General features: G+C 44.8%; 3 protein-coding genes, 1 long non-coding RNA gene, 2 other non-coding genes and 1 pseudogene across 6 annotated transcripts; 3 read left to right on the top strand and 4 right to left on the bottom strand.

Moving 5' to 3' along the window:
- Positions 1-732: 732 nt before the first annotated feature.
- Positions 733-38,082, bottom strand: CEP95 (centrosomal protein 95). Its single transcript, XM_049781702.1, has 20 exons — positions 38,028-38,082; positions 35,872-36,000; positions 34,024-34,131; positions 29,302-29,412; positions 23,567-23,669; positions 21,255-21,367; positions 18,127-18,255; positions 16,290-16,465; positions 14,996-15,108; positions 14,204-14,333; positions 13,044-13,173; positions 9,339-9,475; positions 8,331-8,420; positions 7,212-7,341; positions 6,322-6,491; positions 6,095-6,169; positions 4,387-4,539; positions 1,970-2,116; positions 1,480-1,551; positions 733-1,043 (listed from the first exon to the last, which is right to left on the bottom strand). Exons 1-20 carry the CDS (start codon positions 38,047-38,049, stop codon positions 870-872), a joined length of 2,412 nt encoding a protein of 803 aa, XP_049637659.1. The 5' UTR covers positions 38,050-38,082; the 3' UTR covers positions 733-869.
- A 1,066-nt stretch (positions 38,083-39,148) lies between these two features.
- On the top strand, positions 39,149-46,370 carry DDX5 (DEAD-box helicase 5). Its single transcript, XM_049779258.1, has 13 exons — positions 39,149-39,279; positions 40,132-40,297; positions 40,604-40,700; positions 40,783-40,916; positions 41,018-41,083; positions 41,235-41,376; positions 41,462-41,622; positions 41,704-41,876; positions 42,138-42,248; positions 42,615-42,676; positions 42,758-42,817; positions 44,079-44,303; positions 44,466-46,370. Exons 1-13 carry the CDS (start codon positions 39,236-39,238, stop codon positions 44,867-44,869), a joined length of 1,845 nt encoding a protein of 614 aa, XP_049635215.1. The 5' UTR covers positions 39,149-39,235; the 3' UTR covers positions 44,870-46,370.
- A 1,545-nt stretch (positions 46,371-47,915) lies between these two features.
- Positions 47,916-67,539, top strand: POLG2 (DNA polymerase gamma 2, accessory subunit). Its single transcript, XM_049768352.1, has 8 exons — positions 47,916-48,459; positions 53,941-54,067; positions 54,362-54,467; positions 56,099-56,272; positions 57,772-57,912; positions 61,243-61,323; positions 62,764-62,864; positions 67,339-67,539. Exons 1-8 carry the CDS (start codon positions 47,916-47,918, stop codon positions 67,502-67,504), a joined length of 1,440 nt encoding a protein of 479 aa, XP_049624309.1. The 3' UTR covers positions 67,505-67,539.
- Positions 67,540-73,242: 5,703 nt separating this feature from the next.
- Positions 73,243-73,345, bottom strand: LOC126028726 (U6 spliceosomal RNA). The gene has a single exon (XR_007502464.1). It is a non-coding gene; the product is annotated as a U6 spliceosomal RNA (small nuclear RNA).
- Positions 73,346-77,142: 3,797 nt separating this feature from the next.
- Positions 77,143-77,759, bottom strand: LOC126020504 (uncharacterized). Its single transcript, XR_007499603.1, has 2 exons — positions 77,730-77,759; positions 77,143-77,250 (listed from the first exon to the last, which is right to left on the bottom strand). It is a non-coding gene; the product is annotated as an uncharacterized LOC126020504 (long non-coding RNA).
- Positions 77,760-97,660: 19,901 nt separating this feature from the next.
- LOC126028081 (U6 spliceosomal RNA) lies at positions 97,661-97,767 on the top strand. Its single transcript, XR_007502373.1, has one exon. It is a non-coding gene; the product is annotated as a U6 spliceosomal RNA (small nuclear RNA).
- A 17,771-nt stretch (positions 97,768-115,538) lies between these two features.
- LOC126029449 (uncharacterized) lies at positions 115,539-115,636 on the bottom strand (annotated as a pseudogene).
- Between the last annotated feature and the right edge of the window lie 6,260 nt (positions 115,637-121,896).

Genomic DNA, 121,896 nt, shown 5'->3' with positions numbered 1-121,896 from the left:
ATGCTCTTTTTTGTTTTTGGGCCACACCCGACGTTGCTCAGGGGTTACTCCTGGCTGTCTGCTCAGAAATAGCTCCTGGCAGGCATGGGGGGACCATATGGGACAGCGGGATTCGAACCAACCACCTTAGGTCCTGGATTGGCTGCTTGCAAGGCAAATGCTGCTGTGCTATCTCTCTGGGCCCTTTTATGCTCTCTTTCCACTTCTTGTTTTCCTCATGTTATCAAATGATTCCATAAATGCATAAAGCCTCATAATACAGCTAGTAGAAAGAAAGCTACATATACATGTTATCTTTAAGGTTTAATCATATGTCCCACCTACCTCTGATGTCAAGAACATACTTCTCTTTTCTGAATTGGAGGGTGTTTTTTTGTTAACAAGTACTGTTGTATTTTGTTAACCTATGGCAACAAACTTCAGAAAATGGCTGAATCAAGGCTTGTTAATTGCATTAGTTCGAGGGTAATGAAAAATATGTGCCTTTACACTTTTAAGTAATAAACTTGAAAGGAGTAAACTGTAGGAGCTGGAGTGATAGCACAGCAGGTAAAGCATTTGCCTTGCATGTGGCCAACCTGACTTGAGTTCAATCCCCAGCGTTCCATATCTCCAGCCTGCCAGGAGTGATTTCTGAGCATAGCCAGGAGTAATACTGGAGTAGCCAGCATAGCTGAATATGGCTTAAAAGACAAAAAAAAAAAAAAAAAGGGGGGGGGTAAAACATTAAAGAAAATTTTAATTAAAACATTATTCATAAACTATTATAGAATGAGTACATTAGACATAGAAATTCATCTCCTGGTTTAGTTGACTGGCTCAATTCTGTTTCTGCTCTGGGAAATCCTTCAGAAGTCCCACTTAGGAAGTCATAAGGGATTTTTACTGAACTGAAAGGAAGCCAGGTGAAGCTGGGCTCTGAAGCGGTCAGCTTCTAATTCCCGAAAGAAAGCATCGTCGTCATTCTCTGTTACCATGTGCTGCAGTTTTTGAATTTCCTTCTCCATCTTAGACCTCAACTCTCTCTTCACCTTACATAACGTCTGAAAAGAGAATTCATGTCATTTTGCTATTCACAACGTTTATTCAAGCCCTCATCTATTTTTAATCACTTTCCACCTACAACCTCATCATCAAGCTCCTGCAGTAACTTAGCAGGAGCAGCTTGTAGAAATCTTCAACAGGTGAAGATAAAAATCATAGCATAGGGGCCACGAGAGACAGAACAGAGATAGGGCATTTGCCTTGCACCGCCCAACCCGAGATGGACGAGGGTTCGATACCCGGCGTCTTGTATAGTCCCCTGAGCCTGCCAGGAACGATTTCTGAGCTCAGAGCCAGGAATAATCTGAATGCCCCTGGGCGTGCCCCCCACCCCCCAAATGAACAACAACAAAAATCATAGCATAACAGTTACTTTCTGTCCACCATCCACAACACACCAAAAGAACCCAAACAATCGCTTCTATAGTTTATTACCTGTGCCTGGGATTTCTCCCTGGCTTTGAGTTCTCGATGTTCCTGTGATATAGCTTCTGCCAGCAATGCAAACTGTTGAAGGGAAAAGGAAATCGTAAGTCATCAATAATCCAAATACTGCAATTCTTAGGTTTAAAATCTCATTTATGGTTTTTTGTTTTGTTTTTTGGGCCACACCCGGCAGTGTTCAGGGGTTACTCCTGGCTATCTGCTCAGAAATAGCTCCTGGCTGGCACGGCGGACCATATGGGACGCTGGGATTCAAACCAACCACCTTAGGTCCTGGGTCGGCTGCTTTCGAGGCAAACACCGCTGTGCTATCTTTCCGGCCCTACGTTTAAAATCTTAATTTTAGCAGAAATAAGGCATGTTGTAGTCAAGTATTAGTTTATATCTCAAATTTCCAAAGTATTGTTAGTTTGAGCTGTATAGTCCTGAATAAAAAATGTTGAGACTTTTTAACACATGGTAATGACTTTTCAAGTCTGACCTGGTCTTTATAGTAGTTCTCCATTGAGTCCAGTTCATTCTGGTGCTGTCTCTTTTGTTCATCTCGCTTTTCTTTGGCATAGTTTCTTAGGTCTCGTAATCTCTGCTTCTGAATTTGTAAACCTTCTTCAAATAGTTTCTTAAATATCTGTCAGTATTCAGAAAAATTATATTTATGGTGAGCTTTTCTAGAGGTATACACTAAATAGTATTTCAGAGTTACCCCTTTAAGAGCCATACGTAGTACAGTGGGTAAGGTTCTTGCCTTGCATGTAGCCAACCTGGACTTAATCATTGGTATATCAGGAATGATTCCTTAATACAGCCAGATGTGACTCCCAAACAGATACCCCTTTAAAATGCTCTATTCCTAGAGTTCTTTAACCATGATTCTAGAATATTTTCATTGTTCCAAAAAATAATCCCATACCTACTAGTAGTCAGTTCCCCCCCTTTTAAAGAGTCCATTTTTTTTTTTTTTTGGTTTCTTTTGGGCCCCACCCGGCAGTGCTCAGGGGTTACTCCTGGCTGTCTGCTCAGAAATAGCTCCTGGCAGGCACGGGGGACCATATGGGACACCGGGATTCGAACCAACCACCTTTGGTCCTGGATCGGCTGCTTGCAAGGCAAACGCCGCTGTGCTATCTCTCCAGGTCCTAGCGAGTCCATTTTTTATGTCTAGATTTTTGCCCATTCTAGAATTTCATGTAAAACGAAATCAAATAATTTTGTAACCTTTTGTATCTTCTTTTACTTAGCATATTCCAGGATTCATCTATATTGTAGTATCATACATAACTCCTTTTTTCAAAATGCTATATTATCACATTGTTAATCTAGCAACCATTTTTTATTCATTAATCTGGGTGGTATCCTATGTTTGGGTGTTTGTATGGATATTTTATCTATAATTAAAACTGCATGTAGGGGGGCAGGAGCAAGAGTCTAGTGAATAACCCAGGTTCGATCCCTGCATCTCAAATAGTCCCTCTGGCCTGCCAAGAGTGATTCTTGAGTGCAGAGCCTGGAGTAACCCAAGTACCACTGGGTGTGGCTCAAAAACAAAAAGGAAGAACAAACAAACAAACAAAAAAAGCCCTGCTCCTAGGGTAAATATGGCAGTTCTATTATATTTAAAAGGATATATTAAAGTGGTAACATCTGAGGAATTGTCAGACCATTCAAAAGTGGCTGGACCATTTTATAACTTCACCTGTATGATAGAGGTCATAACCTCCACAACCTGCCAAAACATTGAAAAAAACCCAAATCTTTATAAATCATCTTAGTGTGAGTGGTATGTTACTGTGGTGTTGATTTTTATCTCTAGAATGACTAATGGTTTTTTTTTTTTTTGGGGGGGGGGGGTTTGGGTCACACCTGACAGCGCTCAGGGGTTACTCCTGGATCTATGCTCAGAAATCGCTCCTGCAGGCTCGGGGGACCATATGGAATGCCAAAATTCGAACCACCATCCTTCTGCATGCATCCTTCTGCCCTGCCTCCATGTTCTCTCTCCGGCCCTAGAATAACTAATGGTTTTGAGCATCTTTTTCTCTGTCTCCAAGATTCTTTCAGAGAAGAATTCTCAAGAAGCTGGTAAAATCCAGAGCAGAACCAAATGCTGTTATCTATATAAGTGCATAATTGAAGATCAGACGTTATTCCAATGATGTGGATCTGCTTCCACTGATCATTAACTGTGTTCTTTTTTTCTTTGGTGAGAAGGAAACTTCCCCAGAAATGCTGTACTAGGGGGATGATCATGTGTTTCAGCCTTCTCAGCCAGATCCCTGGCCCCTAGTTAATAAGAATTGTAGATCAGAGGAATGATTCACGGTTATACTTCACTCATTCCTTTGAGTCCTATTTTTTAGAAATAATTTAGTTCAACTAACTATATTTAATTAATTTTACTCTAGAGATGAGTAGTAGATGATTTATTGCCAATTTGGAATCTAAAACATTAGATACTTTAGCTAGATTGGTATGAAATGACAAGTATTTTGTGGAACTATCTCATAGTTAATTTACCAGGGGTCTCTAACTCAATTTACCTGGGGACTGCAGGAGGCAAAGTCGGGGTGATCCTTGAGTGCAAAGTCAGTAGTAAGCCTTGAACATTGGGGGTATGACCCAAACAACTAAAACAAAACAAAACAAAAAAAGATTCCTCTAGGGCAAGGCCACAAAATGTTGTACAGAGGGCCGTTTCTGGCCCGTGAGCTGCAAGTTTGAGACCCCTGATTTAACCCATACTATCCTCTTGACTTTATCCTAATTCATCTATTCACACTTTTAATTCCCATCTCTTATAACAACCTGTTTTCAACCCCTGGCGAAATAGCTGTATGCAGGAGATCAGTAAGATCTCACAGAGATGAGCATTTTAGGGCTTGGATGAGAAAGCTACATTACCATTTCTTCCCGAGTCCTCATTCTCATTATTTTTGAACGTAAGTGAACTCTATATTCATCATAATATTTTCGGGCACGAACAATCTGCTGTCGATTTTCTTTTATCTTTGATTGGGTATATTTCTGTCTGTGAATGCGGTCCTTGAAGTCTTGCTAAGGAAGGAAATGGGAAGAGGAAAAGAAGTAAGGACAAAGGGCGACATACAGTGTTCAGATCTACCCCTTGCCATCACGTGCTTCAAGTATAAATCAGATGTAGAGGGTCAGTGACCTGCTACCTAGACACCTAAGAGTGAAAGATGGTTGTCCCCCAGAAGCACTCACTGCCATAGAACAGTATGGGCATAAGAATTTCATTTTCCAGGGGCCAGAAAGATAGCATGGAGTTAAGGCACTTGCCTTGCATGCAGAAGGATGATGGTTCAAATCCTGGCATCCCATATGGTCCCCTGAGCCTGCCAGGAGCGATTTCTGAGCATAGAGCCAGGAATCACCCCTGAGTGCTGCTGGGTATGACCCAAAAACCAAAAACCAAAAAAAAAAAAAAAAAAAAAAAAAAAAAAAAGAATTTCAGAATTTCATTTCCCCATCCACTATGATTGGTTTCACCTTAAAAGAAGATAGGGACTAGGGGCCGGGCGGTGGCGCTAAAGGTAAGGTGCCTGCCTGCCTTGCCTGCGCTAGCGTTGGACGGACCGCGGTTCGATCCCCCGGTGTCCCATATGGTCCCCCAAGCCAGGAGCAACATCTGAGCACATAGCCAGGAGTAACCCCTGAGCGTTACCGGGTGTGGCCCAAAAAAACCAAAAACCAAAAACCAAAAAAAAAAAAAAAAAAAAAGAAGATAGGGACTAGAGAGAAAACAGGGATTAAGGCATTGTCTTGCATGCAATTGACCTATTTTTGATCTCTAGAACCACCTATAATTTTTCCAGGTGTGGCCCCAAAATAAGAATCCCCGGCCCCCAAAATTGAACAAAAGAAGCCAGGAAGATAAATGAGGGAGTTGAAAAGAGTTGGGGCCCTGAGATCGATTCCCCAGTACAGTACTTCATGATATCCTGGGCACCACATGATGAGATTAAGAAACAGTGGATGCTGGGAGGGCTGAGAAGGAAAAAGGCACTTTATTCTCTAGAATTGTTTGGGATTGTTCTGGCAGTTTGTTTCTTTTTTCTTTTCTTTTCTTTTCTTTTTTTTTTGGCAATTTATTTCTCCCTCTGGCAGCATGCCTTTCACCTCTGTCTTCATGATACCATACAGAGGATGTTGTGTAATATACAGCTCTCTAATAATCCATAACAGAGGCTCATCAACTACCTTCCTATTGTACTAAAAAAAAAAAACAACACCTAGTATTAAGCACCTGGCAACTCAAAGGGACTATGGAAGTAGATACAATTAAAACCCCAATCTGCCCATTGCTAATATGTGGTGATGATGATGGGGGGGATAGGAGAGAGAGATAAGGACACACACATGGACCTAGGGCAAGTTAAAGCCTCATTTCATGGACAAATCCCCATTGCATCACAGACCAAATAAAACTATATATAAGGCAATCAGCATTTCGTTAATTTTAGTTAAACCCTTAATGATACATACCATAGGCAAGTTTGGAGGTTAAAAAAGCCTTGGGACACAGATTCCATAGCAAAAGTAATAAATATTATTTAAGAATGTAATATGTTATTTGCTCTTGACATACCAGTCTCTTGTTATGTTCGTATTCTTTCTTGACAAGTGCAGTAAGGAGTTCATGCTTCCTTAAGGCCTCTTCAATCTTTAGCGGGAACAGAAGGAAAAGTGGTGAGTAACCCCATACATATGAGGCTGGGTGACCCTGGCTCAAATCTCCACCCACTCCCAATGCTGTTGACTAGTTTTTCCCCTCTGGTTTTAAATTCCTATGCCTAAAATTGATAGCTGACTCACTTCATCCTGAAGTTTCTTCTTTGATTGATTTTCTCTACACGCATCTTTTTTGAGTTGTTCAATCTGTGCGATTTGCTTTTTCCACATTTTGTTCAGAGTTTGGCCAGAAACATAGAGAAATGGAAATTGCTCCAGCATCAAGGGCAGGAGATTTTGATCATTTATTTTCACTGTAAAATTAAAATAAATAAATAAATAACTAAAAAGGACTTACTGACAGCTTTTATTAGCAACCTTCACCCCACCTTTCTGGTAGATCAAAGCTTTTCTAAGTAATGGTGATGGTGGTTCTGATCCTATAAAGAACAATTCTAATGTCTATTACTACTGATTTTCCCTCCCACCACTAAGGGTGAACATAAGCTATGACAAGTTGATTAATGACATGGACTTTTATGAAGTCCCCTCTAAAAGTTCAACACTTAGTGCCTGAGGTAGATCAATGTGTGTGTTCAGATTCCTCAAACCTGATAGGAACAATTCTGACTATGGGATGCATAAAAGCCAAGAGTCTTTTAAAGCTGTACCCTGGTACTTCACATGACTCCGTTTCCCTCATAATGTGACTCCTTACGCTCACCAACAACATCTGTCAAGATAACTGGTGCTGAACAGGCCATCTGCTTGCTGTGGAGCCCCTTCCCAAAGCAAAAAGCAACCACTGTGAGTCAGCAGAGAGTGCCTCTTTCGGTGTCAATGTATAGATGTTCCTAAGCTGGTATTTGCCAGTTCTAGCCTTGCGGAAATCTACAGAATTCAACCATATGGCAGTGATAAAAGAACTTTTCTCCAGTTAGCTGGTCAATGTTTTTTCAGTGTTTTGTCCTTGAAATGTAGAACACTTTCAAAAGATGCCAGTTTTCCATGAAGTACAATTTTGTGGTTCTTACTTGGAACTGCTTTGCTGGGCTTTGACAAGCCATCTCGTGGGCTATGAGTTGTGGTTCTTCTAGAATACATCTTCCAGGGCTGACTGCATTTTGGAGTTCCTTTATGAACAGATTCTCTGTATATTTTCCTCTTCAAAACATATAAGTTGATTAGAAATAAAAGTCTAATAACTCATTTTCATACATACTGACAAATATAACTAATTTTCACTTAGAACATCTTCAATTTTTAAAAATCTGGTTGCTACTTCTCTATGTCAAAATCATATATTTTTTTTGGTTCTCTGGTATCCCCTGGAACTTGAAAAAAAAGCACTAAATCTTCAGTTCCATAGCAACCCAACTCTTAAGTACAACTACTAATATAGACATTTCTTTGACAATTTTCTCTATGAAGATTATAAAAGTTCTTAAATAGTACACAGTAATTACCATAATGTACTTATTGTCACTTGTTCATTAATATTTTAGCACATAAATTTTTAGTTTAGCACTTTCCTGATCTTTAGAAAGACATCACTACCACCACCACCCCCCTCAAAAAAAAAAAAGGTTTGGGTTGTCTTCCAATATATAGAACTGGGATTTGTTTTTCTTTTTCTACTTTTCCTTGTCAGTCTACATTTTTACTTCTTAACTGTGGATTCTGAAAAGTTTGGCAACTGTTTAAGAGGATTCTTAATGTGCAACAACAAAAATACTAATTCAAACTTAGGGATGTTGGAGATTGAACAAAGGTCAGCTGCATGCAGATCAAGTGTCTTACCCTCCTATACTATCACTCTGGCTCAATACTCTCTTTTTCTTTCTTTCTTTTTTTTTTTTTGTGGTTTTTGGGTCACACCCGGCAGTGCTAAGGGGTTACTCCTGGCTCCAGGCTCAGAAATTGGTCCTGGCAGGCACGGGGGACCATATGGGACGCCGGGATTTGAATCGATGACCTTCTGCATGAAAAGCAAACGCCTTACCTCCATGCTATCTCTCCGGCCCCCAATACTCTCTTTTTCTAAGAAACTGATAATGCCCCATGGATTCTAATTTCCTTTAAACAATATTATTTCTTTACACTTCCACCAACCAGATAAAATGGCATTTGTTATAGTGAAGACTTTTACCCACTGTTTCCTCCTCGTCACTGATTCCTGGAGGTTCAATATTCTCTTGAATTTTATGTCTTCTTAATTCTTTTTCAAATGCTTCAGTCATTACCTAGAAGGGCAAAGGCCAATTAGTACTATAGTTGTAAAAAAAAAAAAAAAAAGGCACAAATGGAAGTGACGGGGGAATGATCTAATGTCCTGAATATAAATGTATGTTAAAAGATTTTAATTGGGACATAAAATAACTTCTTTACCTACCACAGATTTTCATTAAAAATTTTAATTATATTTGGATACTCCAAGTGGAAGTTAGATGCTAAATTACACACTAAATCACAACCCTCTCTCTTTCCATATTGGGTACTTTCACCCTATCTATATTATTCAAGAAGCCTGACAACATTTAATACAGTCTGTCATCTCCTATATGTACTCTCACCAAATCTACTCCTAACCTACTAGTGCAATAAATTTTATATCTGATAAGTTTTCTTAGCATTTCATAAGATTCATGCTTTTTAGTTAGAAACATAAACATTATTTCAGTTTTCTTTTTTTTTTTTTTTTTTTTGGTTTTTGGGTCACACCCGGCAGTGCTCAGGGGTTACTCCTGGCTGTCTGCTCAGAAATAGCTCCTGGCAGGCACGGGGGACCATATGGGACACCGGGATTCGAACCAACCACCTTAGGTCCTGGATAGGCTGCTTGCAAGGCAAACGCCGCTGTGCTATCTCTCCGGGCCCATTATTTCAGTTTTCTATTATCTATTCAGTTCAAGTGCATTTTATTTGGGAGGGGGGGATTTGGGTAATACCCGGCAGCACTCAGGGGTTACTCGGGGAACTATATGGGATGCTGGGAATTGAACCAGAGTCTGTCCGGGGTGGTCCTGTACAAGGTAAATGCCCTACCACTGTGCTATCGCACAGTGAATGCTAATGCATTCTAAGCCTTCAATCAACAGCAGTTTATTGTAGCAACTGAGGGGAAATATTCTGTGCTCAGAAGGAATCCAAAAGGGATATACCTTTGCCTGGAATCTCCGCTTATCAGTTTCTTTAGGCTTCTGACTCTTATTCTCCATAAGGAATGGTTTGTTTTTATGTACTGGTGATGGAGAGAGTGAATGAGATCTATAGTGTGGCTTTCTACGCACAGCAAGTCCTATAGCACAGAAGAGACGTGCAAGGTTAGATCCTGACAACCAGAAATGTTCAATCAAAACGAAATGTTTGTTCATTTTTAGTAAAACAGCTTATGCTTATGAATGTATTCAATGTGTTCCCTCATATAACTAATCTATATGTTTAGTCACAACACATAAACAAAAAATGTGTACTATCATTACTTAGGTTCTATAGTCAACTCTGGAAAGAGTAAAACAAATGTTTTGTAATTAAAAATGGTGGGGAGGCTGGAGAGATAGGATGGAGGTAAGGCATTTGCCTTTTATGCAGAAGGTCGGTGATTCGAATCCCGGCATCCCATATGGTCCCCTGAGCCTGCTGGGGGCAATTTCTGAGCATAGAGCCAGGAGTAATCCCTGAGAGCTGCTGGGTGTGACCCAACCCCCCCCAAATAATGGTGGGGAGGGGGGGTCGGAGAGATAGCACAGCAGTAGGGCATTTGCCTTGCATGCAGCCGATTCAGGATGGATGGTGTTTCGAATCCTGGCATCTTATATGGTCCCACGTGCCTGCCAGGGGTGATTTCTGAGCAGAGCCAGGAGTAACTCATGAGCGTAGCAGTTGTGACCCAAAAAACAAACAAAAAAAAAAAAACAAAAAAAAAGATGGAGAGGGCAGAGACCATATAGGGCTTAAGGCACTTGCCTTGTAATGTAGCTAACACTGTTCACAGTGACCTGCTAGAGGTTTGTCTAAGCCAGGGGTCTCAAACTTGCAGCCCATGGGCCGCAAACGGCCCTCATACAACATTTTGTGGCCCTGCCATAGAGGAATCTTTGTTTTGTTTTAGTTGTTTGGGTCACACCTTACTACTGACTTTGCACTCAAGGATCACCCCGACTTTGCCTCCTGCGGCCCACAGGTAAATTGAGTTTGAGACCCCTGGTCTAAGCAAAGCCAGGAATAGCCCGAGATTAGCTTCATGTGATTCCCCCCCCCCCCAATTTCCCTAAAAGGTGAGGGAAAATAAAAATATAGAGCATGTAGAGATGGACTGATGGTACAAGTCAGTTACTTGCCTTGCAATGTGACCTGGGTTCAATTCCTGACACATCTGATATCCTGAGGCCTGCCAGAAGTGATCCCTTAGCACAGAGCCAGGAATAAACCCTGAGTACCAATGGATGTGCTCCCACCCACAAAAAAAAGGCAGAAGAGGGGCCGTGAAGGTAGCGCTAGAGTTAAGGTGTCTGCCTTGCAAGCACTAGCGTAGGATGGACCGAGGTTTGATCCCCCGGCATCCCATATGGTCCCCCAAAGCCAGGGGCGATTTCTGAGCATATAGCCAGGAGTAACCCCTGAATGTCAAACGAGTGTGGCCCAAAAAAACCCCCAAAAAACAAAAATGAGGGGCCGGGCGGTGGCGCTGGAGGTAAGGTGCCTGCCTTGCCAGCGCTAGCCTAGGACGGACCGCGGTTCGATCCCCCGGCGCCCCATATGGTCCCCCAAGAAGCCAGGAGCAACTTCTGAGCGCATAGCCTGGAGTAACCCCTGAGCGTCACAGGGTGTGGCCCAAAAACCAAAAAAAAAAAAAAAAAAAAAAAAAAAAAAAAAAAAACAAAAATGAAAACAAAAAAAGGCAGAAGACAGGTGGGAAGGATAAACAGAGTAATTTTTGGTAGTATATAAGCAGTATACATACCCAATGGTAAGAAGCTAAAGTCCTAAAATTCTGTAATACTGCAAATGTATGATAAATCAGTAATTTAAATAAATAAAACAATGAAAACAAATGTATTATGATCAGTTATGTCAATTATGTAATGCATTTTCTTTAAATAAATTAAAAATGAGAAATAAAAAGGGGCCGGAGAGATAGCATGGAATTTGCCTTGTATGGAGGACAGTGGTTCGAATCCCGCAATTCCATATGGTCCCCCGAGCCTGCCAGGAGAGATTTCTAAGCACAGAGCCAGGATAACCCCTGAGCGCTGCATGCTGTGACCCAAAACCAAAACAAAACAAAAATAAATTTAAAAAAACATAAAAAATAAATAAAACATTAGAAACTAAAAGAAAATTAAAAGAAAAACACTTTTTTTATTTTTTTTTTATTTTTTGGTGGTTTTTGGGTCACACCCGGCAGTGCTCAGGGGTTATTCCTGGCTCCAGGCTCAGAAGTTGCTCCTGGCAGGCACGGGGGACCATATGGGGCGCCGGGATTCGAACCGATGACCTCCTGCATGAAAGGCAAATGCCTTACCTCCATGCTATCTCTCCGGCCCCCAACACTTTTTATTTCATGCAACAACAACGTATTTACAAAATTAAAAAATAGGGGCCGGAGAGATAGCACAGCGGTGTTTGCCCTGCAAGCAGCCAATGCAGGACCTAAGGTGGTTGGTTCGAATCCCGGTGTCCCATATGGTCCCCCGTGCCAGCCAGGAGCTATTTCTGAGCAGACAGCCAGGAGTAACCCCTGAGCACCGCCGGGTGTGACCCAAAAAACAAAAAAAAAAAGTTTAAAAATAATTAAAGAATTAAATGATATCTAGGGGCTGGAGAGACAGAATAGGCTTAAAGTACTTGCCTTACATGTGGCAGACCCCAGTTTGGTCACTGGCACTACCAGGAATGACCTTGCAAAACAATCAGCCCTGAGCATCACTAGTATGCCTAAACAACCTCCTATATCCTCAAATGGAACCTAAGGCACAAGTAATAAAAATAAAGCAGAGTTATATCAAATTAAAACGCTCTGCATGGCAAAATAAATGATAAAATGAAAGGCAATATATGAAATAGGTCCCTAGGTTTGATTCCAGGTACCGCCAAGGGAAAGCACAGATGTGTACCTTCATGGTCTTCTAACCAAAAATAAAACAAAACAAAGATGACAAGAGAGGAACTTTGAGAATGCACTTACTTTAAGGGAAATAAGAACAAATTATAATGAGGTCAAGGAGACGCCAACACCTTTTTTTTTAAATTCGTTTTTGTTTTTGGGTCACATCCAGCGGTGCTCCTGCCAGGCTTGGAGGACCACATGGGATGCCAGGAATCGACCCGGGATCGAGTGCAAGGCAAATGCCCTACCACTGTGCTATCTCTCTGGCCCCAACACTTTTTAATTTTTGGTTGACTGAGTCAAACTCAGCTATGTTCAACCCTTTTTAAAAATAAAAGTGTAGGTCTGCAGGTAATTGTTAACGTAAGATTTTATGGCGAAGATAAAGGTGGGGTTTTTTGTTTCAGGGGAGGGCACACCAAGCATCTCTTGGGTTACTCCTGGCTTTGCACTCAAATCACACCTGGCAGGCTCACGGGATCAATTCCAGGTCAGCCGCAATGCAAGGCAAGTGCCCTACTCGCTGTGCTATCACTCCAGCCCCTGATAAAGTTTCTGATCTTATTTTTGACCCCTTTATATATTTCTGAAATATTAAAATAAGATCTGTTTTTGATGTGGGGCAGGAAGTGGATAGAACCCATGGCCACATACAGGTGAAGCATGTGCTGCCAACACTGGCTGAGAGGGCTCACTGGAACAGATGAAGCATCTGGGACCTCACTGCACTTTACTGGCTGGCCTTTCCAGCAGGTACCTGGCCGTCGCCTCTTCAGCTCACGTTCCATGACGCTGTCACTGTGCTGAGACAGTGTGTCTTCCATTTGAACATTCTCTTCATAAGAGTCAGACTTCATAACTCGATCACCCAGAGCACTTTTTAACATCTACGAGGAAAATTCTTTTCAACATCTTGCACTGATTTCAGTGAAAAGTTGAATGGAGTAAACAAATATTTTTTTTTTTTTTTGGTTTTTGGGCCACACCCGTTTGACGCTCAGGGGTTACTCCTGGCTATGTGCTCAGAAATCGCCCCTGGCTTGGGGGGACCATATGGGACGCCGGGGGATCGAACCGTGGTCCGTTCCTTGGTAGAGCTTACAAGGCAGACACCTTATCTCTAGCGCCACCTTCCCGGCCCCGTAAACAAATATTTTTAAAGGTTTTCTTGATAATTAGGCACTAATACCATATTTTCAGATACTTTAGTTTTTACAGAGTATATTTATAGCAGTATATTAGCTATACACTACACAGAGCCAATAAATGTAGTCAAGGGAAATTTCATTCTGATATTCAATAACCCAAACTGTAATATATATTTGTAAGAATGAGAGATCTGTGCAATAACATACCAAATCTGTCTTTAGAAACAAAATGGAAAACATCCCGATGCAATTACATTACAATCGTTAAAAATACTGATTTCGGGGCCGGGAAGGTGGCGCTAGAGATAAGGTGTCTGCCTTGTAAGCGCTACCAAGGAACGGACCGCGGTTCGATCCCCCGGCGTCCCATATGGTCCCCCCAAGCCAGGGGCGATTTCTGAGCACATAGCCAGGAGTAACCCCTGAGCATCAAACGGGTGTGGCCCAAAAACCAAAAAAAAAAAAAAAAAAAAAAAAAAAAAAAAAAAAAAAAAATACTGATTTCACTCTCATGGAATTCAGTAGAATTTGGATAAATCTATCAGTTCATGGAAGTCATGGAAAGTTAGGGAGAATATTTCTCATGCTATGTCCTACATACCTGAATTATGGAATATTTTCACAATAACCATGACACAATTTTCTAGTACCTTTATTTTCACCTTTAATTGAAAGATCATTTAAATGTTCACCAACAATGGTAATCTCAATATCTATTTAAAAAATATCTCGATATCTATTAAAAAAAAAAGAAAAGTAAAAGACTTGCCGAATCTAGTTCAGTAAACCGCTGGGTGAGTTTCTCTGACACCGACTGTAATCCATGCTCTGCCAACCTCTTTCTTAGTCTCTGAGAGAAAGATGAATCCCAGTTCGAGGCTGCAGCATTTTTTTCATGTCTGTGGTGGTAAGTGTGATCATGTGAGATTTGCGCAGTCAAGAATATATTACTGGGGCTGGAGAGATAGCATGGAGGTAAGGCGTTTGCCTTTCATGCAGAAGGTCATCGGTTCGAATCCCAGCGTCCCATATGCCTGCCAGGAGCAATTTCTGAGCATGGAGCCAGGAATAACCCCTGAGCACTGCCGGGTGTGACCCCCCAAAAAAAACCACAAAAAAAAAAAAAAAAAAAAAAAAAGAAAAGAATATATTACTGGGGCCAGAGAAATAGCATGGAGGTAAGGCATTTGCCTTGCATGCAGAAGGATGGTGGTTTGAATCCCAGTATCCCATATGGTCCCCCGAGCCTGCCAGGAGTGATTTCTGAGCATAGAGCCAGGAGTAACCCCTGAGTGCTCCTGAGTGTGACCCAAAAACCACACACACAAAAAAGAATATATTACTGGGGCCAGAGTGGTGGTGCAAGCGGTAAGGTGTCTGCCTTGCCCGCGCTAGACTAGGACGGACCCCGAGCCTGCCAGAAGCGATTTCTGGACACAGAGCCAGGAGCAACTCCTGAGCACTGCCGGGTGTGACCCAAAAATAAAAAAAAGAATATATTACTTAGTTCAAGATAACCATCATATGTCTTTGCCAACTCTGACGTCTGCAGTGATGTTACCTTTTTCCTTTGGGCAGTTTTCTCGTCCTAGGGCTTTGAACTAAGATTGGATGTATTTCCTGTTTGTTATCCTCAGGCAACTTGGAGGTTAAGAAACTGCTATTATCTGCTTCCTGTAGAAAACAAAATGTTTATTTGAAAAAACTAGGCACAGTAAGTTTAGAAATAGGAGCAATGGATGATCTGTGACACAAAGGTAAACCCCTTTGTTTTACATTTTTCATTTTAAAAATTATCTCTTGGGGGGCCAGCGAGGTGGCGTTAGAGGTAAGGTGTCTGCCTTGCAAGCATCACTGGGTGTGGCCCAAAAGCAAAGAAAAAGAAAAGAGGGGATCAGGGATGTAGCCTAAATGGTTAAGCCTTGCACATACAAGGCTTAATCTTCAGGGTGACCATCCTAATAATATCAGCAATAAAGAGGGGAAGAGTGAAAACAAATAAATATATCAAGATATTAATAGAAGCTATTTCTCTATAGGCTGGAGAAATAGTATTGTGGATAGGGCTTTTATGTGGCCGACCCTACCCCTCAAACCCTGGTACCCCACATGGTCCTCTGAGCCTTCCAGGAGTGATCTCTCAGATCAGAATCAGGAGTAATTCCTGAACACTACCAGGTGTTGTGATTGTGGCCCCATAACCCTCTAATGTGTGTATGTTTTGTTTGTGTGTGTTAATGCTATAGTGTGTGTATGTGTGTGTGTGTGCGCGCACGCATAGAAGTTAATGCTATATAATGAGCAAGGCTATTTTTCATTGTTCTTATACTTTGAAAATTTCAAATTATTTCCAGATTCTGAAACCAGAATGCCTAAGTTACAAACATTTGACAGAAACTGGAAATATATATGGGCTGAAACTAATAATTTGTATGTGTCCTGGACTGATAGTACAGTGGATAGAGCATTTGCCTTGCACACGGCCAACCCAGGTTCAATCCCCGGCATCTCATATGGTTCGGAGCACTGCCAGGAATGACCTGAGAGCAGAGTCAGGAGTAACCCCTGAGTGCTGCAGGCTGTGGCCCCAACCCCCCCCCAAAAAAAAAAACAACAGAAAGAAAGAACCCAAACTGCTTCGCAACACCACAGATGTATTAGCTCTTACAATTTTCCTTTTGATGGAGTCAGCCTATGCCTATCTTTCTAAAATGAGAACATGTGGGTGTACTCAGGGGTAAATTAAGGAAGTAAACTGCTCAGTGATCAGTGTGATATCCCCGACTGTCATTTTAGGCAAGACATCTTTAGAGCTATTGACTTTTCTCCAATAGAAAGTAAGCATTTCCACTTACTGCAGTGGTCTCTCCAGTTGAAGTTGAAGGAAAGCAGTGGCTTGAACGCAGATAGTCTCTTCCTATAGGGTAAGGTGCTCGCTGCTCCAAGGGCTGATAAGGGGGGTGTAAAGGAATAGCAGATTGGATGGGTTCCCCTAGCTTTCGAGCACTCAGCATCAGATCCACAGGAGTTTCTGCTAATTGGATAAATTAAAAGTGGCAATTAGGATCGGAGAGATAGCACAGCAGTAGGGCATTTGCCTGCACGCCGGGACAGACCCAGGTTCAATCCCCGGCATCCCATATGTTCCCCCTGAGCCTGCCAGGTATGGCCCCAAAACCAAACCAAACCAAACCAAAATATAAAATAAAATAAAATAAAATATAAAATAAAACAAAACAAAATAAAATAAAAGTTGCTATTAACATGAAAGAAATAAGTCACTGTATATATACAAAACTACATTAACATGTTCATGGACAACTTAAAAATATACTTTAAATTGTTTTTTTAAACTAAGCACAAAGCAAAAACAAATCAGGCAATTATCTTCAATAATTAAGTCAAGAAAAATATGTCAGATATATAGCAAGGTGGTGGAGCAATTGTCTTAACCATGAGTAAGGCACACGGTTCAACCCGTTACTACACACAAAAGAATTATTATTTTGTTTTTGGTCACACCAACCGAATTCAGCACCAACTCCTGTTCTGTACTCTAGAATTCTCCTTATGAACTTGAGATCATATGTGGTGTCAGGGATTGAATCTGGGTATGCCACATGCAAGGCAAGTTCCTTATCCATTTTGTAATCTCTCCAGCCCCAAAGATCACAAACTTTTATGTACCAAAGACTTTTTTTTTTGGATGGGGGCGGGCACACCTGGTGGTGCTCAGGGGTTATGCCTGGCTCCATGCTCAGAAATCACCCCTGGCAGGCTTGGGAGACCATATGGGATGGAGATTACATTTGGGTTGGTTGCATGCAAGGCAAACACTCTATCACTCTGGTCCTGTTCCAAAGTTTCTTATTGTTCTAAAGCAGTAAGAGTCTACTATATTATGAGAATTTTAAACAGGACTCATCCTAACAAATATTTACAAATAAGTAATGTAAAACCAAAAAGAATCACAAAATATAAAATAATACAAGTAAAAATGACTTGGCCAGAACAACAGCATTATAGATAGGGCATTTGCTTTGCATGTAGCCAGCCTGGATTTGTTCCCAGCATCCCAGGTGATTTCTGAACACCATCAGGAATAACCTCAGAGCACCACCAGTTGTGTGTGTGACCCAAAACACAAAACAAAACAAAAAAAAAGTAAAAAAAAAAAAAATAACAGCAATACATTTTTTTTTGTTTGTTTTGGAGCCACACCAGGTTACTTCACTAAGGAACCTCTCCTGAAGGGCTGGTGGGATCATATGGAATGCCAGGAATCGGACCTGGGTTGGCCACCTGCAAGGCAAACACACTACAGACTCACTATTGTGCTATTGATCTGGCTCCCAACTAACAGCAATATTTTGTTTTAAATATTTTTTCAGTGCCAGGAATCAAATCGTCATGAATGCATGACATGTTTTTCTACTGAGCATATCCATGGTCCAAAAGACTAAAAGCAATTTTAGTTTTCCTAGAATTTTATTTTGTGTTGTTTAGGAGCCGTACCTGGTAATATTTAGGGCTTACTCTGGCTCTACACTCAGGAATCACTCCTGATGATGCTCTGGAAACCACATGGGTATCAGGGATCAAACCCAGGTTGGCCTCAGGGACAGAGGCCCCAAAAAGTATTGCCTTTAACCTACAGCATCGATTTCAAGATCTAGTAACATTATTACTCACCGTCTTCAACAAGGGATGTCCTAGACTTTGACAAAGTTGAGGATGAGGGCGGTTCCAAGACTTCCTTACGTAATTTAAAATGTGGTACAGTTGAGGTTTCAGAATGCATTTCATCAGAATCTAAAACACCTAAAAAAAAAAAAAGAAAATATTAAAATTAAAAACCTGGACCACAGAGATGGTACAACAGGTAAGGTGTTTGCCATATATTCAGCCAACCTAGGTTCAATCCCTAGCAACTTGAAATAGCTGGAGTATTATATTGCAAGACAAGAATTTTATATCCATAAAAAATATTAGAGGGGGCTGAAGAGATAGTACAGTGGGGCATTAACCTTGCACACTGCTGACCCAGGACAGACCTGGGTTCGATTCCCAACATCCCAGATGGTCTCCCAAGCCTGCTAGGAATGATTTCTGAGCCCAGAGGCAGGAGTAATAACTTCTGAGCGCTGCTGGGTGTGACCCAACCCACCCCCCCCCCAAATAAAAATGACATCATCATAGAACTATTAGCCTGATTGCTGGAAATACTTTATTTCGGAAAGGAGGGATATTTGGGCAACACCCAGTGGTTCTTGGGAGTGGGAGGCCCTACTCTCAGTTCTCCCCAATGGGTGTTTAGGACCATGTTTTGCTAGGATCAAACTGTGGATTGCCACATACAAGGCAACTGTCTTAATCCCTATATTTTCTCTCTGGTCATGAAATAATGACTTTTAATAACTATCAGATAGGGGCCAGATAGATAGTACAGTAGACAGGGCACTTGCCCTGAGCACTGCCAGATGTTGCCACAAAAAAACAAAAATATTGCTCAGTATCTAGAAAATTTTTTTTGTTTTTTGTTTTATTGGGCCACACCCAGGGGTGCTCAGGGGTTACTTCTGGCTATTTGCTCAGAAATAGCCTGGCAAAGTACGGGGGAACATATGATACGCCAGGATTCGAACCAACAACCTTAGGTCCTGGGTTGGCTGCTTGCAAGGCAAAGGCTGCTGTGCTATCTCTCCGGCCCTAGTATCTGGCAAATTTGTACATGACTCTTCACTACTTTGTTTCCAAAAGACAAGATGCCAGAGTTGTAGAAATTCTGGTTGTTGTGTGGGTCTAACATTAACTCTGAAGAGATAATCTTGAGACTGGCACCATGATTAAAACTTTATACTAAGTTGTTTGGTCTAATATTCAAATGCTTAATAGTTTTTACCTTGGGGAAGGAATGACAGTACAGTGGATAGGATGCTTGCCTTGCACATGGCTGACCTGGGCTCAATCCCTATATGGTCTCCTGAGCACCATCCAAAGTAATTCCTGAGTGCAGAGCCAGGAGTAACACCTAAGCACTACCAGAAATGATTACTGCCAAGAGTGGTTCAAAATAATTTAAAAAAGGGAATACTTTCCATAATTTTAAATATTTTTAGAACAATTTTATTTATGTTCTAAAGATGTGGTATGTATACATAATGGAGAATTATGCAGCTAAAAGGAATGATGAAATAATGAAATTTGTTGCAACCTGGTTGACTGAAGCCATAAGACAAAGACAAAAACAGGATGATCTCACTTATCTGTAGAATAACTGGATGAAGAAATGTCATATAAAAAAGAAAGGAGGCCTAGGTCACTTTTTTGGTTTGTTTTTGGGTCACACCTGGCAGTGCTCAGGAGTTACTACTGGCTCTGTGCTCAGAAATCACTCCTGGCAGGCTCGGGGGACCATATGGGATGCCAGGAACTGAACCTGGGCCCGTTCCAGGTCAGCAGCATGCAAGGCAAAGGCCCTATCACTGTGCCATCACTCTGGTCCATTGATCACCCTTGATTCAGCTTAGGGAGAAGGAAAACAAAGAAGAAATCAAGGTAGGAAGGAAGAAAGTAAGAAAGGGAAGTAATAGGGAACCAAGGGTCTGGGCTTCGGTTATATGGGAGACGTGGGAAATTAGTCTAGCTCTATCTACAAAGCAGGCTCAACAACACTGATAACATCAGGTCTAAGTTGCAACGACCGAACTTTGTAATGTACCTGGTAAGGTGGCAGGGAAGTGTTGGGGGAAGGGCTAAATATGGGAACACTGGTGAGAGTTGACACTGGTGGTGCAATTGGTGTTGAAATATATGTGCCATGGGGCTGGTGAGATAGTACAGTGGGCAGCATGTCTGCTTTACAAAAGGAGCACCCATTTTATCCCCAACATTCCATATGGTCCCCTTCTTGAGTAGAGCTAGGACTAATAGTTGGATATGGCCCCAAAACACCATACTCTGTGTGTGTGTGTGTGTGTGTGTGTGTGTGTGTGTGTGTGTAAACTCAATAACATTGTAAACCTCATTGTTTAAATTTTTTAAGGAACACAGAATTTTGGGTTCAGAGATAGCATAGTGGTAGGGCGTTTGCCTTACATGCGGCCAACCTGGAACAGACCTGGGCTCAGGTCCCCCGAATCTGCCTGGAGGGACTTCTGAGTGAGAATCAGGAGTAACCCCTGAGCGCCGTCAGGTGTGGCCCAAAATCAGACAAAAAAACAAATTTTATTATTGCAAAGACTGATCTTTACTATGTAATAAAATTTTAATTATAAGGGCCAGAGAGATAGTATGGAGGTAGGGCGTTTGCCTTGCATGTAGGATGGTGGTTGGAATCCTGGCATCCCATATGGTCCCCTGAGCCAGCCAGGAGCAATTTCTGAGCAGAGAACCAAGAGTAACTCCTGAGCGCTGCCGGGTGTGACCCAAAAACAAAAAAAAAAAACAAAAAATCTTTTTTTTCTAAATTATATAAGCATCAGTAGTTAGCAACAGATCTATCTACAGCATGAAAATAAGGCCTGCTGAGCTATCTCTGTGGCTCTCTTCTCAATTTTAAGTTTTTTTGTTTGTTTGTTTTTTGGGTCATACCTGGCAGCACTCAGGGGTTACTCCTGGCAGGCTCGGAGGACTATATGGGATTCCAGGATTCAAACCAACCGTCCTTCTGCATGCAAGGCAAATGCCCTACCTCCATGCTATCTCTCCGGCCCTAATTCTAAGTATTTTAACTTTGAAAAAAAAACTTAAGATATTAACTCTTCATGATTTTATAGCTCTATACTGGAGAATAACTGATGGTTTAACTACTTACTCACCATTGCTTCTTAGAGAAAAGGTATGTGCGGTATCCCCCAGTCTAATGAGTTCACCAGCAGAATCTGCTTCATCTCTTTCCCAAGGTCCCAATGGCTCAGAAGTTGTAGAACACCTGAAAGAGTTTCCCTTTTCATTCCAGGCATGGCCAGACACCTGGAGACCCTTTCCATGTGGACCCAACAGCTGACCAAGTAGACTTCCTGTGTGTGTGCTGACTGCTCATTGCTATGCACAGGAAAAAGGAGAGAACCCCTGATTTTCACTTCCTTCTGCTTATCTCTTCTGTCTTGACTTACATATGTAAGGTAGAAGCTACTATGTACAAACTGTATAGGATTAAGCTTTTAGATAAACCAGACACATTAATAGTTTTTCTAGCAATATGGCAGTAGACATGAATCTGAAGTACAAAATTAGCATTAAGTATTTCAGTAACAAGGCTGGAGAGGTAGTATGGTGCACAAGATGCTTTCCTTACATGTGGCCAACCCAGGTCAATCCCTGAGCATTGCCAGAAGTGATTCCTGAGCACAGAGCCAAGAATAAGCCTTGAACATCACTGGAGATGGAGCCAAAATAAAGATAAGTATTCTTGTAAGGGCCAGAGAGATAGCATAGGGGCTATGGTCCTGACTTTGCATGTTACCAACCCAGGTTTGATACCTAAAATCATTTATGACCCCCCCCCCCAAAAAAAAAAAAACATTGCTAGGAGTGATCCCTGAGCAAAGAACCTGGACGAGGCCATGAGCACTGTCATGTATGGCATAAAATCTAATATGCACATATTTATATTCCATGTTTGTACTTGTGTTATTTTCCTGTATTAGATAATGAAAAATAAAGTTACTAAATTTTTGGAGGGGCCACACAGGAAGTGCTCAGGGAATCAGCTGGTTCAGGCACTGAATCCAGGCCTTCTGGACAAAATAGTCCATTGTGCTCTTTCTTTGGTCCTGGATGTTCTCCTCTAGGACACATTCAGTGCTGGGAGAGCTCAAAGGTCTAACTAAGCACATGCATTGCCTGCTAGAGCCCCAGGTTTCTATGAGATCCTAGGTATAAATTGCCTATTACCCGAAAGGAAAAACAAGTACAAAACAAGTATAAAAACACTGGTATAGGGCCCGGAGAGATAGCACAGCGGCGTTTGCCTTGCAAGCAGCCGATCCAGGACCTAAGGTGGTTGGTTTGAATCCCGGTGTGCCATATGGTCCCCCGAGCCAGCCAGAAGTGATTTCTGAGCATAGAGCCAGGAGTAACCCCTGAGAGCTACTGGGTGTGACTCAAAAACAAAAAATGTTATGATGATAGGCATTTGTCTTGCATGCAGTCAACCCAGGTTTGATTCCTGGCAGCCCATGTGGTCTCCTATCAGGAGTGATCCCTGAGTAAGCCCTGAGCACCATAAGGTGTGGCCCCCCAAAACAAAAATGTACAATTTTATGACACACTCTTTGAATGCTGTTATAAAGTAATTATGATGTTCTAGAATTTTGAATGAAGGAAACAAAAGCAGTGAGCAGGAGGGGCCAGAACAGTGGCACAGCAGTAGGGCATTTTGCCTTGCACGCAGCTGACCTAGGACGGACCACAGTTGGATCCCCCTGGTGTTCCATATGGTCCCCCAAGCCAGGAATGATTTCTGAGTGCATAACCAGGAGTGACCCCTGAGTGTCACCAGATGTGGCCCCCCAAAAAAACCCCAACAACAACAAAAAAAAACCAGTAAGTAGGATTCCCACCCCAACAAAAAAGAAAAACCAACACAGCAAAAGACTGACATACAGCAAAATGTTAGTTCTAAACAACAATAGTTACTTAGTCCTTAAGTCTAGTAATTCTATTTTCTTTCTCTGACTTTCCAAGTTTTCCACAAAGAATATTCTTTTATGAATGAGGGAAAATATAAACAGACAAAAACATATGGTCCCTGGAGTCCTACCATGAGTGATCCCCAAGAACAAAGACAGGAATAACCGCCAAATCCAAAAACCATAAATTCCTCAGGGATGTTTGATATACAAAATGTTAAAAAAGAGGCCAGATGACAGCACAGCAGGTAGGATGCTTGCAACCTAGATTTGATCTCTGGTCCCTTGAGCCTTCGAAGAGTAATTTCTGAGTGCAGAGCCAGAAGTAACCCGAGTACCATCGGATGTGGCCCAAAAACCAAAACCAAAACCAAAAAATAAAAGCTAATAAAATTTTTACACTGACATTGTTCTTGTTACCATTCTGGCACTTGTGTGCACTTTCAATTCTTTGAAGAAAAGGAGTAACTGGTTTTAATTTGATTCACAGATTCTACCTCCCAAAAGAAACTTTTTTCCATGATTTGGAATCTCTAATACATTCTTCTGCTTCCAAAAATTCTCCTTCTTGAGATTGTTTAAAATACTCTTCAGTTTCACCTGTTTAGAAAACAAAATAAAGCAAAAACAAAGCCCTTAGTTAATACTATTGCTATACAAGGGAGGGAGTGGTAGGACAACGAAGCACCCTAAAGCCCATGGCAAACTTGGATTGAGAGTGAAATGAGAAGGAACCAAATCATCCCCCCCACAATGAGCATGTATTATTTGAGTAACAAAGCACACATGTTGCTTTAAAAGCAGGGTCTGTAGTTGTCCTAATAATGTTAATAAGCTAGGTGGTAGGTTCATTTATTAGTCTTTCTACCTACATATAAGCGGTGACTGAGGCAAGGTGACTAGGGTGGAACCTCAGTAAAACGTTGAGTGTCACTTGACATTCATCTTAGACCAAATTAGTCAGACCAACTTAGATCTATTCAAGATTTGAATGAAACTTATACCCGTTTTTCTCTACAGAATTTTTGAGAAATACACTTTTTTTTTTTTTTTGATTTTTGGGCCACACCCGGTAATGCTCAGGGGTTACTCCTGGCTATGTGCTCAGAAGTTGCTCCTGGCTTGGGGGACCATATGGGACACCGGGGGATCGAACCGCGGTCCGTCCAAAGCTAGCGCAGGCAAGGCAGGCACCTTACCTTTAGCGCCACCGCCCGGCCCCGAGAAATACACTTTTACCAGCAGCAGTTAACACACCAGGAGTTTATATACAGATGAAATCACCTCAACTCTTACTTCTCTGGAAATTCCTATTCTCATTTCTAGAAATTTACAGTTCAAATAGTATGTGCCCTTTGGGGTCAAAAATAAGAGTAAGGCCTTGCCTTGCACACAATTGACCCAGGCTCAATCCCCAAAATCCTACATGATTCCCTGAGTTCAGTCAGGAGTGATCCCTGAGCACAAAGCCAGGAGTAGCTCCCAAGCACTCAGACAAGGGCCCTGTCTTGTTCTGTCTATCTTTGACAGAGGTGTGAGATCATCCAGAGCTACCACAACTTCTTCACCCTATCATCGATGGCTGGAAACCTGAGTAAGTGTTACAAATTCTGGCTATCATATTAAGCATGTGAAGAACACAAGTGTTCATATATCCTTTAAAATTAAAATTTTTTTTGGTTTTTGGGCCACACCCGGTAACGCTCAGGGGTTACTCCTAAAATTAATATTTTAAAATATTTTATTTGCGTTTGGGAGAGTAGATGCCATGATATAGTATTGCTAGTTGTATGGGAGCTCCAATCTTTTTGAGAAATCTCCATACCACTTTCCAGTGACACTGGAAACATTCCTACCAGCAAGCAGTGACTGAGGGCTTTTTGCCACTACAGCTCTGCTAGTACTGGTTGCTTCTAGTCGAATGGAGTTTGATCCCTGAACTTGGCTGTGCTCAGGGCTTACTCCCGGCTCCATGGTCAGGATTATTCCTGGTTGGCTCAGGGGACAACAAGGGGTGCCAAGGATTGAACCTGGGCACCGCATGCAAGACCTTAATTACTATCTCTCTGGCTCTTAAGTCCTTCTCAATTGACTACTAGCCATTATGTCCTCTTTGGGGAAGTGTAATTTCCTCCCTGTTGATCTGTTCATACCTCCCTCCCATTTTTGGATGAGTTATTAGCCCTTTATCTGAAGTACTGAGTGTAAATATTTTCTCCCATTCTCCCTTAAGTAGGGTTTCTTTTTATTTCAGTTTGAGCCTTTTGCCATTCAAAACATGTTAATTTGATGTAGTTTTTGTTTGTCTTTGGAGTCAAATAACTGAAGAAACTTTTTTTTTTCCTTTTGGATTACAGCCAGGGGTACTCAGAACTTACTACTGGCTCTGTTCTGAAAGATCACTCCCAGCATGGGCTTGGGATTGAACCTGGGTTGGCAGTATGCAAGGGAAGTATCCTACTCTCTCTAGTTCTGCAGTCCCATGAAGACACTTCTGAGGGCCAATTCCCAGAGCAGGGGTCCTCAAACTCTTAAAACTGGGGCCAGTTTACTGTCCATCAGACCATTGGAGAGCCTGACTATAGTTTTTAAAACAGCTATGAACAATAGTGGCCTATGGGCCATAGGTTGAGGACCCCTGCCAGACTGAGAGGAGGATTCCAGAGACAGAGAGAAGGAGGCGAGTTGGAGTCTAGTTCTAGTGCACATTCCACAACTGCACTGCAGGCCCAAGTCAAGCTGACTGCTAAGTAGGACAAGCGACAAAAATACCAGGCATTGGGGCCGGGCGGTGGCGCAAGAGGTAAGGTGCCTGCCTTGCCTGCACTAGCCTTGGACGAACCACAGTTCGATCCCCCGGCGTCCCATATGGTCCCCCAAGCCAGGAGCAACTTCTGAGCGCATAGCCAGGAGTAACCCCTGAGCGTTACCGGGTGTGGCCCAAAAACCAAAAAAAAAAATAAAATAAAATAAAAAAAATACCAGGCAGGGGGCCGGAGCAGTGGCACTAGCGGTGGGGTGTTTGCCTTGCACGCGCTAAGCTAGGACAGACCATGGTTCGATCCCCAGGTGTCCCATATGGTCCCCCAAGCCAGGAGTGATTTCTGAGCGCATAGTCAGGAGTGGCCCCTGAGCACTACCGGGTATGGCCCAAAAAAGCAAAAAAAACACAAACCAATAAAAAGGAAGGCAGGCCAGATAAATGTCCTTGGCAAGCTACATGTGACCCAGAGACCTCAGTTCTGCCTCTATTTTCTTCGATGTAGTCTGGTTTGATCTTGAAGTCTCTAATATACTTTGAGTTAACTTTTTTTTTTGTTTGGATTTTTGCCCCCCACCCCCCTGGTGATGCTCAGAAATCACTCCTGGCTTGGGGGACCATATGGGACACCAGGAGATCGAAACACAGTCAGTCCTGGGTCAGCCATGTGCAAGGCAAACTGCCCTACTGGCTGCGTCATTGCTCTGGCCCCTGAATTAACTTTTGTGAAAGGTGTGATATTGTTCTGTTTTTGTGTTTTATTTGTTTGTTTGTTTATTTTGCTAATGGTTATCCAGTGGTTATCCAGTTTTCCTAACACTATTTTTTGTTTCGCATCTGTCAAAGACTGTCCTAAATCTAAAACCTCAGGACTCAATTCTATTTACTATTTTGCAAGCCTATATTTATTCCAAACAGTTTTGATTTCCCTTTTTTGTTTTTGGGTTTTTGAGCCACACCTTGTGGCCCTCAGGAGTTACTCTTGGCTCTGTGCTCAGAAATAGCTCCTGGAAGGGGTTGGAGCAACAGCACAGCAGTAGGGCATTTGCCTTGCACAGAGCTGATCCGGACCTGGGTTCCATTCCTGGCATCACAGTATGATCTCCCAAACCTGCCAGAAGCGATTTCTGACTGCAAAAACAGGAGTACCCAGGAGTTGTGACCCCTCGATGCTGCTTGATGTGGCCCAAAATCCAGAAAGAAAAAAAAAAAAAAGAAAGAAATTGCCCTGGCAGGCTTGGAGGACCATGTTAAATGCTGGGAATCGAACCCAGGTTGTTCTGGGTCAAACATGCAAGGCAAATGTCCTACCCGCTGTGCTATAGCTATGGACCCAAGTTGGTTTTTTTTGTTTTTGGGCCACACCCGTTTGATGCTCAGGAGTTACTCCTGGCTATGCGCTCAGAAGTCACTCCTGGCTTAGGGGGACCACATGGGATGCTGGGGGATCGAACCGCGATCCGTCCTACATAGCGCTTGCAAGGCAGACACCTTACCTCTAGCGTCACCTTCCTGGCCCCACCAAGTTTTGATCCCTTATAGTAAAATTCAATGGTAGGAAATGCAATGCCTCCCATGATTTTTGTCTTAAATTGCTTTGGCTAGTGATAGTTCCATAAAATTTTAGTAGAGTTTGTTTTCAGTCTTTGAAAAATGCCATTGAAACTTCTTTTTTGGTTTTCTTTACTTTGGGGCAAAACCTGATAGGGCTTGGCAGACTATATGGGATGCTGGAGATCAAACCTGGATGGGTCACATGCAGGCAAGCACCTTACCTGTTGTACTCCAACCCATCCTTTGGAACTTCAATGAGGAGTGCACTGAATCTTTTATATATAGGGAGGGAGGTTGTTTTGACAATGCTGATTCTTCCAATCCATGAACATAGAAAACTTTTCTTTTTTTGGTTTTTGGGCCACACCCGGTGGTGCTCAGGGGTTACTCCTGGCTGTCTGCTCAGAAATAGCTCCTGGCAGGCACGGGGGACCATATGGGACACCGGGATTCGAACCAACCACCTTTGGTCCTGGATCGGCTGCTTGCGAGGCAAACGCCGCTGTGCTATCTCTCCGGGCCAGAAAACTTTTCTTTACCTGTCTGCCTCTTCTATTTCTTTCAATAATGCAGTTTTCTTTATAATTTTATTAAAAAACATGCTGTTGGGGCAAGAGGGTTAGCACAGAGGTAGGGCATTTGCCTTGCACACAGCCGATTCAGGAAGGAAAGTGGTTCGAATTCCAGCATCCCATATGGTCCCCCGGGCCTGCCAGGAGCGATTTCTGAGTGCAGAGCCAGGAGTAACCTCATGAGCGCTGCTGGGTGTGGCACAAAAATACCAAAAAAAAAAAAAAAAAAAAAAATCATGCTGTTAAAAAGTACTGGTAGTACCTTGGACTAGATATTACCTGTGATCTGCCACTTCTGAATTCTTTAATATTTTCATTGTTATGTGCTAATAATAGCAGTCTCCCTGACTTTAGTATATCTATATATCTGAGAGCAATAAATATAGCATACAGCTTTGAATACTTCTAGAGTACCTCAACTGGTATTTAACTTATTAAATACTCAATAATCAAATGTTCTTTAAATTTAAAAGCATGTTTCTGTGTGACATACCTTTCAAGTCTTTCCTGCTCCCCTTCAAAGTACATAATTGGAATTTGAGAAACTGAGTTAGAGTTAAAAGAAAAAAGGCCACAAAATTGACACTGAAACACACCAATCATTTCTGCTGATGCCTCAGAACATTCAAATTCATATTACAAAAATGGCAATTCTAGCATTTGCTTTGCATGTGTGAGGCCTTGGAGTTTATTCTGGTACTTCAGGGGATAAAAAGAGGGAAGTCTGACACAGGAAATTCGGAGAAAGGAGTTCCAAGCAATAATAAAAGACTTTTATCTAGAATTTACTTAACACAGATTAGTTTTAGGTAATTTATGTGGACATAATTTAAGTTTTAAGAACATCATCATAGTATAGTTTTCAAACATTTAGAACAGTAAGAATTGAAATGTAGGGGCTGGAGAGATAGCATGGAGGTAAGGCGTTTGCCTTTCATGCAGAAGGCACCGGCTTGAATCCTGGCATCCCATATGGTCCCGAGCCTGCCAGGTGCGATTTCTGAGCAACCCCTGAACACTGCCAGTGTGACCCAAAAACCAAAAACCAAAAAAAATAAATAAATAAAAGAACTGAAGCTTAGCCTCTAGGGTGAAGAAATACTATTAATACAATGGGTAGGACCACCAGCCTTGAATGTAGCTAATCTGGGTTTGGTCACCAGAATCCTATATCCAAACATGCCAAAATTCCTGAATGCAGAGCCTGATCTAAGCCTTGAGCATCACCAGGTATGGCTACCTCCCAAATTTTAATTTAATCTATAATTTATCAGGTAAATCATCAGAAAAACAGGTAAATAAAAAGCAAAATATAAGTCAAACCAAAATTTTATTACCAACTTACTTTTCTCATGAGATGTTTCACTGATACGTTCTGTAAGATATTCCAGCAATCCATCAAAGATTTCTAGAAGATTCTTAATAGAGTCTTTGTCTCCTTTTACTATGTTTTCTCCTAAATAGAGTGCAGGGTAATTTAAAAGAAGAAATCAAAATTCTCATAATCCTAAAACATATATTGCTGTGAAAATACTGCTCAAGAAAATAAGGATTCAGGGCCCGGAGAGATAGCACAGCGGGTGTTTGCCTTGCAAGCAGCCGATCCAGGACCAAAGGTGGTTGGTTCGAATCCCGGTGTCCCATATGGTCCCGTGCCTGCCAGGAGCTATTTCTGAGCAGACAGCCAGGAGTAACCCCTGAGCACCGCCCGGTGTGACCCAAAAACCAAAAAAAAAAAAAAAAAAAAAAAAAAAAGCCAAGATAGGAGAGGAAATGTGTGTAAAAATTGCTATTTGAGGGCCCGGAGAGTTTGCCTTGCAATCAGCCAATCCAGGACCTAAGGTGGTTGGTTCGAATCCCGATGTCCTATATGGTCCCCGGTGCCTGCCAGGAGCTATTTCTGAGCAGACAGCCAGGAGTAACCCCTGAGCACCGCCGGGTGTGCCCAAAAACCAAAAACCAAAAACCAAAAAAAAAAAAAAAAAGAAAGAAAATTGAAAATTGCTATTTGAATCTAATCATTCATAACTTCAAAACCAACCTACTCCAGGAATCTAATGTTGAAAATATTATTAGGAGAGGCAATATTTGACAAGTGTTTATTTATTTAAAACCATCAACTAGAAATCTTGTTTTTAAGACTTGTTTTTCTGGCTTAATAAGGTACTTAAGTTTATTTATACTCAAGGGCATACTCCTCAGTCTCCAGGATGGGGAGCATATTATACCATCCCAGCAACTAAGACTGCCCTGCAGAATGTAGTGCTTCATGGTGTAGAAAAACAGCCCAAAACAAAACAAAGAAGAAAAAGCTGCTTTGCAGTCTACTGAAAGAGGTAAGGAATTTCAAAACTTTTTCATGGGTTGAGTGTCAACTGTCAGAAGGTAGAGCTGCATAAATCTTCTATACTGGGACTGGAGCAATAGTACGACATGGAATATGTATGCAGCTGACCAGGATTCAACCCCCAGCATCCTGTATAGTCCCACTAAACACTGCCAGGAGTGATTTCTGAGTAGTCAGAAACTCCTGAGCATCACTGGGTGTGGCCAAAAGCCATTTTCTTTCTTTGGTTTTTTGGGCCACACCTAGTGATGCTCAGGGGTTACTCTGCCCCCAACTTTTAAAAAGAAAAAAAATATATTAATTCTGTAGGGCTGCACAGTTCTGTAGAAATTGCACAGTGAGGGCCCAGAGAGATAATGAAGAGGTGGGGCATTTGCCTTACATGCAGCTGACCCAGGACGGATGGTGCTTCAAATCCTGGCATCCTATATGGCCTCCTGTGCCTGCCAGGAGCAATTTCTGAGTGCAGAGCCAAAAGTAACACCTGAGCGCTGCCAGGTGTGATCCCCCCACCTCAAAAAAGATTAAAAAAAAAAATAGCACAGGGAGTAGGGTGCTTGTCTAGTATATGGCTGACCCAGGTTAGATCCCCAGTATTCAATAGAGTTCCTCAAGAACCACCAGGAATGATTCCTGAGCAGTCAGGAATAAGCCCTGACCACTGCCTGTGTGGCCTCAAAACCAAAAACCAAAACAAAACCCTAAAAATTTCTATAAGCAAACCTACCTCGCTATTATGTTTTAAAGCATAACTATCAAGAAATCAGAGAGATAGGGGGTAGGGGGAAGGGTAAGTACAAGCTTATCTTGCACATGGCTCATCCCAGTTGATCTCTAGGGTCACAAGATCTACCAGGTACCTCTGAAAGTCAGCACTGAGCATAGAACTAGGAGTAGCCCTCAAGAACTCTTATGCCTCTCCCATTTTTGTTACTATCAAATTAAAAGATATAAATTACATATCCTCTTAAAATTTAGCTCCTCTCAAAGAACAAATGGGTCGTATAAACCTTCCCTTAATGAGTTAAGTATAGATTCAAGTTCTCAAGATCCTCTCTGCTTGTTAGCTTGAATAATGTACTATAATAATGTTTCCTCACTATTTGCAAATATAGGCACTCATAAATATATTTGACATTAGAATACAATCAGTACAACTTAATTTGGAAAATTGTTAAAAAAAAAATAGCTTAGTTTTGGGGCTGTAATGATAGCACAGTTTAGGACATTTGACTTGGATGCTGCCGAGCTGGAACAGACCTAGGTTCGATCCCTGGTATCCATATGGTCAGGAGAAACCCCTGAGCACCACCGGATGTGGTCCAAAAACCAAGAAAACAAAAAACATAGTTTTATTTTTTAATTTAGTTTTATTATTAGTTTTTGGGTCATACCTAGTGATGCTTAGGGTACCATATGGGATGTTGGGGAGTGAATCTGGGTCAGCTGCATGCAAGGAAAGCATCCTCCTTACTGTACTATCTCTCCGGCCCCAGTTCTATTTATTTTGACTAGATAACACATTCACAATTCAAATTCAAAATATGCAAAATAAGGGCCAGAGAGAATGGTGTACAGAGATTAAAGTGCATTCTGGCAAATGCTGACCTCAGTTCAATCCTGTGGTTACCACATGAAGCTCCTGAGCACTACAGGGGTGGCCTGGGTAACTCCTGCCACAGCGCTACATCCTTGGGTCCTCAATTGAACTTCAGGTCTAGCTGGCCAAGAACCACAAGGAGGGGCTCCTAGACTCAAAACAGACATATAAAAGTGCCAAGCACAAGAGCGAAGCACAGCAATAGGGCGTTTGCTTTGCACGCGGCTGACCCAGGACGGACCTGTGTTCAATCCCTGACATTTCATATGGCCCCAAGCCAGGAGCAATTTCTGAATGCATAGCTAGGAGTAACTACTGAGTGTCACTGGGTGTGGCCCAGAAACAAAAATAAACAAAAAAAAAGTGCCATTCTTGCACTGCGCTGGAGAGAAGTATTAAAGATTTTCATATGCTTTCAGAGTCTTGCATGCAATCACCTGCTTATATTGTCTGAGCCCCCATCTTTTTCACAGACAGCAGCACTCTCTGAACATGATCATTCTAACTGTACATTATTTTCATTTAATACTTTTGGAGATTTTTTCCACTAACATGAAACATTGTATATATAGCCATAATTTTGGGGAGATGCTCAATGGGCTGTATCCAGGGTTGAAACCCTGACACTGAATATTTGACCATGCAGCACTGTCAAGGTGTGGCCAACAGCCTCTGACTGCTATCCCTAAAAATTAAAAAAAAAATTTTTTTGTTTGTTTGTTGTTTTGCTTTGGTTTAGAATTTACATCTGGCTCTGGATTCAGGATTAACCAGATTAACTCTGGCAATGCAGGAGGTTGAAAGGAGGCTGGCTGCATACAAGGCCTTAACCAGGCTGATGCGCAACACACGCTGCAAGATTTTGTTAATTAAGCCACTTAGTGTAAATCACAGGTGGTACGTACAGATATCAATGTGAAAAAGCTATTGTACTACCTGTTTTTAGGAACTGAAAATTAGGAAAGTCTAAATTTATAAGGACAATGTAGATAAAATTACTATAGCTCCATAGAGAAACCAGATTACAACTTTAAAGAATAATGATGAATAGTTTTATTTTGAAAATAGGAGAGGAAAAGTCTCCAGTAAAAAAAAAACAACAAAAAAACAAAAACTAAAGAGGGCCGAAGTGATAGCACAGCGGTAGGGCATTTGCCTTGCACACGGCTGATCCAGGATGGACCTCGGTTCGATCCCCAGTGTCCCATATAGTCCCCCAAACCAAGAGCAATTTCTGAGTGAATAGCCAGGAGTAACGGAGTAACACTTGAGAGTCAATGGGTGTGGGCCAAAAACCAAGAGAGAGAGAGAGAGAAAGAGAACGAAGACAGAGACAGAGAACGGAGACAGAGAAAGAGAAGAGAGGGAGAGAGGAGAGAGGAAAAGAGAGACAGAAAGAGAGGAAGAGAGAGAGAGAGAGAAACTAAGAGGTCTGAGCAATAGCACAGCAAGTAGGGTGTTTGCTTTGCATGTGGCTGACCTGGGGGTTTTGATCCCCAGCATTCATTGAGCCTGCCAGGAGTGATTCCTGAGTGCAAATCCAGGAGTTATCTGAGCGAAGCTGGGTGTAACCATAAAAACGAGTTCGGAGAGGAGAGACAGAGAGAGAGAAGAGACGGAGACAGAGAGGAGAGAAAGGGAGGGAGGGAGAGGGATATATGCAATTTCAAAAATTTCAAGTTAAAGAAAAAAATTTATGGTCAGATAGATAAAATAATAAAAACATACCTCAAACTACTAACTAGCTTTTTTTTTTTTTTTTTTTGGGTCATACCTGGCAGCGCTCAGGGCTTACTCCTGGCTCTATGCTCAGAAATCGCTCCTGGCAGACACGGGACCATATGGGATGCCGGGATTCGAATCATCGACCTTCTGCATGAAAGGCAAACAAACGCCTTACCTTCATGCTACCTCTTGGCCCCTACTACTAGAATGTTTAAACTTCAAACCCAGATCCATCCAACTCAATCATGATCCCTCCTGGAAAATGCTCCCAAGGTTGGCTGTTTCAGATGGTCTTTTATTTAGTTTACTCCACAAGCTTAGTCAAGTGGTTAATTAAACAATGTCTATAGTTCTACCTAACAAAATGCATAATTGCCTAATAAGTATATACCAACCTGTTATGTGAGACAAGCTGACCTGCAAGTAATCCAAGGCCAGGGAATCAATTACTGCTTGCACATTGTGAGCTTCATCCTCTTGACTCTTGGGAATAATAATGAGGTCTAGAGGAGGACAGAGGAGAGAAGGGAAAAAAGTATGTAATTTTGCATCAGGGTTCAAGTTTTCATCAGTCTCCGACAAGACTCCCTAAGTAAGCATAATTGCTATAAAAATAATTTCTATAAAGGAAAGAATTTAAAGAGCCTGAATTCTACATATTCTTATTGTATGAATATATGAGTGAATATATATTCAACTTACATATGAATGGGCTTTGCAATAAGTACCCCATTAAGGAAAACCCAAAGGGCCCCAGGGTCAGGGCTGTGGCTCCTGACACAGATGCCTTGCCTTAGATGCCATGTTCAACCTCAGCATCAATAGGAATTATTATTGTGGCCCCCAAATACCAGCAGGAATGGCCCTCACAAGTAACTAACAAAATAGAGACATTCAAATCCAAGGCTGTGAGCTCCAACAATAGAGATCATCTATGAAGTCAAACTTTGGCTCCTCCCTAACTGTAGGCTCTTTTCCATGGGGTGGGAGGGAAACGGAACCCTTCTGAATAGGAATGAAGTTATTTTTTGTTCTGGTTTTGGGATCATATGTGGTGCTATGTAGAAAAGCCAGGGCCAGTCACATGAAATTACCTCAGCAGCCCCTGGTTGAACATTTGAAATGTCAGTATAGACCAAAGTACAGAAATGTTGAACTATCAAGTTAAATTTGAAGTGTTTCTTTTGGTATTGAGGAAGATATCTTGGAGTAGGAATTGAAACGTATTTAAAAAAATTTTTTTTTGGTTGAGAATTGGGGGGCTGAGGGGCACACCTAGCAGTGCTCAGGGATAACGCCTGGCTCTGCACTCAGCAATCACTGTTGGTGATATTTGGGGCACCATATGAGATGCTTGGAGTTGAATCTAGGTTGGCTGCATGCAACACAAACACTCCACTTGCTGTACTATCTCTCCAGCTCTGAAAACGTATTTTAATACGTTTAATTGAGTCTAAGCTCCATAAAAAGTTGAGCCTCAAGATACTAGTTAGAAGCCATCCCATTATTCTAAGGATTGATGTGATCTTTCCTCATGGTAAAAACAGTGTAAGAAAGATTTAAATTTGTTAAGACTAAGTTATTTAACTAGAAATACAGGAAAATGGGCCCAGAGAGATAGCACAGCGGCGTTTGCCTTGCAAGCAGCCGATCCAGGACCAAAAAGGTGGTTCGTTCGAATCCCGGTGTCCCATATGGTCCCCCGTGCCTGCCAGGAGCTATTTCTGAGCAGACAGCCAGGAGTAACCCCTGAGCACCGCCGGGTGTGGCCCAAAAACAAAACAAAACAAAAGAAATACAGGAAAATGATGTGGCACCTACCAAAGAAACAAGCAAGCCCCAACTTAGATAAGACACTGGATGTATGAACTGTCCTATTGAAAACTAAGTTCATGAAGTACAGGCCCAGTTCTTATCACTCATAGTGTTCAAAACAGTACCCAACAAGGTTTAGAATTTACAAAACTATGAAGGTACATTTATAGAAACTGTACAACTTTCATAAGTCATTTGGTATGATTTATCAGCGATGATTAGGCACAGTTAAACTGGAATTTTTATAACAGCTGTTATTTTGGGTGGGTTCCATAAGGTGTTTATTAAAGTAATGATGTAATTATTTAGATATAAGATACAAAGAGAAAATGTTAAGATATCTTGTCATAAATATTGATATTCATAAAGGCACAGAAACTTCTGCCTTAAGACTTAGATATCCCAATTCCCACTCTTTATACCCTTACCTGGTACTTTTTCTCCCAAAATGGATTGATAAAGAGCAATAAAAACATTGGCGTCACAATCTTCTAGTTCTCGTATCCTTAGGTTTATGTGACATTTAAAAAGAAGGTCATTGGCAATGGTTATCCATTCTGTTGAGAAAGAAGGGGGGAAACCTTAAAAAACAACGGAATAAGTTTCACATACCATACATTAAAACATATACATATATTGGAATCTGAAGGAGATTCCTAAAACATTCCTAGGTATAATTAAAAAAGTTTTTATTTTGATTTAATGGGCCGGAGTGAAAGCACAGCAGTAGGGTGCTTTAGCCTTGCATGCAGCTGACCCAGAACTGACCTCGATTATATCCCCGGCGTCCCATATGGTCCCCCAAGCCACGAGCGATTTCTGAACACATAGCCAGGAGTAATCCCTGAGTGTCACCGGGTGTGTACCAAAACAAAACCAAAAAAGTATTTTGGTATATGTGCTGCCAAAGCAAGCACAATTATTGGGGGGGGGGGGAGCACATCCATTGGTATTCTAGGTGCTGAGGGATTGAATTCCAGCTTCTGATGTGAAGCCCAGGGTTGCTCTCTCTCTAACTCCAGGAATGCTTTTACAATAGATTTAGGGGCCAGAGCGAAGGCACAGTGGTAGGGCTGAGCTCTGCCGGGTCAGACCCAAAAACCAAACCAACAACAAAAAGCCAGATTAAACTTAGTGTGAATCAGATAGTAGTGTGTTGCAATATGGGGTTCTGGGTTATTCTTGATATTGAGCTCAAGTGAACTTGGATGCTAGACGGACCATAATGAGGCGCCCAGGTTCTAACTAGAGTCGGCCACCTGCAAAACAAGCGCTTCAACGCCTTGAAAACTAGAATGGAAGCTCAATTACTTGCTGTCCCCATCTAAAACATTTCCCTCTGTAGGGTTCTCGCTGAAACCATACGTGTGCTTTTTGATCGGAACACGTTTGCGATGAGATGGGACTGTTTCCTAAACAAGTCTGCTAATGATAGCCAGGCGACCAGCAACTCATTAAGGAAAGTCACTGTGAGTCCCCAATGGCACTGGCTATGTTTTCACCCGATCATTTCCCACAAGCCAAGTAATTTCTCTGGTGCCCGAAGATGAGGCAGGTGGTGATTAACGAAGGCTCTTAACTGGAGTCAATGGCACCAGGGAAGAATCAGGGCGGCTGGTCGTTTTAAGACCGTGTAGAAAAACACATCTGAGGGCCCGGAGAGAGAGCACAGCGGCATTTGCCTTGCAAGCAGCGGATCCAGAACCAAAGGTGGTTGGTTCGAATCCCGGTGTCCCAAATGGTCCCCCGTGCCTGCCAGGAGCTATTTCTGAGCAGACAGCAGGAGTAACTCCTTGAGCACCACCGGGTGTGGCCCCCCCCCCCAAAAAAAAAGCACATCTGAGGGGCCGGAGAGATCGCCAGCATGGAGGTGGGGCGTTTGCCTTGCATGCAGGTGGATGGTTGTTTGAATCCCATATGGTCCCCCGAGCCTGCCAGGAGCGATTTCTGAGCGTGGAGCCAGGAATAAACCCTGAGTGTGACTCCCCCTAAAAAAATACATCTGAAAGGGCTTAAAACAAAACAAAAAACACCCCAAAAACAGAGAGAGAGAGAGAGAGAGAGAGAGAGAGAGAGAGAGAGAGAGAGAGAGAGAGGTCTGCATCTGGATTAACCCTTTCTTGGCACGACTGCCGTTCCCTGGGTCCCCCCCAAAAAATCAGGCAGGCACCCGTGGATCCGCGATCACTGACCAGTCAGCGGGCTTCCAAGGATGCCTGGACCTGAAAAAGAAAAAGAAAAAAAATGCAAATCTGCGACGCTTGGCACAAGCAGAAGTCGCTTTATTCTTGGGGAGGGGGGAGAAAGAGAGATCTTCGGGGCATTCTGGAAAAGGGGGCGAAGGGCCCACTTCCACCGGGCAAAGCGCGGGACCAAGCGCAGCTCCGGCGTCCCAGGCGACCTAACCGACAAGACCGCTTGGCTTTTCCCGGGGACACCCCGCGCCCCGCTTTCTCCACAGGATCGATCAGGGGGCGGCCGGGAGCCCCTGCTTCTTCTTCTTCTTCTTCTTCGGGTGTCCGTGCTCCAGCACCCCGAAGAACGCCGCCTCCTTCGGGTCGGCCGCGTCACAGGCGAGACTCACCCGGCTCGGAGCCAGCGGCCATGGCGCTCCCGGAAGCAGCTTCGCGGCCCGACTCCGAGGCGGGCGGGCGGGCGCGCTGAAGTAACTACGGCGTCCCGGAAGGGCCGTTCTGCGCAGACTCAGAGCGGCGAAGACGGGACGGAGGGGGGAGGGAAAGAAGGAGGGACGTTACAACGGCTCCTCGCCGCTGATTGGCCAACCCGAGGAGCACTTCCTGTCGCCGCACGTGCCGGGGCGGCGGTTTGCGTGGGCTTTCGAGCTCATTCTCCTCAGGTTACAGCCCGCTGAGGGGGATTCGAACTAAGGTAGGATGGGTGGGGTTGGTTGGAGAGTCAGGTCCAGACCAGCCTCAGCCGGTGCCCGCCGGTGTCTAGGAGGGCGTTCGTTAGACAGGCACTTCCGGTCATGTCAACGACGGGGGTTCGTTTGGTATCCCTCCGCCGACGCCGAGAAGGAGAAGTAGTGCGGTGCTGTGGCCCACCCCTGAGTGGGCGTGGCTTGAGTCCACGTGACCACGCCCAGCCCCGCCTCCTCCCGCGTCGTTCGCTTCAGGGCGTGAGGCCGCCGCGGAGACGTAAACATCCCCCTGGGTGGGCCGAGTGGGTTGGGGCTGAAGTGGCGCCGCCCGGCTTCGGCTCGGAAGAAGGGCAGGGTGGCTCCCTTCGAAGTGAAAGGAAGAGGAGGGGAAGGGGAAGCTGAAGAGAGTTCTGGGTGGGCGAAGCCACGAAGGGAAGGAAGGGGCGACGCGCGACCAACGGGCGAGGGCCTCAGAGGGCGGGGGGAGGGGCGCGGCCCCGGCGGCGGCCTCGTTCGGGTTCGCGAACGCCGGCGGTGGGCGTGGCCACGGGCGGAACGGGGCGTGGCTACTTCCATATCGGGTGCCGGCTAGGGCGGGTGATGAGGTCATAGAGCGGCTCCCGGCATCCTCCGCGGCGGCGGCGGCGGAGGAGGCGGGCCTGGGTATAAAAGCGGCTGCCGGGACGCCGCCGGCACCTCATTCATTTCCACCGGTCCCTCAGGTCGGGCGGCTGCCGCGGAGCTCCTGTCATCGCCGGCCTCGCCGCTGCTGACGACGCCCCCGCCGAGGCTGCTTCGTCGTCGTCGCCGCCGCCGCCGAAGCCGAAGCCTCTGTGTCTCCCGAGCGACTCGTCGCGCTCCCTCCCGTCTTCTCTCCGCTCCGTCCCCCGCCAACCGCCACCATTGACGCCATGTCGGGTTACTCGAGCGACCGGGACCGCGGCCGGGATCGAGGGTGCGCGGCGGGTTCTGTGCCACTGGTTCCCCCCCCATGTATTATGGGGGGGCTCTAGCCCCGAAGATGAGGGGCATAATTTTGGGGTGGGGGTTGTTGACCCGACCCGGCTGCCCGTCAACGGCTTTTGGGGCATTTTTTTATGGCTTAATGTTTTTTTTGTAATTTTTTTTGACCCCGTCCCCGGGCGGCGGGGCCGTTTTCGGTTTTGGGGGGGCCTCTGAGGGAGCAGCTGGGGGCGAACTTGCGGGGTGGGGGGAAGGGCGCCCCCCGGGATTTTTGGGGGCGCCCCCGGAGCCGGCGTGGAGGTGCCTCGCGGCGGCCCGGCCCGGGGTGGGAGCGGCGGGCACAAAATGCCGGCCGTGGTCGGACATGGCGGCGGCGCCTTTGTTACCCCGCCCGGCGGAGGAGCCGGGAGCCAAGATGGCAGCGCGGAGAAAATGTGGCGCAGAGAGAAATGCGAGACAAAGGGGGAAGGAAGCGCCGCCCCAGCGGGAACGCCGCCCGGACGGCTCCGCCCGGCCCGGACTCCTCCCCCGGTGGCCGCCGCGGCTCCTCCTCCTCCTCGCCGCCTCGCCCGCGTTATATAATGGTGCCCGGCGCGGCTCCCTCCCGGGCAGCCGCCGGGCTGAGCCGAGCGAGGCCTCTGCCCCGGCCCTTGGTGGCGGGGCCAGCTGTCGGAGGGCGGTGTCTGGGCGGGCCGATCCGGGCGAGCACAAGTCCCCAAGTCCCCCCGGGAGAAGGGAGGGAGCCGGTGCCCGTGGTGGTTTGGCCTTCGCCGTGCCCTGACTGCCCGCCCCTTGGTCGGCATGTCCCCCCCCCCACCTAAAGGTTCAACTGGTGAATTTTCAGGTTTGGTGCGCCCCGGTTTGGAGGAAGCAGGGCCGGGCCGCTGTCTGGAAAGAAATTTGGAAACCCCGGGGAGAAGCTCGTTAAAAAGAAGTGGAACCTGGATGAGCTGCCCAAATTCGAGAAGAACTTCTATCAAGAGCACCCTGACCTGGCTAGGCGGACGGCGGTAAGTGATCTCTCTCGGCGCTTGCTTGACCCCGGTGGTTTCTAGCATTTCAAGACCAGACCCAGAAAGCTCTTGCAGATGGGGGGTGGGGGGGGAGTCAAACTTTGGGGTGGAGGAAAAGGAGATGGTTTGGGAAAGTTTTTCTATCCTCTTAATTAAAACAAGTGGATGTTTGTTTTAATAACGGTTGGGTGTTGTGTTCGTTCTTTAAGCTTGCCCTGCGTGGGTCAGTTGCGTCCTTAAGCATCATAGGGGTTGCTAATTGAGTTAGCGTAAGATTTACTAGGTAGTTGTTTTTTGTTGCAGCAAGAGGTGGAGACATACAGAAGAAGCAAGGAAGTTACAGTAAGAGGACACAACTGCCCCAAACCAGTTTTGAATTTTTATGAAGCAAATTTCCCTGGTAAGTGCTTTTTTGCATCTAAACACTTGATTTTAAAAACCGTCTCCTTGAATTTACTGATTCTAGTTATCTTTACATACAGCAAATGTCATGGATGTGATTGCAAGACAGAATTTTACTGAACCCACTGCTATTCAAGCTCAGGGATGGCCAGTTGCTCTAAGTGGATTGGACATGGTTGGAGTGGCACAGACTGGATCTGGGAAAACATTATCTGTGAGTTGGGAAGAATGTTTTTAAGTTAACTTTGCATAGAAAAATATGGATCGGGAAGAAAGAAATACTTTAACTTCTGTTGTTTGCTTTCTCCCAAATAGTATTTGCTGCCTGCCATTGTCCACATCAATCACCAGCCGTTTCTAGAGAGAGGTGATGGGCCTATTGTAAGTATGAGTTTGGCTAAAGGGTATCATTCAGCAATGTATAATCTGTGGCAAAGGAATGTTAATGGGGAGGCTAACTTAAACAAGGCAGTTTGAAACTAGGATTCTGGTCTTGGCTAAAACCATTTTCTCTTTCTGTTCCTCTTTTTAGTGTTTGGTGCTGGCACCAACTCGGGAACTGGCTCAACAGGTGCAGCAGGTAGCTGCTGAATACTGTAGAGCATGCCGACTGAAGTCTACTTGTATCTATGGTGGTGCACCCAAGGGACCACAAATCCGTGATTTGGAGAGAGGCACGTAAAGCAAAAGATTAGTGTGTTTAATTTAACTCAGATGTTCAGTTGAATGTTCTCATAGTTAAACTTGTTGAAATTGAAGGTGTGGAGATTTGCATTGCAACACCTGGGAGACTGATCGATTTCTTAGAGTGTGGGAAAACAAATCTGAGAAGAACAACCTATCTTGTCCTTGATGAAGCAGATAGAATGCTTGATATGGGCTTTGAACCCCAAATAAGGAAGATTGTGGATCAGATAAGAGTAAGTATCTTCATGTTTTCTAATACAATTTTGTGTTTTTTAGCTCAGTATATAACACTAATTGAATCAAACTTTTTTTAGCCCGATAGACAAACCCTAATGTGGAGTGCAACTTGGCCAAAAGAAGTAAGACAGCTTGCTGAAGATTTCCTGAAAGACTATATTCATATAAACATTGGTGCACTGGAACTGAGTGCAAACCATAACATTCTTCAGATTGTTGATGTCTGTCATGATGTGGAAAAGGATGAAAAGTAAGTTCTGTGAGATTCTACTTTTTAACTGCCTTGCTGTAGGAATTGAGCTGTTGGGTTGAATAGCTGAAAGTTAGCTAAAATTAGTCAGTTCTTCCCCAAATTAACGTCCTTAGTCTGAAGTCAGGTGGTGTTTCAAGTAAGATATTGACTAGCTTGTAGATTTGCTTGATGAGCCATTAATAAGCATGTGTTTTATAAAATTGTGAGCGATGTGTTCAGCATATGATTGGTGAACTGCCCTTTTTTTTCCCTCTTAAGACTAATTCGTCTAATGGAAGAGATCATGAGTGAGAAGGAGAACAAAACCATCGTTTTTGTTGAAACCAAAAGAAGATGTGATGAACTTACTAGAAAAATGAGGAGAGATGGGTATGTTGGATTTTTCTGTTAAACCTGACATCAGAGAACAGTGGAGAATAGACAGGGCAGCTGGCTCAGGTTTCCTCTGGCAATCGATTCTTGGTCTCCCAAGCACCAGCAAGATTACTTCCTGAGTACAGAGCTAGGAGTAGTGACCCCTGAGTATGTATCACTGGGTATGGCCCCAAAACAACTTTCTGAAGAACAATCTTAGATGGGAGTAATAGTTTTCATGGATGAAAATAGATATGGGTAAGAATAAACTTTGAGGTGAAATTTAAAGGGATAGGTAACCCAAAAATGGTTAAACAATTTGACAACAATCTGCTACAGTTTTAAATATGAGTAGCACTCATGAAATCTTTCATTATCTAGGTGGCCTGCCATGGGTATCCATGGTGACAAGAGTCAACAGGAACGTGACTGGGTTCTAAATGGTAATTCTTCAAGCAAAAATTTTATTTTCTTGTAATCTGGAATCCAGACAAACTAGTTCATACATACTCCTTCTTTTGCAGAATTCAAACATGGAAAAGCTCCTATTCTGATTGCTACAGATGTGGCTTCCAGAGGGCTAGGTTAGTACAAACGTGCATTCATGGCTTGATTACCCAGAAGATCTCCATATATAATTTTTTTAAAGAAAGTTTACTGCTTTCTTTAACCTGAATTTTTTCTAAGTTTTTTTCATATAAAGGTGCAGTCTTTGTGGCAAGGCCTAGGCATGACAATCGGAGGACTCGAGGGGGATGGAGGACTAGTGATCGGCTGGCTGCTTCCAGTCGATTAGAGAGGTGAAAGCTGAAAGTGTGCCAGTAATCTTCAAAAGGCAGAACATACCACCTCTGCCTCGTAAACTGTTCTCTCCGGGGGAAAAAAATGGAAGTTATCCTCACAGTTCACTGCCGTGGTATTTCTTCTGTCCCATGCTTTGCATGACTGCCATGGTACAGCATTGTCTCAAACTGTTTACTGTGATCTGTGGGTCTTTGAGTTTCAGTGAGTTTGCTGAAATGTCGAAGAAATATTTCCAAACATCAATGTTCAATGAAATTTTTGTTCAAGTTTGAAATGGAGAGAGCAGCTTTAAAAGGTACTAAAGCCTTTTACAAATTGGTGAGTACTGGCACATGAGATCTAGAGCAGGAACAACTTCTCACACCTAGTCAGTGGGAAAAGAAAGAAATGCTTTGAAAGTTCCTCCCTCACCTACACAGTAGTCGTCATGTCGAGACCTGCCAGAGAGAGACACATTCTCAAGTGAATCCTGGCTTCTTGGAAGCGCTTGCCTAGACGAGACACAGTGCATAAAAACAACTTTTGGGGGACAGGTATGTTTTTCTTGCAGCTGCGGTTGTAAGGTCTTGGCAAGACGAGCAGTGTGGCCAGATTTCGAACTACTGTCCTGTGTACACGCAAAGGACCATGTGCAAATTTTGTTTAAAGGTCCTCAAAATGAGCACATGAAGAGGTTACTGTGAACCTTTAAGTGGCCCTACTGCACAGAAGCATTCAGATGTCACTTGATGATCTGTAAAAGGGGAGTTGGTGATTTGAAAATGTTCTAGGGAATAATACAACACACTTTGACAGGCTTTCTCCATTGGGTGGGTACTGAGACATACTGATGACTTGTGCTTTTTTTTTTCTTTTTTTTTCCCCCCTCCCTCTCTTCAACCTCAATGGTAATCCTACAGGGAATGGATAACCATTTTAACTATTTTTTGCAGCCCATACCTTCTTGGGAATACAATTGTCTAACTTTTTATTTTTGGTCTGGCTGTTGTGGTGTGCAAAACTCCGTACATTGCTATTTTGCCACACTGCAACACCTTACAGATGTGGAAGATGTGAAATTTGTCATCAATTATGACTACCCTAACTCCTCAGAGGATTATATTCACCGAATTGGAAGAACTGCTCGCAGTACCAAAACAGGCACAGCATACACTTTCTTTACACCTAATAACATAAAGCAAGTGAGCGACCTTATCTCTGTGCTTCGTGAAGCTAATCAAGCAATTAATCCCAAATTGCTTCAGTTGGTCGAAGACAGAGGTTCAGGTAAGACCCAACATTTTGAAATGTGGTTTGGGGTCAAATGTGAGGAGCGAATGGTTTTAAATGGGGCTATTGGTGAATAAAAATTGTAGCATCTATTAATCCTGATTATTGGTAACAAATTGTCAAATCGATTTGCCCTTTTTCTTTTTATTATCTTGACAGGTCGTTCCCGGGGTAGAGGAGGCATGAAAGATGACCGTCGGGACAGATACTCTGCGGGCAAAAGGGGTGGATTTAATACCTTTAGAGACAGGGAAAATTATGACAGAGGTTATTCTAGTCTCCTTAAGAGAGATTTTGGGGCAAAAACTCAGAATGGTGTTTACAGTGCTGCAAATTACGCCAATGGGAGCTTTGGAAGTAATTTTGTGTCTGCTGGTATACAGACCAGTTTTAGGACTGGTAATCCAACTGGGACTTACCAGAATGGTTATGATAGCACTCAGCAATATGGAAGTAATGTTCCAAATATGCACAATGGTATGAACCAACAGGCATATGCATATCCTGCTACTGCAGCTGCACCTATGATTGGTTATCCAATGCCAACAGGATATTCCCAATAAGACTTTAGAAGTATATGTAAAATGTCTTTTTCATAATTGCTCTTTATATTGTGTGTTATCAGACAGGATATAGTTATTTAAGAAACATGGAAAATGCAGAAATGACTGCAGTGCAGCAGTAATTATGGTGCACTTTTTCGCTATTTAAGTTGGATATTTCTCTACATTCCTGAAACAATTTTTAGGTTTTTTTTGTACTAGAAAATGCAGGCAGTGTTTTCACAAAAGTAAATGTACAGTGATTTGAAATACAATAAATGAAGGCGATGCATGGCCTTCCAATAAAAAATATTTGACGACTGAATTAGTGGAAATTGTACTTTATTTTACATATGTCATGTAAAACTTTAGGTGGTCCGTTCTTTTTATCTAAATTTGTACAACATGCTTTAATTTTGGGAATTGGTGAGATCAGAAGGCCCATTTTACAAGTTAAAATGGAATTGATTAAGATAATTTTATAATTCTATGCTAAATTAGAGGCCTTTTGTCAGTACCTCCCAATATCAGGTGAGTCTTACATAGTGTCAGCAGAATGGTGAAGTGAGTACAATGAAAAACAGGAAATAGCCTCACCCTCAAATTTAGAGAACATGACTTCCTTTTGCAAGACTTGTTTTTTCAAATTCATGCTCTTGGCTCTTGTGAACTGCTGACATGTTGAGCCAAAGTTAGATGATAGTAGCCAAGTTGGAAATTCATCTATTAGTGCACATTATATGTGGATTCTAGTCTTAAGCTTCATGGGACTCTTGACTAGTCACTCTGAGTCATGAATGTCTCTTCAATAATTCAGGGAATCATAGAAAACTTAAAACTGGATTTCAGGTTAATCCAGGGGGGAAAGTCCTTGTCATTAGTAGTTAATCAAGAGGGAGCAACTTAACCAAAAAAGCACAGTGACAGTACAAGGTTAGGGTCAGCATGGGCTTTTATTGCTAGAAAGATCCAGGGAGTTTTAAAAGATGGCCTCGCCAACCTTTCCAATCCTTGATTTCAATAATGGCTTAGCAGTGTAGATAGGAATGTTTTCCCAGAGAGTTTGGTTAGTAAAATAGTAAACTTTTTGCCAGGAGTGAAAGTCTTTTAGAAAGACTTGGTTAAAGTCAGATCATTAAATTGAGGCTTTAATTGGTGTTAATGGCCTTATCTAAAAATGTAAACCTATATGCTTTTGGGGGGGGGGTGTATATTTTTAGGACTAATACATTGAAAGCCGGTTCAACCTCCAATAACGAACTGTTTTCAATAGCATGGTTAGTCAAATTCATTATGACTTAACTTATAAAAAGCTTTTGGGGTAGGTTGGAGCATTTATTACATATTTTACTGTTCAGTGTCTTAACGTGGGCATTTTAATTTGTAAAACTGATTGTGGGGCTGTGAAAAACATTTACCTATTTACCTTTGAAGTAAGTTTTGAAAGACAGTCCACTTTTTAGCATGTGTGTTGTGTCCAGCCTGTGGTTGTCTTAACTAATAAATGTGATTTTTCTCCCCATTCTCTCTTTTATTTATTTGCGTATAGGTCTCATCCCTTGTATTTCCTAAGTGGAAAAACGGTAAATGCCCCCACTGTTAATAACTTTCTAGCATTTTTTTTTTTTACTATTTTACAAACTTGTATGAAGTGGGTTCTGGACCCCAGACTGCCACCATTACACAATGCCCTGATTTTTCCTCCCTTTACTCCCATATTGAACTTGTTTAGACACTTGATGCTGTCTTCAGACACTATTGGTAGTGCAGTGAGATGCTTTTGTTTATTACATTTTTCTCTGTTTTTGCTTTGGGGCCACAATTGGTGGCACCCAGAGCTTACACCTGCCTCTGACCGCTGAGGCGCCACTTCGGCAAGCTTGGGGCCAAATGGAGTGAGTGCCAGGAACTGAACACGGGTGTTCATGCAAGGCAGTTGCTCTAAACTGATTTTTTACTTGTTTTTGGGTCACACCCAAGTAGCCCTCGGGTTACTCCTGGTTGTACACTCAGAAATAGGTCCTGGCAGACTCGGAGGACCTTATGGGATGTGGGAATTCGAACCACAGTCCCTCTGCATGCAAGGCAAACGCCTTACCTCCATGCTATCTCTCCAGCCCTAAGTTGCATTATTCTGGCTCCAGGTTTCCCTGTTTCAGGAGGTTCCAGTAAGAATTAGAAGATGTGTGAGGACTCAAGTGTTGAAATAGAGTCACAAGAGGCCCAGAGAGAGAGCACAGCGGCATTTGCCTTGCAAGCACCCGATTCAGGACCAAAGGTGGTTGGTTCGAATCCCGGTGTCCCATATGGTCCCCCGTGCCTGCCAGGAGCTATTTCTGAGCAGACAGCCAGGAGTAACCCGTGAGCACCGCCGGGTGTGGCCCAAAAACCAAAAAAAAAAAAAAAAGTCTTGATGTTTTCTAAAACTAAGCCCTCTTTACAAGTTTTGGTGGATCCTTAGAGGGCCTGTGGTCAGGAAAGTTCTCAAGTCCTAATTCTGGGGTCCCTTCACATTTTGATGGGTGGTTTGTAAGATAACTTCACGGAGACCACGCAATTCCCATATATTCCTGATAATGCCGGTGCCACTGGCTGTGGGCTGCCCTTAGGAAAGGGTTCCGGAGAAGTTGCATAGAAGTTCACCAGTCCCATTCCCCGTAGACCCCTTGGAGAAAAAAAATGCCTAGACTGCAGAGCAGAAGCACTCGGGTGGCTTTGTAAGGGCTGATAACAACGAAGCCCGGGTCTGCCGAATGACCCTGTAGCGCTGTTTTAGAAACCAAAGCATTTCGGTGAACGCACGATTGAGAGCGTGTTGCATTAAGGTGCGCCTCACTCGGGGATGGGGAAAGCGAGCTGACGACAGCCTGAAGAAACTGGGCGGCCTGTGAAGCCGAACTGCTAGGTCTGGGCCAGGCCCCGGCCGGCCGCCGGCCTGAGCTCAGTGACGCGCTTCCGTGGGCGGAGCCGGGCGTCCCTGCCGCGTGCTTCCGGCGCGCCTGCGTCCGGGGCTTCCCGAGGGGCTCCGGTCGGGGCCGTGTCGGGGGACCCGGCGCCGCGGGAGGCCATGCGCACGGGGGCCGTCGTCGCGGCCTGCAGGAGGAGACTCGGCCGGGGCCTGCTGTCCGGGGGCGGCCCGGCGCGGCGGACACCGGAGAGGAGCCGCTGCGGAGGGCCGCCCGGGGGCAGCGAGCCGACGGAGGCCCCCGAGTCCGGGCCGGGCGCCGACGCGCTGCTCGAGATCTGCCGGCGGCGGCACTTCCTCGGCGGCCCGCTGGGCCCGGGCCTGGGCCTGAGCCGCGCCTCGCTGCTGAGCGGCCGCCACCCCGGCTGCGGCCCGCTGGGCGTGGGGCTGCGCCGGAACCTGGCGGCCGAGTGGTGGTCGTCGGTGGTGGCCTCCCGGGAGCAGGTGTTCCCCGTGGCCGCCCCCCACCACGGCCCGGGCCCCGGCCCCGGCCCCCCACGGCCCGGCGAGCGCGCCTTCAGGGTCGTCTCCGCGGCGTCTCTGCGCGCAGTCTTGCGCGACCGAGCCCTGAGTCGGGAGCAGCTCGTGGCCGTGCTCGAGGACTTGGTAGCCACTTCGGGCGAGCTCCGGGACAGCCTCCTGCACGGTACGGAGCCTCCTTTCTCCACCAGCTCGCCCCATTCCGGCCTTGGAGACTGAGACCGCCCCGGCGGCCCTACCTTGGTGGTTCGCGTGGCCTGGAGGCAGTGGGGGGGGTGCTTGTGCCCCTGGGCGCCTCTTTTTCTCCTGCAGAACCCCCGTTGCCCCGGGGAATTAATTCATTGCGTGTGCCCTAAAGAATCTGTGCCCAGGACCCGGGAGACACGAGCCCCAATTCCACGGGGCAAATCCGAGAAGTTGACAGTTCACTTGAGCAACCCTGCCATGAAGACTTCACCTAAGTCACGTACTTGAGTGATAATTTGATTTTTGTTTTTTTTTTTTTTTTTTTTTTTTTTTTTTTTTTGGTTTTTGGGCCACACCCGTTTGACGCTCAGGGGTTACTCCTGGCTATGTGCTCAGAAATCGCCCCTGGCTTGGGGGGACCATATGGGACGCCTGGGGATCGAACCGCGGTCCTTCCTTGGCTAGCGCTTGCAAGGCAGACACCTTACCTCCAGCGCCACCTACCCGGCCCCTAATTTGATTTTTGTTGCCAAAGTGTATTTTACTTCCACAGTGGACCCTCAATCTCAACACATGATACACTAAACAACATCTCATTTTTCTAGATCAAAAAATAGAAAAAGAAGAAAAAGTGCCGGGTCCAGAGCGATAACAGCAGGGCTAGGTTTTGCTTTGCACGAGGTTGACCCGGGTTCGATCCCTGGCAGCCCATATAGTCCCTTGAGCCTGCAAGGAGTGATTTTTTTTTCTTTTTTAAAAACTTACTTTAATGATTGATTGATTTTTGGACCACACCCAGTGGTGGTCAGGGGTTACTCAGAAATCGCCCCTAGCAGGCTGAGGGACCATATGGGATGCCAGGAATCCAGAACTGGATCCCTACCACTGTGCTATCTCTTTGGCCCCAGAAGTGATTTCTGAGCGCTGAGTGCTGCTGGGTGTGGCCCCAAAACAAAAATGAGAGAAGAAAAAATAAGCCTTTCTCACCCTATCTTCCCTTTATTATTTCCTTAATTCAAACTGACTTACACTTGTTTAACCAACCTTGAATACTAGGAAAGCTTCATAAGTGACATCAGGGACTACACATAAAAAAGTATGAAACAAGTCAGAATCATAGTACAGGGGCTAGGAGACACTAGTCTTGCAAGCACAAACCCAGGTTCAATCCCCAGCACCTAATGTAGTCAGTCTCCCAATCCTTACCAGGAATGAACCCTGAGCAGCACCAGGTGTAGACCAAAAGCAGAGGGGGAAAAAAAGGGCTTGACCTGGAGATAGTAATAAGGGCCAAGTGCCTTTCTTGCATTGGACTGACCACATTTGGTTCAGATCCTGGCACCACATGTTTTATACATGCACACATCCTTATACCACACTTAACTCCCAACCCTCCTTTAGCAGTAACTGGCAGTGATGAAAACTTGAGATTTACACAGGAAATGTAAACTGTAAACACTTTCGTTTTTTTGTTTTGTTTTGTTTTTTGGTCACATCTAACAGTGCTCAGGGCTTACTGCTGACTGCGCTTTGGGATCACTCCTGTTTAGCTACAGGACCTTATGGAATGCCCAGGATTGAACCTTGGTTAGCCACATGCAAGGCAAGCCCCTTAACCTCTGTATACTATCTCTCTGGCCCTGTGTTTTTTTTTTTTTTTTTTTTTTTTTTTTTTTTTTTTTTTGGTTTTTGGGCCACACCCGGTAACGCTCAGGGGTTACTCCTGGCTATGTGCTCAGAAGTTTGCTCCTGGCTTGGGGGACCATATGGGACACCGGGGGATCGAACCGCGGTCCGTCCAAGGTTAGCGCAGGCAAGGCAGGCAAGGCAGGCACCTTACCTTTAGCGCCACCGCCCGGCCCCCCCCCTGTGTTTTTTTTGCAGTCTTTTTGTTTTGTTTTTTGGGAGCCACACCTGGCAGGGTTACTCCTGGCTCTGTGCTCAGAAAACATTCCTGGCAGGCTCGGGGGACCATAAGGGATTCTGGGAATAGAACCCAGGTCCATCCTGGGTCAGCCTTGTGCAAAGCAAACACCCATCGCTCTGCTCTCTCCAGCCACTTTATTGTAATCTTAACACTAAGTCACTTCCTGGTCCAGGAGACAGTTTTTGGTCTTTTGTGGGATGTGAGGGAATGTCCACATTTAGTGATGCTCTCAAACAAGACCTAGGAGTCCATGCAGTGCAGGGGACTGAACCCAGACCTCTTGCCTTCAACTTTGAGCTTTGTACTTTCCAGAGAGACTGCATTGAGCTTTCTCTCTGGAAAGTATTTTTCAAAAAGTCTCTTTCTCGGGGCTGGAGAGATAGCATGGAGGTAAGGCGTTTGCCTTTCATGCAAGAGGTCATCGGTTCGAATCCCAGCGTCCCATATGGTCCCCCGTGCCTGCCAGGAGCAATTTCTGAGCATGGAGCCAGGAGTAACCCCTGAGCACTGCCGGGTGTGACCCAAAAAAAAAAAAAAAAAAAAAAAAAAGTCTCTTTCTCATGAATCAGAGTGATAGTATGGTAAGTAGGGCATTTGCTTTGTACACAGCCAACCTGGGTTCTATCCCTGACATCCTATATACTCCTTCAAGCACCTCCAGGAGTTAATTCCTGAGTGCAGAGCTAGGAGTAAGGTGTGACCTCAAAACAAAAGAATTACTCATGAAGTTCTGCAATAAATATAGGAATGATAGAATTATTACTAAATTTGATTTTGTAACCTGTATAATAAATCAAGTTATTTAAAAATATTTAAAATCAATGAATTTTATTTTATTTGATGGGGCGGTGGGCCACAGTTGGTGGTGCTCAGGTGCTACTCCTGGCTCTGGAATCAGAAATCAACCCTGACAGGCTGGGGGGACCATATGGGATGCCGGGGATGGAACCTGGGCCCATCCCAGGTCGGCAATATGCAAGGCAAACACCCTACCATTGTGCTATCACTCCAGCCCAAAAATCAATGGATTTTAAAAATAATTGGGTGTCTCTCCCCATCTCTCAATTCCTGCATAAAACTATTCTCATTTTTTTTATTTGTTTTTAGCCACCTACACCCAATAAATAGTGTGTGGTTCTGTGCTCAGGGATCACTCTTAGTGAACTTGGGACCATATGGGATGCCAGGGCTCAAACCCTAGTTGGCTGTGCAAGGCAAGCACCCTACCTACTGTACTATTGCTAAAACTGTCCTGCTTTTATTTATTTACTTATTTTTGGTTTTTGGCTCACACCCAGCAGCACTCAGGGGTTACTCCTATCTCTATGCTCAGAAATCGCTCCTGGCAGGCTCGGGGGACCATATGGGATGCCGGGATTTGAACCACCGTCCTTCTTCATGGAAGGCAAATGCTTTATCTCCATACTATCTCTCCGGCCCCAGTGCTTTTAAAAAATTAAAAATAGGACTGAGATATATCCGTGGACTGGAACATGCTTTGCATAAAGGAATCCCAACACCCCATGGTTCCCCAAGCATAGCCAGGAGCAGCTCCTGAACATAGCCAGGAGGAGTCTTCTAAGTACTGCCAGTTGTGGTCCAAAAACAATTGTTGAATTTCATTAGTAGTGTGATAATTTGAAATTATATTTCTCTTGCTAGGAGTCAGTAAGACATGCACAAACAACTATGATGTGTTTCTCTGTGCTGAAAATGATTGACATGAATTTAACCATAAGAAAATAATTACACAGATCTCGAACATGAAATATTTTGTAAATGGACTAGACTCCAATCAAAAGTCAATGGCATTGAGGCCACAGTGGTCACACAGTGGGTAAGGTGCTCACCTGGAGCGAGGCTGATCCAACTTTTGTCCCCCGATACCCCATGTGGTCCCCTGAGCCCCGCCAGGAGTTAACCCACAGCACTGTACTGCTGGGTATATCCAAAAAAGCGTATGTGTGCGCGCGTCATTAAAATAGAGGAAATGGGGAGATACTTGGAGGTTTAGGCATATATGCCTTTTATGCACCGTCTGCCTGATGGTCCCTGAGCACAGCTGGTAGTCCTGAGGACCACAATTACCGCTGGCACCATCAGTCCCAAGCAGCACCATGTCCATTGAACTGCTGGCTCCATTGACTAATTTCCCAAAGGTCCCCAGGAAGTACTTTGGGAGTCTTCCACCCCTCCCATTACCATGCTGCCCCCTCCAAAAGAAGGCAGAGAGGCACAACTCTGTATTCAGTGAGATCCAAATGCAGTGTGACTTTTTTCTACACTGCAGCAGGGGGATTTGACCCAATTGTATGTACTACTGAGCCACATCTCTTGCCCTGCAGTGGTCCTCAAACTATGGCCCGCGGGCCACATATTGTATTTGTATCTGTTTTGTTTCTTCATTGCAAAATAAGATATATGCAGTGTGCATAAGAATTTGTTCATGGGACCGGAGAGATAGCATGGAGGTAAGGCGTTTGCCTTTCATGCAGGAGGTCATCGGTTCGAATCCCAGCGCCCCATATGGTCCCCTGTGCCTGCCAGGAGCAATTTCTGAGCCTGGAGCCAGGAATAACCACTGAGCACTGCCGGGAGTGACCCAAAAACCAAAAAAAAAAAAAAAAAAAAAAAGAATTCGTTCATAAGTTTTGTTTTTACTATAGTCAGACCCTCCAATGGTCTGAGGGACAGTGAACTGGCCCCCTGTTTAAAAAGCTTGAGGACCCCTGTCCTAGAGCATGAACCTTAATAAGGAATAAAGAACAGCAGTAAATAATATTTTGGGTGGTAGGAAATAGACTGCCTGTCATGTGTTAGATAAAATTGTGATAGTCTTGTTTAATGATTTTTTTTTAATAACTGGCTCACCTATTTTTTTTAATTTACTTAAGCACCGTGATTTATAAAGTTCTCTGCAATTGGGGTTCCAGCCCTCTTCCCACCACCACTGTCAGTCAGCTTCCCTTCCTCCGCTAGTGTTCCAATTGAATGGATTTTATTTTTTGGTGTGATAATGGTGTGCAGAGAATATTTTTTAAAAAGCTTTTGCAGAGTCCAGAGAGATAGCATGGAGGTAGGGCATTTGCCTTGCATGCAGAAGGACGCTGGTTCGAATTCCGGCATCCTATATGGTCCTCCGAGCCTGCCAGGAGCGATTTCTGAGCGTAAAGCCAGGAGTAACTCCTGAGCACTGCCGGGTGTGACACTAAAAACAAAAAAAAAAAACAAAACTTTTGCAAATGCAGAAATGTTCTGGAGTGAACAAGAAAATTGTAGCAAATGTTAAGGATTGGTGCAGTCTAGTAGGGGAAAGGTCTATAGTCTTCATCTATTGCAATTTGTAAATTTTAAAATATTCCTGCAAATTGGGAGAAATTCCTGAAAGTAAGTGGCAACCAATCAAGATCTACCTTACTAGTTCCATGCTACTTGAAACTGCTATCAGTATTGTCATGTTATTTTATCAAAATTAGCACAATGATTCAGGTCTGTGGACTAGATTTATTCCGTGGCTGGTGTATCTTTTGACAGGTGCCTTAGAACATTATGTCAATTGCCTAGATCTGGTAAACAAGAAACTCCCTTATGGCCTTGCCCAGATTGGAGTGTGTTTTCGTCCTGTTTCTGATACCAACTCAGCACCTGAGGGTGATAACAGGTACAAAATACTGCAAAGAACTTGCCCTTATGTTCCCCTGAACCAGTCTTTTGTTCTGGGGATCCCACACCTGGTTATGCTCAAGGCTTATTCCTGATTCTATGCCCTGGGATCATGCCTGTCATTGCTTGGGGGACCATATGGGATGCTGGGGATCAAATACAGATCGATTGGGTACAAGGCAAGCACTCTACCTGCCCTATGATCTCTCCAGGCCTGCCTGAACATTTTTACTTTGGGATGGATGTTGTACTTTTCAAACCAGTAAATATTTGATATTTCCAATATTCGAAGAATTGGTGAGACAACAGAAGCTTCCCTGGTGTGGTTTACCTCAGCAAGAACTGCAAACCAGTGGCTTGATTTCTGGTTACGGCATCGACTCCTGTGGTGGAGAAAGGTAGTACAATAATTACCCTTCATTTCATAGTTAATAATTAATTTTTTTAGTGTGTCAGAGGCAATACTTCCCTGTAATCAGTGAAATTTTAGGTGATGTTGCTATGTTATGAGAGACAAGTTATAATAAGCCAGCATATATAATCAGAAACACCAATGATTTTCCTAAGATTGTTCCACGTAACAGTGACTTTGGTAGAGATACTTGTTATTTTGCTGTTGCTTCAAAATTTTTGTTGAAAAGCCTTCACAACTTGATAAGGTTCAAACTCCTGCCATACTATGAATGGCTGATGGAGCATTTGAACTTTGCTCACTCTCCGCTTTCACTTTTGCTTCTTATTTCTGTGAACCCTTTTTAAATAATTCTGTAATTTACAGTCATGTTTTGGTATATGCTGCAAAGAGGAATTGAAGGAAGCATTTTTGTTTTACTATGCTTCTCCAACTTGCTATGTTTCTCCAACTCTTAAAATCTCTGAACACATATACCTAAATGAATAATCACAAATAATAAAGCATTTTTTCAAAAGACTAAGAATAGTAAGAGCTGGAGAGGTAGCTGAAAGGCCTGAATGCAGGCTGTGTATGTGGAGGGCTGGGATTTGAGCCTGTGGTTGCCTGAGCATTTCCAGGAGTGATCTCTGAGCATGGAACTAGGACTAGCTCCTTAGCACTGCCAGGAATGACCCTAAAACAAAAACAATATGGGGCTGGTATGATAGCACAGTGGTAGGACATTTGCCTTGCATGCGACCGGCCTGGGAAGGACCAGGTTCTAGTCCCCGAATTCAATATGCCCTCCCCCCCCACCCCCACCCCCCGCATGCCAGGGGAAATTTTTGTTTTTGTTTTTGACACTCGGGTTTCTCCTGGCTTTGTGCTCAGAAATCGATACTGGCTTGGGAGGACCATATGGGATGGGGGATCGAATTTCGGTCTGTCCTAGGCTAGCGCTTGCAAGGCAGACAGACGCCTTACCTCTAGCGCCATCATTCCGGCCCCGAAAGGGACAATTTCTGAGTGCAGAGCCAGGAGTGACCTCTGAGCACTGCTGGCGCTGGGTGTGGCCCAACAACCAACCAACCAATAAATAAATAAAGTTTAAAAAAATAATAATAACAAAAAACTTTAGATTTTTCAGACTTAGTAGTTTTTAAACAGCAGTGTATCCATTCATGTTTTATTAAAACCTTACCATTTAGGGGCTGGAGAGAGAATAGTGCACTAGTAAGGTACTTGCCTTGCACTTGCCTAACCAGGGTTTGATCCCCAGCATCCCATACTGACCCTTGAGCAGAGTAATTCCTGAGTGAAGAACTGGGAGCGACCGCTTAGTATTGCTAGGTGTAACAACAACAGCAAAAACAAAAACTTATATTGTATTTGGTATTGGACAACCTTCTTTCAGTTACTGCATGCAAAGTATCAGACAAGACCTAGGAGACTCAAAGGGCTGGAGCATGGAAGAGATCCCCACTTCTGAACACTTCCAGCAGCAAACCCAGAGTATTGAGATGGGAGTAGCCCCCAAGCCCTGCTGCTGGGCTAAAAAACAAAACAAAAAGTCTTAGTCATCTTATTAGCATTGATTTCAGTACATTAATGAGACAAATGACCTTTCTTTTCCAGTTTGCCATGAGTCCATCCAACTTCAGCAGCAGTGATTGTGAGGATGAAGAAGGACGGAAAGGAAACAAACTCTACTACAGTTTTCCCTGGGGGAAGGAGCCAATAGAAACCATGTGGAACCTGGGGGATCAGGAGCTTTTACGCATGTATCCCGGAAATGTTTCGAAATTACATGTAAGTTTGGCCTTGGTGCCTGTGGATCCCCCTTTCCTATTCTCTGTGGTCATTTGGGAACCATTTGAAATGTAAGTTGCAGACATTGGACCCTCTGGCCTCTTACTAGCTTCAGATGTATTTCTTGAGTGCTGGAAAACTCACATAGGCACAATGTAGTCATTAGAATCAGAAAAATGACAGTACATCCTCTGAGACCAATCCAGTTGACAGAACCCTTCACAATGACAGAATGTCCCTTTGTATTCTTGATGAGTTCAGGAGGTTGTGGAAAGATCTCGTACCATTCCTGAGACCCTGAGTCTAGGATCTCAGATTTCAAGGGACCTATCACATCATCTAGTCTCCATATATATATTATATGATGCTTAAATAAAGATTTTATATACATATATATTTATTTAAGCATCATGATTATAAGCATGATTGTAATCTCGTCTTCTTCTTTCCCAAGTTTGTTTCAGAACCTTGAGGCATTTGGGAGAAAAATAGGGGCCATATTCTTGCTTTGCAGCATGGCCCTTGATTCAGGTCCATTCATAAGGATGTCTTAGGGATTTCCTCTTGCTTAGGAATATCCTCTCTCAGTGTATGTGATACTGATTTGTTGCCAGTGATTTGTGCCTATTTGGTGTCAAGGACTGACTGCTCAGCCTCATGTAAACCACAGGTGTCCCAACACATTCCTAGCCCTGATAATCACTTACTGCTCCACTAAGCTTAGTAGTGACCAGGGTTCTCCAGTTCTCCAGCATAAAGTCAATTGGATTTTATTAATGATGCAATGTTTTTTTTTTTGTTGTTTTTTGTTTTTTGGGCCACACCTGTTGACGCTCAGGGTTTACTCCTCGCCATGTGCTCAGAAGTCGCTCCTGGCTTGGGGGACCATATGGGACGCCGGGGGATCGAACTGTCCTAGGTCCGTCCTAGGCTAGCGCCAGCAAGGCAGACACCTTACCTCTAGCGAGCGCCACCGCCCGGCCCCTGCAATGGGTTTTGTTAATTCATAAATTGTAGCATATGAAAAAGTTTCCATAAGATGATTCTTGGAATTGTATATAAAAGTGTTTCCTTAGGATTGTTCTGTGACTTTTGCCCCACCTAACCCTTCCAGGTGGGGCGCTGTGGAGTTGGCAATAAATAGCTTGAGGGACAGGAGTGAGGTGTCCTTCTGGGAAAAGCTGCTGGCTGCAGGAGGATTCTCTGGCTCTCCTTGCCCGATCTTTTAAACCCTATCGTTCTTGTCTGTGTGGATTATTACTTGCTGCGGATAAATATTACCAAGGTCTTCCCCCGAAAGGGGACAAGGGGATGGGAAGTAATTTCTCATTCTGGGGACTGTTCTTGGATTCACAAATACCCAGCCAAGATAACGGCGAAGATATCTTGCAATAAATCTGTGTCATGACTTGGGTAATCTTCAGAGATACATCTGTGAAATGATTTGCTTTTGACTTCTGTGAAATGAACTGTATTTTTGTTTTGCATTTCTGTTCCAGGGTCGAGACGGACGGAAAAATATCATTCCTTCTGTTTTATCCATAAGTGGAGATCTGGACCGAGGGATGTTGGCTTACCTCTATGATTCTTCCCAGCAAACCAACGTCTCATTTACAAGAAAGAAGACTCTTCATAGAAAGGTGCTTTTGATATCTCCAAAAGGCTTTAGGAACTGAAGGTTGCCAGTGCCCCCTTTTATATAGTAGTGTACATGTTTTCTACAAAGAAGCTGAAGAACAAAAGGGGAGAAGAGAGCTCCTAAGTGGAGTTCCGAGATACCAAAAGCCTAGGGCAGGGGCCACCTTCAGCATCCCCAGCCAAGCGACTCACAGCTCGGTGCCTGGGCCCCACAGTGCTGGAGACCGCCGGGCCACCCGGCAGTGTCTCAGGGACCTCCACGGTCTCCTCAGTACTGCTCCATAGGCTATTGTGGATCTAACCTGGGTTCTTTCTCTCCAGCCCCCAAACGGATTTCTTTCAATGTTTGTAATTTTTTTTTGGGGGGGGGGGTCACACCCGGCAGTGCTCAGGGGTTATTCCTGGCTCTATGCTCACATATCGCCCCTACCAGGCACAGGGGACCATATGGGATGCCGGGATTCAAACCACCGACCTTTTGTATGAAAGCAAACGCCTTACCTCCATGCTATCTCTCCGGCCCCAATGTTTGTTATTTTTAATTTTTAGAATTTGATCTCCAGAACGAAGAACTAAGCATTCCTGTTGGGGTATCCCCCAAAATATTTCTGTTAGGTCCCGGGCACTAGACTGCTCTCTTGAGAGTTTGTACCCCCACCCCACCCCTTTCCTCCAGAGTTGGCTGTTTTTCCCAGAAGCTGAGCACAGCTTCATTGATATATGAAGGACTCAGACCAGCAACATTGTGGTCTTGACCTCTCTGTTCCAATCTAACCATAGGAGGCTCATTGCTGGATTATAGGAACTAGATAGGGAATTGAGTCAAAGGGGGAAAGCTTAAGCTTAGGTAATTTAAGTATCAAAGAGGGACTAGAGCAATAGTATGGCGGGTAGGGTGCTTGCCTTGCACGCTGCTAATCCAAGTTTAATCCCCAGAATTCCATATTGTCCCCTAAAGCATCACTGGGAATGATCCCTGAATACAGAGCCAGGAGTAAACCCTAAGTGTAGTGTTACATTTTGTAGGAGGTTGGTTGAGGTTTGATTCCCACAGAGCTCCCAGAGAGGCTTAACACCTGAGCACCACTGGAAATGGCCCCAGAAGAAAAATGAGAATAGAAAGGGATAAAACTACAAAAAGAGGGGCCGGCGAGGTGGTGCTAGAGGTAAGGTGTCTGCCTTGCAAGCACTAGCCAAGGAAGGACCACAGTTCAATCCCCCAGCGTCCCATATGGTCCCCCCAAGCCAGGGGCAATTTCTGAGCGCTTAGCCAGGAGTAACCCCTGAGCATCAAACGGGTGTGGCCCAAAACAAAACAAAAAAACTACAAAAAGAAAATAACTAAGCAATGGTTTTTTGGAAAAAAACAGGAGGAGAATCAGTAGAATCTAGAACACAAGTGGGGTGGAGCCAGAGAAATAGTGCAATGGTAGGCCATTTAAAAGCCTTGCAAGCATCTGACCCAGGACCAACAGTGGTTCAAATCCTGACATCCCATATGGCTCCCCGTGCCTGCCAGGAGTGATTTCTGAGCACAGAGCCAGGAGTAACCCCCTGAGAACCGCCAGGTCTGACCCAAAAAAAAAAAAACAAAAAAGAACACAAGTGGAGGGATTTGTCCTGAAAAGAAGTTATTTGAAACAGCAGGGAGGAAAGAAATAAAGTGAGAGATATAAATATTCTACCAGGACCCCAAAGAAGCTTTCTCCTCTCAATTTTCTCAAAGAAGTGGGAAACAAAATTATTGGCTTAAAATAAAAGGACCTGGGGGTGGAAATGACGAGGGTTTAAAATAGGATCCAGGGCAGAGTGATAGATTCCATTTGGATGGGAGCTTAACTTGTACATAGCTGGCTTGGGTTTGAACTCCAGCACCCATAAGGTCCCCCAAGTGCTGCCAAGAGTGATCCCTGGGGCTGGGTGGTGGCGCTAAAGGTAAGGTGCCTGCCTTGCCTGTACTAGCCTTGGACGGACCGTGGTTCGATCCCCCGGTGTCCCATATGGTCCCCCAAGCCAGGAGCAACTTCTGAGCACATAGCCAGGAGTAACCCCTGAGCCTTACCGGGTGTGGCCCAAAAACAAAAGAGTGATCCCTGAGCACCACCAGGGGTCAAACACACAAAAATAGATTTCTTCAAAGTAAGCAATAATACCCCTGCAGGATCCATTCAGCGAGTCGTGGAAGTGAGGAGGAGGGTACTTTCTGTGTGTGTAAAGAAACTCCATATCCAAGACCTTGCTGAGGATGTTTTTCCTGAAAGAGGTTGATTGGCCAAATGAGGTTTGGGACCCCTTGCTAAGGTGCTTAGAGGAGTGAATAGGAGTTGCCTCAGGTCAAGATGGGACCCGCTGGATAGCTCAGCTGGGAATGAAAGTGTGGTCTTTGTCTAGTGATGTATTAAATGTGCCCCTTTAACTAGAGGAATGTGTCTTCTGCCCCACATCCATATGTATTTGATTATTCCTTTACCGTACATCCCAAGACTGGTCATTGCTTTCCTATTGGGGAGATGGTGTTGAGTATCAAACCCAGGGCCTTGCACATGCAATGCAAGTTCTATGGTCCCCAGGTTTTTCAGGTTTTGCTTCGAAATCAAGATAATGGGGGCCAGTGCTATACTACAGTGGGTAGGGCAGTTGCTTTTGCATATGGCCGACTTTGGTTCAATCTCTGGCACCCCATATACTCTCTCGAGCCCCCCAGGAATAATTTCTGAGTGCAGAACCAGAAGTAACCTCTGAACATGGCCCGGTGTGGCCCCAAAATAAAGAAAAACAATAATTGTAACAAAGAAATCAAGATGAGGCAGTAGATACTATCATGGGAAGAGGGCAAGGAAAACAGCTCAACTCTCAGCGCCTTTGACTCTGGCACTTGACTGAGAGAGCAAAGCATTCAACATATACCTGCTCTAAAAGCTTATGAGGTGCCAGAGTGATAGTACAGTGGTAGGGCTGCTTTGCACAATGCCAACCCAGGATTGATCTCTGGCATCCCATATGATCACCAAGCACTGCTGAGTGTAACCCATCAAAAACAATAAGCTTATGGGAATGGTGGATTTTGCAAGACAAAGTCCAAATGAAAAACCCATGGTCCCCTTTGGGACGAGGGAGCAGTGATGCCAGGAAGGTGCATTTTAACTGAGGTAAAAAGGAGGTATGGAAATAGGAGTCTGAGCAGTGTGAGTTGGGAATTCTGACACAGTGCCACCATTTCTCTCATCCCAGCTGCTTCCCTGTCACACAGTTGTCACCCTGAGCTGCCTTGTATCAGGCGGTATTTGTGTCACATTTAATAAGTTGTGCTGTCCTTCCCAACCTTACCTTAGGTACTTAAGCTTCACCCTTCTTTGGCTCCTATCAAGGTAGCAGTGGATATGGGAAGAGGCCCCATGGCAGAACTCCGACAGGTAGGTCAGACGGGTTTTCATGAATGATTTTAATAATTATATTCATTTGTTTGAATACATGCACAGCCAGTAAAACCTTGCCACTTGCCTTACATGTGTCTGACCCAGATTTGATCCCATAAAGGCAACCGATATGGGTATCTGAGCCAACACTGATCCTGAGTGCAGAGCCAGGAGTAAGCTCTGAGCACTGCAGGATGTGGCTCCAAACAAACCCCTCTCCCCAATTAACTTGGACCCATTTGTCTTTTTCCCCTGGATGGGTGGGGGTGGTTTCTCATACTCTATATTCTGCCTTTTCATTCCCCCCCCCCCCCGCAGTATGTCTCCATTTCCGGACTGGGCAGATTCTGCTAGTGACACCCATAGACAGTCTGTTGCTTAGTTCCCCACTTTCAGTCTCGCCTGCTGCTCATTCTGCTGGGATTAGCTGTACCATTTGTGTTCTCACCGGGCCCTTCTCCATGTCTTCACAGAACAGTCTTGCTTAGATCCTTTTTCTCCTTTCCTTCTTGCCTAAGATAAATTTCCTGCTGGCAATCACTAACTTCCTAAAACCTCTCTGAGTTTTAACTTATTTCTTAACTGTATTACCATCAGTTCTCTGGCCACCTCTTTGCTTGTTGGCAGTTTAGAAATACAACTTCTTGGCCCTCACCTCAGGCATGCTGTACCAATCTGGACAGGAGGCCAAGCCCTGCGCCTTTTGCCCCAGTGACCTCCAGCAATGCCAAGGCAGTGATTTTTGGGAAATGATGCTCAGTGCAGGACCCCTCCCTGAAGGAGATGCTGGGTAGATGATTATGGTTATCACTGACTGAGGGGATGCGAGCGACATCTGATGGGAGGCTGGGATCGGTGCTGAGTGTGGCAAATGTTCTGCTAGTCACCAAGTTTACTTTGTGGCTGACTCATAGTTTCCTGTTTGGCTTTGGTTTTTCCAGCCTTGCACTGAAACCAATGTCATTCTCCTCCTCTGCAAACAGTTAACCAGTTCACCACAGGCAGAGGCCTCTCCTGGGCCTGCCCTGCCTTCAGCTCACGCTCAGTTCAGAGTACAAGGCTTCATCACTTTAGCTGAACAGCCCTTTGGACATCTGCATTGTTGTGTGGTCACGCCCAGTGGTGCTGAGAGCCTCTTCTAGCTTGGGCTCAACTGGTACTTAGGGGAGGACATGAGATGCCAAGGGTTGAGCCCAGGCATCCTGCAAGCAAAGCACGTGCTCTAGCCTCTTGCACTGTCTCCCCAAACCTGGATTTTAGTTTTCTCTGATTGACTCTATTTGGGTTTTAATTTTATTTGTATGAAATATGTCAAACAGCATTATCATACAGTCGGGGAACTCATACCCATTTCTAATATAAAGAAGTTAAAGACTGGAATAGGATTACTACTCTGGCTACTTTAATTTCTTATTTAGAGTGTCTGATTTTCCCTAGGTTTGCCAAGGACTGTTTAAAGAATTACAAGAAAATGGTATTTCTGTGTGGCCTGGTTATTTGGAAACTGTTCATTCCTCAATGGAACAAATTTATTCAAAGTAAGTATCTTTATTAAAAAAAAAAAAAAAAAGCTTATTCAGAGTTTTTGTTGATAGGATGTTGCTTTACTTTAAGAGTAAAACATTTCTCAAATATAGATATATAATTGGAAAGTATTCCTAATGTTCCCATTTACAGAATCTGACCTTAATTGTTATAACGGAAAAAATTGCCATTCAATATTTGAGCACATACTCTGTATGTGTCATGAATATACATTCCTGAGTATATGTGTCACAATCACTCAATACCTCTGTTAACCTATTTTCTCAGGCTGAACTCCAGAAAGCAAAACTGACCCCTGATTCCTTCACTTCCTTCACTCACTATCTCAGTATGTGGTCAGCCTGCCTCCAAAATAGATTTTAGATTGATGCCTGGAAATAATCTAAAGGACCTTTGTTTTTGGCCTTTTTTGGGGGGGAATCACATCCAGCAGTACTCAGGGGTAACTCCTGGGTCTGCACTCAGAAATCACTGCTGGCGCTGCTCTGGAGGGACCAGATGAGATGCTGGGATCAAATCTGGGTCAATTGTATGCAAGGCAAGTTTCTATCACTTCAACTCCTAATTTATGTTTTTATATAATGTAATATACTCTTTCATCCTTTGGATATTTTAGGGTTTTATTTTGTTTTGGTTTTGGTTTTTGAGTCATACCCAGCAGCGTTCAGGGGTTACTCTTGGCTCTATGCTCAAAAACCGCTCCTGGCAGGCTCAGGGGACCATATAGGATGCCGGGATTCGAACCACTGTCTTTCTACATGTTAGGCAAATGCCTTACCTCCATGCTATCTCTGGCCCCAGGGTTTTATTTTGTGTTAACAAATTTTGTAAGTAAAGAATTATGAAGTGGGCCAGAGAGATAGCATGGAGGTAAGGCGTTTGCCTTTCATGCAGAAGGTCATCAGTTCAAATCCCGGCGTCCCATATGGTCCCCCGTGCCTGCCAGGAGCAATTTCTGAGCATGGAGCCAGGAATAACCCCTGAGCACCGCCGGGTGTGACCCAAAAAAAAAAAAAAAAAGAATTATGAAGTTTTTTGTTGTCTGGGTGTTTTTGTTTGTTTTTGAGCCATACTCTGTGATGCTAGAGTGTGGTCACTCCTAGCTCTATGCTCAGGAATGAGTTTCTGATAGTGCTCGGGAACCGAAGGGAATGCTGGAGATTGAACTGGGTCAGCCACATGCAAGGAAAGCCTTTCCCCATGATACTGTCTCTTCAGCACCATAGAGCTTTTCTTTCTTCAAGGAACTTGTTGACATAGAAGAAAAAAAAGTTTTTTATATAGGAAGAGACAGGAGCTATGGTGCTAAGAATTGAATGTATGGCCTCACTCATAAAAAGCAAGTGTTCTACTGCTGGGTCACATCCCTGCTCCTGGAGAAATAAAGGCTTTTGTAGGAAGAATAATGGATGCTTGTATCATCCATAAAATGCTTGTATCATCTACCACCTGAAGGGGTGGTATTTGAAATTTAGTGATTTCCTGTGTTGCTCTGTGGACCAGTGCCAGTCTTCAGGTATAAAAAAACAGTTGAGGGCCCGGAGAGATAGCACAGCGGCATTTGCCTCGCAAGCAGCCGATCCAGGACCAAAGGTGGTTGGTTCGAATCCCGGTGTCCCATATGGTCCTCCGTGCCTGCCAGGAGCTATTTCTGAGCAGATAGCCAGGAGTAACCCCTGAGCACCACCAGGTGTGGCCCAAAAACCAAAAAAAAAAAAATTGAAATCTACCACTATAGATATTATCATGTTACACTTTGTTCTTTCTATGGTAAAAGTTTTATTGCCCAATGGTATTTTGGTTTGTTTTGGGACCACATCTGGCTGTGCTCAGGTCTTCTGCCTCTGTGCTCAGGGATTACTTCTGGTAGAGTTCAGGGGACCACATGTTGTACCAGGGGTAGAACCCAGGTTGGGTGCATGCAAGGCAGACACCCTATGCAACTGTATGGTTGCTCCAGCCCTTCCCCATAGTTTTATTTATTTCTGTTTGGGGGCCACATCTTGAGATGCTCCTGGCTCTGCACTCAGGAATTACTCCTTGCAGTGCTCAGGACCATATGGGATGCCGGAGATCAAGCCTGGGCCAAGGCAAAATACCTTATCCGCTACCCTACTATCTCTTTAGCCCCAATATTTTTTTGTTTGGTTTTTGTTTTTTGTTTTTGTGTCATTACTCATTGCAGCGCTCAGGGACTACTCCTGGCTCTATGCTCAGAAATCATTCCTGGCAGGTTCAGGGGACCATATGGGATGCTGGGATTCTAACCTCTGTCCTTAGGCATGCAAGGCAAATGCCTTACCTCCATGCTATCTCTCCGGCCCCTAGCCCCAATTTTTTTTTTTTTTTTTTTGGTTTTGGTTTTTGGGTCACACCTGGCAGTGCTCAGGGGTTCCTCCTGGCTCTATGCTCAGAAAGCGCCCCTGGCAGGTATGGGGGATCATATGGGATGCCGGGATTCAAACCATCGTCCTTCTGCATGAAAGGCAAATAAATGCCTTACCTCCATGCTGTCTCTCTGGCCCCAAGCCCCAATATTTTTATTCAATATTTTTGTTAATAATTTTTATTGTGACCAAAGTGAATTACAAATCTTTCACAGTAATTTATTCAATATTTTTATTCAACATTTATTAAGTACCTTGTAGGGTACCTATTTGAGACCCACCTATTTCTGGGAGGGGTCTTGGGAACCGGATAATAATAACCTTACCTGCAAGACCCGGCCCATTCCTGGGAGGGGTCTTGGAATAGGTAGATAAACCCGGAAGCCAGGGGATTAAGGGTCTTTGCCTTTTGGCCCTGCTGGGCTCTCGGAGGAAGATGACTGAATTATAAGATGCAGGGCTAAGAATGGCCGAATGCTTAAAAGGTTATGAGATAGGCCACACACACGTGGTGGCTAGGGCCTAAATAAAGATGATTCTTCCTGAAGCCTGCCTGTGAGTGAGTGATTTCGCGTTTCACCTGGGCCTGGAACTCGCCGGCTGGATGGGAGATGAAGCCACGTGGCTGGGGCCTAAGCACAAAGGCCTCCATCCATCGCCATCCAGCCCCATCGTTAATTATTTCATGCTACAGTACCTATTATAGTTTTTGTACTTTGAGATAGCAATAAACAAGACTGAAAGATTTTTTGTTCTTAAGTGTATGATCCAATGGGACAAACTAGAGAACAAATGATAGATAAATCAGATAACTTCTGATAAAGTCTAAACAAAAAAAAACAGCAGTGAAACTGAATGAACCAAAGTGAGCATATAGCACATTGCTGAACTAGAAAGAAATGAGCATACCAAGTTCTAGACTAAACCTTGTTTTCACATAGCTTGTCATATACTTGATCTTTAATATGTCAGTATTAAAAGACACTTGAGCCTAAAACAATAATAGCCAAGTATTAAGATGGCTGAGGTTATTTTGGGATTCTTCAGTGCCATCGCAAATGATGTATTGAGGTCAGTTTATTTCTCAGATTTTCTTTTCTTTTATGACTTTCAGTCATAAAAGTCACTGCTGAGTATGGCCCAAAAACAACAACAAAGCAAAACAAAACCTAGTAATGTGATGAGTTCACTATTCATATTTGTGCTCATTTATTTTAACTCCCTTTCACTAAGTCAGGAACTTAATGAACATTTTAATTTGACTAAGAACTTGAAAAGAGTTTTTTGTTTGTTTGTTTTTTGGGTCACACCTGGTGGCGCTCAGGGGTTACTGTATGCTCAGAAATCACTCCCGCAGGCTTGGGGAACCACATGGGATGCCAGGAATCAAACCAAGGTCCGTCCTGTGATGGCCGTGTGCAAGGCAAATGCTATTGCTGTGCTATCACTCAGGCCCCCGAAAAGGGTTTTTTGTTTTTGTTCGTTTTTGTTTTGGAGCCACACTGGCAGTGCTCAGAGGTTACTTTCCTGGCAGGGACCATATGTGATGTGATGCCAGGATTGAGCCCTGGTTGGCTGTGTGCAAGGAAAATGCCCTACTCACTGTGTTATTGCTTCAGCCTGTTTTTGATTTTTGTTTCAGCTCTTAAGCCTTTTTGCATTTGATAGCTCTGGAAGCGGGGAACATGAATTCTCATTTAAAGTGGTAATGTGTGGAGCCGGAGAGATAGCAGAGAGGTAGATCATTTGCCTTGCATGCTTCAGACCCGGAACAGACCCAGGTACAATCCCTGGCACCCCATATGATCCCCCGAGCCTTCCAGGAGTGATTTCTGAGCACAGAGCCTGGAGTAACTCCTAAGCACTGCTGAGTATGGCCCAAAAACAACAACAAAGCAAAACAAAACCTAGTAATGTGATGAGTTCACTATTCATATTTGTGCTCATTTATTTTAACTCCCTTATATCTTGCACCATTTTTTTGAATAAGGTTGTTGGGTTTTTCTGAGCTTTGGGAATGTTTTGTGTATCTTGGATGTTAGTCATTTTCTGATAGAATGTTTAACTACTTTTTTCTTAGATATGACGAAATGAGTATCCTCTTCACAATTTTGATCACTGACACGACTTTGGAGAATGGACTAATAAATGTGAGAAGTAGAGACACTACCATGAAGGAAATGATGCATATTTCCAAAGTAAAAGACTTTTTAGTCAAATATATATCATCAGCTAAGAATGTATAGAATTTACTTTGTATAATAAATACCCTCCTTTTGTATTCTATTGTCCTTTTTGTTTTTGTGTGACCCTTTTTCTCTTATGAAGTGAATAGTTTTGGTTCTTTTTTTAATTTGACCTTGATCAGTGCCTAGATCAATCAGATGATAAAAAGTGGCAACATGGTGCTTTTCTGAACCTATCTTCATGAATTCATTAGCAAGAAATATTATGAAGAAAGACCAAATCATATCAACAAGATAAAATCAGAGCTACCCAAAAGAGTATGTATGTTGGAGTCGGAGAGATAACATGAAGGTAAGGCGTTTGCCTTCCATGCAGAAGGTCATTGGTTCGGTCCCGGTATCCCATATGGTCCCCTGAGCCTGCCAGGAGCGATTTCTGAGCATAGAGCCAGGAGTAACCCCTGAGCGCTGCTGGATGTGACCCCCTCACCCAAAAAAAAATGTATGTATGTTAATCTATTTATCCAGATATGAGGCCAGAAAGAAAGCTCAAAGGTCCAGTGCACATGTTTTGCATTCAGAAGTCTTGAGTTGGGTCCTTTTACACTGCATGGCCCCTTGAGCACCAAGACAAGAGCAAGCCCCAAATTGGAGTAGCCAATAAAACAAACTTGTTTTATTGACAAACAATTCACAATACATTTCTCTATTTTAAATGTACAGACTCTGTACATTTTAAACTCTGTAGGAGTTCCTACAGAGCTCAGGGGACAATGTGCCAGAGTTGCAGCCCTCTGAACTGTCTCCCTGGCCCATTTCTCCCATTTTGTATGTTACATTTATAAAATCTTTTTTACCATCTAAGTCCAGTGCTGGAGAAAACTTGAGGCAATTTCAGACATCGATCACAGTGTAAAGGAAATACAACAGATCGACAGGCTACTGGACCTTAGTGGTCAGGTTAGTGTGACCTTGGAACTGAGACTGAATGATAGGAAGCAGCTGGCTCTGTGACTATCTGAGGCAGTCGCCCTGGGTGGGAGAAATAGCAAGTACCACAGCCCTTAGGACCTAAGAGATAATACAGGGGTTAGTCATGTCCCTTTCAGTTTTTGTACATGGAATCTACTATGCTGAGTGAAATAAATCAGAGGGAGAGAGATAGACGCAGAATAGTCTCATCTATGGGTTTTAAGAAAAATTAAGGACCATGGGCCTGGAGAGATAGCACAGCGGCGTTTGCCTTGCAAGCAGCCGATCCAAGACCAAAGGTGGTTGGTTCAAATCCCGGTGTCCCATATGGTCCCCCGTGCCTGCCAGGAGCTATTTCTGAGCAGACAGCCAGGAGTAACCCCTGAGTGCCACCGGGTGTGGCCCAAAAACCAAAAAGAAAAAAAGAAAAGAAAAATTAAGGACCTTATTGTAATAATGCCCAGAGACAATAGAGATGAGGGCTGGAAGGACCAGCCTACAATATGAAGCTCACCACAAAGAGGTGAGTGCAGTTAGGGAAATAACTACACTGATAACTATCATGACAATGGTAGTGAATGAGAGAAATAGAATTCCTGTCTTGAATACAGGCAGGGGTTGGGAAGGAGGGAGCGGGGGCATTGGTGGTGGGAATGTTGCACTGGTGAAGGAGGGTGTTCTGTTTATGACTGAAATCCAACTACAATCATGTTTGTAATCATGGTGCTTAAATGAATATTTTATATTAAAAAAAAAAAAGATAGGCCCGGAGAGATAGCACAGCGGCGTTTGCCTTGCAAGCAGCCAATCCAGGACCAAAGGTGGTTGGTTCAAATCCCGGTGTCCCCTATGGTCCCCCGTGCCTGCCAGGAGTAACTCCTGAGCAACGCCGGTTGTGGCCCCCCCCCCAAAAAAAAAAGACATGTCCCTTCCATTCAGATGATCTGGGTTTGCTCTCTGGCACCACGTGTGTTCCCCTGAGCACTGCAGGGGATCACTCCTGACTACAAAGCCAAGCAAAGATCCCGAGAACCTCTGAGTGTAGCCCTGCAGCCCCCATATTTAAAAATGTCATAAACTAAACCAAATGCCCACCTTTATTTATATTAAGCCAAATCTTTAGGATAGACAGGTAAATATCTAGGTATCTCAAACTTTTTGTCCTATCCCGTTGTTCTACTTGCTCAGCCATTTATTAATGATTTTAAAAATCATACTTTAGGAGCCCTTGATATAGCTGAGAGGTAGAGCACTTAGTGGCCTTTTGTGTGCCCTGGATTCAGTCTCCACCCAGCACTAGCAAACCCGAAAAAAAACAAAAAGACAAAACAAGGCAAAACATGTTTACTTTTTTGTTTGTTTTTGGGCCACATCCAGCAGCACTCAGGGGTTACTCCTGGCTCTGAGCTCAGAAATCACTCCTGGCAGGCTTGGGGGACCATATGGATGCCAGGGATCGCCCAGAATGGCTGCTTGCAAGGCAAATGCCCTACCTGCTGTGCTATTGCTCTGGCCCCTATTTTATATTTCCAAGTCCTATACACACACACACCCCTAATTTACATTGATAATACACTTCCTGAATCCTAATCCCTTGTTCCTGTATTCTGTACTCAAGTATGTTAGCATTTAGTTCATTGCAAACACTGGACTGGAAAATCAGCTTTTAGTTCACCCTAGAAATTTGAATAGTATGGAAGATATGTTGTTTTTTAGGCCATACCTGGCAGTGCTCAGGATTAGGCAGCCTGGCTCTGCACTCGGATCTCGGATCATTCCTGGTAGAACTCAGGAGACCATGTGTGGGTTTTTGGTGGTGGTGGTTTTTTTTGGGTTTTTTTTTTGGGGGGGGGGGAGGCAAGGGGTTGGTTTTTGGGCATACCTAGCAGCACTCAAGGATTACTCCTAGTTTCATGCTCAAAAATCATTGACCATATGGAATGCCGAGGATTGAACCCAGGTCTGTCCCAGGTCAGCCATTTGCAGGTAAACGCCTACCACTGTGCTATTACTCCAGCCCCCTATGTGTGGTTTTTGAGATTGAACTCAGGTCAACTGCAAACAAGGCAAGAACCCAACCTGCTGTACTATCACTCTGGCCCCCAATCAACTCTCTCAAGCCACATCATAACCTCCCTTCTATCTGGTGGGAATGGAAGATGAAAACATTTCAGGTGCTTCCTCCCTCGTGGGTCTGATTCTCTGCCTCTAGGAGGTAGCAGGAGGTGGTGGCTGTGTCAGGAAGACAATATCTGCGGTGATTGAAAAATCCAGTTTCTGCAAGTGACCAGGATGACAAGAGCAATTGCAATTCTTGCCTCTCTCTTGGGTGTCAGGAAATAGTTGAGCAAGATTAGAGTTTCTCTTTTTTTTTTTTTTTTTTTGGTTTTTGGGCCACACCCAGAATCACTCAGGAGTTACTCCAGGCTCTGCACTCAGAAATTGCTCTTGGCAGGCTCGGGGAATCATATGGGATGCTGGGAATTGAACCCGGGTCCATCCCAGGTCGGCCGCATGCAAAGCAAACACCCTATTGCTGTGCTATCTCTCCGGCCCCTGAAAAAGAGTTTCTCAAGATGGCCAGGATAGTCATTCATAACCCACTATCTTCTATATATCAGTAACCCACCAGAGCACCAGCTATCAAGCACCTAGAACTATATCTTAAAAGACATGCAAGATACTTATGCAGGGGGGCCGGGCGGTGGCGCTGGAGGTAAGGTGCCTGCCTTACCTGCGCTAGCCTAGGAGACGGACCGCGGTTCGATCCCCCGGCGTCCCATATGGTCCCCCAAGCCAGGAGCGACTTCTGAGCGCATAGCCAGGAGTAACCCCTGAGCGTTACCGGGTGTGGCCCAAAAACCAAAAAAAAAAAAAAAAAAATACTTATGCAGAAAAGGATCAAGGATTTGAGATATAAAGAAGATATAAATGGTGAGATCATCAAACATCCGTTTGATGCTCAGGGGTTACTCCTGGCTAAGCGCTCAGAAATTGCCCCTGGTTTGGGGGGGACCATATGGGACGCCGGGGGATCGAACTGCGGTCCTTCCTTGGCTAGCGCTTACAAGGCAGACACCTTAGCTCTAGCGCCACTTCGCCGGCCCCAATGGTGAGATATTTGTCATTTTGAAGATTCTGTATTGTAGAAATACTTCTTTTGAAACTGATGTATTAATTCAAGGCAGTAGCATTCAAAGTCTCTTGTGTTATTTTTTTTTAATAATATGATTTTTATTTTGATCATCGTGGCTTACATATTGTTGACAATATTATTTTAGGTACATATTTACATAAAAGCAAGGGGGATTCCCATCACCAGATTGTCTTTACCTATACCTCCATTTTTGTCCTCCCTCCCATTTCCTCTTCCCTCACCCTCAGGGCGGCTAGAATATGTGGTCCCCTCTGTATCTGACCCACTACCTAGTAGTCTTGCACCTGTTTGGTCTTGATGTCTCCCTTATTTCCCCCTCTAACTGGAGGTAGGACTAGTTAGTTCAAGATGGATGGTTTTGTTTGAAAAAGAGAAAAGAAATAAGCTGGGGTAAGAGACTAATATGCCGAAAATGTGCGGAATCCTTCTAGGGGCTCTCATCAACGCTTTGAGAGATCAAGGAGATAAAGAAGGTGAAACACTCCCCCCGTACCAAAAGCAGTGTCAAATATCCAGTGAGGATTCCGGCTATATCGATTAGCACCACAAAAAAACAAGCAAACGAGAAAAAAAAAAAAAAAGAAAAGAAAAACAGACAAACAAAAACAAAAAAAAAAAACAAAGAAAAACAGACAAACAAAAACAAAATCTTGTGTTATTTTTAAAAGAAAATATTGGAGGCTAGAGCAATAATACAGTGAGTAATACACATGCCTTGCACATGGCTGACAGGCTGACCCTGGTTTGATCTCAAGCATCCTATATGGTCCCCCAAACAGTAGTGATTCCTAAGTGCGGAGCCAGGATGTGAAGCCCAGAAATCAAACAAACAAACAAAGAAAAAAGTCATATTGGCATTAACTGTAATAATTCCAAACCAATGTCAACACTATTAGTAGTTTAGGATATTCTACCTTTCAACAATGGAAAGCAAGGATTATAATATATGTAGCAACATGGACAAAACTCAGTATTAAGCAAAAACATCAGACAGAATAAATTGGATATAATTCCACTTATATTAAATTGAAGGATGTGGAACTAAACATGGTGATGTAGAATATAGACTTGGATGGTCAAGGAGAAAAGGAGATTCAGAGAAGGGTGGGTTGGGTTTATGATCATCCCCAGCAATTGTGCCACCAGTCCCTCATTAGAGTTCATTACATTGTATATGAAGAGAACTCCAAAATTGTGTGTAGAATATGTAGTTTAGGGCCAGAGTGAGCACAGAAGGTAGGGAGTCTTGCATGCAGCCGACCTGGGCCCAACTGGAGTTCAATTCTGGCATCCCATATGGTACCCTGAGCCTGCCAAGAGCAGTTTCTGAGCTCAGAGCCATGAGTAGCCCATGAGTGCTGCCAGGTGTGGCCCCAAATCCAAGACCAAACAAACAAGAATATGTAGACTTGAAAACGCCTAAGTGCAACCCTGAATGTAGAGGGAAGGGATATAGTTATTGAGGCACCTATTGATCCTCTCTCTTCCCTTTCTCTCATCTATATACAGAAGGGCCAGGAAGATGGCTCAGTGATTGGATTAACTGGTCCTACCTAATCAATATTCATACTCCACCCTAGGGTGTGATCTGATGATAGGATCATTGGATTATTTTTCCTATTTGGTATTCCTCTTCCACCCTAAGGTGTGGCCTGGTTTTTTTTTTTTTTTAAATATGAAACGCTTCACAAATTTGTGTATCATCCTTGCGTAGGGCCATGCTAATTTCTGTATCTTTCCAATTTTAGTATATGTGCTGCCGATACGAGCACTGTGGCCTGGTTCTTGTCAATAAAAGCAGGGTCTGAGGAAGGCAGGTGCTCATTCTTGGTATTCCTCCACTAAGCTGCATTCCTTTATTCTTTGTTTTTGTTTTTGTGGGTTTTTTTGGTTTTTGAAGGCCACACACAGTGTTGCCAGGTTACTCCTGGCAGGCTTTGGGGACCATATGGGATGCCGGAGATCGAACCCAGGTCTGTCCTAGGTAGTTATATGCAAGGCAAATGCCCTACCACTGTGCCATCACTTTGGCGACTAAGCTTCCTTCCTTCTTAGGAGCAAAAAAGCTTGTGTGGTGGGTTCCTTCCTTGCTTGAGTGCTGGATTTCTTTTTTTTTTGGGGGGGGGTCCACACCTGGCAGCACTCAGAGGTTATTCCTGGCTCACGCTCAGAAATCGCTCCTAGCAGGCTTGGGGGGCCATATGGGATGCCAAGATTTGAACCAATAACCTTCTGCATGCAAGACAAATGCCTCCATTCTATCTCTCCGGCCCCAAGTGCTGGATTTCTTGAACCCGTTTTTGTTCCCTTTCACTGTGTGGATTATTTCCTGCATCAACGTCTGCTTCCAGTCCTGCATCTCACTAGCTCCTCGTTTTGGAGCCCTGGGCTCCACTAGCAAGTGGTTATAACCAGGGTCAGTCCAAGAATTTAGTCCTGAGCATATTATCTACTGGTCCTGCCAGCCCCACTTCTGGGGATCCCGGTTGAAGTGGGAAACTGGGACAACCCAGAAGTCATCAATGGAGTTGAACGTGTGTGGATAGGTTCTGGGGAAGAGGGGCACCGGGCAGGAGAGAGGACCAGTATGTTAGCCTTCTTGGTGCCCGGCCTTACCCTTCTTGGCTGCAACCAACATTTCAGAGATACTAGTGGCCTCACCCACTTGTATTTACATCTTCTTGCTTCAAATAGGCCTCCTGGATCTTCTGGTTTCTGTTGTTGGGCTTTCGTGAGCCTTGGATGAGAGGCCAAGAACAGTCTGGAGTTCATTCAGGGAGACCCACACCCATGCCGAGAGTGTACTGAGTCCCCCTGTCTGGTTTCCCCCAACTCCTGCTGGGTCACTCCTTATGGACAGCATCCTTGGGGACATTGGATAGCTCCACAATTACCTAGATGCAACCTAGGGAGCTAATATGAAGGGATTCTGCCTTACACATTGATGCTGGCACTTGGGAGGCCTAGTGGATGCAAACTGGCTTCTCACAGTAAAAACTGCAGGAAGAGCAAAGATGGCGACTCAGCATCCACCACTGGGGTATGAGCCCCCTTCCCCAATTTTCTTCTGTCCCTTGGGCCATGCATTCTGTCCTGAAGATCACCTGTGTAAGAGACTGTCCCAGGGGCCCGGAGAGATAGCACAGCGGTGTTTGCCTTGCAAGCAGCCGATCCAGGACCAAAGGTGGTTGGTTCGAATCCCAGTGTCCCATATGGTCCCCCGTGCCTGCCAGGAGCTATTTCTGAGCAGACAGCCAGGAGTAACCCCTGAGCACCGCCGGGTGTGGCCCAAAAACCAAAAAAAAAAAAAAAAAAAAGAGACTGTCCCAGGATGTTCTCAGGCTGGGTCTCAGGCTCAGACAGACATAGAACCAGCAGCCGGGTTCATTGTTTCCAGACTGACTGAGAGAAAACAGCATGAATGAAGGGTTACTGGTTTTGGAGTACTGTATTTAGCATCTGTCTGGGCCTGTCCCATCACCCGAGTTCCTTCCCCCAGCAACTCTCTTATATGGATTCTCCCCCTAACCTCCCTCACTCTCACAGAAGCCCAAAGTTAGGTTGGAAACTTAGTCCAGAGTCACACAGTGAACCAGGATTCAGTCCAGAGGCTCTGGAGTCCCCTAATCTCTTAGTCTCTAGGAATTAATTCATCTCTTCCTTTAGTCCAAATATCAGCAGTGAAAGGGAGAATGTTCTGCTCAGAAGTGTTGCTTTTCAGGATCTGGAGTGATAGCACAACAGGTAGGGGCTTTGTCTTGCAAGAGGCCGACCCAGGTTTGATCTCCAGCATCCCATATGATCCCAGGAGCCTGCTAGGAGTAATTTCTGCATGCAAAGCCAGGGATAACCCCTGAGCACTGCTGGGTGTGGTCAACCCCCCCTCCCCCCACCAAAAAAAAAAAATAAAACACACTCAGAAATCCTGAAATTCATCTGGACCTGTGTATGGGAGTCTCTCATTCCACTTAGCATTCCCACAGTGGTTTTTTTTCCTTCTTCCTGGTCACGCTTTGACTTTGACTTCAACCACCTACAGAGATGTGGAGGACTCATGAAATAACTTGTTCTACCCATTGGAACTCCCTGACCCATAAAACCAAATTAATAATAATCTTTGCTTTGAAGGAGATTGGCACAGAATGAGTGCCTCACAAGTATGATTAGGTGCTGTGATAATGAGGACTCACCTAGTCAGACGGTCTTCCTTGGGAATAATTAAATTCAGATCCACTCCCAAGAAAAACAGAACAGGAAAATTAGGGCCAAGTTTTCTCAGTCCAGAACCCTAGAAATCTCTGGGCTTTTTTTTTATTTGGGGGGGAGGGGTCATACCCAGCAGCGCTTGGGGTATACTCCTGGCTCTGCGCTCAGAAATTGCTCCTGGCAGGCATGGGGGACCATATGGGATGCCGGGATTTTAACCACTGTCGGTCCTGGACCAGCTGTGTGCAAGGCAAATGCCCTACCATTGTGCTATCTCTCCAGCCCCAGTCTCTGGGCTTTTATTGAATGTACAGCTCTCCAGTTGAAATATTTAAGGCAGGAATTATTTTATTCCCTATTATTGGCTATGGGCCAGGAAGAGGGGGTTGTTGGAGAGGGGGTTGTTCCCCCACAGGGGGGAAAATATCATTTGTTTTGTTTTTCTTTTGTTTTGCTTTGTTTTTTTTGGGTCACACCCAGCAGCGCTCAGGGATTACTCCTGGCTCCACGCTCAGAAATCACTCCTGGCAGGCATGGGGGACCATATGGGATGCCAGGATTTGAACTTTTGCATGAAAGGCAAACGCCTTACCTCCATGCTATCTCTCCGGCCCCAAAATATAATTTCTTAAGGTCCTAAAACCTTAAGAACCTAGAACCTGTGACTGTCTCCTTACTTGGAAAAGGGTCTTTGCATGTGTCAGGAAGAACCTCTAGGTGAGAAGATCATGGATGAATAGGTGGTTTAGGTGCTAGAACAGTAGTACAGGGGAAAGGCCTTGCATGTGGCTGACCCAGGTTTGATCCCCATATCTCAGTGTCTGCTGAACTCACTGAAGTGATTCCTGAGTGCAGAGCACTTCAGTAAACCTTGATACATGTGTGGCTCCACCAGCAAAGCATGATTTGCTGGACAGCAAAGCAAAACAGCAAAAGCATGATTGAAAGTTATGACCCAGAGGGGACCAGAGAGATAACACAGTGGTTAGGCATTTGCTTTGCACACAGCCGACCCAGTACGGACCCGGGTTCAATCTCCGGCATCCCATATGGTCCCCTGAGCCTGCCAGGAGCGATTTTTGAGTGCAGAGCCAGGAGTAACCCCTGTGCACCACCGAGCATGGCCCAAAAACCAAAAAAGAAAAGAAAGTTATGATTTATCAGTCAGGAGCTTCCTGCCCCATCCCTGGGCTGATGGCACAGCTGGGCATTGAACCCCAGTGGGCTAAAGAGATGGAGCCAATTTCACTGCATGGGCCAGGAGAGTTTCACTCTCTCTTTGTGTGTGTGTGTGTGTGTGTGTGTGTGTGTGTGTGTGTGTGTGTGTGTGTGTTGTGTGTGTGTGTGTGTGTGTGTGTGTGTGTGTAAAACAGCTTTTTGAAGAGTGTCTTGCCGTGAGATGTAGCTTATATTCTGAAATTTTACACCTTGAGTTCACAGTAGACATGGTCAGTTTTACAACCACCCTCATCTGAAAAGTAAACAAAGGTCATTCAATCAGCTTTGGAAATATATCCAGAGACTCAAAAAACATCCTGTTTCTTTAGCAGCCGAATCAGCCTCACAACTCCAAACATATTTTTATTTTCTCTTTTGCATTTGGGGATACACTCTGGGCTTCTTGGAAGTCTGGGGACACCAGGGGATGCCTAAACACTGCCAGGCTCTGAGCTGAGGCTGAAACCCAATGCTCTCTCCAGCCCTTTGAACATCTTCAAAGCCCCAACAGTTCTAACTATCACTAGATTTGCCGGGGACCATGTTAAATGATATCTTGGAGAAGTGCCCCTGCAGCCTCTTCTTTGGATTATTCTCCTGATCTTTTGTATTAGGTGGAGCAGTGAAACTGCTGACTTCTGCATGTGGTACCTTCTGCCTGTTCCTGAGCACCCTGCCAACGTCCCAGTACCTCCTGTCTAGAGCTCGTCTATCACTGCATCTGTAACTCACCTTGTCTTCCTGGGGCCATGTCTGGGAACACAGGGCTGGCATACTGGATTTCCTGGGCATGTGCACCTTCTGGGTGAGAAAAAAAGAACAGTTACTGAGTCTCGAAGCTGCATCTCCACTTATTGGAGGACAGTAGCTTAGCCAGTGGTGCTCACAATGGCAGGAGTTTCTGGCCTTTGTGGAGAGCAAGCACTTACCTTCTTCAGCCACAGGCACATAAAGCCTTGGTTCCACGTCTGGCTGAGACTCTGCCTCTGTAAAAAAAAAAAAAAATGGAAACCAGGTGAATGGGGAGTCAAAGGTGTTGGGTTTGGCATGGTAGATTCATTGCTTTTGGGTGTGCCTGGAACAGGCTGGGCTAGGCCTCAGTCAATAGTGTCTGTTTATTCTCCTATTGGCTCAGGGCCTGGGTCTGTTTATCATAAAGTAGCACCAGTACCTGGGTTGAGGTGCTCAAAGGGCTTGGAACATGGCAGATAAGGCAAACCTGCAGGGTGTGTTGGTCTTTGAAAACAACCAGAGAGTACATGGATGCCCTCTGGCGAGGCCCCTTTGTGAATACTTGGGCCTATGTTCTCCCTGGAACACACAATTAACTGGTTTGTCTCTTCCTCTCTGGAGAAGCCCATGTTCTCTCTTGAACACATGCTTCTCCCTCTTTCTAAATAAATTTAGTACTTTTTCTAAAGAAAAATAAATAAATCGGGGCCAGAGAGATGGCATAGAGGTAGAGCATTTGCCTAGCATACAGAAGGACGGTGGTTCGAATCCCAGTGTCCCATATGGTCCCCTGAGCCTGCCAGGAGCGATTTCTGAACACATAGCCAGGAGTAACCCCTGAGCATTGCCTGGTGTGGCCCCCCCCCCAAAGAAAACAAAACAAAAAATAAATAAATTTCACATCTTTCTAAATAAATGTGCATAAAATATCTATGGAGAGATCTGTGGTAAATCAGGGGTGATTTCCCAGTAATCCCTGGATAAAAGGGCCTGAATACCAGGGATAAGAGACATTATTTATCCTCTGCCCTCTTTTATTGGCAGGAGGCACAGGGGCTACACCTGGCCACACTCAGTGCTTACGCCTGGCTCTGCACACAGGGATCTCTCTTAGGGGACCCTGGGGACCATATGGGGTGCCAGGGATTGAGGTATAACAGGAGAGGGGCACTTTGCAACTCTCCAGCCCCCATGTTATTCCATTAAGTTTACCCATGTGTCTGATGGCCTAGAAAAAGGACACCCCAAAGCCCTCCTTACCTGCTTGCTTCTTCTTGACATTTGCATATATTATAGCTTCCTTTGGTTCATTTTCAGAGAGTCTGGAAGCATTTTCTCTCTTAATGTTGCATGTATAAATCAGTACAGAGGGATTAAGTCAATTTACCTGCTTTGTTTTGTTTTGTTTTGTTTTGTTTTCCCTCGCTTCCTCTGACTCTAAAACCTGCTTCCAGGCTTAGGCCTCTGTGGTACAGGAAACCCCCACTTGGCCACCTGCTTCCTCAGTGAGGTTACAGGAATTGAGTCCAGTTCTGTAGGACACACCCCCCCCCCCCTTCACCTGTGAGACGCTGTGTAAAATCTGCAGCAGAGCCTCATGTATCAGGTGTCTGATGGCCTAAAATCAGGACAAAACCTAAGTCCACCCCAAAGCCTTCCTTACCTGCTTGCTTTTTCTCGACATTTGCATATATTATAGCTTCCTTTGGTTCATTTTCACAGACTCTGGAGGCATTTTCTTTCTTAACGTTCCCTGTATGAAACAGTGCAGAGTGATTAAATCAATTTACCTGGTTTGTTTTGTTTGATTTTGTTTTCCCTCACTTCCTCTGACTCTAAAACCTGCTTTCAGACTTAGGCCTCTGTCAGGTACAGGAAACCCCTACTCAGCCACCTGCTTCCTCAGTGGGGTTCTAGGGATTGAGTCCAGCTCTGCAGGACCCCTTTCACCTGTGACTCACCCTCCCCTAGACTTAGAAGAGCTGCCTATGAGACACTGTGTAAAATCTATAGCAGATGGACCAGAGCGAGAACTCAGCAGTAGGACAGACCCTGGTTCGATCCCTGGCATCCCATATAGTCCCCCGAGCCTGCCAGGAGTGATTTCTGCACTCAGAACCAGGAGTAGCCCCTGAGCATCACTGGGTGTGGCCCCAAACCAAAATAAATAAATAAACAAACAAATAAATATTGCAGCAGAGCCTGAAGGTATCTGGAGTGATTTCTGAGCACAGAGCCAGGAGTAACCCCTGAGTACCATTGGATATGACCCAAAAAACAAACAAAAGAATTCTATTTTTGTGATACCCTGGGCTCTTTTTGTTTGTTTGTTTGTTTGTTTGTTTAATGTAGTCATCTTGAAATTACTTGAAGTTGGGGGCTGAAGTAATAACAGCACTGAGTAGGACGTTTGCCTTGCACACAGCTGACCCAAATTTAATCCCGGGCATCCATATGGGTTCCCCGAGCCTCGAGTCTGCCAGGAGCAATTTCTGAGCATGGAGCCAGGAGTAACCCTGAGGCACTCTCCAAAAGAGTAAAATAAAAAGAACTTAACTTAAAATGATTCACAATCGGATTTGGGCATACAATGTTTCAACACTAATCCCTTCACCACTGTTCACTTCTCTCCACCAATGCCCCCCACCATTTGCTTCTTGCCCACCAATCTGACCCTACAAGAGGCACTTTTAAAAAAAAGATCCTGTCTACTTATGTCAATACTGTGAGTATTCAACAGGACAAATCGAAGATCTTAAGCTCCATTTGGATTTTAAGCATTCGACTGACTTACCTCATAAATGTAGTGACTGCTTGATGAGGTTTGGGAAGGAAAGGGAATTAATTAGTCACCATGCCGATCCACGAGACAACCTTGATCTCCTTGTCTTAATTTTTCATGATGTTAATGTAAAATAATAAGTTGAACTTTTTTTGAGATGTTAAACATGGGCAATCTTAGCCCCATTTATGAGAATTCTCTTATGTAAGTAGTCAGATTTTTATTTTTAATTGTCCCATTTTCTTGGCATTGCTTACATTTTTCAGTGTATAGTTGTGTATCCTAAGTGATACTTTCAATACACGGTTACGTTATAGTTTTAACTACTCTTGATGACTATCCTGTTTCTGGCATGTTCTCTGATTCCATGAAGTGATAAGAAATAGATGTACTAAAGAAACTACAGCTCTTCTACCTTTACTATAGGTGCTATGGATTTTTTTTTAAACTAAAGATAAGCTCAGTTGTTTGTGTATGAGATCCTTAAAGTATTGTGTTCCCTCAACCTAAATGCAACATAATATACAATTAAATTCATTGATAACTCCATTGATAAATTCAAAAAAAATAGATCCTGTATTGTGATTTACAGTCCTGCTACTAATAGGGCTTCGCACAAAACACTTTACCCCTTTCAGCACCATTTTCTCCTCCCGGTTAAAGATTTCCGTCCACCAAAGTCATAGCCCCCCTCTGTCCTAGCCCCCAGCCCTACCCCACCCCTAAGTGACATGTCTTCCTACTGAGGATCAATTCTCCTATTTTTTGTTTCCCGGGTCTAGGGACATTTGTTATTCCACTATTATTATTTCTTTATCTCCTGTATGTAAGAAAAATCATTTTGTGTTGATCTCTCTCTCTTCATTTCACTCGGCATGCTATTCTCCAAATTTATCCGTGTAGCAGAATATTGCCTGATTTCATCTTTTGTGGGGGAAATGCACATCCAATGTGGCTCAAGGGTAATTGTGGCTCTGAGCCAGGAATCACGCTGGGCTGTACTCTTTGCTGGCAAGGAAAGCACTTTATCCACTGTAGTATCATTCTTGGCTTGCAAGGCAAGCTGCTAATCTGCTGGATTAACTCTCTGGGCCTAATTTTATTTTTTCTTAAGAACAAGTAATATTCCATTGGGTATATATACCATAGTTTCTTTACCCAGTCATCTTTTCTTGGGCACTTGGGTTGTTTCCAGATTTTAGTTATTGCAGTTAGTGCTGCAAGGAACATAGAAGCAAAAATGTCTTTTATCCATTTGGTTTCGAGCTTTTGGGGGAACAGGAACTTCCACAAGGAAGAAATACAAATGGCCAAAAGGCAGATGAAGAAATGCTTTACATTACTAATAATCAGGAAAATGCAAATCAAAACGAGACACTACCTCAAACAACAGAGACGGGCACACATCAAAAAACTAAAACAGGGGCCCAGAGATATAGCACAGCGGTGTTTACCTTGCAATCAGCCAATCCAGGACCTAAGGTGGTTGGTTCGAATCCCGGTGTCCCATATGGTCCCCCCGTGCCTGCCAGGAGCTATTTCTGAGCAGACAGCCAGTAGAAGCCCCTGAGCACCGCCGAGTGTGGCCAAAAAGAAAAAAAAAAAAAAAAAAAAAAAACTAAAACAGGGCCAGAGCGATAGCACAGTGGTAGAATGTTTGCCTTGCACACTGTCAACCAGGACAGAACCAGGTTCGAACCCTGGCATCCCGTATTGTCCCTATGAGCCTGCCAGGAGTGATTTCTGAGTGCAGAGCCAGAAGTAACTCCTAAACACTGCCGGGTGTGGCCCCAAAACCAAAAAAAAAAAAAAAAAAAAACAAACCTCACTCAAAAAAAAAAAACCCAAAAGCAGAAACTAGTGTTGCTGCAGATGTGGGGAAAAAGGGAACCTCATTTACAGCTGGTGGGAATGTCAACTGTGCCAGCCTTTCTGGAAAACAATATAGATATTCCTTAAAACACTAGGAATTGAGTTACCATTTGACCCAGCTACTCCACTTTTGAGATAGGCTCTTAAAAGTTCTCTTTAATCTTCTGAAAATCAATGACTTCTGAAGTTTTACAAGTATTAATTTAAGGGGTTACAAGTAAGTTCCAGGGACCCGGAGTGATAGCACAGGAGGGTAGGGTGTCTGTCTTACACTAGATCTAACCTGGGTTTGATCCTCGGCATCCCATATGGTCTCCTGAGCTGCTAGGAGTAACTTCTGAGCACCACCTGGTGTAGTTCAAAAACCAAGCAAACAGGGGCCAGAGATAGCATGGGAGTAAGGCATTTGCCTCGCATACAGAAGGTCGGTTGGTTCAAGATCCTGGCGTCCCCATATGGTCCCCTGAGCCTGTCAGGAGCGATTTCTGAGCATAGAGCCAGGAGTAACCCCTGAGCACTGCTGAATGTGCCCCCCCACCAAAAAAAAAAAAACTAAGCAAGCACAAATCAAAACAAGTAAGTTTCAGCAGGTAGAAAATTCATAGATATAGGAATTTAAATAATAAGAAGTGTTTATCAGACATATTTAACTTTATAAGAATGTGCTAAACACTTTTCAAAGTCATTCTATTTTGCATTCGATATGAATGTAAATTCTCTATATATGAAAATTCCAGTTGCCCCATGACCTCATAAAAATTGAGTATTGTCCATATTTTTTGTGTTTTAAAGTATTCTGTTAGCTATGTAACAGTATCACACTGTAGTTGTAATTTTTATTTCCACTCAGGGCCGACTCTGACAGGAGACCATGTAATAACAGTAATCAAAACCAGGATCTAACAATTAATAAAATTCCAATTAAAAAAAACACACAACAAAATAGGACATCCTTCATGTAAAGCATGAACATGCCTTTTTTTTTGGGGGGGGGGGGGGTCACACCTGGTGCTGCTCAGGGGTTATTCCTGGCTCTGCGCTCAGAAATCGCCCCTGGCAGGCATGGGAGACCGTATGGGATGCCAAGGATCAAACCCAGCTTCAATCCAGGTTGGCTGCATGCAAGGTAAACACCCAACCACTGGTGGTTACCTCTCTGGCCCCATTAGTTGTGTATTATTCTTTTGTACAATATCCCACAGTTTGATGAAATTGGCTTTACATTATTAAGCTTTGGAATGATGTATTGTAAATTCTTCATCTTTATTTATCTATTCAAAATTTTTTTTCGGGGGAAAAAAAGAAAAAATTTGTTTTTTTTTCAACTTTAATTACTTTGTCTTTTATGAAAATGTATCCTGATGGGGCCGGAGAGATAGCACAGTGGCGTTTGCCTTTGCAAGCAGCCGACCCAGGACCTAAGGTGGTTGGTTCGAATCCCAGCATCCCATATGGTCCTCCGTGCCTGCCAGGAGCTATTTCTGAGCAGACAGCCAGGAGTAACCCCTGAGCACTGCCAGGTGTGGCCCAAAAACCAAAAAAAAAAAAGAAAAAAAGAAATGTCTCCTGAGAATTCAATTGTTACATTTATGTTTATTGTAAAATTTATTGTTTACTGCTGTTATACATAATTTTACGTAACACTACACTTTATGGCTATCATGTAGGGGAAAAATAAGTCTATTTATAGGGTTGGAAGATAGTACAGGGGGTTAAGGCACTTGCTTTGCATAACCCGGTTCTGTCAGTTCGATTTCCTGTTGCTACATGCCTGCTAGGGACTGTTGCAAGTGAGCCCCAAGAATTGAGCTAGGAGCAATATTGAGCAACAGTGGGTGTGGTCCCCCAAACCGAAAGTAAACCAAAATGTCTGTTTACACTTTGCCGTCTGTTTAGAGAGTTGGAACTGTCCTGACTTCCAAACAGCTTATATTCTGCCAGTTGCACAGTGGAGACTCAGAGGTGTGGAAGCCTGCCCTATGCTGAAACTCCAGGGTCTTTTTTTTTTTTCTTCTTCTTCTTTTTTTCTGTTTTTTGGGCCACACAGGGTGACACTCAGCGGGTTACTCCTGGTATGTGCTCAGAAATCACGCTCATTGGCTCAGGACCATATGGGCCGCTGAGGATAGAACTAAGGTTGGTCCTGGATTGGCAAATGCCCTACCGCTGTGCTATGGCTCTGGCCCCTGGGGGCCTTTCTTGCACATTTGTCAAGTGGAGAGGTGCCAAAGGGTGTCAGCTTTGAAAGTTCAGCTCCTCTGATTGAAGTGGTAAATCCCTTGAGGAAGGAGTAAGCAGGCTCATGGCAGAGTCACCCGGTTTGACTTCATGTGCTGAGTTACCTCTTAGCATAGACCCAGTCCACAAACAAAGTGCTTGCCTTCTAGGAGTGGCCAAGAGTCTTTCTTGTCAAGTCCTGGGACCAGAGTGATAGCCAGCAGGGAAGGCATTTGCCTTGCACAGAGCTGACCCAGGTATGATCCCTGGCATCCGTATGGTTCCCTGAGCCTGGCAGGAGTAACTTTTGAGCTCAGAGCTAGGAGTAACCCCTGAGCACTGCCGGGTATGGGCCCCAAACCAAAACAAACTAAAAAAAAAAAAAAGTCTTGTCAAGCTCTGTCTTATCATCTTTAAGGCTCAGGACAAAGATGAGAACATGTGATAAATTAGTGTTTCCGGCCCGGAGAGATAGCACAGCGATGTTTGCCTTGCATCAGCCGATCCAGGGACCTAAGGTGGTTGGTTCGAATCCCAGTGTCCCATATGGTCCCCCGTGCCTGCCAGGAGCTATTTCTGAGCAGACAGCCAGGAGTAACCCCTGAGTGCCGCCGGGTGTGGCCCAAAAACCAAAAACCAAAAAAAAAATTAGTGTTTCCACAGCCACATCTAAGACAGGCAGAGTCACCAGGGCCAGAGTTAGAGTGGGAGCACTGATGGACTGAGTTCCTAATGGCTGCTGTGTGATGCACAACGCATGCCTATGCCTATTTCTATGTTTGTACAGGCTTCCTATCCATCAAGAATGGGAAATTCTTTGAAAAATTCTTTGACTTTCATGAAGGAGGACCAGAGAGACAGCCCAGAAACCTAAAAATACACATTTTCATGAAGGGAGCTGCAGAATCCAGCCTTAACACCACCCATTCCTCGGATTGTTCACTGGGGTGATGGCCTAGAAAATAAATGAGGGGCCTGGAGAGATAGCACAGCGGCGTTTGCCTTGCAAGCAGCCAATCCAGGACCAAAGGTGGTTGGTTCGAATCCCGGTGTCCCATATGGTCCCCCGTGCCTGCCAGGAGCTATTTCTGAGGAGACAGCTAGGAGTAACCTCTGAGCAATGCTGGGTGTGGCTCAAAAAAAAAAACAAAAAAAAAAAGAAAATAAATGAGTTATATTGGGGCCAGATAGATAGCACAGGGCGTTTCCCTTGCACCAAGAGAGAACACAGTGGTAGGGCATTTGTCTTGCACTCAGCGACCAGGGACAGACTCAGGTCTGATCCCTGGCATTCACCATATGGTCCCCGAGCCTGCCAAAGAGCGATTTCTTTTTTTTGTTGTTGTTGTTGTTTTTTTGGGTCACACCTGGCAGCACTCAGGGTTACTCCTGGCTCCAGGCTCAGAAATTGCTCCTAGCTGGCTCGGGGGACCATCTGGGATGCTGGGATTCAAACCACCATCCGTCCTGTTCAGCTGTGTGCAAGAGCCAGGAGTAATTCCTGAGAGCCACTGAGTGTGGCCAAAATAAAGAATAAGTTATAAAACACAGGGGTTAGAGAGTAGTACAGCAAGTAGGGTAATTACCTTGCATCTGGTAGGCCTGGGTTCAACCTCTGGAACCCCACACGGTTCCTCAAGCACCTGCCTGAAGTGATACACTGAAACTCAAGCCAGGAGTCTCCCTTCCCCTGAAACATTGTCAGATGTGACCCCTCCCCCCAACCATAAATAACTTAAATAAATAAATAAATAATAAATAAATAAATAAATAATAAATATAATAAATAAATAGAGTAAAGGAAAGGACTGAGATGTTCAGGACAGCAGCATGAACTGTAAGTCCCACACCAATTCCCTCTCCAGGGCCATGCTCTCCTTTTCCTTTCCATTCTCATCCATACGGGGTCATGGTTACAGCTTAGCCCTTTATTTTAATCATCTTATTCTACCCGCCTGCAATCTTTGTCTTAAGATCATTTTCTTTATAAATTTAATGTGTTTTGTTGCCTTTTCATAGTTAATATTTTCAATTGAAAATTGTTTTACTGTGGTGTATTTTAATGTACTTAGCCTGTTTTTAAAAATGTATGTTTGCATTTATGCTGTAGTACTTGTGTGTAGGAAAAGGTAATAGGAACAGCAAGTTCCCCAATATAGTTTAAAAGTATAGGAACATGAAAGTTCCAAAATAGTGCTTGGTAAAAATAAGCATTAAGAGAATTTTAAGTGTATAGTATATTTTGCAAAAATGTTATGTTTTTGAAAAGGGCTGGTATATTAATTTTCACTTTATTACATTGCTGGCATAAAAATATTAACCCACCATTGGCTAAAGAGGTGGAGTCACAATTACAATAGGGTCTTTATATTTCAAAAAAGGGGGAAATGTAGGGTACCTATCTGAGACCCACCCATTTCTGGGAGGGGTCTTGGGAACCGGATAATAGGTGTGACCTTACCTGCAAGACCCGGCCTATTCCTGGGAGGGGTCTTGGAATAGGTAGATAAACCCGGAAGCCAGGGGATTAAGGGTCTTTGCGTTTTGGCCCTGCTGGGCGCTCGGAGGAAGATGGCTGAATTATAAGATGCAGGGCTAAGAATGGCCGTATGCTTGAAAGGTTATGAGATAGGCCACACACCTGTGGTGGTCAGGGCATGAATAAAGATGATGCTTCCTAATGCCTGCATGTGAGTGAGTCTTGATTACGCCGATCACCTGGGCCTGGAACCTGCTGGTTCATGGGGGTTGCTGAGCCACGTGGCCTGGGATGGCAGAAAGAAATCCATCGCCATCCATTGCCATCCAGCCCCATCGTTACTTATTTGACACAACACTGGTCACTCTTTCCCTGTCTCTACCCCTTTTCAATCCACTGATATCTGTATCCTAATCTCATGGAGATTTTTCACCCAATAGTACTCAGGGGAGACTCCTGATTCTGTGCTCAGGAGTTAACTCCTGGTAGTGCTCAATGGGGATCATATTGGGGATCAAATCTGGGTGGACCACATGCTAGGCAATCACCTAACCTGCTATACTCTTATTGCTCAGATCCCCCCAGGAGAAGATTCTTTTTCCCCCCTTGCCTCCAATAGAAGATTCTTGAAGAACTTACGTGCTTTGTGCTTTGATAGAAACCAAAACACCAGGATTAGAGCCCCTGCTCCGAGCACCAGTAGCAAGGCGGGGATTAGGAGAGGCAGGCAATAAGGACAGCTGGCGTCACCTGCAAGAAAACAGTATTGTCCATCACTGCCATTTCACTCTCTGGACACTGGTATGACATAGGGTCCTGAGAAAGCCACCTGTGATGTTCCAAAGTTCCCTGGTGAAGCAGGCTTTTAGGTATGCTGCAAGCAATACCTGTTACACTTGAGAGATAAGAGACAGTGAAGCTTAGGGCTTTTTGGGTGGAGAAGGGTACTGGGGTTTGAACTCGGGGTTTATGTGTGAAGTTCATCAAGTGTGTTGCTCAAGGTTCTTATGCAGAAAGGACATTCAGCACAGTTTTCAAAGGGCCCCTTACAGGCAACATCATTAGGACCTGAAGCTTCAGAAAGTAAACCTCTGGGGAGGCTGGAGCAATAGCACAGCAGTAGGGTATTTGCCTTGCAGGAGACTGACCCAGGACGAACAGTGGTTCTATTCCTACCATCCCATATGGTCCCCCGAGTTTGCCAGGAGCAATTTCTGAGAGCAGAGCAGAATAACCTCTGAGTGCCGCCAGGTGACCCAAAAACCAAAGAGATAGCACAGTGGTAAGGCGTTTGTCTTGCAGGCAGCCAATCCCAGATGGACCCTGGTTTGATCCCCGGCATCTCATATGGTCCCCCCAAGGAGCGATTCTGAGCACAGAGCAGGAGTAACCCTTGAGCCCCGCCAAGCATGGCCCCAAAACAAAACAAAACAAAACAAAAAAAGAAAATAAACCCTAAAATGTTGGCAAAGTACTAAGTCAAAGTCTTGGTCTGGGGCCCGAGAGATAGCACAGCGGCGTTTGCCTTGCAAGCAGCCAATCCAGGACCAAAGGTGGTTGGTTCGAATCCCGGTGTCCCATAAGTTTATCAAAAACTTCTATTTTTGTCTGTTCACGTTCTTTGAGGATCTCTTCCATTGTCTGATCATTTGCTTTAAGGCTTGTTTTCCAATCTCTTCTGTTATATGGAGTTGTTATGCATCTCATCTTCTAGCTCACTGATTTGATCCTCAGCTGCTATTACTCTGTAGGAGAGGCTTTCCAGTGAGGTTTTCATTTCGACTACTAAATTTTTCAGTCCTGTTATTTCAGTTTGAAGTTTTCTCATTTCTATTTCTTCTTTCTTTCTTTCTTTCTTTCTTTCTTTTCTTTCTTTCTTTCTTTCTTTCTTTTCTTCTTTTTTTTTCTCTTTTTTCTTTCTTCTTTCTCTTTCTTTCTTTCTTTCTTTCTTCCTTCCTTCCTTCCTTCCTTTCCTTTCTTTCTTTCTTCTCTTTCTTCTTTCTTTTCTTTTCTTTCTTTCTTTCTTCTTCTTTCTTTCTTCTTCCTTCTTCCTTTCTTTCTTCTTTCTTTCTTTCTTTTCTTTCTTTCTTTCTTTTCTTTCTCTTTCTCTTTCTTTCTTTCTTCTTTTCTTTCTTTTCTTCTTTCTTTCTTCTTTTCCTTTCTTTCTTTCTTTCTTTACCTCTTCTTCTTTTCTTTCTTTCTTTCTTTCTCTTTCTCTTTCTCTTCTTTCTTTCTTTTTTCTTCTTTCTTTCTTTTTTCTTTCTTTCTTTCTTCTTTCTTTCTTTCTTTTCTTTCTTTCTTTTCTTTCTTCTTTCTTTCTTCTCTTCTTTCCTTCCTTCCTTCCTTCCTTCCTTCCTCCTTCCTTCCTTCCTTCCTTCCTTCTCTTTCTTTCTTTTTTTTTTTTTTTGTTTTTTTGGGCCACACCTGGTGGTGCTCAGGGGTTACTCCTGGCTCTCTGCTCAGAAATAGCGCCTGGCAGGCACGGGGGACCATATGGGACACCGGGACTCGAACCAACCACCTTTGGTCCTGGATCAGTTGCTTGCAAGGCAAACACCGCTGTACTATCTCTCCGGGCCCCCTTCCTTCCTTCCTTCCTTCCTTCCTTCCTTCCTTCCTTCCTTCCTTCCTTCCTTCCTTCCTTCCTTCCTTCCTTCCTTCCTTCCTTCCTTCCTTCCTTCCTTCCTTCCTTCCTTCCTTCCTTTCCACACCTGGCAGGACGCAGGGGTTACTCCTGGGTCTGCAACCAGAAATCACTCCTGGCAGGTTTAGGGGACTATATGGGATTCTTGGGGTTGAACCTGTGTCTGCCATGTGCAAGGCAAATGCCTACCCACTATGCTATTTCTCCACCCCCCCGCATTACATTGTTAACATCGCTATATGAGGTGGTTATTAACCATTGTTTCTGGGAAGCACATGGGATTTCCTTATGATACATGAACTTTCCAATCTGCCTTCCCTTCTATTGCAGAAATGACTAATTCGCTTGGGGTCCACCAATCTCAGTCTGTTTCTGTTGGGAAACCACTAATGCTCTGCACTGATGCAGCACCCTGGGCTGAGAAAGTTACGTTTGTGAAAGGAACACACTTACCCAGTCTACTAACACAAATCAAACCACTGCTCAATTCCTGCTGGTGTTTTTCTTTTTCTTTTAGTGCCACACCCAGAGGTAGTTTAGGGCTACTCTTGTCTCTGTGCTCAGGAGTCACTCTGTGTTGCTTTTGGACCACACAGCTCCAGGGATGGAACCAAGGACTCCCACCAGCAAATCTTGCTTTGAAAACACTCAGCTCATTAAGTTATCTCCTTGGCTTCTTTTCCTGGTTGTGGACCCAAGATGGTTTCTCAATAAGATTGCACTGACCTGGCATGAAGGTCAGTAGGTATGTGACCCACCTCATGTAGGGTGACCTGAGCCAGAAGCTGAGAGGCTGCAGGTAGAGGAGCCATAACCACACTTGCCTCTCCTCAGAATTCTGTTTATGGCTGAGATCCAGTCTCAAGAATAAAATTAAGAGGAGTTTTTATGGCTATTTTTTCTTTCCTTGGATATTTTGGGCCACACCCGGTGATGCTCAGGGATCACTCCTGGCTATGTGCTCAGAAATTGTTCTTAGCTTGTGGGATTATATGGGACACCGAGGGATTAAACCACAGTCCATCCTGGGTCAGCCACGTGCAAGGCAAACGCCCTACCACTGCGCCATTGCTCAAGCCCCTACAGCTATTTTATTTCCTGAGAAACTTAAAAATAACTTGTTAAGAGCTGGAGTGAGCCCACAGCGGATAGAGCATTTGCCTTGCATGTGGCCCACCTGAGGTTTTTTTTTTTTGTCTTTTGGTTTTTTTGGGCTACATCCAGTGACACTTGGAGGTTCCTCCTGGCTATGTGCTCAGAAATCACTCCTGGCTTGGAGGGACCATATGGGACGCCGGGAGATTGAACTGCTGTTCGTTCCAGGCTAGCGATTGCAGACAGATGTCTGACCTCTAGCACCACCACTCTAGCCCTCATAGCCATCACACCCAGTGATGCTCAGGAGTTAGTCCTGGATCTGTGCTCAGAAGTTGCTCCTGGCAAGCTCGGGGACCATATGGGATGCCAGGAATCAAACTGGGTCCATCCCAGTCGCTGAATCCAAAGCAAATGCATTACCATTGTGCTGCTATCTCTCTGGCCCCGATAACTATTTCTTGGCCGAGTTTAAGCATGAAGTTAGTCTCATCAATGATATGGTATGAAAGAACAACATGAGTTGTTCCCACCATCATCGGTCTTGTTCCCACATGATCTCATTTCACAGCAGTACTTCAAGGTGGTCAGCATCATGCCCTTTCCACAGATGAGCCCACTGGAATTTGGAGAGTTTAAAAATTTTTTCCAGGGGGCTGGAGTGAGAGCTCAGTAGTAGGGCACTTGCTTTGCATGCTGCTGACCCAGGATAAAACCAGGTTCCATCCCTGGCATCCCATATGGTCCCCCAAGCCTGCCAAAAGCGATTTCTGAACACAGAGCCAGGAATAACCCTGAGCACTGCTGGGTGTGGCCCAAACAAACAAAAAATTTGTCCAGGAGCCAGAGAGGGGGGAGCAAAGGTTTGTCTTGCATGAAGTCAACCCCTGTCCCTCTAAGCATTGCATATAGCACCACCAGGAGTAGCCCGAAAGCACAGAGCCAGGAAAGAGCCCCAAACACCACTGGGTGTGACTGTAAAATGAAACACACACAAAAAAATTAAAAAATATACTCAGGGGCCAGAGTGGTGGCGCAAGCGGTAAGGCATCTGCTTTGCCTGTGCTAGCCTAGGATGGACTGTGGTTTGATCTCCCAGCGTCCGTATGGTCCCCAAGCGAGGAGCAATTTCTGAGTGCATAGACAGGAGCAACCCCTGAGTGTCACCGGGTGTGGCCCCAAAACAAAAACAAACAAACAAACAAACAAAAAGAAATGTACCCAACACCACACAGCCAGGGCGCACATCTGAGCAGATGCTTTTTGCCGTTATGGCTCACAATATCAATTGAGCAGTTGGGAACAATGGTGAACAATTGTGCTCTGGGGACCAACATATAATGAAGACAAATAAAATGATGTGAAATTGCTTTGCTTTCCTTTCTCCTCCTGTGCAGGAATTCCTGTGGCATTGTTCTCAACACAGTGGCCTCAGAGAGCAACTTTGGGAGAAGCAACCACCTTCTTGGAAACAGAAGTCGACTTTTTGTGGTTGTCAGGAAGCAGGGTGCAGACAGTCACGAAAGATATTTGTGAATGAGCAGAGAGCATGGATGCCTCTCGGAGGTCACTGCCTGGGACCAAGGTGTGACACGGGGAAAAGAAGGAAGCTTTCTTGTGAGTTTGTAACAGGGTTGTTAGGACTCCCATGACACCATAGGGTCAGAGAAAGGGAGTTTTAGAAACTGTGCTTTTTAAAAAATGTCAAAAGCTGGGGCTGGGGTGATAGCACAGCAGGTAGGGTATTTACCTTTTATGTAACATACCTGGGTTCGATGCCCAGCATCCCATCTCCTGAGCCTTCTGAGAGTAATTTCTGAGCACAGAAATAGCTCCTGGCAGACCCAGGGGACTATAAGGAATGCTGGGATTCTGCATGCATCCTTCTGCATGCACGACAAAGCCCTATCTCTATGCTATCTCTCAGGCCCCAATTCCAAGAAGTCTTAATTGACTCTTCCAAGAAAAAAAATCTTTTTTGGGGGGGCACACTCAGTGGTACTCAGGGGATACTTTTTTTTCTTTCTGGTGTTTGGGTCACATCCAGTGATGCTCCTGGCTATGTGCTCAGAAATCGCTCCTGGCTTGGAGGACCATATGGGATGTCGGTGGATCGAACTTTGGTCTGTCCTAAGTTAGTGCATGCAAGGAAAATGCCCTACCACTTGTGCCACTGCTCCAGCCCCTCAGGGATTACTCTGGACTCTGTGCTCAGGAATTACTCCTGATTGTGCTCAGAAAATGGGATGCCGGAGGTTGAACCTGGGCAAACACCATACCTGCTATACCATCTCTCTGGCCTCAAAAAAATAAAGTCAATTTTAATTCCATGCATAAAATATCTCGAGAAGGGGCTGGTGAGGTGGCACTAGAGGTAAAGTGTCTGCCTTGCAAGCGCTAGCCAAGGAAGGACCGCAGTTCGATCCCCCAGCGTCCCACATGTCCCCCCAAGCCAGGGGCAACTTCTGAGCGCTTAGCCAGGAGTAACCCCTGAGCATCAAATGCGTGTGGCCCAAAAAACCAAAAAAAAAAAAAATATCTAGAGAAGATCTCAACCATTTCTAAGGTGTTAATGAACAACATTGGGTCGAAGGCCATCAGCCTATTTTTCTGAAATTCCACCATCTTTGCAAGAGAAAGTGTGAAGGAGTTAGGAAGATAAAGAGCTCGGAGACATCCTTTGCAGGGGAGCAGAGAGTTCCTGGGTAGAAGAGGAAAGAACCCCCACCTGACAGGGACCCCCTCCCTCAACACCTCCAAAGACTTCACTTACCCACCATTGTGAAATTGAAGTTGTTACTATACTTTGTACAGTCTTTGTAACAGGCCTTGCATTTGTAGGGGCCCAGCTCACTAGCTGTGGAGATGGAGATATTGAACTCGACGGGGTCCCCCGTTGTAGTTTGGGTTTGCAGATGACTCTTATTCCGAAACAAACTGTAGGTGATCTGGGATGATGGATTGTTCCGGCGACTCACCCAAGAGGGAAAGCAAAAAAGAGTCACACGTTTGTTCTTCCTGACCAACGTTTCTGTTGAATTCAAATGCAGAGAGGAAAAGCATTCTGGAAAAGAAACATCAGAAAAAGTCCTTCTTCACATCCCTTCAGGAGTCTCAGTGGCTGTGAGGTCACCTTCACCTCTCAGGAGGTGGGACGAGGGAGACATGTCCTAAGAAGAGAGGATGGTCCTGTCCATGCAGCCCATCCACAGGGCAAGACTTCTGGGTTTGCTCCCTCTTTTGCCAGATCTCGCTCTCCCCCTTTTTCTCTCTCCCCCTCCCTCTCTTCCTCTCTTCTCCCTCTCTTCCTCTCTTCTCCCCTCTTCCTCTCTTCTCCCTCTCCTTTCTCTCCACTCTCTCTCCCCCTCTCCTCTCTCTCTCTCTCCTCTGTCTCTCCCTCTCTCTCTCAGAGCTTCTCTCCAAGAAGGGCTAGAGTGATAGTACACTGGGTAGGATGTTTCCCTTGTATGCAGCCTACCCGAGTTCGATCCCCAGCAGCACTGCCATGAGTGATTCCTGAATGCAGGCCAGGAATAACCCCTGAGCACTGTTGAGTGTGGCCCCAAAACAAAATAAAACAAACAAAAAGAACTTCCCCAACAGTGCTCAGGAGTATCAGATATATATTCTATGGCACTGGTTATGGGTGGGGGGATTAGGTGGGCCCTACAGTACCTGAGGCTCAAATTCAGGACCTGTGCATACCAGGCATACCTTCCGGCCCTTGGAGCCATCTGCCCTTCCTTCCTTCCTTCCTTCCTTCCTTCCTTCCTTCCTCCTTCCTTCCTTCCTTCCTTCCTTCCTTCCTTCCTTCCTTCCTTCCTTCCTCGTTTCTTTCCTTCCTCCCTTCCTTCCTTCCTTCCTTCCTTCCTTCCTTCCTTCCTTCCTTCCTTCCTTCCTTCCTTCCTTCCTCCCTCCCTCCCTCCCTACCTTTCCTCCTTCCTTACCAACCTCCTTCCCTCCCACCTTTCTCCTTCCCTCCTTTCATCCTTCCTTTACTCCCTCCTTTCCTCCTTTCCTTCCCTCCTTCCTTCACTTCCTTCTTCTTTCCCTTCTTCCTTCCTTCCCTCCTTCCTTCCTTTCTACCCTCCTTTTTTCCTTCCTTCCCTCCTTCCTTCCTTTTTCCCTCCTTCTTTCCCTTCTTTCCTTCCCTCCTTCCAATCTTCCTTCCTTCCCTCCTTTCATCCTTCCTTTACTCCCTCCTTTCCTCCTTCCCTTCCCTCCTTCCTTCACTTCCTCCTTCTTTCCCTTCTTCCTTCCTTCCCTCCTTCCTTCCTTTCTACCCTCCTTTTTTCTTCCTTCCCTCCTTTCCTTCCCTCCTTCCTTTTTCCCTCCTTCTTTTCCTTCTTTCCTTCCCTCCTTCCAATCTTCCTTCCTTCCCCTCTTCCTTCCTTCCTTCCTTCCTTCCTTCCTTCCTTCCTTCCTTCCTTCCTTCCTTCCTTCCTTCCTTCCTTCCTTCCTTCCTTCCCTTCTTCCTTCCTTTCCCTTTGGAGATAAGATTTAAAACATATATTGATTACAGCATAGCAATAATAGAATCTATATATGTAAAAGAATAGAGTTAGGAAAAAGCATGTTTAAAATATAGTAGGGCCCAGAGAGATGGCACAGCAGCATTTGCCTTGCAAGCAGCCGATCCAGGACCAAAGGTGGTTGGTTCAAATCCCGGTGTCCCATATGGTCCCCCGTGCCTGCCAGGAGCTATTTCTGAGCAGACAGCCAGGAGTAACCCCTGAGCACTGCTGGGTGTGGCCCAAAAACTAAATAAATAAACAAGAAAGAAACTCTTTGGGGCTGGGAAGGTGGCGCTAGAGGTAAGGTGTCTGCCTTGCAAGCGCTAGCGTAGGACGGACCGTGGTTCGATCCCCCTGTGTCCCATATGGTCTCCCCAAGCCAGGAGTGATTTCTGAGCGCATAGCTAGGAGTAACCCCTGAGCATCAAATGGGTGTAACCCAAAAACCAAAAAAAAAAAAAAAAAAAAAAAGAAGGGGGCCAGAGAGATAGCATGGAGGTAAGGCATTTGCCTTGTAGGCAGAAGGACGGTGGTTCAGATCCCGGCATCCCATATGGTCCCCCGAGCCTGCCAGGAGCGATTTCTGAGCATAGAGCCAGGAGTAGCCCCTGAGTGCTGCCGGGTGTAACCCAAAAACCAAAACCAAAACCAAAACCAAAACCAAAAAACCAAACAAACAAACAAACAAACAAACAAAAAAACAGCTTAGAAGGACCAGAGAGATAGCACAGTGGATAGAGCATTTGCCTTGCACATGGCTGATCTGGCATCCACAGAGGAGTAACCTCTGTGGCACCCAAAACCAAAAAAACAGCTTAGAGAAAAAAGAATAAATGATAGAACATTAGAGGTCACCAGGGCATGGTAATCTAGGGGAAGGTGGGTGGGGGGAAGAGAGAGAGAGGAGAGAGAGAGAGAGAGAGAGAGAGAGAGAGAGAGAGAGAGAGAGAGAGAGAGAGAGAGAGAGAGACACCCTGGGGGATCAAACCACAGTCCTTCCTTGGCTAGCGCTTGCAAGGCAGACACCTTACCTCTAGAGCCAACTCGCCAGCCCCTGAGCTGCTTCTTTTATTGGCATTATTTTATTTTAATTTTTGCTTAAGGAGTTATTGTGGGTTAAATGCATTTCATGTGTTTCAATCACTATGGTCACTTTGTCCCATTTTGTCAACCTCTGAATTTTGAACCTTGATACTTTACATCTCAGGATGCTCCCGAGAGGTTGACATGGTTGCATTCTTTGGAATGTGTGACTGGTTTCAGTGCTTCATTTTATTTTATTTTATTTTTGGTCTGGAGCTACAACCAGTGGTGCTAAGGGGTTATTCCTGGCTCTGTGCTCAGAAATTGCTCCTGGCAGGCTCGGGGACCATATGGGATGCCAGGAATTGAACCCGGTTAACCATGTGCAAGGCAAGTACCCTACCCGTGTGCTATTGCTTGGACCCCTGATGTGTGATTTTTTGTTTTATTTATTTATTTTTTTTTTGGGTCACCCGTGGAGGTGATCAGGAGTTATTCCTGGCTCTGTGCTCAGAAATCGCTCTTGGCAGTCTCAGGGGACCATATGGGATGCCGTGATTTGAACCACCGTCTGTCCTGGATCTGTCCTGAATAGGCTGCGTGCAAGGCAAACACCCTACCACTGTGCTATCTCTTCAGCCCCATGATATGTGATTTTTGTTCATTTTGTCTCCTCAATTTTTTAGGAGCCACACTCGGTGGCTCTTTGCTCAGGAATCACCTCTGGCGGGCTTGGGGGACCATATGGGGTGCGGGGGATTGAACTTGGGTTCATCCTGGGTCAGTAGCATGCAAGGCAAATGTCCTACCACTGTGCTATCACTCCATCCCCATTTCCCCATTTTTAATATGCTTTTGTTTGTTTGTTTGTTTGTTTTTGGGTCACACCCAGCAGCACTCAGGAGTTACTCCTGGCTCTATGCTCAGAAATCGCTCCTGGTAGGCTCGGGGAATCATATGGGATACCGGGATTCGAACCAATGACCTTCTGCATGAAAGGCAAGCACTTTACCTCCATGCTATCTCTCCGGCCCCGCTAATATGGTTCTTGATTTTATTGATAGAACCAGGATTCTTTTATATATCTGGGATATTAATCCTTTATCTGATATATTATGGGAGGATATTTTCTCCCAATCAGTTGAGTAGCTTTTCAGTTTTAGCCTATTTCACTTTCTGTCTCAGATTCTGGCTATGCAGAAGAGCTTTATATTTTAGTTATTTATTTATTTTTGGTTTTTGGGCCACACCTGCTGGCACTCAAGGGTTACTCCTACTACTGCACTTAGAAATCACTCCTGTTAGGTGCTCGCTTCGGCAGCACATATACTAAAATTGGAATGATACAGGGAAGATTAGCATGGTCCCTGAGTAAGGATGACAAGCAAATTCGAGAAATCACTCCTGTCAGGCTCCAGTGTTCATATAGGATGTCGGGTATCAAACCCAGGTCAGTGGCATGCAAGCCAAACACCCTATGTGCTGTGCTATCGCTCCACTGATCAGTGCTTTAAATAGTGACAGTGGAGGCTAGGATGTGACTCAGTTCTAGAATATTCACCTCATATGTGTGAGGTCTTAGGTTTAATTCCTGGTCCTCTGGGGGGAAAAGTGGAGTGAAAAAACATCCGTCATCAGAAAATCTAATGTTAAATAAAAGGATTATAAAAAAAATTCAGAGAACTTTAGGAAACTATTTGTTAAAACTTCTCCATGAGCTCAATGGCTGAGTACATTCTTTGTATGTGTGAATCCTGAATGTAAGCCATAGAACCACTAAAGCAACAAAAAGTCAAAAATATTCTATGGCAAAACCAAGATAAAGGACAATCTACTCGGGGGCCGGGCGGTGGCACTAGAGGTAAGGTAAGGTAAGCCTTGCCTGTGCTAGCCTTGGACGGACTGCGGTTCGATCTCCCGGTGTCCCATATGGTCCCCCAAGCCAGGAGCAACTTCTGAACACATAGCCAGGAGTAACCCATGAGCGTTACCGGGTGTGGCCCAAAATCCAAAAAAAAAAAAAAAAAAGAGGACAATCTACTAGGACATGTTAAACAGGACAGTAAAACAAAAGATTCTTGGAACTGGAGGAATAGTACAGTGGGTAAAGCCTTGCACACACCTGACCTGGGTTCGACCCCCAGCACCCTCTTTGGTCCCCTGAGCAACTTCAGAAGTGATTCCTGAGTAGAGTCAGGAGTAAACTCTGAACACTGCCCAGTGTTGTCCAAAACAAAACAAAGGATATTGGCCTGTAATTCTCTCTCTGTCTCTCTGTCTCTTCTATCTCTCTCTGTCTCTCTTTCTCTCTGACTCTGTCTCTCTCTGACTTTGTCTCTCTCTCTCTCTCTCTCTCTCTCTTTCTCTCTCTCTCTCTCTCTCTCTCTCTTCTCTGACCACTTTTGCTATCAGAGTAATGTTAGCTTCATAGAAACTATTTGGGAGTGTTTCTGTTTCTTCAATTTCCTACAAAAGCCTGAAGAGGATTGGCAATACGTTTCTCTTTAAAGGTTTGAAACTATTAACTATTCACTAGTGGATCCATCTGGGTCTAGGCTTTTGTTTGGGGAAAGCCTTTTGATTACTGTTTCAATTTTCTCAATAGTGATAGGTGTTTTCAGATGTTTTCAAATCATAGGTAGGAGGGAAACGGGAACAATAATGGCAGGAAATGTACATTGATGAAAGGATGGGTGTTGGACATTGTGTGACTGAAACTCAGTCATGAATAGCTGGTAACTGTACTTTATGGTGATTCAATTAAAGAATTCATTTTATTAAAAAAGAAAGAATGAATTGTCTTCCCTTCTTCCAGTGAGTTTAGCTTAGAGACAACTTCAAGTTAAAACAATAGGGCTGCACTGATAGTACAGTAATTCTTGAGCACAGAGCCAAACTAACCCCTGAGTGCTGCTGGGTGTGTCCCTAAAACCACACCCTGTGGAGTTCAAGGGTTACTCCTGGCTCTACATTCAGAAATTACTCCTGGCAAGCTTTTGGACCGTACGGGATGCTGGGGATCACACCTGGATCTGTCCTGGGTCAGTCACATGCAAGGCAAACGCCCTACCACTTATGCTATCACTCCAGCCCCTTACTTTTGTTTTTATTTTGTTTGGGGGTACCTACCCAGTGATGCTCAGGGATTACTCCGGACTCTGTACTCAGGAATTATTCCTGGCAGTGTTCAGGGGACCTTATGGATGCTGGGAATCAAATCCAAATAGGCCATCTGCAACGCAAGTGCCCTAACCACTGTACTATCTCTCCAGCCTCTATTGGCAACATATATTATTTACATATATACTGGAAGATAGTTTATCACCACAGAGCAAGACTATTATCCTACCCCTAACTGACTTACCCATTGACTCTGAACCCTGAAATAGTTTTTTGTTTATTTGTTTAGTTTTGGTTATATCTGGTGATGGTCAGGGGTTACTCTTGGCTCTTGAATTCCTGATCACTCCTGAGCTCAGGGGACTATATGAGGTGCCAGAAAACAAACTCATATCAGCTGCATGCAAGCAAATGTCCCATTTACTGTACACTCACTCTGGCCCCTGAAACAGTTTTTATTTTTAAATTTTCATTTATTTATTTATTTATTTTGGTTTTTGGGTCACACCCGGCTGTGCTCAGGGGTTACTCCTAGCTCTATGCTCAGAAATCACTCCTGGCAGACTCAGAGGGCCATATGGGATGCCGGGATTCGAACCACCATCCCTCTGCATGCAAGGCAAACACTCTACCTCCATGCTATCTCTCCAGCACCCCCCCTTTTGTTTAAACTTTATTTATATATTAGTTGTTGGGCAACACCACCCAGAAGTGCTCAGGTCACTCCTGGCTCTGCACTCAGAAATCACCCCTAGCAAACTGGGGACTATATGGGATGCCAACAATCGAACTCGGTTCCTCCTTGTTTGGCTGCATGCAAGGCAAACATCCTACTGCTGTGCTATCTCTCTGGCCCCTGAAACAGTTTTAATACAAGAAAGAAACAAAGGAAACTCACGGTTTGATTTTCTTGATGTCCCAAGATCCTTTGCCTTATTTTGGACGGAAAGAAATGAACAGGAAAGAGTGAACAGAAATATTAACAAACTCCTTTTCCACATCTTGTTCTGGCTTGGAGAGTTGAGCTTCAAAAAGTGACATTTGACGTGTGATAGAAACAGAAAGTCACCTCAAATCAGTTGGTTCCAATGAACCCTGAGTTCTTCGGAGAGAAATAGAAGACAAGGGGGCTGAGCCTGTGCCTGTGGCACAATCGTTTTCAGGAGTTATTTTGAGAACTTCCTCCTTTTGACTAAGTTAAAAAAGTCAGAATGGGCTATTTCGACCTGACCTCATCCGAACAGTGGATTGGATTGGTGTAATTCCTCTGTGAGTTCTTACAGGAGCAGAAGAGGGAGGGTAGACTGTGTGTGTGTGTGTGTGTGTGTGTGTGTGTGTGTGTGTGTGTGTGAGAGAGAGAGAGAGAGAGAGAGAGAGAGACAGAGAGAGACAGAGAGAGAGACAGAGAGAGACAGAGAGAGACAGAGAGACAGATAGAGACAGAGAGAGAGAGACAGAGAAATGGAGAGAGAGACAGAGACCTGGCAGTGCTCAGAGTAACTGCTCAGAGTAACTCAGAGGTTACTTCTGACAGACTAGAGGGGCTGTAGGGAACCCTGGAGATTGAACACAGGTTGGCTATAGTTTTTAATGAGGTAGCTTTTAATGTGCATTATCTTTATACATTTCTCTGTACCCTCCCTTCTTTCACGCTCCTTTCTCTGGAGTTGGCTTATCTAAAAAAATCATTAAAAAATCATGTTTTCCAATTTAATGGAAGTCTTAGGGAACAAATCTGGACTGTTTCAAGCAGCTACATTCAGGCCTGGCAGCAGATATGCCAACTTTTTCTTCCCTGTCACTTCCTGGGGGGCAGGAGGGGTATAAATCTGGATCCGAATTTTCAGCAGGCCCCCATGATTGCGGCGTCTCTCACTTACAATCCTGGTCACTAGTGATCTATCTGAGTTCTTCTGGGTCTGGGATGCACAGCTATTCTGTGTCATTGCTGAAGAGAGAGGAGGACCTGAAGGTGCGGGGAGGGTGTTCTAAAACAGAAGAGCCTGGAAATTGGGCTGCCCATCTGTGCTGGCCTCCAGTTATCCCTGAGGACATGACACATTCCTTTAGACAGATGCCCCTCTGCAGGGAAGCCTGGCTTCTTCCCAGGTAACAGACCTTTCAAAGCATCATCCAACCTCTCAAGTGGGCTTAGTCCACAGGCTCCTTGCTTAAACTCCCCAAGAACCAGTTATGTGACAATGAATCGTTCTCAAGATCACACCTCACCATGGTTAGGGGGTCTTCAAAGAGCCAAGAATATCCATTGCCACTCCCACTTCCTCCCTGCTGGTCACCCATATCTAATTTTAACTTCCGTCTAGAGAAGGGCTATATTACTGCTGACAACAAAGCTGCAACCAGGCACCTGGTGTTCAAAAGGAAGAAGAGCAGCATGAGATAGGGATAATGCACTTCAGGTGTTGGAGCGAGTCAGTGAGGAAGGAGGAGGAGGAGGATTTGGAGAGAAAACACAGATGTTAAAGCATGCATGCATGCTTTGCATGCAGCTGATCCAGTTCAATTTCCCAGCATCATGTTTGGTTCCCTGAGTACCGCCAGGAGTGATCCCTGAGCACAGATCAAGAGTAAGCCCTGAGCATTGCCTGGTGTGGTTCAAACTCCAGAATAAGGAATGGGAGGGAGGGCACCGAGGTAGGGCATTTGCTTGCATGCGGACAACCTGGGACTGACCCGGGTTCCATCCCCGGCATCCCATTTGGTTCTCAAAGCCTGCCAGGAGCAATTTCTGACTGCAGAGTCAGGAGTAACCCCTGAGTGCCACTAGATGTGTCCTCCCCCCGCAAAAAAAAGTAATGGGAGGGAAGGAACCATTCAAGTTTGTTTTCTTCTGTTAAAGTTTTGCAGGCATCACTGTGAAACTTCCCACAACTGTCCTCACTTCTCCCTATTACTTCTCCCCATAACTCTGTCAGTCTTTCTTGGGTTCGTGCTCTTAGAGCTGCTATACCCTGACAATGGGGGGTAGGGAAATGGGCAGTTTTCAGAAAAGTTGACATGTCAAGGGGCATTTCCGGTCGGGAGCTCTGCTGGGGCATGGGGACCACAAGGGGAATCCCGTGGATGTTTCCTCATAGCTGCCAGGGGAGCAGGCAAAGAGGTGTTGGGAAAGAGGAAGCCTTGGTCAAAAAGTAACCCAGTAAATCAGAAGTGAAATCTTGCGGGGGGGGGGGGGGTGGGAAACTGATACTCATTCTTTGACAGGCAGGCATAGTCCTTGGGCATCAACAAGCCCCAATCCCTGGTGGTGCTGGGGGCAACCAGTGAGATATCAGGAAAAGCTCAGGGGCCATGTGGTGCTGGAACTAGGACCCAGATTGAGTACATGATAGGAGTTTGCCCTAACCACTGCACTATCTCCTGATTCCTGAATGAGCTTTTATTTATTTTATTTTAGGGTTTTTTGTTTGTTTGTTTGTTTTGGGTCACTCCCTGCAGCGCTCAGGAGCTACTCCTGGCTCTGTGCTCAGAAGTCACTTCTGGCAGGCTTGGAGGACCATATGGGATGCCTGGATTTGAACCACCATCCATAGTAGATCGGCCGCATACAAGACAAACTCATTACAGCCGTGCTATTACTCCAGCTCCTATTTATTTTATTTTATTTTAAATTTTTTTTGTTTTTGTTTTTGGGTCACATCCGGTAGCACTCAGGGATTACTCCTGGCTCTGTGCTCAGTAATCGCTCCTAGTAGGCTCAGGAGGCCATAAGGGATGCAGGGGATCGAACCTGGGTCCGTCCTGGGTCAGCTGAGTGCAAGGCAAATGCCCTACTGCTGTGCTATTGCTTCAATCCTGAATTATTTTTTAGATTGTATTATTGATTCTGACAGCATTTTCTGAACATTCTCATTTGCTTTGCTGGTAAGATTTTGATCTTTAAAGTTCCAGGATTTTTATTCTTTCCACTGCTATGTGAAGGCAGTCTAAGGAATTCTTTTCATGACTCTTGCTCACCAACAATGTAGAATTTCTCCATCTAGCAATGATTTGGGGCAGACCCTCATTAGCAGTCAGGATCAATAAATCAGTTTTTTCAACTCAGAATGACTTCTGAGCACCATGAATTCACATCACCACTTCTGAGGATAGTTCAAACTTGTTTATATGTTTTGGGGCCACACCCAGTAGTGTTCTGGGCTTGCTCCTGGATCACTCCTGGCTGTACTCAGGGGACAAATAGGGTACCAGAGATCAAGCCCAGATTATCTGTTTGCAAGGCACTCTATCCATGATACTATGCTCCACGCTTTCGCTCTTCCCTTTTTTTTTTGGGGGGGGGGGGGAGCACACGCGGTGGTGCTCGGGAGTTACTTCTGTTTCTGCACTCAGAAATTGCTCCTGGCAGGCCTGGGGAACCATGTGGGATGCTGGGAATTGAACCCAGGTCTGTCCTGTGTCAGCCACGTGCAAGGCAAAATGCTGTACCACTGTAGTATTCACTTCAGCCCACTCTCCCCATTTTTAACGATAACAATCAAATATATTTTTATTTTAGAAACCATTATATTTTGGGGGAGCTACTATAAAATGATGTTTTGGGCTATAATGATTTAGGGGTAACAGACTACAACTCTCTACTCACTTCATTCCCCCAACCCCCTGTTCTGTGGTTGGTCGAATATTTCATATCTACCCAGGACCTGACTATTTGGAAAAGAGGTGCTTATATCTTTAGTCACAATTAGGTCTCAGAGGAGTGGTTAGGGGGAGACAACACAATGTCAGAGGCACATGTCCTACCTCCATCGCCCCCCACAGACCTCCCCAAGCACCATTGCAGTGAGCTTGTTGATCCTCACACCACACGGCCATTGTGAGCCTAGTATGGTGAGGATACGGAGCACCCTTTGGGACTAACCTTGAGCCCCAGGGGGTGGGGTAAGAAAGATAACTGTTGGTGTGTGTGTGTGTGTGTGTGTGTGTGTGTGTGTGTGTGTGTGTGTGTGTTTTGCCACACTTGACATTGCTCAGGGATTATTCCTGGCTCTGCACTCAAAAATTACGACTGGCAGGCTGGGGGGGGGGCATATGGATGCCTGAGATCTAATCCAGGTTAGTCCGAATGCAAGGCAAATGCCATACCCGCTGTACTGTTTATCTGGTACCCAGAGAAATGTTATTTTTGTTTTGTTTTGTTTTTGTTTTGTTTGTTTTGGTGTTTGGGTCATACCCGGCAGCACTCAGGGTTTGTTTACTCCTGGCTTGATGCTCAGAAATCGCTCCTGGCAGTCTCGGGGACCATATGGGATGCTGAGATTCGAACCACCGTCCTCTGCATGCTAGGCAAATGCCCTACCTCCAAGCTATCTCTCTGGTCCTGTTTTGTTTTGTTTTGGTTTTGGTTTTTGGGCCACACCCTGTGACACTCAGGGGTTACTCCTGGCTATTCGCTCAGAAATCACTCCTGGCCAGGGGATTGAACCTAGATCCATCCTGGGTCAGGTGCATTCAAGGCAAATGCCCTACCTCTGTGCTATCGCTCCAACCCCAAGAAATTTTTTTCAGTGACCCTATAGAGGGGATAAGGCTGTGACATACCAGAGGCAGACTGGGGCCAAGAAGCTCTGCAGAGCACCATGAAGTACCAGCAAGCACCCGATGCAAAGAAGCAGCTCAAAGCACCTTCAACAAGGTGCCTTCAGAGACGCCATGGCCCAGCCTGCCAACACCTTGATTTGGAACTTGTATCCTCCAGCTCAAACACATTTCTGTTGTTGTTTGTCCCTGGGCAGTCATTTGCCAAAACAGTCCTATAAATCCAACCAGTTTCTGAAGACTCAATAATTTATCATCTATTGAATCAACACTAAGAAACATAAATATTCCTTATCTCCGTTCTGGATGTCTGGTTTCAAAATATTTTAAGACCAATTCTTGGGGGGCCAGGACGTATAGTAGAATGGGTAGAGTGCTTGCCTTGTATGCAACGACCTGAGTTTGATACCCAGCATCCCATATGATCCCTTCCAGTCCGCCAAGAGTGTAGAACCAGGAGTGACCCCGTGAGCACTGCCAGGTGTGGCCCCCAAACAAAAACAAAAACAATATTGGATTGCAAAATATTAAGAACTGAACATTTGCTACTTAAATGAGAGCTTGCCTGCCCCAAAGCAAAATGGTGGGCCTATGCAGCAAAATGATTGTCAGCAGAGTTTAGAGGTTTTTCTGATTCAGGCCTAGTGCAAGGAGACTCTGTGATGGGAGTTGAAGAGAAAACCAGGACTCTGCCCTATGTACTGGGGCGTGCTGTCCAAGGCTGCTGGCTGGCATTAGGAGTGGGCAGCCCCCATCATTCACATAGTTTCCATGCTAGGTGTAAAACAGGGTGCTCCCGCTGTTGGGAGAATTCATAATAAATCTGAAACAAGGCCCTTTCTTCTCATGCTTGCCCTGCAAAATGATACTACAGAAGTCAAAGGATTAACTGCAGAGAATTCCAGGACTCTCTGGTTGAGCTTAGGAGGCCTAGGCTATTCGGGGGACACTCTCGAGCTCCACCGGATTTGATGGGCTTTGGCCAGGCATACTGCGGAAGGAAAGTGTACAAACACAATTCTTTTTTTTTTTCCTCTTATTATTTATTTTTTGATTTTAGACAGTTGGTTCCATGCAGGCTCAGGGGACCATAAGTTATGCTGGGGATCAAACCCGGATCTGTCCCAGGTTGTCCAAGTGCAAGGCAAACGCTCTAACCGCTGTTCTAGTGCTCTCGCCCTGCAGATAGTTTATTTTTAGACCCATCGGGACCCAGACAGATACAAAGCACCTTAAAGTTCATGCTATTCTGTTAGTAGAGAAATCAAATGTTGGGTGCACAGCCTAGACTGACCCCAGGAAGGTATATGTGTGTGAGTCTTGTGATTCCTTATGGTGTTAAGGATTGGCAAACACTCTGTTTAATTTTCTTTTTCTCCAGGAAGATTTGCTACCTTGGAGACTCTGGGTCCTGGGGAGATGCCAAGTGAGCTGGGACCTAGCAGGGAGGGGCCCTTGGGGGGGGGGGGAACAGAGAATTCATGAGACCAGTTGCTGGCCTTGTCTCCCCTCTACTTTTTCTTTTTTCTTTTATTATTTTTTTTTCATAAACTCCATAGGAATTGGCTTTATTAATTTTTTAGCTATGGCATGCAGATTATTTCTTATAATAATTTACTTTAGTTAAGCACTGTGGTTACAAAATTGTTCTTTTTTTAAGGGGGGGATCACACTCAGCGGTGCTCAGGGATTACTCCTGACTCTGCACTCAAAAATCGCTCCTGGCAGGCTTGGGGGGACCATATGAGATGCTGGGATTCGAACTGGGGTCCGTCCTGTGCTGGCAGCGTGCAAGGCAAACGCCCTACTGCTGTGCTATCTTCCCGGCCCACAAAATTGTTCTTGATTTAGTTTCAGTTATACAATGTACACCACCCTCACCAGTGCATGTTTCCTACCGCCAATGCCCCCACTTTCCCTCCCACCATTCCCTTCTCCTATTTCTTCTTGGGGTGGTTTCCTCTTCATCTGTCCACACAGTGAGCTTTGTGACTTCCAATAACGGTGTTCAGAACTCTGAAATAACACCTTACGGATGGATGCACCTGGACCCTAACTTCCTCTCTTGAGCCAGCAGATATCACATGTCTTTTCCAGGCCCAAAGGGAAAGAAGGTACTAGCATTTACCTACTATGGGTCAGCCCAGCAAACAGGTCAGTTAATCTCTTTTTGCAAGAACTCTATTTTTTGGTTTTTGGCTTTTGTTTTTGTTTTTTGTTTTTGGGTTACACCCAGCAGCACTCAGGGGTTACTCCTGGCTCTAAGCTCAGAAATTGCCCCTGGCAGGCACAGGGTAGCATATGGGATGCTGGGATTGGAACCACTGTCCTTCTGCGTGCAAGGCAAATGCACTACCTCCATGCTAGCTCTCCGGCCCAGAACCCCACTTTTTGTTCTGTTTCACAGATAGATTCACTGTCTCTAAGTCTCTGCTGGTAGAGCAGGTGCAGATTCTAACCAAATTGCTTTACTATCTCTCTCTGGGGCAGAGTATTGCATGAAGAGCAAACTACACCTCCTCTCCCAGCCACACTTAAGATGGGAACATGTCACACAAGTTACTTTACTGCACTCCCCTCATTGTTTTACTCATTGTATTAGTGTGGGGGATTGAACCCAGGTCTCAGGCATATGACATATGAAGCAGGAGCTGTACCATTAAGCCACAGACATTTCTCTCTCTCTCTTTCTCTCTCTCTCTTCTCTCTCCCCCTATTTTTCCTTTTAGACACTGTGGTTTGTAATATTGTGACTGAAGGGGTATCATGCATAACACTTTCCCTCCTTTCAGCATCCAGTTCTTGTTCAGAGTGATTTTCTTTTTTTGTTTTGTTTTGGGGTCACACCCAGCAGTGATCAGGGGTTCCTCCTGGCTCTACTCTCAGAAATCACTCCTGGCAGGCTCAAGGGACCATATGGGATACCGGGATTAGAACTACTGTCATTCTGCATGCAAAGCACATGCCCTACCTCCATTCTATCTCTCAGGCCCCAGAGTGATTATTTTCAATTCTCATTGGAATAGTAGTCCCTTCTCTGCCCTAACTACACTCTCCTGCTGTCTGTGGCAAGTTTCCTATTATGGACTGGTCCTCCTGGCCCTCATCTCTATGATTTCTGGATATTATTACCATACTATATTTTTCTTTTAATATCTCTCAAATGGGTGTGATCGTTCTATGTCTATCCATCTCCCCTGACTCATTTCACTCAGTATAAGACTCTGATATCCATCCATGTATAAGCAAATTTCATGACTTCAGTTTTCCTAGCAGTTACATAGTATTCCATTATGTAGATGCACCACAGTTTCTTTATCCACTCATTTGTTTTCAGGTAGTTGGTTTTCAGATTCTGGCTACTATAAATAATCAACTTTACTATGTCTTAACACCTTTGTGTTCTTGGAAGAGATTAGCAGTAGCTCCCATGCTACCAGCTAACATCAGTTGCTGCATTTACCTCCAGAGCTGTGTTGTGGAGATGATGCGTATAGGTCTTCCCTCTAGATTTATAGTCTGAAAAACAGGTGTCCAAAGGTATCAGTGCAGTTCTCCAGATCATCACAAAGAGCTGCAAACATGCAAATGCCCGTTGACTAAGAATGAGTTGCTTAAATGACAGGAACTCCTTGCAGCAGGTAAATATTTACTCCCATCTTGTTCTTTTGCTGATAACTTTATTGCAATGGAATTCACAATCCATAACATTTTAAATATGTAGTTTAGGGGCTGAAGCAATAGCTCAGTGGTAGGGCATTTGCCTTGCATGCAAATGATCTGTGACTGACCTAGGTTTGATCCCCGGAATCTCATATGGTCTCCTGAACCTGCCGAGAATGATTTCTGAGTGCAGAGTCAGGAGTAACCTCTGAGCATCGCCGGGGGTGCCCCCCCAAAAAAGCAGTTCAGTGATTTCTAGTACATTATAGTTCTATTTTTTACTATCTCCAAAAAAGAAATCCCATAACCTAGGTGATATTTTAGAATTCTTTTGTAAGAAATTATGTAGGCATTTAAATGAAATAAATTCATGACTGGCAAAGGTACAAAAAAGCATGTTGCAGGAAGTATGTGAAATATTATCCCACTTATTTATAATATTATAAATATTATATCATATTATATAGAGAATTTTATGTATAGAGATACTATATATTATTTATTTATAGATACTTTGTTATACCTGTAAGTTTTTACTCATTAGCTGTTTGTATATTTATAGAGTACTGTATTTGTAGAAAGAAATACTGAGAGTTTGCTTTTTAAAGATCGATCAGGGGCTGGAGCGATAGCACAGTGGGTAGGGCAATTGCCTTGAGTACTGCCGACTCAGGTTTATCCTGTAAGGTCCCCCAAGGCTGCCAGGAGTGAGTTCTGAGTGCAGAGCCAGGAATGACCCTTTGAATGTTGCTGGGTGTGGCCCAAAAATAAATAAATTAATTCATCAATCAGCTGGATCAATAATAAGTGGGTAGTACACTGGGGTTTGACCCAGGTTTAATTCTCAGGACCACATATGGTTCTCTCAGCATAGACAAGAGTCCAGAGCCAGAGGTGAGTCCTGAATACCACCTGATGTGACCCCCCCCAAAAAAAATTAGCCAGGATTGGAGAGATATCACAGCGAGTAAGACACTTGCCTTGCATGTGGCTGACTTGGTACCCTATACAGTCTCCTGAGACCCACCAGAAGTGATCCCTGAGCCAGGAGTAAGCCCTGAGCACAGCCAGATATGATCTGAAAAGAAGGCAAAAAACTATTTTGCTTCAAAAATGACCCTTCATATACCATTTTTTTGCTATTCATTTGACATCCTCTTGTTTACACCATAGTATGTTTCTTTTGCAGAAAATCACTCAACAGTGAAATAAGCAGTGGGGGTAAACAAAGATGGGAACACTGGCATTAGTAGAAAAACCATGCTGTCATTTGGGGGCTAATCTTTTGGGAGGGGTTAGGGACACACATCCAACAGTGCTCAGGGGTTATTCCTGGCTCTGCTCTCAGAAATCACTCTTGGCAGGCTCAGGGGATCATATGGGATGCCGAGGATAGAACCGAGGTCCATCTCAGGTCTGCTGTGTGCAAGGCAAACGTCCTACTGCTGTGCTATCACTCCGGCTCCAGGGGCTAATCTTTCAATGTCCATCAGATGGCGCCATCACCAAGTGTCTGTAGTTTCCACGGTCTGTCTTGCTGGCTACTAACCCCTTTAACTGCTGCTGCAGGTATGATTTGCCTTTCCTTTTGTTTGGTTTTCTTTGAAGTCACCAGAAAGAGAACTTGAAAGCTTCTCATCAGAAAAAAAACACTTCTTTCAAGCCAATGGGCTTCAATGAAACGAGTTGCTCAGGAAAGGAATGTAGCAGCCACCAGAAAAAAAACCAATACTGTTGAGTTCATGGGAAGGCTTGGAAACCAGTCACTTCTTAGTCCTATGAAAATTCACTACTGTTGAACAAAAAATGCAAGTGCTGCCTGAGAATCTCCCCTTGTTCTGAGCAGGCTCAGATGTCTCCTTTTCTGCCTCATCCACAACCCCTTCACTACTTTTGTTTTGGTTTTTGAGTCACACCTGGTGGCGCTCAGGAGTTACTCATGGCTCTGCACTTGGAAATCGCTCCTGGCAGGCTCGGGGGACCATAATGGATGGCAGGAATTGAACCTGGGTTTGTCCTGGGTCTGCTACGAGCAAGGCAAATGCCCTGCCGCTGTGCTATCAATATTTCTGTGAACTTGATTAAAGTTCCAAATAGGTAAGGGTATCACCTTGTGAAGCTGAAAACTCTAGTCAAAAGCTGCAGGAATGAGGCAGGATGGGACTTAGAGGCAAGAACACATTCTTCCCAGGTGCAAGAGCCTGGATTTGATCAAGCCCTGGAGGGATGTCTCTGGGGTCAGCCCTGGCTAGCTGTGATGTTGTAGATGTTATTATTATTATTATTATTATTATTATTATTATTATTATTATTATTATTATTATTTTGGTTTTTGGGTCACACCCAGCAGTGTTCAGGGGTTACTCCTGGTTCTACGCTCAGAAATTTCTCCTGGCAGGCTCGGGGGACCATATGGGGTGCCAGGATTCGAACCAATGACCTTCTGCATGAAAGACAAATGCCTTACCTTCATGCTATCTCTCCGGCCCCATGTAGAAGTTGTTATTGTTTGCATCAACATCTTAGGACTGAATCATGAGTCTGAGAAACAGTGCGTGACTAGAACGCACTTGCTAACCTCTTAATCTGATCAGCATTTTCCTCAGCAAGAGTTGCATCTTCCATGGGCAGTCACTTGGAATCTCTCTCACTGACTCACCATCAATCATTTGTTTTTGACGCTCAGGGCTTACTCTTGGCTCTGTGCTCAGAAATCACTCCTGGCTGACTTGAGAGACCACATGAGGTGCTGAGATTTGAACCACCATCTGTCCTGGGTTGGCTGTGTGCAAGGCAAATGCCCTACCGCTGTGCAATCTCTCTGGCCCCTCACCATCAGTTTTGACTTATCTTCAACCAGTCTAGGAATAATAGAATAGAAAAGAAGGCCTTTGGGGGCTGGAGCAATAGCACAGTGGGTAGAGTGTTTGCCTTGCACACATCTGACCCAGGTTCAATCACCAGCATCCCATACGATTTCCCAAGCGTGCCAGGAGCGATTTCTGAGTGCAGAGCCAGGAGTAGCCCCTGAGTGCTGCCAGGTATAGCCCAAAAGCCAAAAAGAAAAAAAGAAAAAAGAAAAGAAGGACTTTGTTGGCCTCAAAACAACTGAAGTTGGTAAGACACTCTACCAGCATGGGCTGGAAGGAGAAAAGTTGGAAGGGAAGGGCCTGGTTTTAAGCCCAGGAGAGAGAGAAAATGATGGCACAGTTTGTATGTATTCTGAGAGTTCTTAGGAAATTCCTGCACGAGGGAGGCCTGGGAGCAGATGCAGTCAAGGAACATGCAATGTACATACATGACATATAGAAAATGGAGGGAGACATCATGGGGTGTTTCAATGTGGGGGAGTTGGGACCACTCGAGGGATTGCTCAGGGTTTACTCCTGGCTCAGTGCTTGAGGATCACTCCGGCAGTGCTCAGGAGACCAGATGCAGCATCTGGAACTGATGTTCAGAATGGCTTCTGGTGGTGTTTGGGGGGGGGGGGGGCAGATGTGGTAATGGGGACTGAAGGGATGAGGGAAAGGACATGTGAGAGTTAAGCACCTTCTCCCAGTTCTCTGGCCCTGGGGCTTGAGTGTGGAAAGAAGAGGAATTCGAGTAGAGGTCAAAGAGGGCGCTATCTCCATCCCAGGATCTGGGGGCCTTATCTGCTGTGGCTAAGGGTCTAGAGCAGGGGTTTCAAATTCACGGCCCTCGTACTAGATTTTGTGGCCCGCGGCCGGCCTTCAAATATGGCAGTATTCGCGATTATTCGCTTACAGAATAATAGCAATAAAAATAGCATTAGTAAGCAAAAAATTGAATTAAACATTCACATACCCCGAGCAGTTCTGTTCAGGGTATGCAAATGTTTAATGCGATTTTTTTCTTACTAATGTGATATTTTATTGCGAATATTCGGTAAGCGAAATCCCTTATGCGGCCCTGCCTCACCCCGACTTTGCCTCCTGCGGCCCCCAGGTAAATTGAGTTTGAGACATTCTAGAGAATGTAGCCTGGTGACTTCTTTGGAGCGGGCCGCCTGAGTCTTGCCTTGTTCAGAGGAGCTGGAGTTGGGAAAGCAGGGAAAGGTCATAGTCACAAAAAACCTGCTGCTGCTGCTGCTGCTGCTTTTCTTCTTCCTCCTCATCCTCTTTTTCCTCCCTTTCTTTTCTGTCTTCTTTTCTTTTCTCATCACCCTCCTCCCTTGGAGAAAAGTTCATCCACAGTCCCAGGCTCAATCCAGTACTTTATTTTATTTACTTACTTATTTGTTTGTTTGTTTATCAATCTATCTATTTTGGGTTTTGGACCACACCTGGTGGCCCTCAGGGGTTACTCCTGGCTCTGCATTCAGAAATCGCTCCTGGCAGGCTTGGGAGACCATATGGGATGCCGGGAATCAAACCGGGATCTGTCCTGGGTTGGCCGCATGCAAGGCAAACACTCTACCAATGTGCTATTGCTCTGGCCACTCAATCCAGGACTTTAAAGGCCAAATGGTGATCATTTTACCAAGAGGTCAGAGTTTAGTAACTGATTTAATTTGAGCCAGAATCACCGAGAGAAAGCATCATCTATCCTCACCAGTACAAACTCCGCTAACCCTAATATAATAGCATCTCCTTGTTGATGGCAATCCCCTCAGGAGCGGGAAAGTTTATTTTGTTAGAGAAGGCACCAAATGGTCAACCCCCACCATAGGAAGGAGGGAGGATGGAGAACAGTTTTTTCTCTTTACTTATAATAATGTCAGTAGATATACGGGGTGTGTGTGTGTGTGTGTGTGTGTGTGTGTGTGTGTGTGTGTGTGTGTGTGTGTGTGCGCGCGCACAATAGTTCTTTTTCTTTTGGGGGGAAGATCAGACCACACCCAGAGATGTTTATGGATCAGTCCATAAGTGCTAAGGGCAGTTAGTTACTTCAGTATAGTTCTTAAGTGCAAGCATGAGATTTTTTTTTTATTTTTTTATTTTTTATTTTTTGCCACACCTGGTGGTGCTCAGGAGTTACTCTTAGCTCTGAGCTCAGAACTCACTCCTGGCAGGCTTGGGGGACCCTAAGAAATGCTGAGGAGCGAACCCAGGCTGGTAGCGTGCAAGGCAAATGCCCTACCCGTTGTGTTATCGCTACAGCCCCCAAGAAAAGATTTTATTTTATTTTATTATTATTATTTTAGTTTTTGGGCCACACCCAGTGGTGCACAAGGATTACTCCTTCCTGGCTCTGCACTCAGAAATGACTCCTGCCAGGCTTGTGGGACATGTGGAATGCCAGGGATTGAACCCAGGTCCATCCCTTGTCAGCAGCGTATAAGACCTACGGCTGTGCTATCACTCTGGCCCCTTAAACGTTTTTTTCTTTTCTTTATTTAAACACTGTGCTTACAAGGTTGTTTATAACACAGTTATTTTTCCTCCATAGATAAAGTTGACTTACAGTCATAAAATGTACAATAACCTTCAGAATGCAAATTTCCCACCACAAATGTCCTTCGTTTCCCTCACCCCCTCCCTGACATCCTAGAAGCGATTTGTTTTTCTTGTTAGCTTGAGAGCTCACACTGGTGACATTTGAACGGCCATGTGGCTCTGGAGTTCCCACAGGCAAAGAATATGATCAAGCCAAGCATCTCCCTTGGCCCAAGTGTTGCATTCATTTTTTTTAAAACTCCACTCAGTAGCCGCCTGACCAGTGACGGTTGAACCGCTGAAAAGCACATTGCCAAGGGCTCGGCTGGGCTGGGGCTGGTGTGGAGAAATGGAGTCTTTTTAAATTCCTGATTTGACCCCAGTGTTTCAGATCAAGAGGTCTTGCTATCTGCAGACCCCTGGCCCAGTAACTATCTAGATTTCCCATCCAGAAGACTTGCATGAGTTCCCAGGCTGGTGAGGGTTTAATAGCCTCAGTTTGCCTGAGAAGGGAGAGGAGAAGGAATGGAGAAAGTGTGTAGAAGGAAAACCTGTACTTTTCTTTAAACAACACCACGATTCTAGGCTCTGCTCATTTCACAGCCCACTGGGATCGACACCCCATCTGAGCAGTGTGGATGCCAGTTCCTATTTTTTTTATTTTTTTGCTTTTTGGGGGGCCACACCTGGTGACACTCGGGTTACTCCTGGCTATGCTCTCAGAAATTGCTCCTGGCTTAAGGGACCATATGGGAAGCCGGGGATCGAACCACGGTCTGTCCTAGGTTAGTGCGTGCAAGGCAAAAGCCCTTCTGCTTGCGACACTGCTCTGTCCCCCAGTCCCAATCTCTTAGGGCTGCCAGATAGAATACAGGATACCTAAAGGAAGTGCCAGTTCAAACCACCAAAACATTCTTTTTTTTTTCATTCTTTTTTTTGCATGAGTAGATTCCATGCACTATTAGAGACAAACCTCTACTAAAAATACTTATTCATTGCGTAACTGAAATTCAAGATTAGCTGAATATTTTATATTTTTATCTGTTAAATTTGGGGAGGCTGTATTTGAGAAGTATAAGAGAGAGCTGTCACCACCCTCCCATCTGAGAATGTTCCCAGGAACCCAACACACCCACTGCCCATTTGCAGTTGATTCCTAATGGCTCTTGGGTCCTGTCAACTGCTGGCTTTGTTTTTCCCCTATAGACGGCTGTAGGATATCTTTTTTATTTGTTTGTTTATTTATATATTTATTTATTTGCTTTTGGGGCCACACTGGTGATGCTCAAGGGTTACTCCTGGCTATGCACTCAGAAATCGCTCCTGGCTTGGGGGACCATATGGGACGCCAGGTAATCGAACCATGGTCCATCCTAGGCTAGTGTTGGCAATGCAAACGCCCTACCACTTGCACCACTGCTCCAGCCCCGAGGATATTTTTTTTTTTAAATATGGAATGCTTCACGAATTTGTGTGTCATCCTTGTGTAGGGACCATGCTGATCTTCTCATTCCAATTTTAGTCTATGTGCTGCTGCTGGCAGGCTATAGTTTTCTTTTTTTTTTTTTTTTTTTTTGCAGGCTATAGTTTTAAGTGGAGCAAAAACCGCTGTTACACAATTTCTGATAAGCATCTCAGTATCTGCATCCAGAGTTGGGTTTCATCTTTTTCAAGTGAAATCACAGTGGAACCAACTGTCCGAGGCTGGGCTGCTCTGTCTTTCCATCCACGGTATCTGAGTTGCAGGTATGTGGTTTTCTTGATTCTTGTGGTGTTTAGATACCCTATGGGCAAGGCTAAAAGCCCTTTTGGCCTGACACTAAGATTTAGAAACCTTGATGGGTCCAGCCAGGGCAGAAGAGGAGGTGGGCGACCAAGGTCCCACCTTGGAGTGACTTTTCCAAAAGACATGATAAGTAAGCATTGGGTGCTTAACTCCGAGTCTGGTGAGGAACAATAGCTAGAAACCTCCTAGGAATTGGGAATACTTTTGGAGAGGCAATGAGGAGAGTCTCCCAGGCAGTGGTCTGGGGGCCTAGGGCTACATCTGAGTGTTCAAACTTCTGGGCCGGACAATGCAATGATTGAGTCCAGCGATGCAGCACCGCTTGAACCTGCTTGGAGTTGGGCTCATGGACTGCCAGGTATAAATTTCTGTGCTTTGAGATTCTCTCATGTAAGGTGTGTGTCTACACTCCTGAGCTGTCTCCCTAGCCCCTTGGAGCTAATTGGCATATGGTTGTTGAGCAACCACCGGAAGAATGTTGAAGTGGGGTGAGTGTGGAAAGAAACGGGGCCCTTGGGGTCGGAGTGATAGCACGATGGATAGGGCACTTGCCTCGCATGCAGCTGACCTGGGCTCATTCCCTGGCATCTCATATGGTCCCCTGATACTGCCAGGAGTGATTCCTGAGTGCAGAGCTGGGAGTATACCCTGAGCATTACCGGGTGTTGTCCCAAAACAAAAACAAATAAACAAATGAAAGAGAGGGGCACTGTTGTAAGAAAGTCAGATTTTTTTTTTTTTGGGTTTTTGGGTCACACCCGGCATTGCTCAGGGGTTACTCCTGGCTGTCTGCTCAGAAATAGCTCCTGGCAGGCACGGAGGACCATATGGGACACCGGGATTCGAACCAATCACCTTTGGTCCTGGATCAGCTGCTTGCAAGGCAAACGTTGCTGTGCTATCTCTCCAGGCCCAGAAAGTCAGATCTTTAAACACTTGATTTATTTTTATTGTGAGGGGTGGGTACCAGCTGGTGCTAGAGATTGAATCTAGGGCTCTCAGCTGCAAAGTATGTGCTCAACCCATTGAGAAATCTCCAGCCCCAGAAATTTAGATCTTTAGAGGCCAATGTCTACTAAACACACAGCATGAGCCTGACTTTCTAAGTGCTTTCTTTTTTTTTTTTTTTTTTTTGGTTTTTGGGCCACACCCGGCGGTGCTCAGGGGTTACTCCTGGCTGTCTGCTCAGAAATAGCTCCTGGCAGGCACGGGGACCATATGGGACACTGGGATTCGAACCAACCACTGTTGGTCCTGGGTCGGCTGCTTGCAAGGCAAACGCCGCTGTGCTATCTCTCCGGGCCCTCTAAGTGCTTTCTATTTTTTTGGTTTTTGGGCTATAGCCAGTGACACTCAGGAGTTAGTCCTGGCTATGTGCTCATAAATCGCTCCTGGCTCAGGGTATCATATGGGATGCCAGGGATTGAACCCAAGTCCATCCTGAGAAGCTGCATGCAAGGCAAAAGCCATACCACTATGCTATCGCTCTGGCCCCTTCCAAGTGCTTTTACATGCAATTTTAACGAGATGTTCACTCTTCCCCTCTGGGGAGAGGAGGCTCAGAGGGTAAGTCTTTCCAGCTCACTCAACTAGTCTGGGCCTAGAAATTGTTCCTACTACTTGGAAACCTCCCCTCCCCCATCCCCATCATACAGACCTAGGATTAGGGGAAAGGAGGCATCAGACCTGTCCCCTGAGCAATATCTGATCAATGAAGCAGGGAAGAGCCTTCCAAGAGGAGAAACAGCATGTGTACAAGGACTCAGAGGAGAGAAACCATTGAGGCTTATGGCAAGTGACAGTCCAGACTATTTGTCCCCAGCCTGGAACTGTCTTTGGGAAAAGAAGTTTGATGTTGGCGAGAGAAGGGATTTCCTGCCAGAAGCCCTCCAGGAGGGCTTTGCATTGGCAGTGTGACCTGGGCTAGGCGTGTCTGGTAGCCTCTACTTACTGACATGTTCTCCTGTTAGAAAAGGGCTGACAATCAAATGCTGTAGTTCAAGGATGAGGCACAGTGCAAACCCCTGAAATGGGCCCTGTGGGGACAGACACTAATACACAAAGAGCTTTTTCTGTTGTTTTGTTTGGTACCTGGCAGTGCACAGAAACTACTGCTGGGGGCCAGAGAGATAGAACACCTGTAGGGCATTTGCCTTGCACGCAGCAGACCCAGTACAGGTGGTGGCTCGATTCCTGACATCTGCAATGCCAGGGATGATACCCAGACTGAGGCCTCCTGCATGCAAATAGGGCACTGAGCCTTTAGAAGTCTCTCTCTTTCTGCCCCTTGGAGAGCTTTGAAGATCATCCAGATGTGATGGAATGTGGCCCAGTGGATTGCCCAGGCTCCAGTACCCCAATTGCTCTTTCACAGAGGAGCCCAAACTACTTCTCTGGCCGAGCGTCCATTTCTACCTGGCTGAGCCCTTCTCTGTCTTGGGAGCCTGTGCGGAAGCAATGGGATCCGAGGATGTGTTCGCAGAGAGCTCGAGGAAGGGGCCATTTATTTGACTTTGGGGGTGGGGGGGCAGCTTCCCGGTGATTTATTGCCATGGAAACAGCAGCTCCTTTCCTCTGGCTCTAGCTAGTTTGGTTATGTATTGTTGGTGCCACCGACCAACAGACGGACGCCCAGATGCACAGATCACAAGTTCCTTCCTCTTTCCTGTTGCAGAAATGCCTCAGCAGCCGCAGCTCACACCTGAAGAGCTGGAATCTTGGGAAAAACAAGCTCATTTGATTCCCCAGGGGTGGAGGGGGCCCACTTCTGGCTAAGTGTTGTGGGGACCTGAGAACAATGGGGGGGGGGGAGGTTTTGCCCAGAACAATGCAACCTCCAGGGTGAGCTGGGGCCCAGCTTTCCCCTTCCTCCAGGCTGTCCTAGCTGAGGGTTAAAAATGGATTTAAAGGCAGTCCCAGATGGCATTGTGGGGAGCAGGCAGAGAACTGAAACACTGAGTGCTTTTAGGGTGGGTGGGCAAAGCCTCCACGAGGCCCCATGGGAAATTAGTTTTCAGAGAGCAGAGCCATGTGGCTAGGGAGAGTCTTGCCCAGTGAGGCGGGAGATGGGCATTCTGGACCCATGGTGCCTTGTGGCATCACTGGGCACAGAAGCAGTACAAGATCTCTGGCTGGACACCAGCGATCCTTGATTCAGTGAGGGTGGGACCAGCGTCCATCAAGCAAAGCACCCACCCTGGAACTCTTTGGGCTTTAAGTAGCTTGATTTTGGCCACTTTTAACACTTATTATGATCCCAGACCCTGAAAACATGGACCAAGGTGAATGGGCACCCCAGAAACTAAGAAAGGAGCTCAGGAGGCCCCGAGACACCCCCCACCCCCATCCAGGCCCAGCAGCTGCCTGCATGGTGGTGGCTTAGGCAAGTCTGGCACACATTCTAGAAAGTTCTGTTAACCTAAGGGCTGGCTCTCTTGACTTCATCTTGTGTTGTAAAGAAGTGACTGACTACAAATACTATTTACCTTTTTTACTGTTCTGGGAAAAATTTTCTGGTGAAATCTATTTTGCAATGGTCGAGGAAGGAAACATTCCTTTGAAGAGATGGAATATTTTAGTGTATCTAGAGGCATGTTCAAACCTGCTCTGTCCCTGCCTTCCACTTTATCTCTCTAAGTTCTTGGGGGTGGGCATGGGGGTGGCAGGCTTGGGGCTACACCCAGTGTTGCTCAGAAATCACTCCTGGCTCTGTGCTCAGGGGTCACTCTTGGCTCTGTGCTCAGGGTTTATTCCTGGCTCTTTGTCCAAGGGCCACTTGTGATTCTGTGCTCATGAGACCATCAGGGAGATTGAATCAAAATGGGTCATATACCCAGCAACTGTCTTAACCCCTGTACTAGCACTCTGGCTCCCCCAAATTTTTCTTGCTCACACTGAATTACTCCGGTTTACTTTGCATCTAAACTGTTTCTTTATTGAGGTCCAGGCTTGCTCCCTTTTTTCCTGGGAGAGAATCTACTAGGCTCAAAACAGAGAAACAACAGTGTGAAAACTCATCCTTAAGTTCCCACCCCATGTCCTAGTTTTGTGGGGAGCAGCAAGGGGAAAAGAGGAGGTACAGCTAGAAACTGCAAGAGCCCCCTGTTTCCTCTTGGTCCCATAGAACAAACTCCTCTGAAGAGACCACCCCAGAGCCCCTGAGACACTCTGTGAACCCAGCTCTGAGGGGTTCACTCTCCATAGAACCCTTAAAGCAAGAAGGTTGAGAGTCCAGTGCATTAATAATTTCCTGGAAACATCTGTGCTAGGAAGCATCAGCTCATCAAATCCTGAGTGAAAGAGAAGGTGCAGGGGTGTGGGAAACCTAGAGGAGGAAGATCGTTCACAGGAGCATAGACCTCACTAAACTCCCCCAATCCCTAAACTTTGTTCAAAGTCAATTTTTCTCAGTGATAGCTCTCTTCACTTTTTTTTTCTTTTTTGTTTATCCAGTAGTGTTTAGGACTTACTCCTGGCTCTGTGCTCAGAGATCACTCATGGCAGCCTCAGGATCATATGCAGTACTAGGGATCAAATCTGGGCCAGCTATTTGTAAGGCAAGTGCTTCAATTACTGAACTATCTCGCTGATCCTCTCTTCCTTCACTTCCAAAGTCCCTTGTACATAGATATGGAGGAAATGAAAGTTTTTTTCTTGAATCAATTGGTTCTTTTCCTCATGGCTGTGAGTAAGGAGATACTTTCTGCAGTACTCAGAAAACCATGCGGTTGGGAGGGAATTGGGAATTGGAAGCCTGTGTTCAGTCCTCGGAGCCGCACCCCTAATCCAAGCAAATTCTTAAAGATTGTGAGCAATCCAGGTGGTGATTCATGTCTCAGTGTTGGAAATGTTGATCCAGACTCTGGCTCGGTTCTAAGTCACAGGAACCCGCATTGGTCTGCAAAGCCTGTTTTCCGGAGCAGAGTCACCCTAGTATAGCTGCATTTTATTTTTTTAGTTGGATCATACCCAGTGATGCTCAGGGGTTACTCCTGGTTTTGCACTTGGTGGGCTTGGGGGACCACAGGAGATGGTGAGGAACAAACGTGGGTTAGCAACATGCAAGGCCAGCACCCTACCTGCTGTGTTATCACTCTGGACCCTTTTGGTGTGGGTGTTTTTGTTTGTTTAATCAAGAGGAAGCAGGGGCCAGAGAGATAGCATGGAGGTAAGGTTTGCCTTTCGTGCAGGTCATTGGCATCTCATATGGTCTCCGGAGCCTGCCAGGAGCTATTTCTGAGCGTGGAGCCAGAAGTAACCCCTAAGAGCTGCTGGGTGTGACCAAAAAAACAAAAAAAAAACAAAAAAAAAACAAAAAAAAAACAAAAAAAAAAAAAGAGGAAGCAGGGACAAATGCATAGAACAAGTTGAAGAGTGACATTTCTTTTCTTTTCTTTCTTTTCTTTTTTTGGTTTTTGGTTTTTGGGTCACAACGGCAGTGTTCAGGGGTTACTCCTGGCTCTATGCTCAGAAATCACTCCTGGCAGGCTCGGGGGACCATATAGGATGCCAGGATTCGAACCATCTACCTTCTGCACGCAAGGTAAACGCCTTTCCTTCATGCTATCTCTCCGGCCCTGAAGAATGACATTTCATAAAATTACTTAGGGCCAGGGGAAAGCTCAGAGGTAGGGACCCACATTTGATACCCAGCTTCTCCTGGTCTCTTGATCACTGTGGGGGACTTTAGTGGGCCACAGCATTGTAACAGTCTTTGGTGTCTGGATAAAATCCAAAAGAAAATTGTAAGATGAGAGAATCAATACTTCGTATTCTATTCTTTCACCTTTTTCAGACTTAAGCCTCTTCTGACTTTGTGCTGAGCCATAGACTTTCCTCTCCTGAGGTTCTTTACAGAAAGTCCCAAATGTTTGTCTTTCAGAGGTGGTTAAGCAAGGACTAAGGTAGGACTCAGGCTGAGCTTCAGGCCACCTCTGTTTCAAAGGACTTTCCCCTTTGAATAAGATGTGGGATGGGGCAAGTGGACCAACCTCTCTGCATGTCTAGTTTTGGTCATT

The sequence above is a fragment of the Suncus etruscus genome, chromosome 1 (genome assembly GCF_024139225.1).
Source record: "Suncus etruscus isolate mSunEtr1 chromosome 1, mSunEtr1.pri.cur, whole genome shotgun sequence".
NCBI lineage: Eukaryota > Metazoa > Chordata > Mammalia > Eulipotyphla > Soricidae > Suncus > Suncus etruscus.
The sequence above is the reverse complement of the archived record's forward strand: the minus strand, read 5'-3'. Positions and strand labels throughout refer to the sequence as shown.

Bases quoted from the DNA above. Each gene is read 5' to 3' on its own strand.
- DDX5 (XM_049779258.1), top strand. From the start codon at position 39,236: ATGTCGGGTTACTCGAGCGACCGGGACCGCGGCCGGGATCGAGG. The intron at 40,701-40,782 runs GTAAGTGCTTTT...CTTTACATACAG, and splicing joins TTATGAAGCAAATTTCCCTG to CAAATGTCATGGATGTGATT. The intron at 42,818-44,078 runs GTTAGTACAAAC...AACACCTTACAG, and splicing joins TGTGGCTTCCAGAGGGCTAG to ATGTGGAAGATGTGAAATTT.
- CEP95 (XM_049781702.1), bottom strand. From the start codon at position 38,049: ATGGCCGCTGGCTCCGAGCCGG. The intron at 23,670-29,301 runs GTAAGTTGGTAA...TTTTCTAAACAG, and splicing joins TGAAACATCTCATGAGAAAA to GTGAAACTGAAGAGTATTTT. The intron at 1,044-1,479 runs GTAATAAACTAT...TTCTCTTTTCAG, and splicing joins GGGAGAAATCCCAGGCACAG to ACGTTATGTAAGGTGAAGAG.
- POLG2 (XM_049768352.1), top strand. From the start codon at position 47,916: ATGCGCACGGGGGCCGTCGTCGCGGCCTGCAGGAGGAGACTCGGCCGG. The intron at 57,913-61,242 runs GTGCTTTTGATA...ACCTTACCTTAG, and splicing joins AGAAGACTCTTCATAGAAAG to GTACTTAAGCTTCACCCTTC. The intron at 61,324-62,763 runs GTAGGTCAGACG...GATTTTCCCTAG, and splicing joins CCATGGCAGAACTCCGACAG to GTTTGCCAAGGACTGTTTAA.